Source organism: Symphodus melops (assembly GCF_947650265.1).
Source record: "Symphodus melops genome assembly, chromosome: 9".
NCBI lineage: Eukaryota > Metazoa > Chordata > Actinopteri > Labriformes > Labridae > Symphodus > Symphodus melops.
The window spans coordinates 14,624,774-14,767,429 of NC_136699.1; the positions used below are offsets into that span (position 1 = coordinate 14,624,774).

Genomic DNA, 142,656 nt, shown 5'->3' on the forward strand with positions numbered 1-142,656 from the left:
GAGGAGTTAAGACAAGACATAAACATAGTCTCTGATCTAGGGACACTGCTTTGGAATTATAATTACTTTTGTCAGTGCAAAACCTGTGTGCCTGATTTAATTCCTCAAGTCATGAGATAGAAAAGCACCTCTTAAGAACCTGTTATGCTGGAAGTACAGACTGTCTTTGTTAAAACTCTTTAGGGAAACTGGCTTTGGCTCCCTCTGTGAGCATGAATATGTTATTTTCTGATCTTCAGTGCCTCGAATTTCTTCTGAAGAAAAGCAAAACACATCTAACTATACTAAATGTGTCTAAACAGAACTATACCTGAAGTAAAACCAAAAGTACAAATGAGGAATTTACAGAAATCTGCACAAAAACCCTCAACATGCTTTGAACATAAAAGTGAAAAAAAAAAAAAAATCTACTAAGGAAGGAAAAAAAACAATCCATCTACTGAAAAATACAGTGGTGTTTTATTTGCAAATTAAAAAGCACCGACAATATTAGTTACACTGTAAAAATTATTGACAACAATTACAAATCTTTATCATACAGTCCAGGAGATTAGTACCATCATTGCTGTTATGTGTTATCACTTAATACTTTATATGGAGAGACTCAGTACCTGTGTACAATAGTTGGCAGTGAGAGGAAAAACAATCGTAGCGACACACCTCCGCACAATGAAATAATCCAAACTCCCCTCAGCACAGCACTGACATTTCACACTACAGGAATGGGCTGATGGAGAGTGTAAACCCAAACACATTCAATAATTTAGGTCTACTGAAGGTTGCGTTTTATGTACATTACAAAGTCAGGAAATAAGAGGACCGACATGTGCATTGTTATTACATCAGAACATTGTACAAAACTATTGCAGTAAGAGCAGCTTTTTGTTACCTATGCTTGACATCTAGTTGCAGTGATAACACCTTGACGTCTGGATGTTCTCTCCGGGCATACCATTGGGTTTTCCTGGCAACCTCATTTTCCTCCCAGAGACAGCCCCCCCACCCCTCCCCTCCCCAAGAACTCAACTTGTAACTGAATTACAACAAAATATAAGACAAAATATACAGTTCTGACAAAAACACACAAAAAAAGAACCCCCACAATAAACCAATGGTGAAAAGAGACTTGAAATGCACAATCCTGTTCTGTACACTTTCTGAATCTCACAGACCAGAGTGTTCAGTCGAACATACAGTAGCTAGCTTATGATCTTCCTCACAGATTGTAGCAGGATCCATGTCGGTAGTGTGCTTTCCAGTAACCTGTATGTTCTAAATTAATGCTCGCTTGAGTGCCTTAAATATTGTGCTTTCAACGTCTTTCCTATAGTTCCTGCTTCAGCCAGTTTGGATGGTCATGAAACTGACCACAGAGGAGGCTGAGCGTGTCAAGAATCACAAACCAGTCTACTGTACACTTTTTTTTTTAATACGAGAAAAATGAGCTAAGATGTTTAGTTTTGGTACATTCTACATCAATGCATTTGCCGTCAGCATTATAAAACGTTAAAAAGAATCTGAGAAAGGGAAAAAAAAAAAAAGAAAAAAAAAGAAAAAAAGAAGAACCCTCAAAAGTCCCTGTGGTGATATTTTTAAATGAAGATTCTGTCCTGGCACTTGTAAATGCAATAACTAGATTCTACCAAGGCTTATTGAGTAAGGCTACGACATGCAGCCTGAGTCAAGACTCCAGATGTCCCGTTCTCTACTTACATCAAAGGCATCTAAAGCCAATGTCTCTCAGCCATGCTGCCGTCAATGTAAATGCTTGTTTTCAATCCAAACAGCACATCTCATACATGGAGACTCAGGTCATGTGTTCCTTCTATTCCACCTGTTTCTCCAAATTGTTCTCCTCTTTGATTTTCAAGATGAATTCCATGCAAAGCAGAGGAGATTGAATTCAGGAGAGCAAAGGCTGATTATCAAACACTGAGCCTTTCCTTCTTCCGCAGGACACAGTGGAGGGCCATCATTGTGGTCCTGGTTTGTCCTGCAGGGGAGTGACCCGCCCAGGGAGCTACTGAAACCACCATTCGCTGTGTTGGTCGCGTGGGAAGATCACAGTTAAAGTCAAACTCTGACATGTCGAAGATCCCTTGCAGTTTTTACAGGTCTCTCCCAGCAGGCCGAGCGGAGGTTCATCACACGGAGCTCTGATCTCCTCCCCCTGTGATGCTGCTACCTGGTGTGGACCAGCTCCTCTCTGAGCCAGCTGGGCAGCGGCTGACCCATCCTGTAGAGCAGCTTGGACAGCTCAATGTTGTGATCCCTGTAGTAATCCCTGAGGAACCCCTGGGACTGCAAGAGAGAAAACTATGTCAGATGAAAAAGCACAACAACAACCCAAAACAATAATAAAAATATAGTTATTAAACGTAAGCAGTTTCTAAAAGCAAAAGTCTTTCTGATGATGTTACCTCAGGGTCCATGTCAGGGTACCTGCGCCCTTTACTCTTTCCCAAACACTTAGTCTTTCCTCCCTCCAGCAGCTGACACCAGAAGCCTTTCTTAGGGTCAAACCTGAAAATAATAGACAATTTATTGTCAATAACAGAGTACTCAGGGGATTGAGAGGATTCGAGGAGGCTTCATTGTCAATTCAGACACATGTGCTACATGAATGTGAAGGTGACAGTGCCTGCAGCAAGGTGGCAGAAAACTACCGTAACAACGGTCCATGAAAACTGACTGAATGAATGAAATGGGGGAAAAAAAATACAATACAAACACACAGCACAAAAGAAAAAGAAAAAAAAGCACATTAAACACACTAAAGCATCACATGACTAAAAGAGGGATTTCAGAAGCAAGTGAGATAAAGCGCTGAGTGTACATTCTGTATAATCAGAGCTGGTTAAGCAGCAGGATGCTGCAGGGTACAAACGATGTCTCTTTTAGTCCTCATCCTGGTCATTCTGTACCTGCGCCCTGAGGTCAAGAGTTCATACTCTGAGGGTCAGCTGTGATCTTGAAGGCTGAAGTCTGTCAGGTCACAAATGCAGCACATTTACTTCCCAGTTATCTTGCTGCCTAGTTTAACAACCTTGTCCAGTTTGTTTTTTGTGTGAGGACAGTGCTCCTCCCCAACACCGAATACAAAAGGTCAACAGACTTTCACTAGAACTTTTGTAAAATAGTTTCAGCATTGAGTTGGCAACATTCAAATTTCTAAGTTTCCTTAAAAAAAAAAGAAGAAAAAAAAAGAGTTGCTGTTGAGCGTGCCAAGATGCTTATACTCCTGTACAATTTCAATTTCTGTGTCCTTCATGTTTACAGGGGAAAAGAGACGACTACCTTCTACAATCAATGATCATTTCTTTAGTTTTCTCTGTATTTGAAATCAAAGAGTTAGCAGAGCACCAATTCTATAAGTGGTCTATCTCAGCTCTGTGATTGGTCTCATTGTCTTTTAAAAGACTTATCAGAGCAACATCAATGAATTAACTTAAAGTTATCCTTATGACTTCTCCAGTCATTGGTATATAAAGGGAACAACACAGGTGAGAGGATGCACCCTTGTGGTACCCCAGTGACAGTGCTAACTCCTGAGGAGCTTTTCCCATGAATAATAACAAACCGTTTCCTTTCAGAAAGGAAGTTATGAATCGATCTCACAAGGCTGTGCTTGACTCTTCTACTACACAGCTTCACAGCCTGTAGTTCTGCTTAAACAGTGTTAAAAGCAGATGAAAAATCAGCAAACGGTATACGCACGTAGGATGATGGTGTCTCAGAGTGTCGATACACTTGGTATGCAAATTGTAAGGAATCCATTTGACTGTTTGTTTCAGACCTTAAGTGAGATAAAGCAATGCACTCGGAACATTTCATAACAACTGATGTCAGAACGACGGGTCTAAAATCGTTGAATTGAGAGGGGCATGTCTCTCATCTCTCTTTTTTTGGTAATGGGATCATTTTAGATTTTTCCCAAGAACTGGGAATTACTTGTGAATTTAACCAAGCCTGAAAAAGTTTTGTAAACACAGGCCCTAACTGCTTATAGTATTGTTTAAGTGTATTATCGTCCAACCTATTCGGGCCAATGGATTTCCTCACATTTAACTCTGAGAAGGCAAACTGCACTTCCTCGGTTGTTACCTGAACAGGAGTGCCATCTTTTATCCAGTCTGCCTCGGGCTCCAATGTGGATTGACAATCAGTCTCATATCGCGCAAAGAAGTTGTTTACGCCATTGGCAAATTGAATTGTATTATATGAAGCATTATTCTGCTCAGAGTTCAGTTTTAATTCCATGCCACGCCTCCCTTCTGTTGTTGTCTGTAAGCGGTTGCTCAACTTTAACTTTGTAGTTCCTTTTCAATCTCTTTGCTTTAGTTTCCCTTTATGTCTGTCACTTATCTTAAAGGTGCATTCTTATTCAATTAAAAGCTTTTTTATCTCTCCAGTAACCCAGGGTTTAGTGTTTGCAAAGGTTTTTGTTTGTTTTGTAGGGAGCGCATTGTCTACACAGAGATTTATGTAAGAAGTTACTGCATCAGTATGCTCATTTATCTGCATTCAAACACTTCCCAATTGGTACATTCAAAACAGCCTTTTAAAGCGAGCACACTGTCCTCACCCCACACTTTAACAGAAGTGTAGCAGATACATAGTATCATGGTCAGATGCATTTTTTTTTTTTTTTGCTTCCAGATTCTGAACATGCTGGTAAATTGTCTCACGAGCAGAATTATAGTTTGCATCTCGGGGGATATAAACCAATGTCACGAAAATCTGTCCAAAATTCCCGTGGTGAATACGTAGGCCTGAGTGAAAGTGAGAGGAGCTCAACATCAGCCGTGTTTACTGCATGACTCACGATGTGGTGTTTGCACTATTTGCTGTTTTGCGTAGAAGCACACGCCCCCCTCCGATTGTTTTCCCCGTAGCCTGCTGATCTCTGTCCAAGCGTATCGGTGTTCCAAATCCCGGAGGTGAGAGACTGTTGTTATCAACTGAAGCGTTCAGTGTCTCTGTATTCATACAGATGTTGCACACAGGCATGAAGTTCGTCCATCTTATTTCTCAGAGATCTTACGTTGGATAAGGTTATTGTTGGGAGTGCAGGTTTTGACCCCCCCCCCCCACTTGCTCTCCGGCTTCTACTGCATATTGGAGGCAGGGATTGCTCCGCCTTCCGCAGGCATTCAACCGCAAAGTCAGGTGTTGGTATCCAGGGCTGACAAGGCGCTCACTGAGCCAAGGGGAGGAGCTCCTCCCTCCCGTAGATAATGATCGACTGTCTGCTCAAAACAAGTTTGACAACGATCCATAAAAAAACAGCAGCAATGGTCCTGATTTACAGATGATGGCTGACATCCTCAGTTACCACACTGATGCCTCGTTTAAAAAAAAAAAAAGCCGCCATTAAGACAGACTGGAACGTTTAAAAACAGCCGCAGAGCAGCGCCACATCCACACAGGCGCAATCTGTTCTTAAAGGAGAAGTTGTTTTTTTTTTCTTCAACAAACAGACACTTCCACTCCTAATCTAGCAGAAATGAGCACACTACATAAACCATAAACCTACTAGTTTGAAACCAGTTTGTTCAACATCACATACGGGGGGGAAAAAAAGAACAACAATTCATACGGCCTGTGGATTCTCAAATTATGGAGTCATTATAAGAACCAATCAGGAATTTAGAGAGTTTATGATTTCATACTCACGCTAGGATCTTGTGGTAGTTGATGACGTTGACCAGGCCCAAATATTTCTGGATCTTATCCATGATGGAAGCAGGCTCGGTCTTCAACATTTGCCCATCCAGGACCAACAACTGGGTAGGACACACAAAGAACCAATTGTCATGATAATTACTGTGACAGAAAATGTATATAAATCACAATATATAACACACACGCCTCATAGGAAGCCAATCATGTATTTATTTTTCTAAACAGGATACTCTTGAGAGAAGTTTGTCGGTATGAAAAAAAGTAACACTGTCATTGGTATATGAGCCGCCCATCATGATGTGCATGAATACTTTACCTGGCTGGAGTGGTAAAAGTTTAGCCAACGCTCCAGGTGGACTGCGTACCAGCCAGGAACCAGACAGCGATTCTGGAGGACCCGAAGTCTGACTGGAGAGTCGTGGCCCGCAGTGATGACATCATGGAAGGAGTACTTCAACGCCACCGGGTCATCGTGGGCTCTTTGGTGCTGTGGGGTGGGCCGAAAAAATGAGCAGAGTCTCTTGAATATATTATCTTTAACAAGGTACTCGTTCAGATATGACCAGTAAAACAGCAGGTGGTGTGACACTTGTATTGCTCTCACCTGGTACCAAGAATAGGCCCTGTCTGCTGGGTTGATGAGAATGGTGATGATCTTGGCTTTGGGCAGGAGAGCCGCAGCCCTCTGAGCAGCCACCTCAGAGTCAAAGTAGTTGGCACTCTTCTCAAAGTAGTAGTCTGAACTGGTGTTGGAGGGCAGAGGGAAGTACTCCATGTACCTGACACACACACACACACACACACATACACACACACACACAAACAAACAAACAAACAAACATGCAAAGTGTTAGGAGCAGCGGGAGTTGATCTGGTCCAATTTGCTCTCCGTAGACACGGATGATTTCTCTGCATGCTGTGTGGGCGGTCGACCACGTGCAGCGGCTTATGACTTTACAGAGAAACAGCAACCACACGGTAAAATGCTAATATTTGGCTAGCGCGCTCGCATCAGTGGGAAGCTTGCCAAGTAAACGATGAGCGGTGATGCACAAAGCTTCTTCTTGATGCAAGTTTTAAATAATTTAACTCCTCAAAAACATGACTCACTGAGTGTGTTAATGCTCATTGTATTTCTGGTTTGCTCTTGAAGATTTAACTGTTGAAGAAACTGTTGTTGCATGTTGCTTTGGCAGCATTTGCTTTCTTGATTACGGCTGAAGCTGCCCTTTATAGTCAGCTACAATTCAATGTTACGCCAAAGTTGTTCTTTTTACACTTGGTTATCTGCATTCCTTACTTTATAGGGGAAGATGATGTCAGGTTGAGAAGCCTGCTGATTGTTTAATGAGATTATATCTATTAGTATTAAAACAACCACGAGTCCTTGAAACTGTACGGTTCCTTTTTCCTGTTCTGTGATGTTTCACCTGAACTTCCCACACAAACTTTATGAGCATTATTCTTATATTCCTAAATGGTTCAAGTTGTAATCTATCAGGATTTACAACTTCCCCATGAAGAAACATTTTTATCTTATTACACCAGTGTTTCATCATCATCAACATTTATTTCATGTTTTTTTACACAAGCCTCCACTAATGAGTGCCCACAGGAGTTAATGCTTTTTCTTTTTTTTAGCACTAATATCCACAGACACTTTTTTTTTGTGCGTTTTCATGTGGAGATTAGAAATGCTAAATTATTAGGCTTAGAGTACATCGTTTCAATGTCTAATGCCGCGATACGGCAGAAGCCTGGTGCCTACAGTCATTACAGCCCTCAATAAAAATCAACCTCAGTCCCAATCCCCGGTCCCCCCATAACATATGCACTGTATGTCCTGTCACTGTATGTCCTGTTGTCCCACATGTATCCCCCTGTGTTCACCCTCTGTCGGCGCGCTGCCCTTAAAACTGTATACTGGTGAAAAAGAATTTCCCCTCGGGGACAATAAAATAAAAAGTCTAAAAGTCTAAAAGGTCAAAGAAGAGAGATGATAAGCTCGCTCAGAGGAGGTTTAAAGCAATAAAAAAAAAAACATAATACCGTACACATCAAATCAAAGAGCAATTACATCATTTCATGTTGTGATGAGAAACAATTACTGATGTAGAGCTTTGAGCTTTCTCACCAGTCGATGCCTCGGTGGTAGTTGTGTCCGTTGAAGAACTGGATCTCCTCGAAGGTCTCTTTACTCGGGTAGTTACTGGTCAGGTCAGGGTGCATGCCCAGAAACAAATACAGAGCGGTTGTCCCTGCGAGAAAGAACACATAGTTAAGACAATAAAAACAAATGCATCTAAAGATTAGAATAAGAGCTTTGGGAGAGCGCATTATTATTAATACAGCCACAAAGAAGTCTACAAAGAGCACTGTTATATTACTGGAACTATTCTTGCATCAGTCATATAAACCTTTCAAACATGACATGACTGCTCATAAACCTCTGAGGCGATTCATTTTAAATTCTCCCTGTAGGGGGTGCTAAAACACCGCAGCTCCTCACCTGTCTTCTGAGGCCCGATGACGAGCAGTTTGGGGAAGCGGTCACATGTTTTCTCTTTTGACCAGATGTCCTTGTGCCTTTTGTCCTCACAAGGATCCTGTAGCCGCAAAAAAAAAAGATAAACAATGGTCCGTTGTAAGGATGGCTTCTACAGAATGCTAACACTTTCAAACTGAAGAGAAAGCAGGCCATCTTTGTTTGCTTTCCTCGGTCGGTCAAACAATACTGTAAACAAAGGAGGGGCCTTAAATAAAGCTGCCCAATCAACGACTGAACAAATGATTTATAGTGGACTCATTCATATAAAAGCTCGTACAGTATAATGTCATATCTAAAGAGATAAAAATGTCAGCCATGATGTTTCAGCACAGCAGCCAATAAGGGTCATAAAACACAAGCAGTTATGGTACGGTGGCATAAAGAGTTAAATGTGCAAACAAAAACAAAGTTCATCAGCATGTGAGGCCGACCTGCCACAGAGGATCCCTCTCGGAGGGGAACAGGCTGAAGTATTTGTGAGCCAGCTGAACAGGTGGAAGCGTCTGCATCTTCAGGTTGGTCCACGTCTGGACGAACATCATGAGGGTCTTGAAGGTGTACAGGCCGAGGCGATCGTTCCCGTAGTTGGACAGATGGGTCATGAAGATGCTAATCTGTAAACGGGAAAGAGCGATGTGCGAAATAAGTGATGAGTGTAATAACCTACGACTGGCACACTCTCAGACTTATGTTCCATAGTATTTGCAGACACATAATGCAAAACTATACACCACACTTGCCTTTTTAAATGCAATGTGATTTTTTTGTCACATGAGTCCTGTTCATTTTTAAACAATTTATCTTTTTTTTTTTTTCACTGCTGGTCGGATTAAATTTAAATAAAATGTCCTCATCAAATAGCTTAATCATTCAGGCTGCTTGTTCCAAACTTTAGACGTGTTTTGCTTTTACAAAGGCAGACAGAGAAAGAACAGTCCTCGTCTACACTGCTCTCATTATAAATCAACAACATGTGTGTCAGGTAGAGACATAAAAGATGTTTTTATCATCTGGTAACAAACCATGGGGAGAACACTTTCACGTCGCTTTTCTCCTCGTTTAAAAAACAAACAAACAAAAAAAACCACTCGTATAATTCTTTAGAAAAAGAGACACATAATGCAGACATTCATTTTCCTGTCCTTTACTTCACATCACAAGTTGAAGGGCTTTTACAGAGTCCGAGAGACAAAAGCGGAGCTGTGTCGATGTCAGTTTGACTCACCGGGTTCAGGAGGACTGTGAGGAAGAGTTCTCCTCCGTTGATGAGCTTGTCCAGCTCATTGGGGCTGCCTGGGTAGTCTTTGTAGAAGATGGTGTGTGTGAAAAGACCACACGTCTGCCTGGGCAGCACCTGTGAAATAAACAAATACAAAGTTACAAAGAGGAAGAAAAAAATATATATCGCAGGCATTAAACTAAAATCACAAAGAAATGAGCTCAGACGCACACACACACACACACACACAAAAAAAAAAAAAACACAAACACGCAAAGCACCACAGAGAGCAGAACTGTCAGCACTCCAGGCAGTTACCCCACACATTGTTTGCTTTCAATAACATTCATATTATGCAGCTCATCTAGCCAAAACAAACCTCTTATTCACTCTGAGTCTATATGGAAATTCATGGAAATGCGTTTACAGTTTGGAGTGTCGGGGGAACTGAATATCAATCATCAGTAAGCAGTGGAGACCGTCCATTCAGACGGCGCTATCTCAAGGACGGGAACACAGCTCTGAGACCACACAGGCCGGCTGAATGCCAACACTACAAAGGAACTGGACTGAGGCAGCCCTGTTTTCTATCAGCGCTGAAGGTCAGCCGGGGAAAGAAATAGATAGGATTTCCCCCCCTTCTTTTGAACTACTTGAATATAATCTCTTCAACTTTAATTCTGCGTCTCATAACTTTATTATGCAGCACCGCCTAGCTGCGTGAAGCTGAAAGGAGCGCGCGGTTTCTCTGGTTGTTGACATTTCGGTGATTGGTTTTATGGAGACACTTGCTATGCCAGAAGTGTCGGTCTCAGTTATGATGCAGCAGGCTGCTAGGCAGTGCTACTCAGAGGGGTGACTCATGCAAGACCTGACTACATCATCATCTCCCAGCCTGTAGAAGGATACCCAGCTAAACTAATGAGACGATTGCCTTTCTGAGGACTTCTGCCATAAATGAGTTTCTGGAAATGTTCAGGGACAACACTTTGGTAAAGTACAAGAAGAGAGAAAAAACTGTGAAAGGGATCATTGGCTGAAAGGTAATAGATGACAAGAAGCCAAGTGAAAACACTGGGCCGCAGGTGGCTAGATAATGAGGCTGCATGGATGTTCAGCGTGTACGAAAAGTGATCTTACACTTATGCCGCTGTGGATGAAACCACGGCGGAAGCGGGCGGGCTTCAGGTGCGGGTACTCCTCTGTGCTGGTCACCTTGATGCCCCACACCTTCTTCCAGGCGTCGTACAGCTGAATGTGTACTGGGTACACGCCAGAGTGGTGAGGTGCTACCGCGTAGCCCATGTTAGTGGGGATCCCGTGTTCCTAAAGAAAGAAAATACGTTTAAAAAAAAAAAAAAAAAGACCTACTGGTACTATACAGGCGTGAGTTGTTAGTTTTTTTTCTATTTCGCCTTTTTTGACAATGAGGAGGAGCGAGTGGGTAAGATATGCTCTTCAGATGCCTCATGTCTTCAGAAGATTTTTTTTGGTTTAAGATGTTGGCCTTAAACATAAAACATACACACATATACATATTGCACTTTTCTCCCTAAGTCTATTGAAATCTAAATAACTCGGCCTGAATCCATCACATGTTGATCTAAACTTTATGTGAGGAAGGAACTGCCATACTACTTTAGAAGTGCTATATAGGATGTTGGATACGGTGGAAGATGATCACTTTTTAAAGAGGGAATTATAAAAAATAAATAAGGCTTTAGTTATGGTTTTATTATGCTTTTATTATATAGACAGGACAGTGGACAGTGAGAGAGATCAGGGAGAAAGAGAGTGAGGAATGATATGTGGGACGGACTTAAAGGACTGTGACCTTCGGACATGGCTACCAGCCCAAATCACTACATTTATATAGATGGCTTGTACAGTTGTTTCCACACTTCTGACAACTATTAAACACTGAAGGGGACACTTCGGAAGAAGAAATGTGAAAACAAAGCCATTTGCTGATCTGTTACATCAATGTCTTTACGCTGCTGCTGACCATGTTTGAGTTTCTTCCTTTTGTTTGTAGTTGTTCTTGTGTGTTTTTCTCGCTCACACATTTAATGTCAAGTTAATGTCAAATGTCTCTGAGAAATGATTTGGATTGCTGTTTTTCGTTAAATAAATATTTATACACTAAAATAATTTGGAGACTATCATTAGAACTCAACAAGTGTCAGGAGGTGAGAAGAAGACCATCCTTGAGTTTTTTTATGAAATGAAACCACATTATGGACATCACTTTGGATAATACCTCGTCAGTGATTTTTGTTCATTCATATTCACAATAACCAGTAGCTTTTTATAGGTAGAGGAGCAGACAGCATGTCCTTCTTTTTGTTTTGGTTGCTGACACGGCTTCACGTGTCATTTTGTCAACAGGCAAACGCTCCGCACAGACTGAACGGGAGGAGACGTGATGCGTTGCTGACTGAGATGAGCACTGAGGGGACGGTAAAACATTAAAGAGACCAGCGGATCGTTTCTAATAACCAACTATCTAATAACCGAAGCTGTAGGCGAGACCTCCAAGGTAACCACTCCCGCCCTGTCCTCTCGTTGGGCAGAAAAGGTAACATCAGTGTCTCGTCTCTGTATGACCGATGAAGGAGATGTTTTAAATAGTGTTTCCTGTTTTTAAGTATCAAAACCTACCGGGACTCAAATCTAACAAGTCCAGTAAGAACGAAGATCGGCCCTGAGACCCCCCGTGACTCACCATGGCAAACTTCTTGTTGAGCAACATCTGCTCGGCCAGCACAGACTGGTTGTGAAAAAGATGGGGCTGCATGTGGCTCCACATGTGAGGGAACCACCAGAACTCCTTCACATAGGAGAGCAGCAGGTCATCTCCCAGGTCCTCCTCATCAGAACCTAGACCGGAGGGAGGGAGGGAGGGAAAGAGAGAGAGAGAGAGAGAGAGAGAGAGTGAGAGAGAAAAAAGAGAGAGGGAGAGGGAGGGAGAGAGAGGAAGAGAGAGAGAGAGAGAGAGAGAGAGAGAGAGACAGAGAAAAAAGAGGCAGAGGGAGAGAGAGAGGAAGAGTGTGTGAGAGAGCAAGAGGGAGGGGAGCAAGTGGTGATTGGAAAAGAGGAAATTGAGAGTGAAAGAATGGCCAAAGACAAAAAAAAAGAAAAAGAAAATGGGGTCAGTGTTAAGAAAGAGGAAATGAAAATCAGAACGAGAACATTTGAAACGCATTGAGAGACGTACAATAACTTCACCCTCTGAACAATGTCATGTGTTTCAGTGCGTGCTATAATCTCTGCTCGAGTTGACAGCAGCCCAGCTTCTTACCGGCGTGAAAGAATTTTCCTGAGAAGCCCAGATTGAAGGTGAAGTTGGGCACGTGCGTGCGCAGCTCCTTTTGTGTCTCCAGCAGGGCCTGAAACAGTGGGAGGAAGAGAAGAGTGAGTCAGTGCACGTTGAGCTCACGCTGGTGCACCAGCGCCTTTAATGAGGAAGCGCGAACACCCCGCACACGCGTGCCCACATACATATTTCATTCTGCAAGTTTCTTTTTTTTTTTTTTTCTTCAGTAAACATCCAACATCCATTCCCAGTTGCCTCACTCCTCTTTTTTCATTCCGTTTGATTTTTTTTTCTTCCTCCCTCTCTCCTCTGATTCGGGTGTTTGTTTCATTTGATCTCGGCGCTGGATCGGACTCGCGGCGCACACCCTCGCTCACTTTTCTCCATCTTGTCAGGGTGTGATACCATCCTAAAAGCTTGCCGTTTTGCTGCCGTGTGGAGGCCCTTGATGCTTCTTGCATAGTTTTCTCTTCCGCACTCTCTGCCTCTACATATGAGGAGGGCCTGTTCTGCTCCGGGGGGGGGGGGGGGGGGAAACGACGACGCAGGCACGGAGCTTTTCAACATTCTTTGTATGTCTCTGGGCCCCTGAAATATTCATCGCAGTGGAGCTTGTGTGACAGTATGAGCAGTGGGGCTTGTCAGCTTTGAGCGGCCTACTGGGACGAACGCATTGAAAAGGAGAAGAGGAGCGAGAAGAAGGGCTTTCTGGTAGACTGGCAGGGGGACAGCGCATGCTATGTGTGAGGCAATTTTTTTTTATATAATCGTCAAAGGGCCGCTGAAAAACACCCGTTTATGAATAAATAAGGCGGTTCAGTTTCTACTCTGACAAAAAAAAGTTTCCTTTCCTTCGACACGCACGCACAAATCTCACCTTCACATCCGGCACCTTCATGCGCGTGCCCTCCTTGCCGACGAAGATGTCGTCGATGTCGACCAGGACGTAGCGCTCCAGAGACAACGAGAGCCTCTTCCCCGTCAGGAAGGCCACGGCGTCCACAAAGACCAGCTTGTGCAGCCAGAAGACCAGGTTGTTGCCGAACAGGACCCTCTGGATGCCGTCGTGCAGTCCCAGGTCCTGCACCACTGACGGGAGGAGAGCGGCGTTCTGCCCCATGGACGCGACGCTCTCAGCCGATTGGGTCTTGGCCAGCAGCACCGGCTCGTAGGTGGAGTGGTTGGACTGGAAGACGGTCCAGTCGTCCCCGGGGAGCGGACCTGGCAGGGGCTGGCCTGATCGAGTGATGAAGAGCAGCGGGGACTTGGGGTTGACGGTGCAGTCCTTCAGACCCAAGTTGGAGTGAAGAAAGAGAGGGAAGCCTTTGAGCTGTGCGCTCAGGAGACTGTTTTCATTGGCCTGATCGACGGGGAGAGAAGAGAGACAGAAACACCTCAGATTCGTCAGACACCAGAGGGATGAAGACGGAGACGTATTAGACGCATCATTCCCTCATTTCTCCGCTCATGTGTGAAATAAGGAATGTCAGGCGTACTCAAAAGGCAAAAAGGCTTCTACCTGCTACGCTCAATCTGCTGAACGCTGAGAAGGCCGTCAGACTGAAGAGCCTCCCGCTGTGTGCTCGAAGACACGACGACTGGCGCTTCACTGATTATTCATCAAAATTTCCACTCGCAAAATTCCTCATTCTTCAAATCTCTCACACCCCAACTTCCACAGATAAGCGAGTCATCCATCTGCCTCAAGTTGTACTTAAAATGTCTCCACTGTATGTGTGTGTGTGTGTGTGTGATTTTAAAGAAATGAATATTCAACATTGAAACAATAAACCGCACATTTATCGTTCAGTGTTGTCGTCTCTGACTTTCTTTTCAACTTGTGTTAGAAAAAAACAAACCTTTATGCTGAATGTGTCTTAAAAAAAAAAAATTGACAACTTAACTGAACGTATGTGCGATTAATTATTAATGTCGTCTCTCTCATTTTGGCCTTTATTGAAATGTATTTAAGGTAGTAAACTTTTCTGTGCCACATAAAGTCCTTTAAAATATTTGAGACGGGGGACAAAAAGTGGAAATCACCTAAAGTATCGTTATTGCGACCAAATAAGGGAACCTCTCCGTTATTATCAGGGTATGTTCTTTTCATTCAAACACGCAATTCTTTGGAAAAAAAACAAACAAAATACACACTCAAACCCTTTTATAGGGCCATTAATCCTGAAGAGATGAAACACTTTCTAACAAACTGTTAGAGTAACTAAATATTAACGGGGCTTTGGAAGGCTTCAGTCATTCAAATAGATGAAAAAAAAAAAAACCTTTCTGCATTTCTGTTCCACTTCATCTTGCATGCATCAGCCTGATAGGATCTGATACGTTTATATACTGAAGTGAAAAAAACAACAACAACAATGTTACTGTCAACAGTTTGGTTCAGAGAGCAGAGCAGCCGTCGTTTCGTGTCAGGTCTCACCCTCTCTCCTCTCCTCACCTTCTCCTCCACCACCTACCATCCCTGCAACGACATCCATGCCTTCATATCTCTCTTTCTATATTCTCTCCATGCCTCCAGGATGCTGATTAAAACCACAAGACCCAAAAACAGGCCTTGGGCAAACAGGCTCAGCCAGGGATTACAGGGAAAGAGAGAGAGAGAGAAGGGCGAGAGAGACAGGAAGAAGAGAGGCAGACGACCTTATAGAAAACTAAAGGGGATAAACCGAGGTCGGAAAAGCAGGAGAGAGAGAGAGAAAGAGAAGGAAAGAGAAAGTGAGAGAAAGAGAGACAGAGAGAGAGAGAGAGAGAGAGAGAGAGAGAGACTGCAGGAAAAAAAAAGAAAGAAAGACAAGATATAGAAGTTAAAGGTAAGAGTGATATTGAACCAGGCAGGTCTTTCCAACCCTGTGAATCCCATCTCCTTAGAGACCATGGAGCCAGATGGACAGGGCAGAAGGTGTGAGTGAGAGGAGAGAGAGGAGGGAGAGGAGGGAGGAGGCCGAGGGAGTGTGTTGTTATTCTAACCTTGAAGAAGCCAATGATGCCCACTCCATATTCCACGCAGTACTTGTCCAGAAGCTCTCGGTTCCACGCGTCCAAGTTAACGTACTTGAGAATGTTCTCATAAATCACCAGTGTGAAGCGCCCCCTCTCTTTGTCCGTCAATGTGGGCATGTCCCCTTTACCGGGAGAGATCTCAGTCCGATACCTGAAGCGGCCAGACTCCAAGATGGCCACGATCTCCTGCCCCAGTTGAGAATACTGGCTCTCAACAAACACCAGAACCACGGGGTCCGTCCTGGCCCCTCCTGGATCCATCCCGGGACCCCCAGAGACGCCCCGCAGGGGAAGCAGCCGGGACGGCGTGACCCTCGGGTCGTCGGAGTCGGCCGACTCGCCCTCGGCGCCGGAGACGCCTCCGTTTCCGGACGATGGCTCCAGCTCCCGCTTGACGCCATAGAGGAAGTAGGCGGAGATGAAGACGCTGATGGTGCAGAAGAGGAAGAGGAGGAGGAGGGAGGTCTGCAGGGGGAGGAGACGGACCAGCCGACGGACTCTTGTCACGCATCCCAGCATCGTCTCGAGGCCGCGCCGCTCCACCCCACAGGCCCGGCAGCGCGCCTTGGGGGACAGTCTCTCAAGAAAACGGCGAGCTGGGAACTATTCGCGACACAAAAATCTGTTTTTTAAGCGCCTCGATATGAAGAGTGTGAAGGGAGCAGCTGCAGCAGCTACTGGAGAAAGAAATGAGACGGTCTCACGTTGGCTCTCCCTCATTCTGCAGCGCTGCTTATGTCACCATGGCAGAGGAATAGGGGGTCTTGGACTGCCTGGGTACACGCTTCCTCAGATGGAGGGTAGGCGGGCAGAGTCACAGGTCGAGAGAAATGATGGCGGGCTCCATCACCTGTCCGTCACGTGAGCCTGTCGACCATGACCCGGCGAGATTTCCCCTTCGCGCTCCCGATTGCAGAATGATCTCTTGAGGAAAGCGAAGCCACACAGGTCATCTCAGCAGGATCATTCCCTCGGGATCGGAAACCTCCTAACCTGGAAAAGAAGCAGGAGAGACGATGTCAAAACCAAACTACCATCCTATAGAAACAAAGCGTGAGTCCTCTGTTGTGCGTGGGCTTTTGGCTGCGCGTGGGCGACGTCCGTTATCCTGCCAGCGCCAACACTCCAAAAGTTCACTCCAAAGTAGTCCCTGCATTCACCTACACAAAGGAAGAGCTGCCAATTTCCCCCCCTACACACGCACGCACACACGCACGCACACACACACACAATCAATAGGCAGAATGTGAGTGACAACAAAGCCTCGAGGCGAGCCAATTCTCGATTCAGTTAGGCTGGGACTAGTGCATAGTGAAGCCATCACCAAAGGGGACACTCGCCTTCTATTTCACTCAAATACTCCAGACTGAAATGAAGTGTGGGAGAACAGAGGGAGAAAGTGGGCTTGGGGGAAGGGAAGTGATCCAAGAGCAGAGGTGCAGACAAACCTGGTATCCAAAAGGTAGCCTTTAGTCGGGTATAAAAAAAAAACCCACCGCCACGCCTGACGCACGCCCCCGTACCTAACATAATACACCAGCTCGCAAGTCAATCTCCATCAAGCCGTGTGTGAAAAGAACAAGATACGGCGTTAGAACAGTGTGAGCCAGTCTCTTGGAAAAACACCACTTCTCCATTTAGAGGTCTGCCGGAGAAAAGGGAAAGAGCATCATTACCTTTGCAAGGAAACGCTCCGTCCATTAGGCTACAAAGCTATCGAGGCGCACACACACACACACACACACACACACACACACACACACACACACACACACACACACACACACACACACACACACACACACACACACACACACACACACACACACACACACACACACACACACACACACACACACACACACACACACACACACACACACACACACACACACACACACACACACACACACACACACACACACACACACCCTCTCAACACGAAGACAGTGACCAGCGAAGCCGATGAACTCATCAGACGCAGATCAAACATGCAGAGGATTTGATGATGTCATCAAAGGTTTTATCGGCAGCACTTTAAAGCGACAGTTTCATTAAAGGTGAGGGACACCCTATGGGCTACAACCACCCATCTGCTGGAGCTAGGATGAATAACAGCGGATACATCTCGCATCATTCAACAGATCTTTTTTAGAACAATTCCGCGCAGGTAATCTTTCGATCAATAAGCGATATTTGTGATGGCAGAACATCGAGTCCACAGAGTGTCCCTTTAATGTCATCAATGTCAGCATTCAACCAAGTGGCCCACTTAGCTCCACAGGCAAGCTTAGCAGGATGCTGCCTCAAATCTCCCTTTGAGTGCAGAAAAAAAAAAGAAATCACACTTGTGTTTCTGAGTCGTGTCCAAAGGAGAAGAGAGAGAGAAAAAAAAGCGCTCCTCACAGGGTGGCACAGTAATGTAAAGAGAGGCCGTGAAGAAACAGTGGGCGTTCAGAGAATGTATCATAGCAGAGCAGACAAAAAAAAACAAAACGACAACAACAACAACAACAGCACTGGTCGATTGGAGATCCCTCTGGTACCTTGTTTGTTCGTTTCTGAGGGAGCCGGAGGTTCATGCCAGGGCATATCAAAGTCTGATTAGCCACAGGAAGTGACTGCTCGGGGAAAACAAGGGCGCAGGAGAGAAGAGAAGGGGAGACGACGTCAGAGAACAGGGCAAGGCAAGGGCCTTCAAAAATGTGAACGGGTCATTTGGGCGAAGGAATAAGAGCGGCGAAAAATTGTTAAACCTCCAATGATATCTTATCTCTACAATGAAGGCGGAAAAAAAAAAGAAAAAGCATGGGTTGGGGGGGGGCTCTAATATAATGGTAGAAGAACACTGTTAGAGATGTAGAGCTTCATCATGAAATCACGAGAAATGGATTCAAAGGTGTCACAGGTCACATCGTCTCTGGATCTGAAAGTGTACACTCGCGCTTACATCGCCATGAGGTCACGTCTACAGTTTGAAAATGAAACATGTTTCATGACATATTTTTTTCCCCCTATGCAACATAATGTCAGGACTTTACTTTATGCAGTTAAGATTTCAAAGAGTCAGAGCCCAGCTAAGCCCTCAAAAGAGGCAATCCAAAGTCTTTCAATGATTAATCAGGAGCAAGACGTGTTATCTTCGTTTGCAGGGAGACGATGAGCTCTGGCCCGACTCTAATGACACTGTTGACACGGCTGGGGAGCAGATTAAATGGTGACACAACACAAACAGAGCACAGGCATAGACGAAGAGAAAAAATCTTGCCCAGTTCGCAGTAGTGATGACCGCCTCCCAATGTTGACCTTCAGACTGAGATACAAAGAACTAAAGGAAGGAAGGGAGGGACACGGAGGGGGCGAGAGAAGGAGAGCGAGAGAGCGAGAGATAGAGATAGAGGGGTGGACCCTCTCATATCGAGGTAAGGCAAAGGGCCCTGAGTGAGCTCTGAGATCAGGGAGGCTAAACGGAGAGTACAATACATCAGACAATAATGGAGAAGTGGATATAAAGCATAGACCAGCTGAACGGCTAATGGATCTCAAATGTCTGCACACCCAGCTCGTCTAATGTTCCCTCTCCTTTCTGTGCCATATATATATATATACTTTTAAAAGAAGCCAACATACAACCGCAAACGCCTCTGTCCTCCTTCCAACAAAGTAATAGATGCAAAAATGCAGAGGAGGAAGGAAAGAGGACATGAATATTTCATGCTCGGCAGCGTCTGATGAGAGGTATAGCCAGCAGACAGAACCGTAAGGTAAAGCGCAGCCAAAAGGTGTGTAGGAACTGGATTGTCTCAGTCTGCCAAGGAGAGTCAGTGTCTTAACTCATGCATACAGGGAGAGAGGCAGATGGAGACGAACACGGATGATGGCGTCTCCTTTTCTTTTTTTTCCTCTTTCTCCGGTCTGGGTGACGGAAACGTCGCGGGCTGAACAGCGCGCTCTGTATTCGCACACATGGCCTAAAAAGTCTTTTCTAAATGGAGGTGGCAGGAGGAGTAATAAGGAAGAATGTCGGGGAGAGGGAGACAAGAGCAAGGGGAAGGGCAAAATGATGAACTACTAAACCTTGACAAAAAAAAAAAAAAAAAAAAAAACAGATCGCTGGAAGAAATGTGTGACAAACTCGCCCCGAGGCGACCATCTATCTTACAGCTTTACAAACATCCATTAATTAAATAGCCCTCTTTAAGTTACAGCAGCTGAAAGATGGGGGACAGAACAAAGTAAAGGCATAAACAATAGCAGGTGACGGCCGAGAGGACAGGCTAATGCTTTTCCTCAGGGTGGGTGGTCACTCAAACCTGCTCCCCCCCTTCTCATGGGAAGCCAGCCAGAAGCATACTGCTCGATTAATGAGGGAAGATGAGGAACAGGGGGGGACGGAGCCTGGTGCTCAGCTGTAACAACTCTCTGGATAAACAACGTGAGGGCTGACCATATGTAGCTTCACATGTTCTGCCCCCCCCCCCTCCTCTGATGCTGCTGGTACGAAGTGTGAATGAGCCCGAGTGTCCCAGGGCTCGAGAGGTGAGTGCGTACATTAACACCATCCAGCAGAGCGGGACGAGCTGTTCCTCTTCAGAATATCAACTTTTAATGAAGAACTGGACCATTTCCCTCCCTCCTTCCTCCCTCCTTCCTCCCTCCCTCCCTCTCTCTCTCTCTCTCTCCTCTCCTGTGCATCACCCCAACCCTTCCCCTTCACCCTTGACGGACAGAAATAAGCGATGACCCCTCCGTGTTCAATCACCGCCGGCCTTGGCAACCACACGTCCTCCATGGAAACGCAGTAGTAACGACGTGTTCGGGAGAACAGAAACGGTGCAGGAGGAAATGGGGCGGGGTGGTAATCCATGCGGTCACATTCGTGAGCGGATGTAGCAGAGTGACTCAATCACAGCCGAGTCAAACCCCAGAGACTCATTAGAAGAGCTACGATCCGAAATGATCACAGCAAAGCACGTTTAAAAAAAAAAAAAAAAAAAAAAAAGTTTAATCCTGAACAAACATTACTGAGCTTTAGTGCAAACACTTGTGCCGAACAAACAAACACAAAAAACCTATTTGGTCAGACTGTCTGAAATACACACCCGGGCGAGGGTCAAGGTTAAATGGGTAAGAATGACACCGGTGTAATCCCTAATTTGTAATCCTTTTAATCTCGACACTGCAAACAGTTCTAAATGTGCTTATGCCAGCTGTGTTACAGTGTTAGAAAGCTTGAAGGGATTAAGAGGAGACACAATTGAGTGACGAAGGCCTGGACTGAAAGAAAGAGAGAGAGAGAGAGGGGGGAGAGAGAGAGAGAGAGAGAGAGAGAGACAGAGAGAGAGAGACAGAGAGAGAGAGAGAGAGAGAGAGAGAGAGACAGAGAGAGAGAGAGAGAGAGAGAGAGAGAGAGAGAGGGACAGAGACAGAGAGAGAGAGACAGCGAGCGACAGAGACAGAGAGAGAGAGAGAGAGAGAGAGAGAGAGACAGAGACAGAGACAGAGACAGAGAGAGAGAGACAGAGACAGAGACAGAGACAGAGACAGAGACAGAGACAGAGACAGAGACAGAGAGAGAGAGAGAGAGAGAGAGAGAGAGACTGCAGGAAAAAAAGAAAAAAGAAAGACAAGATATAGAAGCTGAGTGAGAGTAAGAGTGATATTGATATCCATTTTTCACTCGTTGGGGTGAATCCTAAAAGTACAGATGTTGTTGTGACCGCTTCTATTCAAGGGCACTTTGTATTCTTCAGCAAGAACAGCGAGAAGCCAAGTTAAAGCCAATTTGAAGTATTTTCATCCAACTTTCTACTCTGAAATGCAAGAGAGACGACGTCAGAAAAGCCAAAACAAAACGTTCATATTTCCTTTGAAGCTAATCGAACCCAACAAACAGAATGAGGGACTCTGTGAGAGGTAACACTCATATGGTAGCAGCAGGTGTTTTTTTTTTCTTCCTTGCCTTCAAGCCAGCCTTGGCATTCATCAATACAGAATCAAATCAATCTGAAATTTGAATTCCATTTTATGCATCCATTGTAGCTGCAGCTATTAAAGGCTTAGGCCGTGAAATAGCGTGGAACGCAGGCGCCGAATCCTCACTCCGGCTTCCGCCTCCTTCAGCCGACCTGAATGCACAAGCAGGCAGGCAAGCTCCATTTTAAGCTGCAAACATTTACAGGGACACTTTCCTTTCCTTCTCTCTCTCTCTCTCTCTCTCTGTCCCTTCAATTCATTTCGTGCCCCTGCGTGAAGGACAGAGGAGTCGGGAGGGAAATGTAGTTTTGCCTTCTGATTCTCCAGAAAGTGACTTTTTACACCATTCCCCTCGACCGTCCCACGCGGCTGAATTATCACATCATTTTTCAGCACCTCAATTTACTGTCCCCAAGACTGAGGCAATTTCACAGAAGAAAAACGCCGTTCCTCAATTCCCCCATGCCCCTCCAATTACATCTCAAGGCCCTACTTGAAGACCTCAGTCCCTGCGCTGTCGTAATTGAAATGATTGCGATGTTATTCGTCGACACAGTAATGGGAAAAAGAGGCAGAGACACGTCTTCAAAATCGAGACAAGGGAGAGCAATCTTTTCCTAAGAGCAATTATGAACAGAATGGGAAGACAGCTAAAGTGTGTTCAATGACAATTAGAGAGAATGGGGGCCTTTCAGTAGTGTTACTGTACAGCATCTATTCAGCACCAGGCAACCAAGACCCCACCCTGAGAATCCCATTAGAGGGATCGTGTCAGACCCCATCACTGCAGATATCATGCAACATGAAAATAACCTGAGCCGGCACATGCATAATAGCATGATTACACATTCATGTTATGTGGGGACGATTAAGATGAATAAAAACACAGGAGGGCAAAGAAGAAGAATATATTACACTTTGAATCTTTTCATCGGGAGGGCATACTTTTATCAAGACTCGGATCCCAACCGCTTCATCTTCTTCCACATGTGGGATCTGGAGCAGGAGAGATCTGAGAGCGCCGGGAAGTTTAGAACGGATTACCTCACAGTGTGAGGAGCAGTGCACGGATGAGCTGCGGGAGCGATGGGAAAACTGCAGCCTGGGATGGAGGCGAAGCGGGAAGAGGGGGGGGGGGGTCATTAGGGAACGGTGGAGCTGAGATGTGAAATGGAGGAGACTTTCCTCGGTGGGATTACTCCCCTGGGTGGTGGTGGTGGGGTAGAGTGGCGAGAACGGAACAAACACCTTCGCCGATAGCCTCGCTCACCTTATCGCCGCGCATAAAAAGCACAGCACACGTAGTACATGTATATATACCCCCGTCCATCTCTTTCTTTTGATGACTACCGACCGCTCGCGAACACAGTATATCTATTTATAGACGCGCTGTGCCCCATTTACAGTCAGGGGGTTACTGGATCTGTCCAATAAAGAAAACAGTTAACACCATGTAAGCTACCATTTGTAGCCTGCAAACCAAACAAAGCAGTAGCTTAAGACGGCACGGAGGAAAGAAAGACACATGAAGAAAATCTTTACTGAGTGTAGATACTGAGATGAACAGTCTGAATGTTTGAATCGTTCTTTTTTTATCTTCATGAAACAGATAACTTGTCCTAATTATAAGCCAATAATGAGTTTTGTGAAACGGTCACAATTGTTTAACATCTGCTAACTGGTTTGTTTTTTGTTTTTTTGGGAGAGTTCATAAATGAAGCTAATAAATGATGCTAATGGCCTTCTAGTGCATCGACTGGCCGACATGCTGATAAGCTAACAGTGTCTGAGGACGCCGTCACTTTGACCTGCGAATGACGACAGAGTGAAGGGGACTGACCAATCAAATTCATCCGATCACCGTCAGTTAGATGCATCACACGGTATCGAGCCAAAAAAAGAGGTGGAACCGCTGACCGACTTTAGGCGGTTTCGAGCGACGCAGCAGACTTTTAGGCAGCTGCGACAGGAACAGAAATGCTTGAAGAAAAAAAAAAGTGCAATAACTATCCCTCCATCATCATCTTAAGGGCCAATGACATGTTATGTGTTGCAATTATAGCAAAAACATGAAGCGAGGAAAAACGCTACCCTTCTTCTGTTGAGAGATAAAAAGAAAAACCTGTACACTTTCTAGGCAAGCTTTCTCTATTGAATTTCTCAGCGGAGAAATAGGTTTGTAGTGTCTCAGACAGCCAGCACCAGGCACAGGGAGGCGGCGGCAGAGGGAGGACGGGGTTGGTCATTTATCATTTTTGTCAGTGTGGTAGAAGGGGGAGTCGGGGCAGGAGGGGCTTTCATATAAATTGAGTGTAGGTGGAATCAATGTGGCGTTGTTGGTGAGGAAAGGGGGGGGGGGGGGACAGATCAATGCTGGTGGGAGTGACTGTTTGTTCCCATTGTTTATCTACTGTCATCTCAGGACGCTAGTGAAGGACAAGGGAGCACGGCAAGCAGCACAATGTCTCCATCGGGACTGAGGGTTCGTAATGGGTCTCTCCTTTACGCAGACAATGGGCATCGCTCGGAGGTGAAAGTCAAACTGTTTGCGGATAATGCAATTCTCTGCGTGTGTGAATATGTGAGTGAGCGTGGGAGTTCAAGGAAGGGAGGGGGCAGAGGGGGGGGGGGGGGGGGGGGGGGGGGGGGCTCTGAGTGGAAGAGGCAAGCACAGATAACAGCACTTGTGAGTGGGGTTTTCACGCTGCAGGGTCGTCCGATCCAATCAACTTCCTAATCAGCAGAGGTGGAGAGTCCCGAGCTCAACAGACGCTCTCACTGAGAGCACAACAGTTTTATGAAGACTTTTACACCTGCAGCGGTACGGCAGTAACAGATGTGCTGACCTGATGTGAACCGAGGACGCTATCAAGCGACAACAACGCTCACCGAGACCGAGAATGAATAAAAAGGAAAAGAAAAAAAAACTAAGCTAATAATAAAAATTCCCCCAGGCATGCTGTAACACGGGCTGTGGCACACATAAACAGTGGAAGTGTCTAATCTACTCAATCAATCCAGGAGAGATTGAAGCCAACAGCCGAGGGTGTATCTTGGAGTGTAACACTGATGAGTACACTACCTGCTCATGAAATGATGATGAGCGAGATTCAAGATGCTGCTCAGTGAAATTTCAGGTATTATTATTCCCAGGGGAGCCCCCCTCCCCCTTTCCTCTTCCATCTTCCCCTTCTTTCATGTCCAGATAAGAAACGGGCCCGCACTGATCCGACTCTGATTCGCGCAGCAGAAAACGCGTTCCCATGGGAATATCGTGGCGCAGAAGAATAGCTGACACAAGAGATGAGATTCTGTTGTGCTGCCCATATTTTTGCCTGCGAGATCAAACGGATAGGATTTTTCCTCCCTGCATGAAAAATGCAGCCGTAATCATCAGCTCACTTTCAAAGTGCAATCAAGAACCGCAGATAAGTGGATAGAAGTGGAAATGTGTCTGCGGGGCTGTGTGCAAGTTCGTCTCTGTGTAAACAAACAAAACACACTTGACACGTGGCCCCATTTTGACAATTTAAGGCACTAAATGTGTGAAAATTAACTGGAGAATGTTCCCCGCCTCATGATTGGCTCATCGCAATAACAATAATTGCACTTCAAGTTGTAGCTCCAGCTACGAATCCTATAACAAATCCTGCATGTGTTTGTAACACTCAGCTTTAGTGCTCGCTCTTCCTTTTCGCCTCAGCTGCAGTCTTTTATCCCAAGCTGGGTAAAGAGCGGCTTCCCCTCCATTACATCGTCTCTTTGCCGTTTTGTGAAGTGCAAATGGAAACAGGGTTTTTATAAGCTTGATCAACATATCTCAGTGTGGATGCAATTCTCAGATATTACTGAAAGGCAATGTGTGGTAGATGTGCACCAATCGGCTGACAGGTGACCAGCATTTTACATTTTTAGCCTGTTCAGCTCTGATACATAAAGTTCTTTCTAAATGTACTGAATCCTGAGCACGCTCACACACGTTGGGAGTTTGGATGTGAAGTGAACATCAGCACAGGTGAAAAAGGTATTGGTGAACTAGAGGAGCGTTTCCTGGCACATGCTTCTCTTACCTCAAAGGAATTCAACCAGCTACATTTTTTGTGTGTTTTTTTTGTGCTGTCCAAATGTGGGAGGAAGAGGAAGAGGAAGGACACGTGACAAATACGCAATAACAAATACCAACAACAGCCAAAAATTATTAAATTATTATTATTACTTTATTCTTAGTAACATATCTTAAGGTAGCCTACTCATTGTGGAAAAGTGGGCTTTGTAAATTTTACATATCTAATATAACTCAATTATAATTCATGATGCATAACTGTCTCCATCATTTGACCTGCTGCAGTTTCAAGATTTTTTTCTTCTGATCAGTGTTTTATTATGAACATAACAGTCACTTGCAATATCAATAATTACTAAATAATCAATAATATGTCCATCCTTATATGCACTGTTTGCATGATCGTGTTTAAGTTTATACAGACCTACGTCTTTAGGTTCCTGGCTCTTTTACCTTTTTTTTACGCATATCTTTTTTTACGTTTATATTTTTTATCTAATCTAAATCTGCACTGTGTGACTTTCTTCTGCTGTCCTGTTCTGCTGTAACTCTGTACATTTCTCCATCTGTGAGATGAATGAAGGATTATCTCAATCACGTTATTTAAAGACAAGAAAATCAGAAAAGTCCAAAATCTGAATTGGCAGGTAAGAGTCTGGAAAAAATGTGTGTTGGCCAAATATCTGGTATGTAGTGATTATTATTTGAACAAAACAAGTATCATATCACCAGAAGAATTTAACTTAGGTCAGTTTTCAAGTGACACAAAGATCCTTCTTTTAACAGAGAGCAGCTGTGGGCCAAGGAGGGCATCGGATGTTGCTCTAAATGGTGTAAAGTATGCAATATTAATAATAATAAAGACTGCTTTATCTGTGAGAAACTCCATTATAGAGACCATTAAGTATTCTATTCAACACAAAAGAAATAAGAAATGATACCTTGAAAAACATTCAGGTCATCATTATAGCGCACTAAATCTAGCACGGCGATGTGTTTGCAGTGAAGGACGGCAGCATGAAGGCCATGGAGAGGCCTGTAGCAGCTCTGAAGAATCTGCAGTGTTTCACAGCTATGAGAGGGGAGACATGGTGCATTCAGGCACTCTCACCCTGAGGGATTCAGCAGTCAAACTCTTACAACACACATAAAAAGAAAGTTCATCTTAAAAAAAAAAAAAAAAAACCTCACATGACATCTCAGATAGTGTTAGCCAGAAGGCATGTGGGAGAATCTGAAACAAACTTGATGAACAGTGTGAAGAGGAGGGAAAAAAAGGAACTTTTTGGCAATCCTAAACACGGTGTTTGGCGTTAGCCAAACGTACCTTCAACATGAAGGCTCGTGGTTAGCGTATCATACTTTGGAGATTCTACAGGGAATATTTCGGAGGCTACAGTTAACAACAACGCATCCTGCTAACGTTTGACACAAAACTGTTCAGACGGACTTATTTTAAAGAGGTCCAGTCCAGCAGAGCACCTGAATCCAATCCAGAAGGAGACGTGAGAAATTGCTCGTCAAAGTTGACTAAACCTTTGCAATTTTGTCAGACGTACAGTATATAGGTGACCTTGAACGTTGAATATTGGACCATTCATTCCAAAGAGCTGACTGCCAATCTCACAGTGAAACACCTGCTAGGAAACAAGGGTCACTCTATTACAGCTCTGTGAGGCTGCTCAGTGGCTTTTTTTCCACAGACTGTCTCAAAATAAATCATGACTCATAGCCTATCTTGGTATAAAAATCTACTTATTAATACATTTAATGCAATTCTGAAAATAACTCGTACTTGCGTTGAATCAATCTCACTGTGTGCATGAAGAAATCCCTCCGAGTCATTGATCGAAGCAGAATATTTAAATACATTTACAATTCCATTGGCTCAAAGAAACGTCAGTCATTGGTGTGGATGATAGATCAGAACAGGGGAGGCACCTCCTTCCAACGTACGCTCTCATTGGCTATTATAGGCTGGTAACAGTGAATGAAAGGTCATAAATTGCCAGTTGGGTTGACAATCAAAAGGTCAGAGTGCAGCCCCCATTTAAACGTTAAAAAATAAGTATTGCTGAGGCAAATTTGAAGCAAATCATAAAATGAATGGCTGAAATGCAAAAAAATAAAAATAAATAAATTGTGCGGACCCTTGCAGATACAGCAGGATCATTTTTGTGGGAAAGTTATAAATCGGCAGAGTACAATAAATCTGCAAACGTTAAATCAGAAGACAGTTAACATCATTTCTTTGTGATTTTCTGGATTGTAAACTGTCATTAGATGGATGGATGGATGGATGGATGGATGGATGGATGGATGGATGGATGGATGGATGGATCATCACAATGCAAACTTCTTATTCCAAATCCAGCGGACAAATGGTAAAATTACGCGGTTCATCTTTTATGTTGCAAATGAGAATATGAAGGCGAGTCATCAGACTGGACTGTGTAAAGCCTTAGTCAGGGTCACCCCTAATAAACACTATCTTGAGGTACTGAGACCTATTTTTGTGTGTGATAACTAATATGGATTTTAGCTTTTTTTGTTATTCGTAGGTTTTTGTTTTTCCTTTGACAAGAGTAAATAAAAAAAATAAAAAGTTCATTAAATGCCCTGTGAAAAGGTCAACACTAACCAGTATTTCCCCATTGAAACACACCTCGGCACAGCTCACAGTTATTCCTTTTGCAGCTGTAGATGTTACCCTGCCACTGATCGAGTGTGTCTATTTGGCCGTACTGGCGCTCTCTCTCTGTCCCCAGCAGAGCTGCTTCTCCCTTCCCCTGCTCTCACCCTGGACTAGAGGGTGAAGCATGTGTGGGTGTCACGGAGCTGACAGGTCTATCTGTGCTCTGTCTACTGTGCTGGCGCTTCCCATTTCCCCTCTGCACTGCCGCCTCTACAGCTGCTGTGTATCCTACCGTGACACCACACACACACTGCACACACACACACACACACAAATATATCAGTTTACAGAAGGGGGGAGCTGGGGCCTGCACATCGGGTCAAACTTCCACAAGGCTGTGTGCATAGTGTTTGTCCTGAACACAACACTCTGAAATCAAAACATTTTAAAGGAGGAAATGAAAAGTATGACAGAAAGAGAGAGAGAGAGAGAGAGAGAGAGAGAGAGAGAGAGAGAAAGAGAGAGAGAGAGAGAGAGACAGAGAGAGGGACAGAGACAGAGAGAGAGACAGAGAGACAGAGACAGAGAGAGAGAGAGAGAGAGAGAGAGAGAGAGAGAGAGAGAGAGAGAGAGAGAGAGAGAGAGAGAATTTATGTGGGAAGAGAGCAATGCCTTTTCTTGTCAGTTCAAGGAAAGCCTGTCAGAGTTAGGGATTAAATACCATGCATGCAGGGCTGCATCACATATACGCTCGCATACCGCTTGACAGATTTAGGTGAGTGTATGTGTGAGCTCATGTGTGCTGATGGGAGTGTCTTTTGTTTTCCGTTGCTCTGTTCATGCGGCTTGGCGTTGGGTTACGGGTGCAAAAAAAACAACAAAAAAAAAACAATCTGAAGAGCAGACTGCGCTCACCATGTAAAATATAAAATCTCTCCCTTCTGCCACCCGGCCATAAAAAGGCCAGCAGCTGCCAGAGTCAGTGCGGTTCAGGCACACGCCGTCACCATAAACCCCATGTAACACATTTCTCATTTGCTACGCCTCTCAGCCATTTGCTCTCAAACAGCACTTTCCACTCAAACACACATACAAATCAATGAGCACGCGCACACACACAGTTACACACTTCCTCACACAGATTGGTGGAGTGTTTTTGCTTCCCTACTGGCTGTAACAGGTGTGTGTGTGTGTGTGTGTGTGTGTGTGGGGGGGGGGGGGGGGGGGGGGGGGGGGGGTAGTAAGCTGATCCAGCCATGAGGACTCTCTCTCTCTCTTTTTTTCACTGTCTCTCTTTCTCTCTCTCCCTCTCCCTCTCTCTCTCTCCTATCCTTCACCTCCTGAAGGGTAACTTCCAATCAGTCGGGCAGATCAATACGCCCTGGCCTCAGGATATGAGGCTCTAAAGACAACTAGAAGCACTTAAGGAGAGGGGAATCTGTATTGATTACCAAGGGTTAACGGGACCATGTGTGCTCGCTACACTTTCCTTCAGCTGTGGAATTACTGACCAGGTCTGTTAATTGATACAAAATGGTAACAGACACAAAGTAGACTTTGTGAGAGGATCTTATGAGACTTGAATGGAGCCCACAGCCTTCTGGGTTTATTTGGCTTTTTGTGCTTTTATTGGAACGATGGGACAGTGGATATAGATGGAAATCATGAGAGAGAGAGAGTGGGAAATGAGATGAGGGAAAGGAGCCAGAGGTTAGATTTGAACGTGGACATTTAGCCTCCATATATGGGATGCGCGCACTAACCACTGCGCCACAGCGCCCCCACCTTGTGTTTGGACACAGTACACACAAAAGGTGAAATAGGGCCGAAGGAAGTCACGATACACGCTCCTGAGTCAGGAGACAGCACAGTGCCAGAATGAATCAGTGAAGTCACGACTTCATGACCACAAAGCAAGCAGGCTGGTAAATCTTTTATCTGCACCGCAAAACAAAACAAAACAAAACAAAAAAAACAGTACGATGAGGTTGAGGATGCCATGACATCTTTGCTCCATTATCAAATATTCAGCATCGCCTTTCTCCCCCTTTAATTATACATCAATGTTAGGATAACAAAAGGCATGGGACGCTCGCTGTGTTCCTGCTTACAAAAGATGTGACAATGAAACCGGATGAGGGGGCTTTAGCCTTTAGGTGGAGGTCGGTGGAAGACGGAAGCAGGAAAAGGCCTTGGGGCTGCTTTGCCCTGCTGTCGAGCTGTCATTTATGATGTGTCCGCCTCACCCGCTCTGTGATCAGAGATCAAAGGGTTAACTGAAACTCTGGCCTTATAGCCCCGCGCTTACATTATTCAACAGCTTGTTACAACAGCCGGCTCCCTGATCTAACACACGGGGAGAAAGAGAGCTCGGAAACTCCAGGGAGGGGAGCACAGGGGGACGAAAAGCCGGATTAAGAAAAGAAGAAAAAAAAAAAAAAGGGGGATGACAGAGAGAGAGAGAGAGAGAGAGAGAGGCTGGAGAAGAAGAAGAAAGATGACAGAAGGGAGGGGATATGGGGGAGGGGGGAGAAAGGTGAAGCATGGAGAAAAAAAAAAAGGTGGATTGAATGGGATGAAAAGGAGGTATTGAGAAAAAGGGAAGGATGAGAAAGTGGTGAAAGATAGTGACGGAGCACTGGTGGACGGAGGGGAAGGACGAGCCTGTTGCTACTGGAGGTTGATCAGAATGACTGAATATGAATTTGACCACATAACTAAGGGTCTAGGCTCGGCCCCACGTTTTATTAAAAAGGTCAAGAGAGGGAGGTTTCATACACCATCTAACATGTTTAACGTCCAGCCTCCACATCGCCCACGCTCCCATTTACTGGTAGCATCATAAAGCATTTGACTTCCCTGTTGGTGAAAGGCGCGTTTCCTGTTGCCTCTAATTCTCATCAACAGGCCGAATCTGAACGTGAGCTGGCCGTGTGTTCAAACAGGTAACACTGCAGCTTCCACAAGCCCTTCCTTCAAAAAGACACACAGTCGCACGATTACAAAGCAAAACAGCATCCATCAGATGCGCAGTGAACTGACGCACGCCATGTTTTTGGGGAGCGCCCTGTTTATAGTCCCAGACTCGCGCCGCTGCTCAGCGAGCGGGCTCCTTTGTTCATTAATTGATTGGCCTCCCCCGCTGGGCCTCAGTAACTAGGTTACACAGATCCATGAAAAGAAGAGGATTGCCCCCCCCCCCCCCCCCCCCCCCCCGAGCTTGGTGAAAGGCGGAGGACAGATAGACGACTCCGGGGCAAGAATCTGAGTGTTAATATAACTAATGGAGTGAGGAGCGACAGTAACTTTATTGAAATCACCCTCATCTAATTAAAGCAAAGAATCTGATGGAGGCAGAGAGGGACGGGAAGGAAGTTTGGATTCCATTAAGAGAGGGTGAGGTCACAGTTACATCAGCTGAAGGGGCGAGGCTGCAGAGGAAGGTGACAGACAGACAGACAGAGAGAGACAGCATGATCTCGATTACCCAGCTGACACACACACACACACACACACACACAAAACTCACTGACCGGAACATCACTTTGCTCACTGCTATTGCAATTTGCTAATAGAACAGCAACAGGTGAAAGGAAGTGCAGAGGCTGTTGTGACTATCACGCCCAGGTCACTGAAACGTTTCCTCGTTCTAAAGGTCTCGTTGTTAAAAAGGTTTTTTTTAAACAACATGAGAAGAAGAAAAAAAAAATGACCTGTGTGTCGAGGCCAAGCTGCGAGAAACATGATGTGCAACTGGTACTCATTAATGCTCGCTTACCTCAGTCTAGGGTCGGAATTGAAAAAAAAAAAAAAAAAAGTCAGTGAAAAAACTGCCTTTTAAGTTAGAGAAAAAGTGAAAATATTTAGTCGATTCTGTCCCTTCATTTCAGCATGCTTTATTCATAAATTGGGTTGTCTGATGTTTATGTCCTGCTGAAGTTTTAATTTATGTGACTCCTGGGATCTCATCAGTGGTACATTTTTCTACACTGTGACGAAGAGTGAAATTTGTTTAGTTTGTCTTTGGTCAAAATGACCAAAAATGTAGAGCGTAAAGCAGTGAGGGTGGGGGGTGGGGGGGGCATCCAAACGTCTGCGGCACGAGTGGGCTGACCTAAAGCCATCATGTCCGACAAAACCACCGTAACCACTGCGCACTGTCACACAGCATGTTTGTGTCTGCTTTGGAACCACTCTTAGCTGTTGAAATCAAGTTGTTTACTGTTGAATGGGACATAAAATACCAACCACAAAAGGGCCCGCCATGAGTCTATATTCAGATTTAAAGAGCCATGAAACCTCACAGTAAACAGTCAATATGTTAAAGAGCTTGTAATAACAGCGATGGAGACATGCTGTCCCTCCCTGTGGGCACGGAGCAACAACAGCTGAAGCAACAGAGGATCTGCGTGCGCCCCGAATACCTCACAGGATACGACGAGTTTCCATCGCACAACTTCATCTTCTTTAGGGGACAGGGCTAAGCTGGCGTGGCGACGGCGTTGGACCCAGGTGGACAATGTGGACAAAGGGTGTAATCCATTCGGGCTCTGTGTGCTAATGCCAGTCAATACCAGAGATGAGCGGTGTGGATGACATTGGCGGTAGGTTGTAATCTAAAACAAAAATCAAACGAGCCCTCAGGCAGCTCTGAAAAAAAAAAAAAAAATCAAAGTATGACTCTGCAAGATTTTTTGCTGGCTAAGCACTTCTCAAACAAAATAGTGTGCGACAGCCTGCAGCATAAACTTAATGTACTATTTGATCCTTCGGCCTCAGAGTGATGGAGTCATTTTGGAAAACGAGCTCCAGCGTGAACAGCTGACCACTCCACACCAGAGAGTACTTCCAGGTCACGTAAGGACAGTACAGCCCAGATGAGGTTAATATAAGACCGAAAAAAACCCAAAAAATTAACGAGCGTAAATGCTTTACCTGAATTTCCTTTACACTTCAAATTACCTCCTCTGCAAATGGCGAGGAAAGAAGTCGCCCACCTCCCTCTTCCTTCCCCCGCTAATGGTGTTGTCTTTTAAACCTTTATCACTAATTCATTACTTGTGATTTTCCAGCAGCAAGAGCTAAAGCTTTGTCTTCTGTCTAATTGAGAGCCAGTGGCTTCAGGCCCTAATCATTCAAACCCTCTAACAGCTTTTTTTCTTCTGGGGCTGATGAAGTCAAAAAAAAAAAAGAAAAGAAAAAAACTGCATTATTGCTCAAGTAGGTCATTTGCTTTGTGTGCAACTTCTAATGACTTTAATGTCAGACACTGACAGATTGTGATTTGACGAGTGGTGCAAAATGTCAGACTGTAATGAATGTGGAGGTTTTTCCCCTCAGTGTCCCCTTTGCAGAAATGGGAAGTTGTGATAAGGCGGCACAGAATTCCAAGAAACACCCCCACATGAGGGGGTGCCTCTTCTATGAGGCGCAGGTTTGTGAAAGCAGCTTTCAGCGCCGGTTCAGTCAAGACACACCTTTCAAAAGGGGGGGAAAGCCATTTTCTTTTACGCACCACTTCAGCCACATCTCCTCTATCACACGTGGAAGTCTAATTAGCTGCGTCGTATCCCTTGATGACTCCGCCATTTCCTCTCACGGGGAAGATTAACCAGCACAACACTAATATCAGGCTCCACATCAACGCAATTAGGTGAAGAGTGAAATCCGAAGCATGGCGTCACAACTCCCTGGCTTAGTTAGGACACACCGGAGAGGGAGGAGACGGGCTGCTGCGTCTGCAGGTATATGGGATCTGCTGAGCAGGTGTACTTAGCAACCCAGACAGTCACCATGGGATGTGGTTCAAATTTGGCCTAGATAGCACAAGAGAGTGGAGTTCATTGTTGGAAGTCGAGGCTATTAAAAAAAAAAGCGCCCATAGGCCACTTGAAATAAAGTACAGACTCCAGTAGTTTCTACTTGTCTTATCTGTTGATTAGCTTTGGTGGGTGGTAGAGGCACATCTCTAAATTATATTAAAAAAAAACACACCTGCCTCTGGGCTTTAGAAATATTTATTTAAGTCCACTGATGATAAACTTCAAAGAAGCATTCAATTCTTTCAGATCGGGGTTCGACCTTTAGACTTTGTGTCAGTGATTAGATAAGACGAGCCAGCAAAAAAAAACTAAAAAACATTATCAGAAGAATAATGACGTGACTAAAACAAGGAGGGGATTTCACTGTTGTTTAAGGCTGCTGGATTATGTCAAAAATCATGATGGCTGTTATTTTGATTGATATCCCGATTATCAAACAGGATTATTCTTTGATTTGACAACATCTGCATCAACTGTCCGAACAAGCAATAAATGACGATAAGACAAGTGAAAAAAAACATAAATGTACGCAAATAATAATTTTAAAAAAGCCGAATGGGGAGGGGGAGGGAGAGACGTGATGTAAAAAAAACACGGAAAATCAAAAGAAGAAAAGAAAACTTATTACAGCTGTTTAATTATATGCAGAGAGATCGTAACAGTGCAGCGTGAAACACTCACATTATAAAAATGTCACGCCCCCCTCCAACTGGACAAACTGAGTCAAATTATCTCCGGATAATATCTTGTTGTGTTCTCGCTTGAGCTCGTGTAGATTGGCTGCAGATAGATTCTAGGCGGCTGACAGGCACTGGGTGAAGTCAGAGCAAAAAATGTGGCGCTCTCACATATACAGCTCCTCCGGCAAATATCAAGAGATTTTAAGAAGTTTTCAGCAAATTTGAAAGTTTTACTAGTCATCTGTCTTCCCTCACAGGAAACAGAAACTTGTGAAAGTCGGGAAAGGGAGGCATTTACAGTCTGAGAGGGAGTCTGCCGAAGACGAGCCTTTGTTTTTAAACTGTTTCCAGATGCTTCATATCTCTGAACTGTTGCATTTTCTGGCAATGATTTGTCATTCTTTCAGTCAATCTTTGGACTTCCTACAAGTCCTCTTAAACCAAACAAGCCCTCCGCCCAATGCGTCCGCAGTGAGCAACAGAACTTCTGGGACCTCTGCTCGGGGTTCGTCTTGTGTTCCGTTACAAGAAACCTTTTTATCAACAAGTTAAATTCACTGCTTAAAAAACAAAAATCCACAAATCCCTTCTGTGGTCCCCCTCATGCTTTTTGATAAACAGCTTGTTTACGCCAAGACTGCGTTTCTAAAGAGAACACAGTATTTTTTATTTCAAGGATTTTTAGTTTTTTTTTTGGCAGGTGGATCGTCAAAGTTACATATGAGGATTTAAAAACAGATATCTAAAAGAAAGAAAGAAACATCCGCTGTGTAACCATTCCACCATGATCAACATCATAACGTAATTAATGTTTAAAAGTTGTACAAATGATGTTTCTTATGAATACAAACAAACACAGCGTAACTGGAGAGTAACGAGAACAACTCAGTAATTCAAAACTCATCATTTAATTTCATAAAGTATGTACAGTTTCTTAAATGAAAAAGAAACAACTGGGTGATACATTTTAATGAGCCATTAAAGAGAGATTCACTAACTGCAATTCCTTTGGCTCCATTTCTTTTCAAGGAGTGACCCGACGTTAGAGATTTTTACAGATCTCGAAAAACATTTTTTCAAAATTTTCATTCATGAAAATTAAATTGATAAAACATTTAATAACTGTTTAATAGAACAATCTGCAAACCTGCACTCTGTAAGACAACAAAAGGTTTCAAACCCACTAACTCCTTACTCTTCCTCAAGTACGCTATCATTCATAATGAAGTAGTCTTTGAATAATTTAAGGTCAAACAAAACAATACTAAATTATTTTCTGCTTTAAATTGACATTTTTGAGGTTTTAGGAATCATTAACACTTTCTTTATCACTAGTTGTGTAATAAAGGTCATTAATCATATCAGGGGAATATGGATGTTGACAGCTTCACTCTCTTCACCTGCGTTCTAAAGAAATACCAACCCGCCTGTCCTGACAGCACACGACGTGACCAAGACAAAAATCCACTTGGTGCTGTCGTTTCTGGCTGGATTGTCCGAGCTGCCTGTGAGCGAGGCGGTGCAAAGCCGCACAGCACCATTTTTACCCTGACACCACAATTTCCTCTGTCGCACACGCAGACAGACGAGGAATAGGAGAGCGGGGGGGGCTCTACGAGGCACCGGATTGGTGCCGGCTTTTTCTCCCTTCACACAAAGAGGTGAAGATCACGGTGCATTAACATCACCCACGTTGAAATGTTGTGTCTCGAGTCAACACTGGGAAAAATACATTTTTTGCTAAACGCAAGCCGTTTATTGATGATGATTTGAGTCGACGGCTCGTCAGTACTAACAACCACACTTCCTGTTTCCACCTTCAATACAAAAGGTGAAATTCATAGAGCAAAGAATGAAATATTTCCCAGATGCAGTGTGGACAACAAGCGCGTGGTTGTGCGCGATGCGATTTCCACCGCTCGTGTGCCGTGAGGCCACACGGTGTCCGATTCGTGACTTTTCCCGAAGTGTCTTGTTCGTTTGTCTCCCCGTTTCTCGCGGACAAGGCAAACTATATCTGTGGCTGCAAAGAATGCCTGAAGATTTTCAAACGTTTAGTTCTCATTGGGGTTTTTTTTTCTTCAGGAAATGGCTCTGTTGTTTATATAAAGTCTGTTCCATAAAGAACCAAACAACTGAATCTAAATATAACTAGAAACTGGGAGCAAAGTCAGATCAGACATCTTTCTATAGTTGGACTCTAAGTTGTTTTTCAGCAGGATAGGAGAAAAAGTCTTGCCGTGTACTAAAACGTTAACAAAAATATCAGATTCAGTCTTAAAATTGTTGTTGATTGATTATTGCTTAAGGTTTCATTTCGGCCCTCCAACAACCAAAAGTCTCTATCGCTGCATTGAGAACAGACACGGACATGAAGAGTGGACGTGCTGTCAGCTGACATTAGAGCACACAGCGGATATTTACAGCTTTCTGGAAACATCTGTAGGCTCATGGAGGACTGTCAGGCAGGCAGGGTAAACAACATGCTCACTAGCATCTCACACCGCTATGCTAACCAGGCCCGTCAATCACATGAATCAAGCTAGCGGCTGCGAGTCAGATGTGGATGAAAGAAGGCTTTTTTTTTTGTACCCGTCGTTCCAACAGCCTGGCAAGCGGCAGCAGCACATGAGCAACAAGATACGGCAATTAATTGCAGAAGAAGAAGCGGAGAGTTTAAGATGCAAAATAGAACACAGGGAGAAAAAAAAAGAGACGGTGTGCTAATTGAGCTGTTTTGCTCAAAGAACTGCAGCAGCAGATTAGTAGTGATAGCTTGAGAGGCAAGTTTAAAAAAAAAAAAATGTGCAAAAGAAGAAGAAGGAAAAAAAAAAAAAAAAAAAGACGTGAAATGTGCCACAGAACACAGAACAGCACAGAGGGAAACACGCAAAGGGAAAAACAAGAGAGCTACAACAGAGGAGATCTAACAAAAGGCAACAGAACACAGTCAGAACACAGCGGAGCCGAGCACAACGCACCAGAACAGGCTGTAATTGTGTTGTGCAGGACTGACCCCGGCGCATCCCAGCAGGCATTGCATGATGAATGGGCCTGGCGATGACTACATCCCCCCCCCCCTCCTCCTCCTCCTCACATGCTCTTTTCTCCCCCTCACTTCTCTGTCGCCACTATTAGCCCTCCTTCTGTCCCTCCCTGCGCTCCCTTCCTTTACCCGAAAACCGCACTCTATTCAGCCGCTGCCATCCCACAAGATTAATTTGCATTCAGTGCACTTAGTCCTCGTATTGTGCTCTGACACAATGACATATTACAGTGCATGGCACACCTATTAAACATATAGTGTAGCTTCAGGGATGATGATGATTTTTTTTTTTTTTTTTTTTTTGCGGGATGGTTATGATAGAGTACAAAATAGAGCAAGAAGTACAAGGGGAGAGCTCGAGCGGTACCAAACACAGGAACGGCTCTGACACACGAGTCGCAGAAGAATCATTACGGGAACAGTTTGATAACCTCCATTAATGATTCACTAGACCCAAACTAATAAACTGGGTCAGATTGTGTTAGCAGCAGCAGTACCAAGAGCAGCGAGACCTTCACATTAGGGCCGCCTGAGAAGAAAGAGGGGCAGTGGGAGAGAGAGAGAGAGAGCGAGCGAGCGAGACGGGGAGGGAGGGAGTAAGAAAAAGAAAATTAAAGAGAGAGAGAGAGAAAAAAAAAGGCGATAAAGGTGTTGCTGTTGCTTCACTATGGACCCTGAGGATAGAGACAGTAATGCACGGGAAATGGGCTTTCTTCCTCCAGCCTTCTTTGCCCCTGTTCCCCATCCACAGTTCCATCGTGCCCACATCCGAGGGGAGCAAATTTAATTTGCGACAGCGTCCCTTGCCATCGCCCTTTGTGCCTGGGGATAAAAGAAATGGATTCTGGAATTTAAAAAGATGACTGAAATAAAGAAATGAAAGGAGGGGCACTCAGGAGAAGGCATCAGAGACAATAGCACAGAGGGTGGCAGAGAGAAATGAGAGCAGAGTTTGAGGGGAACGGAGTGTGTGAGGACGGGGGGGGGGGGGGGGGGGGGGGGGGGGGGGAGTTATGTGGGCCACATATTAACTGTATGGTTATCATAGGCCTGGCCATCTGGGGGAGTCCACAGGGTCACTCAAACAATCGGAGCCACAGATAGAAGCTCCTGCTGACGCTACGACGCCCAAACCTGAAGGTGGCTGAAGGGTTACCAACCCATTACCTCACCCTTGGGAGAGACTCAGTGTGGGGTTGTGTTGATGTGCGTGTCCTCTTTTAGAGCCCGGTGCGCACCTTTGGGCGGTGACTCAACAAAAGGCCGTTTGGCAGAGTGACATCACAAGAGAGACTAATCCTGCGCTGAACGGGGGGAGGGGGGGGGGACGGCCGGCCGGGGTGTGGAGGATGGAGACTGGGCAGGCTGTGGACTATGTGGGAGTCACATTACTCCCCTCCAGCTCTTCTCTACCTGTCACACGAGCACTTTGAGGACTCAAAAAGCAAAGCCAGAGTCTTGACAACTTCAAACGGCTGCTTTTCTGGGATAGATCAGAGGCAGAGCAGGGATAAAGGCAAGAAAAAAGGGAAGAAAGAAAAACTCCCAAAAAGCAGCGGGCCTGCTGAACATTGTTGTAGGGATGATTTGCGGTTCATTTACAGGTGTTCTGATACCACTCGCACATTATTAAAACGCAGTACTGCGTGATTAATCGTAACTCGCTCGCTCATATTTCCCTGCGCGTTCAGAACGAACAGCGTTCACTCATTTCTTTCACAACATTCTCGGTTGCTTTATCAGTCACACTTACACAGCATAAAGCAAAACACGCGTTTCATTCATTTCCCCGTGATTGTGCCACACTTATTTAATTTCTCTTCTTCATTTGCACTCTTCGCCATCGGTCACTGTTACTATAGCAACCACAAACGGAGGAGGCAGTAGCACATGGAGAAGGCAGGAAGGAAGGGAAGGTAGACACTTACCGGTCATCTACCAGCATGCATCACTTCTCTTTCTGAATCTGAGCTGATAATCACAATCAGACTCCATCGAGTGGCCGGGCTAACCTTTCGTGCTGCACACACACATAAAAAAAAAGAAACTTAACGCAATGCTGACCACGGGACCGTTTAAAAAAAAACGTGATCACAAATCATTGTGCTCATGACTGCAAATGTTTTTTAAATGAAAGTGTCGGCGCCACAATTTTCACTCACAGTAAAAGTTGAAAAGGTACGACTCCTGCGAGCATTGTGTGAACTCATTTCTCGGGGAAAAAAAAAAGTTTTACTCACATTTTAACAAAAAACTGTGCAGAGCTACAGCACATCTGTGTATATGCCATTCTGTAAACAATTAGCCAATTGTCATGTGCCACAACAAATACCAACAGTGCTGTGTTAGCAGAGAGACTAATGTTAGCTGGCAAAAAGTGTTGTGGCGTTTTTCCACCACTAATATCTATTTGTTGCGCTGCTGGCATCACAAAGTGACTCGGTGTTCGACAGTATCCAAGTCCAAGAGTGAAGGAAGGAAAACGATCTCTAATTTCATTATCAGATTCTTGAGTCAAGTTTTCCCTCTGCTCGGTCTCAACAGTGAAAAACAAAAAAAGTGGGCCTCCACCCGGTCCATTGAGAGCCAACGAGCTCTGGTCGAGTTTTGGGGGCCGTTACAGAGAGAAAACAAACACAGACCTCTGGCCAGGCACACACACACACACACACACACATGCCGGCCCAAACACCTGTGTCCCATTCACCAAACACATCCGGCCACTTAACACTTCACAGGAGGGGCAGGCTGCTGTTTGTGTTTGCAGGCTCGCACGCCCACCACGCTTCCTTTAGCTTAGCTTCTCTACCAAAACAGCCCTGAAGTCTCTCTGCGAGGACCGAATGCTTGTGGCTTGAGCCGTCCCGCTGAGAGCAGCCAGCCGTTACGCCACAAAGTGACCCGCTTCAAAGCTGCGCCCTCTGAATAAAACCGTCCAAAGCCTGGAAAAACAAAGCTCATTCATCCTGTTGTCATTCGCAGCCTTCAGTCGTCCCTCTGTCTCTGTGACCCAGCTGCATCTGGACTGACCTCAGGGTTGCCAACACCTGTCCTGCGCAGACCGGGACACACACACACACACACACACACACACACACAGATACACATACACACAGCTTCCTACCACCCAGGATGGATGAGAGACAGAAGGCTGGGCAGACACGGCACCACCGCGGGTCAGTGGAGGGCTTCACTCAGAGCTGCCAGCAGCTAAACCTCGCGACGGCACCATTACAATTCTTTCCACATCAGCGGGTCAAAATGGAGAGGAGGTATGCCTTCGACTGTGGTCAGTTTGATACGGTAAATTCTCAATCCCCCTCGATACAATTTAATGAATTGAAATGGCAATGACCCATAACCCTGGCAATGCACTGATAGTTTCCACCCAAAGATTAAGCTTGATAGCAAGCTGAGCTGTTTACATGTAGCGGAGGCTGCGTGCACGCTGCAATGCTTTATTTGCAGTGAGGCCAAATGCACTCACAGATGGGAGCCGACTGGACACCAGATGACTCGCTGTGGTGTGGTGGTCTGCTCAGGGGCAGAGAGACCGGGGGGGGGGGGGGGGGGGGGGGGGGGGGGGGGGGGCAGGGGCACTGGGCACCAGATGCCCTGCTAAAGTTTACCCTGTCCTGCTGTCCTGGAGGGATGCCACGATGATCAGAAGCTTCACTGTTTAACAGTCAAGCTTGTGTTCGAGTTAGACAGTTACATGGTCCGACAGTGGTCTTGATCCTTATAGGCTTGCAAAAAAGAAAAGCCGAGAAGCGGACGTGACCTGGTGTAGGTGTTCACTCCTTCCTCACTCTCCTCAATGCTCGTCGTGACAGCGTGCCATCAACACAAACTCGAGATGGTAAACACACAAAAGGCGCTTTTTTTCCTTTTTTCCGGACAGTACAAAGTCCTCCGTTTAAGTTTCAGGAAGAAGAGACAAACAAGTGTGTGCAAAGACAGTTTATGAGGCATGAGACAAAGTAAACAAATAAACGTGTCTGTCTTATAAAGAGGATGGTCAAACATTATGAGCATCATCAGAGGAGGCACTTTGTGTTACGTCAGAGACATCTACCTGCACTGATGCAAAACAGTTCAGCAGCTCTTTTCTTATTGTAACCTCAATGATAATCGCTCAAACGAGTGTCGATGTTCTTTTGTGTCATTTTAAAATGATAATTAATCAGGGCTGTGAAATCATAAAATCATAAAACAATTGAAATGTCCAAAATAAAAAGTCATGTTTTACTTCCTCAAAAAACTGATCAGCTACAAATGATATGGAGCTTTCCAAATGTACTTTAAACTCGAAGTCATTTCTTACAATGTTTCCCTGAATGCAAAACATGTCAACGGCTAACTTTTCATTATAATAAATGCAGGTTGTGTCCGTCTATATAAACAACAACACGAAACACACGGGCCCCTGCATGTGTGCCACACTTCAAGTTCTGCAGTAGGTGAGTGAGTGTGTGTGAGGTAGCCAGACCCCGGTATGGCCACCAGACAACTGGGTAAACACAAACACACACACACATACACACCCTCCATTTCCCACCTGTCGGCCCCCTCCCCACACACACAGCAGTGAGCAAGCTTTAGCTCCAGTAACAAACACTGCCAGAACCCTCGTTTTACCTAAAATAAGAAAAGTGCTAATCTTGAAGCCGATCTTACATAAAGTGTGTCTTTGCAATGTGAAGACAACACACACACACACACACACACGTGCACACACACCTTTAATACCTCTAATACCTCTAACTCTGAGTCTGAAAAAGAGCCTTCCTTATGGCTTAATGGAGGATGAAAAAAAAAAAACTCTAATCGTATCCGATGACTGATAGCACTCATGATGAGGACGGGGGTTAGAATATCCCGCAGTGAAGTGGTGCGTTCCCATTACTGCATCTCTCCATCTCTGGAAATGGCTTCATTAACAGGCTAGTGCTGAGAGCTCCCTTGCCGAGTGTATGAACGCGCTGCACCCAGAGGGTCTGCCGGAAAGGCTGAGGTGAAGTCCATTAACACTCGACAGCTTGTTTTTTTTTGACCACTAAATAAAACAGGGTATTTTTTTTTTCTGTCTGCAGTATAAATAGCCTTTAGCTTAAGAGCTGGTGAGATCACATTTCCGGGCTTTAAAAAAAAAACTCCACTTTGAGAAGGAAATTAAGCTGATAGATTGTGTTCCTGATAGTGCGTGATGGCAGGTGCTGATCGAGACACAGGTGAACATGTCACACAGCAGTTTTCACACAATAATAGACCTGGAAAAACATCGTCATATCATGCCTGGTCTTGAGTTGCTCAACAAGATTGACTAACTTCTAATCATTTTTCAGGAGGCGTTAAAGTGCCAATCCTTCTTTTTTTTTAAACTGCAAGTTTGGGCATCACATTTTACTGACAATGGAGTCAGTAAAATGTGCCAAAGAGACATTTAGTGTTTTCTTCCTTTCACTTGTTCTGGATCAGAGTGTCACCTCAAAGCTTAGATGTCTGTATCTAAACGCTGGTGAGTGAGCGGGTGGGTGGGGGGTGATAACAAGAGAAGAGCTATAAAAGCCACGTTGTCTTCTGCAGGGAATAAAATCCATATCTCACATAACCTGTCCTGGTCCTCTGGCATACTTCCCGATCCCTCAGGCAACCAGAGCTGGCTACCTCTGAGCCTATGACATAGCTCTTACTTTCCCAGCACTTTACACTCCAATCATGTGTCATCTCATGAAACGCTACACCCCAGTCACCATTATTCGTCTGGATACAGGAGCCTCAGGAATGTATCAGATTCCTGCCTCAGGGGGCAAACACTTCGGAAAAAAACATGGTCCTACCTTGACTGGTTAGCCTTTCCCCACTTTCCCCTCTTCCAAATCTCTCTCTCGTTTCTTTTTTTTTTTTTTTTTTTATCTTTCCATTCAGCAAGATTCCACCAGAGGCCGGCTTGATTTACACCGCCTCATCGCCCATCTGACATGCGCTCAGAGTTGTGACGCACACCTCACAATAGCAGGACATGTGAGGGACAGTTTAGGGTTTCAGGACGGTTTTTCCAGCTGCTTTCTTCGCGGTGAGGTCACGGCGAAAAGAGTAAAAACATCACAATAAATGCTACACGCGGCTGCAGATGATGCACTTGGGTCGTATTGCCTTTCACACTTGACAGCGCGCTCCTCAGCTCTTTGAGAAATTCCAATTATAACGTATTTTGTTCTCCAGTTCAACAGTAACACAACCACTTTTAACCTATCTCCCCTCTCCAGGCGGCAACAGTTATCCCATGCACCACTCAGAACTGTAGTATTGAGTATCTGAGTCAGTGGCCTGCGTAATTCAGTCTGGGGAATTATGACAGTGGAAAATCATTTCCCCGGGCCGAGGACAGGAGGCCATGGCTAATCGTTCAGTAATCTGATCTGCCTGCATACTGTAGTCCGCCGCGCCGCTAGCCTAGCCAGCCAGTCACACATGTGGACACCCACAGACCCTGCCAACTATCTGATGGAGGCTAACACTACTCAAAAACAACTCTCCAGGTTTTTTTTTTCGTTTTTTTCCCCAGGATTACAGATGCTATCGGATCATTTGCTAATACCGGGTTTTGCTGTGCTGTTGAAGATGTATTTACTCTGCTCCTGCTCTCCAATACCCCTCACGATAGCACAGCTTAAGCCAAAAAATGCCACAGCCACATTCCAGGCGGAAAAAAAAAAGAAAAAAAAAAGGCATCAATACAAACTAATCTACAGGCAACAGCGCTACAGTCGGAGGAAAAGTAATCCAAGAGCTTGACTTAATGAGGAAACATCTGACTTTGTCTGTCAAACAGCAGGCATTTCTGGGGAAACTTCCAATTGTAGATTCCAGTATTTTGCCGCGCCAGTGGTGTTGTAGTAGTATATGAATAAGAACCATAGGGAGCAGTCCAGGGCACAAAGCAGTGCTTATACCCAGCATAGAGGCTTGGGGGGACTTGAGTTTTGGAAAGATGCCTGGCTTCAGCCCTGCTCTAAAGAGAGGTCTGCCACCCCGCACACTGAGTGTAGATACAAGGGGCACTGACATGGAAAAAAACAAGAGCTGGCATGTAGTTTGGCACTGCAGCTCCCAACAGTAACCTTGTGTATCATTCAATGCTATAGTAGCTGTGAGTCACTGCAGTGCGATTAATCCTTTATGTGATGGTAAGTACCAGTAAGCAGTGAAAGCTATAATTGACAACAAACATTCTTTTTTTTTTTTTAATCTCTCTCTCTCTTTTTACCTTTTCCCCCATTCAAGCCTAAAATCAAAAGTGGTGAATCGTCTGTGATCATGTCTCCTTCTGATAAACAGCCAAACACTGCCGTGGTGACATGAGCCGTCATATACAGTGATACCGGCAGGATTTGAACAACCTCTGTGTGTAGGCATTGTAACCCAGTCCCAGCGTTTCACTGGCATGTCTAAGTGAAAGATGTTGATATATGATCAAATGGCTGCGGCGGCAGTGGCAGCCTTCATCAGCTGAAAGCGCTAGATCACAGCGCGTTTGGCAGCCAGTGGAAGCAGTCAGATGGAGGGTTAGAACAACCAGACAAACAGTTGGCACAGATAAACAGATCACAACTTCAGAATCAGCTCGCCACAAATTTCACAAACAAATTACAGCAAAAAAAAAATCAATTTAAAAAAAAAAAAAACATTGAATCTGCTCACGGACTGAGCTTTCCATTTTTTTTTATTATTTTTTAAAATCTTCTCATCAATGATGGGTGGAATATGTGATTTAAAACCACATGGTTTGCATTGGGAGAAGCAAAAAATGTGAAGCATTGGTCAAATAAATCTCATGACACCAGAAAAGGAACAGATGAGCTGAGCTTTTTCAGCAAGAATGTCTTCTGCAGCCGAGGAGCAATGCAGGGAAAGTCCTTATGACTTTGCCAAACACATTTCGAGCGTGAGTCATTCTTCTTTAGTAATCTCTTACTCACATTAGGTGCATGCATGCACGCACATATACACCCCAAGGCAACAGATTTCAGGCAGGTCTGGACGGCCCCTTTTTGCTACAGAGCCCAAGTCAAGTGTTTATAGTATTTAATAGATGCAGCTATTTAGGCTGAGACACACATTTGTTCTGTTTTGCACAACAAAGGGTAACCACGCAGACGAATAGACACTTGAACTATGGAAGAGGAAGACAATGCCACACTGGTGCAACATACAACTGTGTCACATAGACATCATATTAAAACAAAGTGGATGAGTCTTTTTAACAGTGCACCCTGCACAGTGCAACATGCCTTTTCACTACACAGAGTTTATGGTGGAAACAAAACACTTTTTAAAAAATTGTTACTTTGCAGTGATTTGTGTCACATTCAGCCTGCACACGAGTCCTACAGGTCTATAATCTCATGCATCCTGTCGTCAAAACACGCAGCCTGCCATCACTGCTGATAATCATTAACTCAAGTTCTCTGAAATCATTTGGACAAATTGAGTAATGCTGCATGCACGCATTCCCTTGCTGCTCTTTTATTGAACTCTGTCATGTGCAAGACTATTAGATTAGGAGGCAGACGGTCCTATAGATCTTTATTTTTATTTGCACTCAAAATCGTTCGGCCTTTTTTTTTTGCAAGGGAAAAAATTAGACTGTAAAACATGTGGGTCCGTTGCTTCCTTGTTATATAATGTGTCGAAGCAAATCAACGTGAGTATTTAAATAATTAAAAAATAACTCCACACAATGGTTGCTTCAAAGTTGCAAAAACAAGTTAAGTGTCTGTTTGCTGGGCTGCATTATGGTATCCGGCTGCATAAAGGAATTTCGATATTAAAGCACAGAGCAGCCGGACACAGCTCTATCCTGAACACAAACTTCCACTCGACACGGTTAAAAAAAACAACATTACAATCCTCGATCTGCTGCCGCACAGCCGAGCTGGAAGCTACACCGAGCGACCCTCCACTATTGCACCGGGGCTTTCTGTTTCCAGCCCGGGGAATCAGGCCGAAGACCGGCCTCATTCTCCGTCTGCGCCAGACATCGTTCACTAGCCTGGCCTGGGAGCCCGAGCGGCGGGGCTCTCGGTCGTTTTTTCAGGCTATTAAAACATGTGCGAAAACACCGCGCCGAGACTTGTGTGTGCCGATGGACTCACCTTGTTTTGCGTCTAGTTGGTTTTGAGAGCTCACGGACCGGGAGGAAATGAATGTGGGATTGGAGTGCGCTGGGTGCATGTCGTCGCCGTCGTCGTCGTCGTCTCGGTTTGCTGTTGCCGTGATGTGGAAGCGGCAGAGCGGACTCGGCTGGGAGAAATCGGGAAATCTGAGAATGCCTCTCTCTCTCTCTGCAGCTCTGTGCATCACCAGTGGCCCATAACTTCCGATAGGGGGCGCCAACGCGGCACATTTTTTTTTTCTTATATATGCGCATACATGCATTTGCTTCATTACTTCTTGAATAAACTGTGATCATATCCTGCAGTGGTTTATCTGCATCTGTATTGGGCTTTATCACTGTGTGTGTGTGTGGTCTTGTGTTTGTATATTAATTGTGCAGAGTTGGATTACCTTCAAACGTATAGGCCTATTATGATTTACATTTGTTTTAAATGAACAGTCAGTACCTCAGGGGAAGTTGTGATTATTTTCGAACAAGATTTATCATATTACCAAGTATCCATGAAAATGTTGCCATGCTGTGTGTCAAGGAATAACACAGTTAAATGTAATATGTACATGTCAGTGTCAATTTAGAGTATATTTAACTGCATACTGTCTATTTGTACGGCATTATTGATCCATATTCATTTTCATTTATTTGTAAATTTGGTCATAGTGTTTTGTATCTTTGTATATTTTTATATATTGGATTGCTCTAACAGTGGTTTGTTTTATTTTGTTGTACTTGTCCAATGAAAATGAAAAAATAGTATTAGTGAACTCCAGTTTTCATATGTTTTCATATAAAAAAAAAAGTAAACCCAAATTAAATATTTTTTTTCCCCCTGGACAAATCCCTCAAAGTAGAGCAGACTTTGTCCCCTGACCTCCTGAGGGGAAGGCTGCACTTTGAAAGATTTACCGACTCTTCAGACCTGTTCTAATCCCTGTCCTTTGACTCCACCTCATCACCCTGACCTTAACTAAACATGAGGGCCTTAATGCTCATCCGTAATCTCAGGCATGCTTTGCCTCTCTAATTGGAGTTTCACACAGCACAGACACTCTGCCCTGAACAGGAGCAGGTGGAAAGATAAACTGTAAGTGCGCTACACAATTGGCTTATAGAATACAAGCTCACACACAGCAGTCAATCAATCAGTCTGTTTGTCACTCACTCTTTATGTGATGGAACAAATGGGGGCTACTCACATTTTTTTAATCCATTGAAAGTTATTAGGCCTGGAATCATGCAAATAATAAATGTATAAGTGTGGTTAAACATGTTCAGCAAAAACCAGCCTCTACTTGAAGTTTTTATAAGCCTTTATTTAAAGGATTAAATAAGGAACATTGGAAAATAGGACTATTTTACGGATGATAAAGGCACATTTAGTAAAGGGCCTCTAAAATCCTGAAGGCAAAAAAAACACAGAACACATCAAGAAGATAACTGTTGTGTGGAGTTAGAAGTAATTTATTTTTCAGTCAAATATACTTTAGATATTATCTTTGATATGAGCATAAACAAAACTAAACAAAAAAATATATTGTGCAGAGAAATATTGAGCGACTCTAAAAATTAAGAGCCTTGACCTTACAGTCAGTCGTCATGATATTTAGATGCTCTCCTTTTTTTCATTTAGTTCTTCAACATGTACACGATATTATTTGAGTGTTTCTTGAAATAGGGCGACACCCTAAGGTGAGACCAGGAGGAGACGTGGCTCTCTCGCGCGGTGCATTGTGGTAGTTTTGGCCTGTTTGGCTCACACTCTGCAAAATGGCGACGTCCCTGGGATCAAACACCTACAACAGACAGAACTGGGAGGACGCGGTATGTTTAATCAGCACCATACGTCTGTTACTTCAAAAAAAACACATTCAGTTCTTAACGGGGAATCGACAGGAGTTGTTTGAGAAAATAATTAACCTCTCTCATCTCGCTTTGTTTCGTGTAGCTGGTTAGCCTCACGTTAGCTTGTGCTTGGCTAATAGACGCATGTCAACGTTAGCTTCAGTGTGAAAGCTGACTGGAAATAAAACGTCACACATCAACTAAATCTAAGCAACTGTGTGCTACAGAGGACTGACATTTAACGATTAGATTTAACCTGAACGCAAGTCTTAGGCACATTTAACAATAGCGTGCGACAGCTAGCGAAACAGGCTCAACAATGCTAACGCTAGCAGGCTAACATTTACGTCTTTTTTAGCGGTAACACTGAAGAGATCCGGTTTTATCTCAGTCACTCTGAAGCTGAAAGATACATAATACAAACTTATTAAAGGCATATAATCGAGTTTAAACGCGGATGTTAACTAGTCCACTGCAAAGTAGTAAGTCCTATTCATCAGTCCTTCAAACACAATGAACATTTCACTTATTAAATTAATAATTGATGATTCACATGATGACATTATGGAGTTGTCGTCATGTCGATAAGCTCTTCTATATTTAACAGTAACATGAGATTGTTTTCTATCCTGAGCCTCTCAAATCATCCAACTATAAAAGGCTTCAGATCAGTCCTGACACTACAGGACATGTGGCCAATGTTTGTTTTATCAAGACACCAGAGTATAAACTTTGAAACCCTGCACTATGTAGTTGACATCTAAGAGATGTTTATATTTAGATGCTGTCAGTGGTCATTTTCAGCACTTGGATTGTAACAGCATCCTACAGCAGATGGTGAAATAAGAGTGAGCTCTCTGTACATTCACATAACTTTCACCAAAACTAAATCAAACTTTAAAATACAGCTTTAGAGTCCCCAAGAGAGGGTCTGCACTCGGTCAGTCCTCTCTCATACAAAGCTATAAAAGAATGGAACAATATCCCAGTGAACTAAAAGCACATACTGACCTCCATCTGTTTTCACAACACATCAAGAAATGGATTGTAAATATCCAATCACACTCACAGTAGTTTTGCTTTCCTGCAAGTGTTTCATCTTAGTATTCAGTATTTTAACTTTGACGGTGCAAACATTATTTAAATGTAGTTTATGTGTGGAGTCTTACTATGGGTGTGTCACTTTGTTGTGATATGATAGGAAACTACCTGTTTTATTGTATTGTGTATTTTGTGTTGACCTGCCCGGGGACTGCAGATGGAAATGATCAAATAAAGTGTATTTTCTCTGTGAGATTGATGTAATTTTTGCTCATGGACCCTGACAATTAAACTGGTAAACTAAACGAAGAGGCCACTGGAGACTGTTAAAGAGAGGATAGAGTTACTACTGAAGCTCATAGCGTCCATCTGATGTTGATTTAGAAGGACAACACAGTGTTTGGCTTTGCGAGATGTTTATCTGATTTCCTTTGTCTTCCAGGATTTTCCAATTCTGTGTCAGACATGCTTGGGAGAGAACCCTTACATCCGTATGGTGAGAGAGCATCACTGAACTATCATAATGAATCAGATATGATATTGTTTTTTAATACCAGTGAAGTTTTGATTTAGATGTAGTCATCTTTTTTTTTTTCTCTTTTACAGACCAAGGAGAAGTATGGAAAGGAATGCAAGGTACGGATTGAATTGTTTCTTCAAATCAGACTGCTCAGCTTCAACCTGTGAAATTACTGTCCATGTAAATTAATCTCTTTTTCACTATCAATCGTTGTCTGTCAGATCTGTGCGCGACCATTTACTGTGTTCAGATGGTGTCCTGGGACTCGAATGCGTTTCAAGAAGACGGAGGTGTGTCAGACCTGCAGTAAAATGAAGAACGTTTGTCAGACATGTCTGTTGGACTTAGAGTATGGTGAGTCTTTCTCCATCATTACTTGTAGTTCAGCCTCCCTCTGTGTTGCTCGGTGAGTGTAACTCATCTGTCTCGCTGTGTTTTACAGGTTTGCCCATCCAGGTTCGAGACACTGGGCTGTCAGTGAAAGACGAGGTTCCTAGGTCAGATGTGAACAAAGAGTACTACACACAGAACATGGAGAGAGAGGTGAACCTGCTTCTTATTGCAGACAAAGTTATAATTTGTTTCATACAGCTCAAGTATTTGAAAGTACTTTCAAGAATGTTCTAAGCACTCGTATTGGTTCATGGTTTAAATAAATGACCTTTTGATGCATTGCAATTATATTTTTTTTAATTGAATAAACCAAGATTTATTTTATTTTATTTTTTTCATTTCTTCCTTTTCTTATTTCTGTTTGGATTTCTCTGTTCTTAGATTGCCAATTCTGATGGCACGCGTCCTGTTGGCCAGCTCGGTAAAGCGCCCAGCTCGAGTGATATGTTGCTGAAACTGGCCCGGACCACTCCATATTACAAGAGGAACAGGCCGCACATCTGCTCCTTCTGGGTGAAGGGAGAGTGTAAGAGAGGGGAGGAATGTCCCTACAGGTGAGAGGCCTTTAAACCCATTAGTACGGGGTTAACGCGTTCGAGAAGGTTGGAGCTGAACGTCTGAAGTAGACGGACAAACGGGTTGCTGTCAATTCAGATGCACGTTTCTTCACACATCGTGGTTGTCCTTTTCACTCAGGCACGAGAAGCCCACAGATCCCGATGACCCTCTAGCTGACCAGAACATCAAGGATCGATACTACGGCATCAACGATCCAGTGGCTGACAAGCTGCTGAAAAGGGCCTCGACGATGCCCCGGCTGGACCCGCCTGATGATAAGTCCATCAGCACTCTCTACATCGGCGGTTTGGGAGACACAGTCACTGATGCAGACCTCAAGTAAGAAGTTCTTTCAAAACCTTTTGCGTCCCGTGTTAAATTAACTCCAAGAGGATTTGTCACAGTGTTAGACTTCCAGTGTTTAGGGTTCAATCAGACCGCCATTTCTTTCATTCCAGGAGTCACTTTTACCAGTTTGGTGAGATTCGCACGATAACCATTGTCCAGAGGCAGCAGTGTGCCTTCATCCAGTTCGCCACACGGCAGTCGGCTGAGTCGGCCGCTGAGAAGTCCTTCAACAAACTCATCATCAATGGACGCAGGCTCACTGTTAAATGGGGAAGGTAAGAACTGGGTGACAGCAACACGTGTGGCCCTCCCAGGGGAAACGAAGACGACCACGAACCCTTCCCCCTGCTGGGCGTTCCATCGCCAACTCCATCTGCACTCACATAAACATTTCTCAGCTCTTATACAGAGCAGCAACTTAAAGGGAGCTGTGGAGGTTCATGATAAAATGTTCTTACTTAACCCTCGGTTATGGTGCGTTAGTAACAAACTGCTGATTGCAGTGTTGTAAAATACTTTCACAGAAAGGACCACAGGCAAAGAAAGATTATTACAAAGGGGGGGGGGGGGAATTTGTACCAGAAGGAACACTTTAATTTTTATTAACACAATTCTGCTGCTGCACACATCCAGTCTCAGGTAACAAAGAAAGTAATTCGTTTATCACACTTACATGGGTCATATTTTTTAGGTCTCAGGCAGCAAGAGGGAAGGAGGGCATGAAAGATGGAGTCAGTGAGATGGGTACCAGACTGGATCCGGTACCTGGACTTCCTGGAGGTGAGTCTGCAATACTATCCGTTATCTCTTCTGTTTTTATCAGATTTTTAAAAAAGAACGTTGAATTTTTTTGTTTTGTTTTATTTTTTGAAATGTTGACGTGTGATCTTTATTTCTGTGAGCTGCAGCTCTCCCTCCACCACCAGCGTTAGACGAGGAGGCTCCTGCAAACTACTTCAACCTGGACCCCAGCACCACTCCTGCTGTCATGAACATCGCTTTGCCTCCACCTCCCGGCATCAACCCACCTCCTCCAGGTGATTTTAATGTTGCACCTGGTATAGTGTTAAAGATGTCCCTATAATAAGCTTATTTGACACTGATTTAATCTTTTATGGATATGGTGTGAAAAGGTAGATGCATAATGCTGTCTTCTCTCTTTGTGTCTGTCTAATCAGGTTTTGGCCCTCCGATGTTCCACCCGATGGGTCACATGGCTCCACCTATGCCCCCTCCAATGAGTATGAGACCTCCTGGTCAAATCCACTACCCCTCCCAGGATCCTCAGCGCATGGGTGCCCATGCCGCACATGGCTCTCGTCATGGAGAGTAGCTGCTGGAGTGAAGTCACTCTGTAACACGGTGTCATTCTTTTCCTCACGTTTAAGCGCGGTCAGGTGCTTTCACTTGACGTAGTCAGCAGGGCGTGTAACCCACAGACGAATCCTGTGAGGAAAAACACAGCATCGAACCCTGTCGCGTCTTCAAGGACAACATCTTTTTTTTTTTTTTTTTAATTGTGCCACCTGCAGTGCGGTGGATGAACTGAACGAGCACCGTCTGCGCCTGGACAGACGAAGACCAACAACCTACGAGACAACTGATCACCACTCACAGTTTAAACAGAACCAGCCCAGCATCTTAACATCTGCAGTTAAAATAGTAGGAGACTTTAAAGTTGAGGGCCACCGTGACCAGGGCCACATGGTTTCCCAGGCTCCTGTTGTTGGAGCCACTGTACATAAACAAATGTTACCTGTAGGATCAAATTGTAATTGTCAAAATGTGCAAAGCATCCGTTGGAGTAGAATTCAGGGGAGCATTTTTAAACCTTTTTAATTTACAGCTACTTTTTTTTTTTTTTTTTTTATTATGTGACTCTTTCGTAATATTCCACAACATAATGACTAAGTTTGTTGTTAACCTTTCTTTGAATGTTGTTTCACTTCTTATTAAAAAGACACGACTTTGTCATTGATCATCCCGGAGTGGTTGTAAGTCATTACAATGAATGCTGTTTGAACTACTGTACTGTGTGGGAGCAGAGTAAGCTCCTTCTGTTGCATGATAGTTAAAGTTTATAGAGCTCGAGGGGGGGGGGCAAGAATCAGATGATGTGGCACATATTATTACTAAGTATGCACACAAAGGTTAGGTACAGCGAGTCAGCCTCTGGCAGCAGGTTCATGAACTCCACTGCTGTAATGATTTGATCCAGCAATGGGAGTTTGCCCAGCTGTTCTTCACACTCAGCAATAACAAACCACTTCATATATCAAGCAGGAGTGTTCTCTCTCTCTCCCCTGCAGTGTCTGGATTAACACACAGATCACCTATGTAGGAGAAAAGCAAGCGTAGGTTAGTGCTTCAGTCTTTGACTCATTCCCTCTTCCTCTCTTTTTCATAGTTCATTAGACTCAGGGTTGTAATCAATCCCCCATCCCTTGGGTGCTCTGTTGAAGTTGGGCCGGGGACACATGCGGTTGACGCTGGGCTGGTACTGGGATTCCACGGCCTCAAAGTTCATCTCTGGGATCACCCTTTTGCTGGACATGCCTCCTCCGAATGGCTTGGCAGATCTGACAAGACAAAGAGAAACTCTTAGTTAAGCTGGCTGATGGCACATTTGTTCCATGCAATAAAATATGCTAGGTTGTATATGGCAAGACACAGTTTAGTAATCCCTCTGATTTGAACTGGTTCTGTCAGCAGGAGAAAACCTCAGGACAACTCAAGCATCTTTTGTGATGAGCTTTTAGTTGAGTTCAGATTGAGTTAGGGCATCTGAATATCATAGTTAAAGGGGACATATCATACTTTTTCATATTATACTTTTTACCTTTTCAGACTGTTCTCTATTTGAAACATCTGTGCTGTGCAGAGAAGAAATGAGACACAAGCTCTGAACTCTGAACTTCAAACTACCATAAACAACGCACATTGACAAATAATAACTGCATTTGTTACCGTTTTTACACTCCAGGCTAGGGCTGTAAATGTTGATTACATTATTTGGTGGTAAATGTAGGAAAAAAAACTGACAACATGAATCAAGCAGCAGAGGAGGTTTGTGACCCTGTAGAAACCAGCTCTCTCAAAACGCTCTGTTTTGGTGTGTGTGTCTCTTTAAATGCAATGAGTCCCTCCTGAGTTTTCCCCGTAGACGTCGCTCCTCTGTAGAGAGAAAAAAAACATGACAAATCTGCCCAAAAGTTTTGCTCTAAGCTGGGGGTGGAGATACCAGAATCCAAGCTATGCTGTCACAAACTGAGAACATTTAAAACGGAGCACTTTTCTCTGTGTGGTAAGACTTCTGCAGACCACAAACAAAGGGCCAGATGGATTTATTTCAAATTCTGTGGATCGATAGACACTCAGGTTACCCAAATAAATGTTCAAAAACAAAGTAAAAGTGGATCTTTCATAGCATGTCCCCTTTAAAGGGGGTGGGGGGGGAACTGATCTCTCTACCAGGGTTCAGGTTTAGTTTCAGCTGGCAGAAAGCAATTGATTGACAGCTTTAATTGTGTAAATCCTGAGTTTATCTTTCATACATGCCTTCTTTCTCCATCTGCCTGGGCCTAACCTACGTACTGCCTTGCTGCTGTGATGCAATTCCTTGTGTGCCGCGAGAAAGATTATTTGCTTCGTGCGTAATCTGTCTTGTGGGGGCATTATAAGCCTGCAGCCCCCACAGCGGATCACCTTTCAAGTGCCAAGCTTCAAAATAGCCATCACACAGCCACACTTCAAGGAGGTGCAAGCCAGAGACTAGATTTATTTCCAAACTGTGGAAACATGGAGCAGAGCCGAGGGAAAGGATGCTTGTGATGAATAAGGTGGTCAGGTTATCTGTGGGTCTATTTGGAGACAGGGTGGTTCTCCGTTACTTTTCATCAAACCCTATTGTATGTGTTCATTCCTAATTTATTTGACCGTGTGTGTTACTGACAAGACTTACCTGTTAAAGCACCTGTAGTTGGTAGGCTGTAGCTTTTGTGGGAGCTCTGGCAGCTGGCAGGTGAGGGTGTTCATGAGCTCTTCATTACCTATCAGAGCCTCTGTCCATGGGGAAAAGTACGCCTTGGGGATAACTGTTGTGTTGAACTTTTCTTTCGGAATTTCTTTCAGAGGGCCAGAATATCCTGACAGAAATCAAAATCAAAGTGCAATGTCAACCCCTCCTCAAAGAAAGAGTTCGATTGAAGCAGTTACTTTAATTTGAGGGTAATTTTAGTCTTTAAATTCAAAGTCACCATATAAAGTCTCCTTTAGTTTGAAAGCTAATCATATCAACCATTGCATCACAAAAAAAAAACAGGCACCAACCATGCACACACATCTTATAAATATACATTTCCTAGATGTCACGCCTATCAATAATAGGAACTACAGTAATTATATCTCAGTGTGAATTCCTCTTAATGAACAGAGCTTAGCTTCCTGTCAGTAAGACCATGGCTGTGCCTTCTGTCAGGACCAATACACACTAAGCAGATAAAAGCTTCCTGCAGACTGCCAACTCTGCCTTCACTAATAAGGATAAAACCAACTCATTGACTCAGTGTATTTTTTTTTATATGAAGGATGAACACTTGCAGACTGAAGTGAGATATTGTGTTTGTGCATTTCAGGGAGCTGCTATTATGTTGCAGTCTATGGCGATTCTTTGCTTCACAGTGTATCATCACTTACCTGGCGCGAGGACTTCTGGACTGCCTTTCTTAGCCACGGTCTTCTGAAGGTTCATGACCAGGCTGTGCTTACCATGAATGGGGGGAGCCTGGTCCACTTTTCCTCCCTGCGACTCGAGGATCATCTGCTGTGGAGGAACTGACTCAGAATAAACCTGTAAAAGGGATAGTTCAATTAATATCAACATGTCTTGACAGATGTGCTTTTTTTTAAATTTTCAACATGTAGTAAAATGTGGGACAGCAGAACAATTTTAAAAAAGGTATGGTAAACATAAAAAAGGTTAACGTTAAAAAAAGTGAGGGTGCAAAAAGTAATTGGTAAATGTTTCATTTGAAGGCAGACTGTAGTCGAAATAACTAAACATATTGTGCAGGTGTACCTTTGCTTAAAGACGGAGACTGGACAGAGTTTATCATCCTGATGGTCTGAGGAATAATGTTTTCTTTATATACTGTAACAGGCTGTATTCAGATTTACACATATATTTTGTAGTTGTATTCTTGGACCTCCTGGTTAAATCCACTTAGTTTAGGAATGTCTTTAATGGGCCACTGAGCGTCAGAAAAATGTATTGTAATGTATGTATACCATCAAACCGCTTTGTGGGAAGTGTGAATACAATGTTTTTGGGTTGAATTCAAAGGAAAGATGAAAAAAACAAAACAAAAAAAAAACAGTCTTCTTCAGGAGTTCCCCTGCAAAAGTATTTTTCTGTAATCCAGCTGGTCCAATTTTCTGATTCTATTATTGAGATAAGGATTTAACTCCCCTTTGCTGTAAATAAGACAGGTCAGGACAGTGTCACACCACAGCAGCTTTTAATTATCAATTATTGCTCTTTGATCAGTGTGGGGGAAAGCCCTAGGCTGTAGCTGTAATCATCCGCTATCAGATCGTTTGCACAGGTTCATCAGTTCGGTTGCAGGAAGTTCACCGAGTCATTACGCGCTGCATCGTCTCTCACTTTCTTACATAATCTGTGTTCAAGGCAGCACCAGCTGTGTTCTCCAGTGTGAACCTCTCCACCCTCTTCTGCCTCTCCTGAAACATGCGGGAGCCTCGATTAGATGGAAGGTTGAGCTCCTCCATCATCACGTCTCTCGGGACGCTCATCTTCTTCCCCAGGTTCAGGCCTCCTGACACAACACCACAGACACAAGTGTTTGAATGTGTGAGCGTATTTCGTATCCCTGTGCATTTCCGAGTAAAATATATTTCAAAGTAGACAAATGTATGCTGCGTGGTTGCCTGTAATCCTGCATAAACACGTCATGACGTTTAGTTATCAGTGCAAATACAATGATAACAGCAACCTCCAGACATTTGGAAAGAGAATGAAAGTAACACAGACTAATAAGGACCTTCGGCAAATCTTAATGTCTCCTCTGATCTTCTTGTTTCTGTCGACATGAAACAGCTGAGGGGCTCTGAATCCAAACCCGTGTGCAGCATCACTAAGTTGATATTCGCTTAGTTCTGCTTGGGGTCTCTTCTCGTGTTAAATCATGGCACAGCAGAGGGTCTGAAATAGCCTGGAGATGATGTCAAGGGGTGCGTAATGTTTGTTGCGGTCTGGGTTGCAAGGGTAACGGGGCATATAAATAGGATCTGAGGATGGAAGAGTCAAGGAGGAGTGTATGGCCCCCTTTTCTGAATCATGAAAAGCGTCGGAAGAAGTCTGGGCATGTGCCACACTTGAGGAGCTGCCTTTGATCGAGCTGTGCAAAATTCAGTGGTGGGAGTCACATTTTGCTGAGTTTAGGAGACTTTGGTTTCAAAGTGTAGCTGGCAGACAGCGCTGGAAAACAAACAGCGTAACTGGGATGGTCCCGGCTGGAATGTTTGGAGAATTTCAAACACACACTGGCACTCTTGGGATTTGGGTGTATCACATGGCATGTGTCCCGAGGCTGTGGGCGAACACACTTTGATGTTGGGCTCAATTATATGACAGCCCCTGCTGCGATCACAAAGAATGAACATTTGAATTTTAGGTGTGAATACACACAACAGCGCGCCAAGTTGTCAATGCAATGTGTAAACCAGTATGTAAACTTACACTGGATCGTGCATTCATTTACATTCAGGTATTAATGTCAACTAACACTTGTGTTAGCTTACGACCCAGTGCGTGTTATTAAAGTCCGATCTGACAGAATCAAATTCTTACCTCCCCTGACCTCCTTAGACAGAGCTTTAGCCTGCAGCATCCTCTGTTTTGTGAGGTCGTCCAGGCCCGCATGCATCATCATCTTGCTCCTTTTAAGGACACAGAGTTCAGCATTGATTGTCACGAAGATTGTCATAAATTGCCTCACGTATTATGATGCATCTACTACTTTAAAATATCATCCAGCTTTATTTTAGTACAACTTCAGACTTCAACTTCTCTGACCAAAACAGGTAAAACACTCTTCTGTATTGTGTCCTCTTATAAATTACATTAAGACCAACCCTATTGTGGTTTCACTAAAATAACCATAGTCATGTGTTTCTCCTTCATCGGTTTACTGAGATTTGTATCATGTATAACTACAAAACAATATCTCACTGCATCAAAACCCGAGGGACTCTCGTCCCTCCAGCATCAGAGAAGTGAAGGATTAAATCTTAATACAGTTCATTTAAGGACAAGATGGCTTCCACACCATCAACTCCTTTAAGTCAGACAGTTAGCAGTGCCTTCTTTCATTGCCTCTCTTGTGCGCAGTAAAGACCTACACTCGCTTCTCCTCAGTGCTTACCTGTCTGTCCCTGTGTGTCTGCAGTAGGAGCTGAATTGGTGTATCCTGCACTGGGATGCTTCCACGCTCTCCTCTGACACTCCTCAGCCGAGAAGCAACAGTCCGTATAAAACTCATCCCAGGATGCCTCGGGTGCTGACCTCACTGGGTTATTTTAGCAGAGGGATAAGAGAGTGAGGATGGAGGGAGGGCGGAGGGGAAATAAAAGGGCGATTAAGGGTAAGGGGCGAGCATAAAGATTTACATCCTGACGCTAGACTCTTTGATAATAAAAATCTGATCCCCTGTGTGAGTGTGTGTGTGTGTTTGTGTATGTGTAACAGCTGCTATAAAGACAGTGATACTGAGCTGTCAGAGACAACCAACCCCCCCACTGCAAACATAAACATAAACACAATCTCTAGATTTCTCTCTCCCCCTTCTCAATTCTGTGAAGAAAAACATGTAACTGTAAATTCTACTTAACTCGTTCTTTGTCATCAGCACATGCCCACTATTTGTTTCCTACATGAGGAGCTTTCTTGATGTTGCATAGACCCTAGGTTGGAATTTTATGTACAGGGTCAAAGGTTAAACTCAACTTAAATTTTTTAATTCATTGTTTTATTTATCGAACATGTGAAGAAAACAACAAAATAATAATAAGAAAATAGTCAACAAAATATAATTTCTTTTAAAAAGTAACATGTCCAAAAAGGAGAGGTAAGACGTGTAAACTTATTCATTACTACCCCTTCTCCATTCACAGTCTTAATCACATATTGCTGTCATTTCAATTTGATAACATAATAAACTGTAGGCAGTTTCCAAGATTCGAGATTTTAAAAAAAAATTTTTTTTATCTGTTTAAGTGAGCTTCCTTCTTCCTCTCTGCACTTTCTAAAAATCGATTGTTTATACCTGTATTTGAACTGAGTCAGGCTCATACATTGCCTCAGCTTCACACTCAGCTTTCCACAGTCGTACCCCCAGGAAACTCTGAGTTAGTTTGTGAGTCCATTTTCCTTCGACCTCCTCTTTGTTGCTCTGAGTTATGGACCTTCTACATGCCTCTCAGTAGCAGGTGTGTTTCACTAAATAACATCCTCCCAATGTTTTTGTGATTTTGTGTTTTTATTCTACTTCCTTGCCCACTACTGAGAAGCTCAAGTTGTGAATATCTGACTACATTTGTATTTTGTGTCACACTAGAAGTGATGCCCTTTAACTTCACATTTTGTTGCCCTTTTTGAACTCCAGTTAGATTTTATCAAGCAGCGTTTTTCCTTACAAATTGATTCATTGAGCACAGGAGGAGCCTGAAGGGAAGAAACACATTTTCCTTATCCCTGTTGAGATTGGATATCGATTTCCCTCCTGCTCTGCTCTGCTATGCCACTTTCTCCTGGTAGGAAGCCTCCAGGGCTGTGAAAGGAAACGTGGAGTCATCCTAAGTCTAAAAATAATAAACCACAGACACACATCTAAGTATAAGAGTTGCTCAGGATTTTGCTTGAAAGTCTTTGTATTAAGGATTTAAGACATATTTGGCATAAAACAGAAAATTGTGCAACTTCATTTAATAATAATACGGCATAATATAACAATATAATGTAATAATTTGTACGGCACTGTATTAAGCAGAGCATTTGCATCATCAATCTGTTAAATACAAGCTTATTAAACCTAAGGCTTTTTACAGTTCATCACTGATATCATTAATTCATGATAGTGTCTCTTGGTTATTCAAGGTTTTCAAACAGTATTTGACTTAAAAAATAATGATACTGAAAAGAGGATGAATTCTCTTGACAGGTGTCACCTGTGTTTGAAAGGCGGCTTCCACAGTGTGTTCATGTCACATAGAGAGAGGGGCACAGCCACCAGGTGCTGACACTGGAACAATACAGGCCCATTCAGACTCAAGAGTCTGTGCATTTAGGGCACCTTTAAAAGCATGAGCCCTGTTGGCTTTCAGATGAAACTTTATTGGGCTGGCTTTTCTCAGAAGGTGCAAAGCTCCACAGGTTAGCTCAGAAAGCGAGGGAGAAACAAAGGCAGCAGTACGACATATGGCTTTTTATAGCTTCACCCTCAAAGCTAAATGCATTAAAATTCAGATTGCAGGTCTGAAAAAGTCATCTGTCTGAACTTTTTTTTTTTTCATTTTCCCTTGCAGGTACCTTTGGGAGGACTGTTTGAAGTCAATCAGTTGGAGAGCTGCCTTGAAAGTGCTCAGACTGAGCTTCAAACTAGAGAGACACAATGTACGGGCTGCTGTGTGAGAGTCTGCATGACTTCATTAAAGAGTCCTATGGGGATGACGTGTGGAAGCTGGTCAGAGAGAGAGCAGACGTCAGGTTACACTCCTTTGTTACCCACCAGGTACTGTCTGTACATCTGAAATGAACAATATAATTCTGTTTGTATTTTTGTAACTCTATCTGCTCTGAGGCTTCCGACTATTGATGTCAAAACATATATCTTTCTCTCCGATGATAAATCCTATGCGTGTCTGCAGGTGTATAGTGAGAGTGTGATCCCTCGCATTGCAAAGGCAGCCAGCGGAGTGACAGGCACACCCTACAATGAGCTGATGAACTCCTGGGGCGTCTACTTCTTGGGCTTTGTGGGGAAATACGGCTATGACAGGATTTTGAAGGTGAAAAAGATCTCAGATTCAATACGCTTTTGCCATTTGGTAGGTGTGTGAGAGAATTATAAAACACCCAATGAATGTTGTATGTTTAAAACTGCCGTTTCAGGATTTCATTTTTATTCTTTTTATTCAGTCTTATTTGTGTAATTTGTCTTATTTTTCGGTTGACATTTACTAGCTAAACTCCATTTTAAAAATATTTGAGAGCGTTATTGAATCCCAAAAAATAGACAGTTTGTTTGTAAATGTAAGATACTGAAAAATCATTATGTAGTTCATATAAATATAACTTAGTAAATTAGGGCACGTCACATCAGTCTCTTAGGTTTTGCACATCTTAAAAAGAAAGAGATCGTTTGAAGATTGCATGTACTAAAACAAGCCAATTTAGAGAAATAACCAAAGTTTTAGTCCCTTTCTTTCCAGTTATTCTGTATTTCTTTTGCTTTTAATGTTTTAATGTTTCTTCAGAGTCATATTTCAAAAGTAAAACTGGTTAAATTGTGGCTTAATGGAGTAAATACTCTGATGTTAATACCTTATTTAAAGACAGAGTAGAAGGGAAAATTATGGATTTTTTTTAATTGGCTAAAAGCAATTCACTATGCTACTTTCATAAAGTTACATGACTCAAGGTTTGACAAAAATCAAATCAGTAAAGTGCAGCTAATGATATCATGATATGAAGTCACTTTTATTGATTACTATTCCTTATTTCAAGACCTTTGGCCTAAAAAAACAAAAAAATGCTAAATAATGAAAAGGTTACTAAAGACATCATCTTTATGTCACACGTTGTCTCTAATTTCAGGTGCTGGGCCGTCATGTGCGTGACTTTGTTAATGGTCTTGATAATCTGCACGAGTACCTGCGCTTCAGCTACCCCAAGGTGCAGCCTCCAACTTTCTTCTGCCAGGAAGAGTCTGCCACAGGAGTGACCCTGCACTACAGGTCAGCAGGATGAGGAGATAGAGGATCAGCCATCACAGATAAAAGATGTTTGATTCAACTCCTCTGACTGATACTGAACGTTGTCTCTGTTGTGACATGCAGAAGTAAGCGCAAAGGCTACCTGCACTATGCCATGGGTCAGCTGAGGCAGATGGGGAAACAGTTCTATGATACTGACATCCATGTGGAAGTGCTGTCTGAGCAAATGGTCGGAGACTACTCCCACGTAACCATGAGGTATACACACAGACATACACCAGGCTCTTTTACTCAGGTACTCTACAATCTTGAGTTTATGCGTACTCTTTGTCTTTCTGCATTTGAGACACAGTTACTGTATTCTCCCCTCTATGTTAATGTTGCAGCAGCTGATACCTAATAAAACATGAATTAGTCAAGAAAAGCAAACCAAGTCGCTCCCGTCGCGTGTCTAGGATTTATTGATAGGTGACGCTTCCTCAGACTTCAACAACCAGTGCTTGTAAACCATTTTGCATGTTGCTCCGTACAATGACCCCAAAAATAGTTGAGAGGTGTTGATGAATCGGGAATTCAACTAAAGCAACATTTATCTTTTCGACTTCTCAGAGGGTCTCAAAGGTAAGTTGAGGCCTGGAGGCAGAAACAAAAAATGTGTCAGTTTTAATTTGAGTAAGCACTAGTTTCGCCTTTGCTCACCATCAAATGAATACTTGTCTTTACATTAAGTTAAGTAAAATGTCATGATAGTTGCTATTTGGTGAATCAGTTTCACTTGCTGCTTTCCCAGTGAAGGATCTGTATATTCCTGCACAACAGTATAGATATTACTTAAAAAATGTGAGAAACAAAATTGGTATGTCTGTGCAGACTGAACTTTGACAACTCAGCCTACCGCTACATCATGAAAGAGGATGAGGAAGAGCAGGAGATTCTGCCGATTACCTCAGACTTCTTCTTTGAGGTCTTCCCCTTCAACATTGTCTTCAGACAGGTAATCTCTTATAGCCTTAAATCTACAAAGGACTGAAAATAAAGGCAAAGAAGGCTTGGACAACTGTAACTGTGATCCTCTGATTTTTGAGGACATGGTGGTGCATAATGTTGGCTCTGGACTGGCCACAGTGTTTCCTGATCTGGATGGAAAGAAGATCAATGATGCCTTCCTGCTGGCTCGCCCCCTAGTGGAGTTTACATGGAACATGGTAAGACAAAAGCTTCACCTGTCTCCATATTAGATAGGGACCACTTTGATGCCTACAACCAATTTAGCTCCAGTAATAAAACACAATTGTGCAATTAACAACACAGCATGTTTTATTCATCTGTTCCCAGATCATTTCCCACCCCAATAACCTGTTTGAGATCATGTCTAAGGAGCCTGTGAAGAGAGAGAGGAACCTTCACAACCGAGTCCAGAGTAAGAGTGGGAGCCATGCAAACACTCGCAGGGGTGTGTTTCTGGTGTGCAAAGACTTGCTGGCTTCTTGTTAGATCAATTTCTCTACAGTCAGTTGGAAAACACACTTTCAATTTCATTACAAAGAAAAGCCATCAAACGATGCATGTACATGTAGGCCTACAAGAGCTCATCTTTTACATTATCCCTTGAATATGTTGATGAAATAAGTTATGTCATAAGGAAGTCTTGCAGTTGCAGAAATGTAATTGTTGTATTTCACAATGTCATTTATTGTAATTGATCCCTGTCCTGGTTCACAGGTTGAAGGTGAATGTTTATGGCTCGTATGGTTTACCATGTTTTTCCACAGATTCTGACTATGAAAATGCCAACCGCTCCGCTGATGTAGACGTGGAGCTCATGGCTTTCCAGTCAATCATTGGAGATGATTACAAAGGTCTCAAACGCTCTATTTTCTACAAACGACACATTGCATAACCCGAGCACAGTAATTGAATTGGCTAATATGGCAGATAAAACCTATTAAATACTTTATTATTAAAAGTAATATGATAGAATTACAGGTATCGTTTCTTTTCAGACATACACTTAAATACTTGGATTGAAATCGAGTTGTTGGGTTATTGAGAGCTTATTGAGAGAACACTTTCATAACTGTATGTTATGAAAGTTAACCATGAAGTTAAGTCAGAAGTTGGTTAGCTGAGCCCCTCTGTACAGTACATTGTAAAGTAATTTTGGAAAAGTGATATATAAAAAGAGTAATGACTCTATTATAATAGCTAACAAATTGTTTTTTTAATCTCTTTTGTTCTAATTGTATGAAAACTTAAGTCAAAAGCAGAACTTGTCACTCATTTTTATCTTGGCGTAATGTGCATGACTCCAAGTAATGACAATTTAAACTATACAGAATTAATATTTTTAGTTTGCAATCTCAAACACTGCTCTTAATGTTTTTTTGCTTGCATTCATCACGCTCTTATTTTAGACGGTAACAGCGCTAATGCCATGGAGAGCTGGGGTGACGGGAGCCGCTGCCTAAAACTAAAAGGACAGATGAGATACATGCCAGAGTGGGAGTCCATCATCTTCTTGGGAACCCCTGTGTAAGGCACACACGCAAGCACGCACACACACACACACACACACACACACACACACACACACACACACACACACACACACACACTCACAGATCTTTATTAAAAAGCTGCAGTAGAAAAGTAAAACATTCTTAAAAGCGGCGAGAGCTAAACTAAATTACGAGGCAGGAAATAAAAGACTGGGCAGGGAATCAAATCAGGGGCCCATTCTTACAGCACTTTCCATGCATGAAATGAGGTGCTAATTAGCTTGTAATCAGACAGTGCAGCTCTTGTGAGCCTAATGGGAACCCATTTGCAACTGAGAGTGTTTTCTGCTGAGTACATTACCAAAACATCTTCCTCCTCTTTCTGAAACATTTTGTTTCCCAAGTTAATGCTTTTATACCTGTATTGACAAAACCACCGAAATGTTAAATGTCATATCACACAGCTGACATTATTTATTCCGTAGCAAATAAGAAGAGGCTAATGTTTCTAAAAAGGTTCTGTAATTGTAATTGGTTGAGTAATTGGTTGAGTGCATAGTGTTATTATTGTTTTTATTTGTTATCATTTTGTAATGCTCTTGTCTGTATGTGCATGTCTGTATCGGTGTGTGTGTGTGTGTGTGTGTGTGTGTGTTTGTAGGATGGAAAGTCTGAGTGCTATGTTTAAGACGGGCTTGTACATCAATGATCTGAGCATGCACGACTCCAGCAGAGACTTGGTGCTGGCAGGCACCCAGCAGTCAGAGGAGCTGAAGAGAGCTCTCATACAGGTTGACTCGCATGCATCTGCTTTTTTTTTTTTATTGTGTGATCAACTCACCTGTTCACCTTCACTGGCTAAGTTGCTCTGAAGACTTACTTTTGGCACATGCTCATTCACCCTCTGCAGACATGAGATGTAATGAAACAAACGAGCATGATGACTATTCTGTTGATTGACACATTTGTGAGTACAGGAGCAGAAGAAGTCCAGTAAGCTGGAGGAGAGTATGAAGATGTTGGACTATGAGATGAAGAAGACCGATGATCTTCTTTACAGGATGATTCCCAAGCCAGTGGCCAAGAGGCTTCGCAAAGGAGAGCCAGCTGTAAACACTTGTGAGGTCAGAATTGACGAGTGTGCTAATAAAAACTCGAAAGGAGACACTGGCTGTTCTTTGAAACACAGTTTTGCTCCCATGGCTTCACATACTGTCAATACGAAGCTTCAGCTCTGGTTAGCTTAGTTTAGCACATAAACTGGAAGAAGAGGGAAACAGATACCCTGCTTTTGTTCAAAGGTAACTAGACAAGCACTGATACTAATAACAAAAATTACATTTAACATGCACAGAGTAATAGGTTGTATTATTCGGAAGCTCTATATGGGCAGATAATAAGATTATGTGTAATGTTTTTGACAAAGACAAGCTAGCTGTTCCCATAATTTCTTGTCTTCATGCTAAGCTAAGTTGATCTTTAGCTACATGAGACACATGATAGATTTACAGTTTAAAGACACATCATATGTGTTTGGTTTTTTTTAAACCACAAAAACATTTACATGATCTTTTAGGAAGAAGCCAAAGACACATACACACACATCAATCCCCTGACTTCTAATGACTTTTGTAGGAAGACTATTTGAGGCTATCGTTAAATTCGTTGTCATTAGGAGTGGTTTAAGAGTGGCTGCATAATGAATGCCTGCCTCTCTCTCCTGTGTGTGAGTGCCTGCCGGCTCATCACCTCTCTCATCTCTTTTTCCCCAGGTGTTCCCAGATGTGACCATTCTTTTCAGTGATGTGGTGGGATTTACTCGCATTTGCAGCCACATCACTCCAATGCAGGTGGTCTCCATGCTCAACACCATGTACACGCTGTTTGACACGCTCAGCGAGAAGCACCGCGTCTTCAAGGTTTGTGTGTACTTACCATCTGCTTAATATGTGTTATTCATGCTGCATTAAAGCTGCTGTTCCTGTCTTCTTATTTAAATCTAGGTTGAGACTATTGGAGATGCCTACATGGTCGTAGCTGGGGCTCCAGAGAAGACAAAATATCACGCTCATAACATCTGTGACATGGCCCTAGACATGGTGCGCTCCATAGACCACCTGAAGGACCCCTCAAATGGCAATAACATACAGATTCGTGTTGGTGGGTAGAACGTGTGTTGTCTTATCTGTGTGATTGTGTCGTCTTTCTTTTTTTAAGTCTTCTAACTCGATGTGGTTGCAGGGATCCACTCTGGGATGGTTGTGGCAGGTGTGGTGGGACATAAGATGCCCCGTTATGGTCTGCACGGTGACACAGTCCACACTGCATCTGCCATGGAGAGCAATGGAAAGGTCGGTGGAGAAGAGAAGTGAAAGACTGACATGTAGCAAAGTGGATTAATCAGTTCAGTTAACTTTATTATGACAAAAGGGAAAGTTTGTATGATTTTTTTTTTAACTATCTTGTTCTTCTTTGTCTCATTCAGGAGATGCACATCCAGCTCAGCAGTGCCACCTATGAGCACCTGAAAGGGAGCCACTTTATTTTTGAAAGAAGGGGCATTATTACCATCAAGGTTAGGAGTCAAAACTGTAACCACAGCAACAACACCCTCAATTCTAATTGCATTCACTGTTCCACTTCAATATAATGAAATAATAATGCTTTCCTATAAAATAATGTGAGTAGAAGGGAGAGTGGCTGTGTTCAGTACAATCTGCCTCAAAGCCTCATGATATACAATCTACTTGAAACCAAACATGTTGGTAATTGGAGACTTACAATGAGACATTATAATCATTTACTTTACACTTTAGTATTTAGAGTGGGTACCCCTAGTTGATCTGCCAACTTCTTTTATCACCCAGTTTGATTTTGAACCTGAACATTCACTTTCTGAGACAGCTGACCACAAGTGACAATTTCAAGAAGGCAAGCTTGACTTACTTTGCATTGTGGCGGCATTAGCTCAGTCTGTAGGGACTTTGGTCCTGATACGGATGTTGGTCTGGTAGCTGGAGAGGTTGCCAGACCACTTCTCGAGCACTGCCAAGGTGCCCTTGAGCAAGGCACTGAACCCCCACCAGCTCAGGGGGCGCTTGTAGGAAAGCATTCTTATCACATAAATGCATGTCTGCAGATCCTGTTTGTACATGTGTGTGATTCAAGCCTGTGTGTGTGAGAAGCATGTTTCTACAATAACAGAGCCAACCATATATATATATATATATATATATATATATAGACATTGTCCCATGAGTGTATTTTTTCAATGTTTTTACTGTCCTGTTCTCTTCTCTCCCATTATTTTAAGGGTAATGTTGAAATTGAGACCTACTGGCTGAAAGGGAAGAGGGACAAAGATGGTAATGCTCAGGCAGCGTGTCCCCAGTTTGAGACTCAGACAATAAGCAAGGCCATCAGCAAGGCAAACATCACAAGCCCAGAGGAGACAAGGGACAAGGAGGAACTGGTAAAAATTTAACTCAAAGACATGCTTGAATGGTTTACGCACTCATTTGCTTCATAGCCACCGTCATGATCATCTCTGATTCCATGACTCTACTTCTGTCTTTGCTCCAAGGTTTTCCCACTGGTTGCAGGCGAGGATGAGGATGATGTCAAGGCTATTCACTCTCATCGTATTAAGATGGAGATATCTGGCCATTCTCTGGAGGAGTCGATGGAAGAGTGCCGTGTGGAGGAGATGTCGGTTCATAAGGTGAGGGGGAATTTTGAGTGCAAGTGTTTTTTGTAACTTTCAAAGACTCTATTAAAATAATTGAACAACTTCTTATTCTTATAATCCTTTTGACTCCCTTGCAAGGGTTATTTTTAGCTGCTCGTGCTATTTTTGCATTTGTTGTTTCGAAATCAGAGTGAATTAATGAGCTGCTTCTTCTTCAGTCCCACTTTAAGGATGCATTGCATGACGGTCTGCAGGACTCTCATCTGGAAATGGACTCACCTGATTCTGATGGCAGAGACTCCATCATAGAGTCCCGAAGCAGCTCCTGTGACTCACACAGCTCCAAGAGTACTATGTGCACCTTGTCATAAATGTGACCTGATCAAATTACTGTTTCTAATGCGATCCTAATACGGACACTTAAAGCATTGAATGGTATTCCATATAGAGATCATTTTTAATGTTATTTTGCCTTTTTGGGGAAGTTCATTTGTTAAACACCTTTGAAAACTTCACCTATGTGTTAGTGTGTACTTTAACTAGTTAGTAAGGCTTCTAGTGGCTCCTCAACCATGATAGTAATAATAGATGACTGGGAGGTCAGTCACAGCTGTCAAATATGGGGTAAATTTAAATTTGGATTCAGGACTCTCTGAATATGCTACTTTATTTCTTAAGTTTTATAACAATCTGCATAATGGGAAAAAGTTACCTTAAAAATAGAATGCGTAGGTTGGTTCTAAATCCCGTCATGCCAAACATGTTTGTATTTGTAATATGTGGAGGTAGAAGCCATATTATTTGGATGTTTCAACCAGCTACCTAGTCTAGCAGCCTAGTGCTACATACCATCATATTTAACTGGATTAATTGGTTGTTTAGTCCAGAAGCATTCTGGATTGGGTTTGCTGATAATTCTCTTAGATAATTAAACTCAGAGGTTCAAGACTAATTTGCATTTGAAAAATCATCAGGCGATGCCAAGCTAGTTTTTTACTGCACTGCCAAATCACCAGTGCTCATTTAGCTCTGACAATACAAAAATATATCATAACAGTTGCTTTTAACTTTACACTTGATGAGTTTGAAAACTTGCAAAAGGGCCCTATGAGAGATGACACACTATTCAAAATATCAACACAGTCAAACAGAAAGCAGAATGAATGAAAACTCTGCTACTGGTATTTACCTTTTGTTTAGAAACAAAAAATGTTCATGGCCATGTGGTTCAGCTGGACATGAGCTCAGTCATTTCATGTTCTCTTTCAATCTGCTGCAACATGTGATCTGACATCTTGCTTCATCCTTCTCTGAAGCCCCTCCCCTGTCCCTCCTCTCCTCTTCAGCTTGCATGTCTGACTTCATTGTTCTCTATCAGCCTTGTCGTACACACAGCCCTGCACAATGTAAACGCTTGTCAGCTCAGAGAAAATAAAGCAAGGTGACTGCTGAGCCGCTTGAAGATCCATTAGTTACTGTTTGTCCTGTCACTCAAAGGCATTTGCATTCAGACTCACATTTACATAAATGCATACATGTATCTATGTTATTGAACCCAATGCTCCATGGATATGGTTTATAATTTATCTGTCAGTGTGTGGTCACGTTGCATCTACTCATGCATTACCATATTACCTAAACACAACAGAATTCCTTGAAACCTTGAACACAATCATTTTTTACTTGGTATTTCAGCTTGGATGATTGACATGGGATTGACAAGTGAAAAACAAAAACATGTGTCCCAGTGGGGCCAACATTAAAACTAATTGTTTGAACAAAATGAAGTAAAAATGTCAAGTAAGAAAGGAGAAACATTTAGGTTATCTAAATTGTAACTGTTTGTTATAATCATTAGCATTTTGCCTACTGCAACTAATCTGTACATTCAGGTTTATATTAAGAATGCGTCTAATATTTAGAAAAAGAGGCTAACAAGCCAGCTGTTGAGTTAAGCATGCTACTTATACATGCTACGATATTGGTTGGTACATTGTGGGTTTGTTAGCAAGGATTGTATGATAAATGGAAGACTGTATTCCAGGTGCGTCAACAAATAACTAAAATGCTTTTTTCTGAGCTAATTAGCTGGGTAGAAGGCTAATAATGCTTCAACACATAGGCTTTACCACAAATAAATTAAATGTGTTTAATTTCAGTTGTCATAGTCCCATGGCCAAGTTAGACAACATTTCCCACAGACTGGTTTTCAGATGAACTGCGCCTGTAGGTGGCGTCCTCACGCTCTAAGCTGCCTCTGTTGGCTACGTGTGAGTCTTTAGGCGATGAACTGATGGAGCAATGGAGGCAGAAGGCGTAGAAAAAGGCAAGTAGGAGCAGGAGGCAAACAACACAAAAAATGACCACAATCAGGATGGTGTGAACTTGCAACTGCACCTCCTCCCATGGGACCTGCTTATTGGTGGCAGTCAGGAGTTTTAAGGTCATCGAGGTAGCTTTAAAACTGTTTGAAGGATTCCTTGTGGGTAACTGTGGCTTAAAGGAGGCCAATTGGGTGACTTCAGTCATGATGGGAGGATGTGGGTCCTCAGTTTCTTTGGAATTCTTCGTTGACGCTTTAAGGACAAACGTAGCTCAGGATCAACACATGCACAGATAATAAAAAAAACACAAGACACAGTAGTGATTATTAGACTGGTGGAGTCAAAGGCAAAACAAGTAAATATAAATATAAAGTGGAATATAAAAATAAGGAATTTGTATTCAAGTCAAACGATCAACACATTACATCAATAACCATGTGTCACATATTTAACCTCATTTAGGTTATTTATTGAGGCATCATCACTTTCATATATTTTAAACCAAGATTTCATTATAGATTTACAGTGAATTAAACACAGATGTATTGTTCTTACCTGGAGTATTTCTTTGTGGTATTGTGATCCAGCCTCCTTGCTTTCTTTTGATGAGCACAGCTTTGGGGGAAATGAAAGAAATGGAGGACAAGAGCCGGAGGGCTGGACGAGAGTAAAGAGGTGGATGGTCGACCACGGATCACATGCAGTGTTCCCATGGCAACTCCTGCTGAAGAGCCACTAACAGGGTAGTGCTCACATTGGTTTTAAATAAAAAGTGTGCTCCAAATACAATTTATAATTATTCTTAAAGCTGTTATTATTATTATCTGTTCACCTTAAGAATAAAGACTGTTTTTTTTTTTTAAAGTTTACAAAATTAGATGATAGGGAAAAACACTTGTATGGAAACAACATGAGAAATGTCAAGACCTATTGCTAGTACACATCACTACAGTCAATCAATTATACTATTACCTACAGGTTTCATTAAACTCAAGTGTCTCAGACCACCTATTTGTAAAGAGCAGAGCGTCCTCAAAAGGTTTTCTAACACTGCCACCTGTTGGTAAAAGAAGCAGCATTGAATAACATGCTTCAAAAAACATATAAAAGCTTCCCTTGGCCAGCCAAGCTCCTGTACCGTCTTCTTTTTCAAACAGCCATAATAATCCTTTAGCAGCACTTGTAATTGGTCCCACACCCCCTGCTGTGCTCTCTCAACAGGAGTTGATGCCTCAAAAATGTTTTTTTGGACTTGCACCAAATTTAGTTGCCATGGAGATGACTCAATATTCATTTTGTAATTACTGTCAGCAAAGAAGCCCAATAAGCTGCCCCCCCCCTCCCATATATTTTTTAAAGAACTCATAAATACCAGATAAGGGGAAAGGAAAAATATTCATTAGCATAATTTTATGTAGAGGAGGACAGTGAACAAAGCCTGCAAGCTGATGTGATTTTAGAGTGCTTTCAGATGGTTAATTACAGGTCCAGACAATACAAAAGAGCCACTCAAATATAAAGCCAAAATGACAGACAAGAAGACTTTAAAGTCATATTAAAGGAAACACACAAGAAATACAACTGTGACTTCAAGCCTCGGGGGTTTCAGACCACTGTTGTATTGGTACAGTACAGCCATTTTGGGAGACAGACCCAAGAAATAAATAATGTGAAAAATCTTTGCTTCAGATCCACGAAAATAGTGAACTGTACGTGAACGTTTACGACATAAAGGGGGCTCTTTGTATTTCTGCAAGGAGAACAGAGTGTTCACCACAGGATATTAAATGTGTCATTTGGCAAACTACCATCGTGAAAGGACCCCTAACAGATACACAAATTGCAGCAGGACTGCTTGCTATGCAATGGTGCCAGCATTAAAATACAAAACAAAGATTTTGAAAGAAAAGTCTCCCTGCTGCAAATTAGTCAACCTCTCGGTGTTTAATTTCCTGCACTGTTTGTTCTGCTGAGCCTTGAAGACTTGATATCTTATTCCTCCATGAGGGTATATAACTGTGACCTCTCTGACTCTTGCTTCTAAGAGTCGCTCACTATGTACTTGTGACCGCGGGGTGGAAATAAAGCAGGTTGACAGCTGGGCAGGAGTGGATCAGTTTGTTATTGTTTGTCTTGGCACTCACAGAATTTCGGCATATTGCATTAACATGTTTTCGTCTTTCACTGGCTGATTACTTTTCACTCGAAATGATAGGATATTTTAGTCTATTTTTTAATACATTTATGGATACACTTTATTGCTTAAGACGCTAGTACATTTCAAAACATGGAAGAAAAACAGCATAAATTACTATTTTAATGTCAAAAAATCTCAAAACATACACTTTACACTCACACTGAACATTTGCCTATGTTTTTTAAAATTTCCATCAGGTCTACATGGCTACACACTCAGTTTGGTTTTCTCCCACTTAAAGAAAACAGACAAATTCACCAGACAAAGATCCCTGGGCGACAGAGGGACCAAAAACATACATTGTGTCTAATTCACGTAATAAAACTAGCTCTTTTGAATTTGCAAAATATCCATAAAAATAACACGAATTGTAAAAACAGAATTATCATTCAAATCTTCCAGGGGAGCAGGAACTTTGAAGGTGCTGTGTTGATGTTCAGCCGTCCGTTATATTTTGTTCCCTTTTGTGACGCTGGATATCTGTTTGACTCTGATCGCTTTGGTTTGGGACGAGGTTTCATTTCTTCTTGTTCACAATGTTGTTGCAAATCCAGTTCATGCCATCCTGTTGGGGAACGACAAAAGAAAGAGTGCAGATGTGTTACATAGATGTATGGAAGATAATAAGCACCTGAGGTAAAACATCTCTTTGAGTTCTTGTTTTAAATGCAGATTTATTTACTTATTCTCAGAATTCTGAATTTGAGCTCAGGACATAATGTGCTCTCTACTTTTTACTACCTATGTATTTTTTTTCTTTTCCCTTGTCAAGTGGAGTTTAACTCCTATAGTCAAAGCAATGGGAGAATGTGGCTTTTTTCTGACTTCAGTCTCAATTTTCTGACCTTTTTTTTTAACTTTTACATTTCCGGTACTTTTTTATTTCTTTAAATACATTCAAAATCCTGAGCTTAAACTGATAAATCAACAATGCTTTTAATATGTTTTTTTTTTTTTTTTTTTTTTTTTATCGTCTTCTGCTAAGATGTCCAGGGAATCTGAAGATCAGAAAGAGTCAGTACCTTCAGTTAAGTAAGTCTAAGACATTTTGATAACAATAAACCACACTAATATAGCTCTGACTTAGTTTCAGAAATTGGGCAGCCTCGTGGCAGGAAACATTTAAATATGGCTTGAATGGGCTTCTTCTGAGAAGCAATCAATATAACAAAAATGGAACTAGGTCTTACCTGAACTCCCTCCCCAGACACGGCTGAGCAGGCCTGAATCTGCCACTCACGGTCACGGTACGTATGCAGGTTGAGTCCCTCAGCGATCTCACTGGCTGGCGATGCAGTGGCTAGGTCCTGCTTGTTGGCGAAGATGAGCACAGGAACTCCCTTAAGATTCTCCTCATCGATCAGCTCCGACAGTTCCTGCACATACATAGAGATGTTATTGACCAAAAAAATAGACAAAAAATGGCTTCCTTATCTCAGTTTAGCAAACCACATTTACAAATAGGAACTAATGGGTGCATCAAACTTACCAGTCCCGTCTCCTCAAACCGCTTCTTGTCTGCACTGTCAATAACATAGATCTGAAAGTCCAAACAAACATGTGGGAATAAAAACAAACACAGAAATTTATTGGATTTAAAGATGTGCCATTTTGCATTTGTTTAGTAAAATTCCTCAAGGTGTCTTTTTGTATAGATGCTCCCAAAGAGCAGCTAAACGGTCAGTATTTATTTATAGAATTAGACATAATCTTTATTTTACAAAACAAGGTTGTTCACTGGGATACAGTTGGTGTTTTTGTGTGCAAATAAGGTTATTTCTTGTACATTAACACCTTGTTTGTTGTTTCAATTCAGTCAAGTCTTAAGTTAACTCTGGGATGACAACCAGACGGTAAAGCAAATGTCTCCAGACAGAACATTTATTTTGTATTGATATTAATGAAGTTTTATTCACTCACCAATAGGTCTGTGTTTTCCAGGTACTTTTTCCAGAAGGGCCTGATCTTCCTCTGTCCTCCAATGTCCCAAACATTGAGTTTCATACCATGGGAGGCGACACTCTTTATGTTGAAGCCCTGATGTTAAACGCAAAGGTGGAGTCAGTGTGTTGGACATTCATTTAAACACAGTTCCAACAGGGAGCACCTGGAAAGCCTATCAAATGATTATAAAGTAATTAATTAAGCTGCAATGTACCAGAGCAGAGGTGTGTGTATTAGATGAATCACTGTTTGGTCACTCAGTGTTGTCACCTTGTTATGTATCAGCAGCAGAGGAACATGTGCTCTGGGTGTTTTATAAGGATGTGATAAGTGTGATTATCTGCGGCTCTTTCTCATAACACAGCTCCTTTTGGTTCAGTTTGTGAGGTTGTATAACATCTTTATCCCGAGGGCCTGCTGAGGAGCAAATCTACGGATAAGACATGGAGGATCAAGAGCAGTGTATGCATGTGTCAAGTCTGGTTTAGCTGTGTGGTGACTATTGCTATGATATAATGGACGGTATCCGTGATGTGGTCTGGTCATGCACTCTCACACTGGGAGACTTCCTTGAAGCACTTTTTGCCCCCCTTCTTGTTATATAATCACATTAGAAATTTGATAATCATATCATAAAATGGGGGATAAAAAAATGCTGTCACAGTGGTAGTTTTTTTTTTTCAAGAACATGTGATGCAAGCTTGCATATCTGGAAGGTCATGAAGTTTAAAGCCATGGTTTGTCTCCTGCTGAAGGCTTATTTAATATCAAAGGCAGATTTGGCATCTGAAATTGATCACCTCACTCATTGGAGGGTAAAGCACGAGTACAGTAAGCCAAATAATGAAATTTCACATTGTGTTAAAAAAAAAAAGCAAAGGTCTTATGAATCCCATTGCTTGGAGCTAAAGTGTGCGTTGGCCTAGCTGGTCTCACAAGATTAGATAACCCCCCACCCTCAATCCTGCCTTTCTTGATGTGTTATAGTTGCACAACAATTATAAAATATAGTTTAAAAAGTCACATTTAACAAGAGAAATCTGTCAGCACAAACAAGTGTTGCTCTTTTTGTTGTAGAAAGATTTTTTTGACAGCAGACAAATTGGATTGTTCTCTCAACAGTGGGAACTTGTTTGTTGAAAAAAAAAAAAAAAAAACTCTGACAGCATATTTTTTGGCAGATGCTGTTTTTCCTAATAGACGTCATGATGAACTTCAGCACATTTTGTTCTGAAGTGACTTGGTTGTTCATTGTAGGATGCATTCATTAGAACATCAAAAGGACACAAAAACATCATGCTCGAGCGTGCCAAAATATAGTTGGCGTTTTATTCTTTATCATTTTTGACAGTGAGGGATTTTTTCTCAAGGTTATGATGCATGTGGGACTGAGTGCTGTAATTCCCTCACCTGTGTTGGTGTGATGGTGTTCACATCCTCTGAGGCAAGGCTCTTTAACAGGGTGGTCTTTCCAGCGTTGTCCAACCCGAGCAGCACTATCCTGACCTCCTGCTCTGTGGTTCCCTTCAGTTTCTCAATGACAGAGAGCAAGCCCTGCATGTAGGGGAGGTGTGGAGGGACACGTTAAACCAACACCCTAATGCAATGTTCCTTTGTTTTTTAGAATATGTATCTTGTCTTTTTGTCCCTACAAACCATTATCATAACAGATTGGATATTTCAATTTAAAAGTGTTGAGACTTCAAAGCATGCAAGGAGCTGAGCTTTAGACGACATAGTGTTCAGTGTAATATTTCTTTAAATTACTCTGCAGCAACCAATATAGTAACCAGAGGTAAATAACAAGTCAAACAGATTTTAGACGCTGTTACACCTTTGCACTGATCTCACTGACCTCGTTCTGATTATAGGTCAAGCCTCCCCTTACTTACAGCACCGTTCAGTACACATGCGTGTCCTTCTTGCTCCACCCACCCGCCATTCTCGGGCCCTCTTTCTCTGAATCTACTGTAAAGCTCCCACCCCCATCAGCAACACATGAATGCATCGCTTCCTTTAGAACTTCAACACTGTTGTGTCAGAGCTCCATTCACATAACGGTGCTCTGTTTAATGTGATTAGTCTGAAGCGAGGTTGCACAACCACAAACTGTTGCACTGCTCACAAAAAAGACGCTGTGACTTTAAATGTTTGATTCAAGGTGATGGGTACTGGAGTTTAAGTGTGATAAACTTTACATTAAACGTTAATGAGAGGTTATACTTAGATGTATAATGATTATATTCACAATGTTTAACAAGTTTAGCAATTTAGATAAACTTCTGCTCATAAATGAGTTGCATACAGATGAAATATAACACACGTTTGCAGTCACACAATTTACCAAAAGACCACATTTCATAAGCCCTGTATACCTTGCTCAGGTCACTTACCTTTTGAGCTTCTCCCATGGTGGCACGTTTCCTGTGGCTTGGCTGGAGGGCAGCAGCTACATTCTCCAATAAAGCTCACAAAGGTGTGTTAGCTATCCAGGTCCCCCAGGTTAGCTGTTCAGAAAAGAGCTCAGCAGCCTCTGTAAACTTGGGTGGGTTACGTGCTATGTGATAGTAATGTCTACCTGGGCGTCAATTGCCGCTGTTAGGTTAGCGAGCAGGAAGAGGGGGAGGGTGGATAGGACTGGGATTAGGAGGCCAGAATTAGCCCTTGTCATCCATGCAACGGCAACACCAACCCCTCCCCTCCTCTTAGTCTGTCCATCCCTCCATCTCCACTTTGCAGTGGCTTTACCTGGATTATCCCTTAGCCACCTGCTGTAGCAGGAAACTGAGACAGCCCTTCCTGACAAACTCATACATACATATAATAATGGAGAAATGCAGGGGGAAAAAAGGTTCAGCTGTCTGTATATGGTTGAGGGGGAAATACTGATAATGCAGAGAAACAAACACATTCAGTGCAACATGAGGACAGGCAGCAAAAGAGCTTAACACATATACTTCAGAGGATTATCGTGTTGTAGAATCAGGGAACTTATCATTTCTACATTCATAAGTCATCTCTCAAATCCCACATGTATCCCACTCTGTAAGAGCAGTTGATGGCATTATCATGCCATGTATCCATTACATGCAAGCTGCTATAAAGCTGATCTGTGTGGGTCGTCTGTGGTGTGCCTTCCTTTGAGCAGAGCATTCAGTGGGATTAGTTTGACTACGCCTGTCCTGTGTTTGGATTAATTTCTAGGCTCCTTTTCTCAACTGAACAGGCGTTGTTGTCAATGGGCGGGGCATCATGAATGCTCTGTTAGACAATGGATCCACTCTGGTCAGGAGTTGGCTGAACGATAACTTTTGAACTCATTTTATCACACACACGAAGCCTAGGAGATGTGGGTTAAATGTGGCTTTTATTTAGATATTTAAAATTACAACAGCAAACAACAACACAACATGATCATTTTTATATGTGATCGAGTGTTTCTTGATTAGGACTTTCAGGGTGCCAATGGAGCTGGTATGGTGCCCTGATTATTCTGTTCTCTCTGCTTCATCCTCTCTCTGTGTTGAGCTGCAAAGATAAAAGAGGAGAATTGGGTTTGTAAGAGTATAACACTTGATACATACACAGAGGCAAGTCAATCTCTATTTCTATAACAAACATTTAAATTCAGTACAGATATAGTTCTCCGACCAGCCTCTCTTAAGGTACTCATTACATGTTTTATTTTTTTATCCGAAAAAAAATATGTGAAAAGATAACATACAAGGTATAAAGTTGTACAAGCCAGACTTTAGCTTTCTCCAGAAGGGAATTTTGTACTATAAAGCAAACAATACATTTACCCACTAAGATTTCAATACCTTTACATTAAATAGTGGACAGTAAATAAAATCAACCATTGAGTAAAATGTGAATGATTTTGGACGAAGTCTATTTCTTGGCACGGGCAGGTCTAGTCCAGAAAGAACCACTGATTAATAAGCAACTGCTCCAGGAAGTAGTCTGACATAAAACCTCAGAAAAATTTATCAAGCCATTTATCTCTGCATTTCTTGTACATATTAAACAAATCCAATGTGGAATGTTAATCAGCAAGCTTTAACCTTGTGGCTGGATTTGTTTTTTGTGCTATGCTAAGCTAACTGGAATAGAATTTAAAATCCTTCTTCTCACCTACAAAGCTCTAAACGGTCAGGCACCATCTTATCTTAAAGAGTTAATTGAACCGTACTACCCATTGAGAACGTTACGCTCCCAGAATGCAGGCCTGCTGGAGGTACCTACAGTCTCTAAATGTACTATGGGAGGTAGAGCCTTCAGCTATCAGGCACCGCTCCTTTGGAATCGTCTACCAGTCGGGGTCTGGGAGGCTGACACACTATGTACTTTTAAGAATAGACTTAAAACTTTTTCTTTTTGATAAATCTTATAGTTAGGGCTCATAGTTATGCTGCTAAAGGCCTAGACTACCGGGGGAACTGGCACCTTAAACTCTTATCTCTCTCTCTCTCTCTGCTTTCATATCTTATTACTGCTTGTCACTATCTTTATATTCAAGTTACTAACCTCTCCTTTTTCTGGGAGCTCCTGAGCTCTCCTAGGTTTCTCAGGACTGTTGATGAGGATGGCCTGCCCAAACAACCACCCGCCCCCCCATCCTATCCTATCCTTCTTTCTGCATCTTATCCCATCTCCCCCATCCCATTTTCAAACCCAGCACAGTTTAGCAGATGGCTATTCCGTCATGTGCCCAGGTCTGCTGAAGATTTCTGCCTGTTAAACGGAAGTTTTTTTCTTGCCACGCTGACAGATTAAGCTGTGCTCTTGTAATATAGCCATAAATAAGGTCCTTTACCTGCTTTTTGAAAACATAACGATGAGCATTGTCTTGTTTCCCTGTTATGAATTGACACTATACAAATAAAAATTGATTGATTGATTGATTGAACTGATTGCTGGCTGAAGCCTCATTTTTTACACACCCTGAAATTGTTATGAACTCTTTGCAAGAAAGCCAAATAAGCGTATTTGCCAATATGGCGATCAATTTAATCTCACTTATATTAATGACAATTCATTTGGAAAAAAAGTGCTTTAAGAAAATGTCTTCATTGTTTCCATGTGTTGTCTAATATCACATAGCTCATACCGTTGTCTCTTTTCAGTTTGTATTTCATAATGATGCCCATCAGCAGAACCAGGGCTAAAGCAGAAACACCACAGATAATCAGGAGCACATCAGCTTGGTCTGAGGTCACAGATACAAAGAAAGAAAGAAAGAAAGAAAGAAAGAAAGAAAGAAAGAAAGTTTAATGAGTAATCACACATAATAAAACAAAGGAGACATAATCAATGTATTTTTTAAAACTGAGCTGGGGGACGATAACTTACTTGGTACATCGAGAGTATATGGTAAAGACTTGAAAAAGCCACAAGAGCTGTTCACAAAGCAGGAGTAGAGGCCATTGTGATCAGACCTTAGAGTCTTGATAAATAGCTGGATTTTATTTTGACCTTCGGGGAGCTCCACTCCATTCTTTTCCCACCCAAACATCAGAGTCACATTATGAAGCTCGTGAACGCACGTTAGATTGATGTTGTCGCCTTCCTGCACCTTGGATCCAGTGCTGTTGATGGAAACCGGAAAGTCTGAAAGGCAGAGTGAATAGTCAAGGGTCGGAGACTAACACTGATGGAGAGATGTGTCAGTCTGTGAGTTTTGGTCACCTTTTTTGCAGCCTGGATGCACCAGAGACACTGGTAAAAAAGGACAAGGTATGAAAACATTAGGGTTAGAAAATTCAAACAATAGAGCATACATGACACTTTTAAAGTATTGATAAAAACTATTTTTTATCAATAAATCCATGTAATTCATTCTACCCTATCCTCGATAGATTATCTTTAATCGTTCTATGTTTTCCATGTTCAAGTAGGCCCCTTATCATTGTATTACCACACCCCTCTCTTTCTCATTTACCAAATACACCAGTGGATTCACCAACAAGTGAACAAATGAAAAAAGAAGACACTTACCATCGATGCAGTCGGCAGAGCAGCGTGGGCAAGACTCTAAACACAGACAGAAAGAAGGTAAGTTTTACATTGCAACTTACCTCACAGTACTTAATGTCAGACAATGTTTAGGTATTACAACTGTTATATAAAAAGGCATATGTAGTCTTTTAACAGAGGGAGGTTTCAGTTGATTCATGATGTTTATGATGTTCATGAGTTTACCTGTCACAGTCTCTTCCGTGTAGTTACATATCAGACACTGAGCAGGGACACAGGCAGAGCCAAAGCAAACTAAATTAAAGGAATAAAGAAAAAAACAAATGACAAATTGGGAAATAACCTGGGGAACAGGTTAACATAAATTTAAAGAAAAAAATAATACTTAGCCCATAACTTTAAAAGTAAGAGTTGCTCCTTACCTGTGATGAAGAGACTGAGCAAAAGACAGAGGAATGTCTCTCTCATAATCATTCTCTGTGGAAAAGAGAAGCACTTAAAAAACGTGAAACTAAATACTAAAAACATTTAAATAAACTGAGAAAACCTGTATTCGAGTATTTTACTTAACTCTAAGTCACAAAAAAGAACATCTTAATGCGCACACATTTTCCTCTTACCTGTGGCGATGTTCCTCATCCACAGAGTCTAATTATGACCTGCACTGCTTTGCCTAAGCTATTGGTCTCTGGAGCGAAAAAGGTATGCCGCTGCTGATTATAAACATTGATAACAACGATGCAAATAAGTAATTCCTGGAATTTCATACCATCAACAAGACAGGCTTTTGTATGTTTTTTCAGTGGGTGTGATAATACAGTAAATATGACAGCAAAGCAGCTGATGCTTTTTACATATGTTACGTACAGGCAGAGTGAGAAACAACACAAACATGCAGAGGTAAAATGCAATGGAGCCTGTTGTCAACACAACTGTACTTTAGGTCTTCAAACCATCCACTCTCCCTGATCCCAAAAAGTAACGTTTTTCCCTTTCCTTTTTTTTGGTGTTATGTCCCAATTGATAGCATGGAAGATTTTAAGCAGGTCAGTATAACGTCAACTCCTGTGGTGGCCTTCATTCAAAGTATTTATACACACATTGACCAGTAGAGGGTACTGCAGATCATAGGGTGCTCCTTGGACAGATTGCTAAACACAACCCTTACTCAACCTTACAATGTCAACCAAACCAGCATTTAATTGGACTGTAGACGAAAAACGGGGTAGCAGGGAAAAGCATCATACAAGGACAAAATCCCAACATGTAAATCTCACACAAAAATGAATGAATCATCACTTTTTCATAATGGACTGCAATACAAAATCAGGTGGAATAAATACAATAATATAACCACTATATTATTAATATAATATATGTTTTCATTTAACCTCAACCACATCTAATTTACAGTACCCCATGTGGGGCAGAGGACCTTGAGCGATATTAAAGGTTGTAAACATGTTAAATGTATTGTTATTGTTTTATTAATGAGAATCATGACACAGTAGGCAGGTTCGAGTTGATCTGTCAGCTTCTTTGTCTTACTTCATAGCAACAAATCAAGCTGTGTTTTCATGGAAAGCCAAACCAAGCAACATATTAGTACTTTCCTAATTATTAACTGTATAAACTATATTTAAACTATACAACTTTCTTTTAGCAGGTTTCTGGCTCAGTAACTCTGTATACAAAACCAAAGCTGTTTTCCTGTGAATAGAGCTCCATTTTTTAATTTGGATTTAATGACCAGTGTAAAACAGTACATTTGTTTATATTTTCTTTAAATGAAAGTAACATTGTAGTAAGAACTTCTTATTTTGTAGTGGTTTGGGCTCCAACTAAAATTAGTATTATTTCTGTAGTCCAATATTCTCCTTTTTAGCCCTTAAAACTTTAAAGCTTCCCCAACTCGTTGACTTAACAGTTTTGCTAGAACAGAATAAAGTCCTAGATATTACGTTTAAACACTAACATAATGCCACAAGGTCACCAAAGTAGCAAAAGTAAACAGGAAATTCTTTACACAAATTTGAGACTGTTTTAAAAACAAAACAAAGAGAGTTGCACTGCAGAGTCGCGTTTCACCTGGGTCATCAGCTTGTGCGCATGACAGCATACAACCAGGTATGAGAGGCTGATTACTTCAAGCTGCACGTTGCTCATCTTCATTCATTCATTCAGACAGACAGACATTCATTGTGTGCTTCCTTCAGGATGGTCGCTCTAAATGGACTTTACCATCGGTTCTCGCGTCTGGTAAAAGTTGCTGCACAATACCAAGTCCGAAAGTATGCCAAAAGGTGTTCCGTGCGCCCTGGCGGCTTGGCGCACAATACGGTATGACAACTCAAACACGTGTTCATTGGAGAGCGCATTTCACCTGGAAAGGTTAGAGTAGCCAAAGGCTATAATCCATTTCCCCATCAACAACCTAAAGGGTAAAACCGTGTAATGGGTTGTGTTGCCCTATGTAAACCACCTACAAGAAAACGTCAATTCAAAAACAGCCTAATTTAGGATATTTGCACACACGTATGCAAAACAAGAACTAAATGAAGTGCACGACACTACCCATGTAAAACTTGAGATCCACACAAAAAACCCTGCCAAGAATTGTTCAGATACCATAGCATACATTTATCTTTCCATCTCTTTTCATAGTTGAATTGGCTTTAACTTGTATCTCTTAGGGGATTCAAAATTGTTGTTTTAATTGTAAGCAGGATTTTGCAAATCCAATATCAGTTTTTCAGGTGAGAACATAATAAATACGAAATTGTACACCCCTGTTCAACATATCACATGGGTTTCTTAAAAAAAATAAAATAATGGAAGTCAATGTACAAGTTTTCTGTATGAGCTACAGGAAGTACTCAAACCTATGGCTGGCTCTTAAAAAGTACCCATAGTACACATATATTAGAACAAAATAGCATTAACATACTTATGTTATTGCTTTGCATTAAACCATACATGAGATATGTGAGAGTGTAATTACCAAAACATCGTAAGTGTGACATAGCATGAATCTTTAAATATGTGGATGTCAGGAGGAGTAATTTGGTTTCCTATTTTAAAGCCTACTTTTAATTGACTTCAAAGTAAAAAAAAAAACAACAAAAAAACCCCCAACAACTTTGCTTTGACTAAAAATAAGAGAAGAGACTTTGAATCTTTAAAAAGACTTCAGATTCAGGACTGTTTAGTCATTCCCCAAACGTGCTCCAAGTAACTGAGAGAATCTGCACATCAGAAGTAAATGACTGTTTGTCTTGTCTTTGTTCCCACATCACAGTGTTTCTCAAGACGTAGGCCGAGAACAGTTTGATCATAGTAACCATACTTCCTCTTTTGTGGCATGTTGCTATGGCAAGACTTCCCTTCCAAGCAGGAAGTGACAGGAAGACCCAAGTGATGACTGTGTGCGTGTGTGTGTGTGTGTTTGCGTGTTTGAGTGCATAAAGAGTGTATACCATGTTTGGGTGGAGCACTGTACTGTGTCCCCTGACAGTGTGCGCATTGCGTTAAGACTTCAGTTTCAAGTCTGGTCTTTGGGCCACCATGGCGAAGAACGGTAATGCTCTGGGGATTCCTGTTGGCCACATGGTGAGATCTGATTTAGTCGTTTATGTATTCATAATGTTTTAAGAAGGAGTCAGTACTTACATTTCAGAAGAGTAACTTAGATAAGGTAGTCAAGATTTTTAATGATATGATATGAGTAATGTTTTAATATTATGGCTGTGTCTTCTAGTCTGCTTGTTTTAACTGGCTCAAACTTGTGTACTGACATGCAGGTTAGAGTACCCAGAGTTTGTTGAGCAGTGACTTGTGTTGGCTTGTATTGTCTGTCCATACTTCTTCACAGTATCAGAACCAATAAGGCTTACTTAGTCTTCACTTCCTAGTTAGCAATCCTTTCAAAGTGACTTCAGTTCTCTTTCAAGTACTGTTATCATGATTTTTGTATTTGTAGCAAATGCTCCTGGACATGTCAGGGGGGAAAAAAGAAAACAGATGGTGGTACCAGCTATACAGTGTTATCGTTTTGCCTTGTTGGTGCCTTTCTTTACCAACAGACAGAATTCTTGTATGTGATTGAATCTGCATCCTGTGTGCGAGCTACTGAACACAGCCTCGCTGTGTATGAAGTAGAAACCTAGCCATGCCTGTTTCCCAATCTGTCACATATCGGCCTGTCTAGCTTCAGTTCTTACTCTGGGTGACTGCTGTCGAGACATTTCTTCAATTGGCTCAGAGCTGCTGTAGGAGTCAAAGTAAATAGAAATATGATTTTTGTTGTTGTTTTAGAAAAGAACCGGTCTGTTTTCTTTGTTTCAGTGAGAGTAAAGGTTCTCGTTTGCGGCTCTTATTGAGAACAAGCAAGACGCCGATGATGAATCATTTTCTTTCATGACACTTTGTTGAAGATGAAAAGTGGTGTTTGCTTCTCCGGGCAAGTTGGTCAGCACCGACATGTTGTGTTTTTTTGAGTTTGAGCAGTGGAGCAGAAAGAGTGAAGAGGTGGAGCCAGAGCTGAGCTTGCACCTGCAGAAACAGAACGCCCCGTGTCAACCTTATATGGGCAAAGTACATCAATGGCAAAGAGCTGTTGTCAGTGAGCGCTTGAGTAGTGGCGCAATATTCATCGAGTGGAATCCTTTCAGATTTCACCCTCATTCATTTTATCTCGCAAATGAAACTCTGCTGTACATTTATCTAAATGGCAGTAGAGTTTTGACTTTTAGTGGTGACAATGTTACTGTTGTGCCAGCGTGCACTCTGATCAGGTGTACACTCATAGAACTGATGTGCCTTTCATGAGTATTATTGTCTTGAGGTTGTTATTGAGGTTACAATTTGTGGCACTTCAGGCACTTGGCACAGACATCAAGTGTTTCCTAAACGTTGTTTGAAACGGATTTGTTTAACGTGCTGATTCTCATTCTGAGATTCCTCCCTGAGGGCTACTTTTTGGTCGATATCTCGCTATCGAGCTGATAACTTCATCACATGCAAACACAATGGCTTTCCGCATGCGTCTTGCATGCAAAGAGAGTGCAGACTTTATTGACAGTCTCCGCAAATTATGAATGTTCTTGAAATGAAAAAGAAAAAAAAAGCGTTTGAGCTTTGAAGTGAACTTCCGAATGAGAGCTTTTGTCATGAGTGTCACAACCACTTCCTGTGAGAACACTCTTCACTTATTTCATTACACTGTTAAAGCTAAAGAGGGAAAACAAAAAAACCCCTCACTCCCACTGTTAGTATTTCACATCCTAAATGTATGCCTGTGTGTTTTTGAGTAATACATTGTATATCAAGTGTGTGTATTTCTGTTATCTTGTGACACTGCGACATAAAAAGTATATTATGTACCTTTTGCAAACTTCATGTATTCCAAATGTCAGATGCTTTCCACTGTGTTGTTCACTGCTTTATATCTCGCTCTCTCTATTCACAGAGTCAGGCAGTGTCAGACGGAGGTAAGCGTGACACTCAGCTTGCACAACAACAGTCATATATACCTCACATTTCTAAGAACTAAAGCACGTCTGTGCTTGTCTTAGGGAAGGATCTTTTTTTTTTGCTGTGCTTTCCTGCCCTGATAGATGGGTGTGTTTGTGTCTTGATGTGTTGTAGAGTTGAACATGTCTGCACGGGGCTGTGGAGGCAGCAGCTCCAGTCTTCCAGGGACTCCATGCGGAGAGGCCGGCCCAGCCAACAGCGTGATGAGCTGGGCCGTCTCATTTGAGAAGCTGTTGGAGGACCCAAGCGGGGTCCGGCACTTCACGGTGAGACACAATAAACACACATTGTGTTCTCCAACGAGTTCAGGAATGATCAGAGTGTTTATGTTGTTCCATATGTCTTGTGTGTTTCTGTGATTTTTTAATTCTTTTTCCCCCACAGGCTTTTTTGAGATCAGAGGTGAGCGCCGAGAACATTTTATTCTGGCAAGACTGTGAAAAGTTCCAGAAGATCCCATCCACCTCCTTGGCTAAGGTACGAAGACAATTTGAACCTCTTTACTTGGTGAATCATAGTGATTCATTGTACTGTTGCATGTTTGTACTCGGCTGATTTTGTAGTTATTTTAAATATTCACAATGTCCCTAAACTTGTTTCTGTAGTTGTAAACATGCTGTTAAAATTTAACATGTATTTCAATAATGTGTCTGTGGCAGCCTGTTGCTATATTTGATCAAGACTTAAACCCAAAAAGACATATTATTGAGCTATTCAATACCATGATTATACTGGCTGAAGTCTCTGCTTTAGATATTTGTCTTCTTTTAATCCAAACCCAACACAAGAGTCCAGCTGTGAAGCCTTTAATCTATTTTTTTACCTTCTTGGCAGAGATATAGTTTTGTTAATGGTTGTGAAACAGGGCTTGGTGATACAGTAGCTAAGTTCATGCAGATACTCAGATAGCAGAGAGCTTCCTTTTAGTGACTTATTGATTTTATGACTCAGTGTGGATGCCTGTGTAAAGTTGATTTAATTCTTGGGTCCCTCTTAACAATAAAAGGCACCCAGCCAGCATATAGATCTGTGCTCAATGAGAACTTGATTCAGTGTGAGAAGAAGTCCAATGAGTGTGGAAACAGACAATCGTTTAGGTCCTGTATTGAGTCTGATGGAGTTGTCGTTTTCAAGCTTAAGGCAGCAGCTCGCTCCATCTACGACACCTACCTGTCTGACAGCGCTCCCTACTCGGTCAACATCGACGACACAGCAAAGACGGAGGAGAAGGACCTTGAGCAGCCCACCCCTGAAATGTTTAACAAGGCTCAATCCCAGGTCTGAGGGAGCGCATATTGTTATTTTAGCCTAAGATTACAACGGCCCATGGTTTGTGTCCAAGCTGCCGGTGTGTGTGCGCCAATCTGCCTGCTCCGTTTCAGATATTCAAACTCATGAAGATGGACTCCTACAGGCGTTTTGTGCGCTCTCCTCTCTACCAGAGCTGCACCTTGGCAAGTGTGGAAGGCAAACTTCTTCCTCAGCTTTCTCATGAGCCCGTCTGCACAGGGTCCTGGGAGGACATAGTCAACAGGAGCCCTTTGTCAGGTGACAAAAAGGTACAGCAACAGTGAGAAGATTATAAAGGCTGAGGGCCAGGGCAGAAGAAAACAAACAAACACGTGCTTGCTTTGTGTTTTAATTGTGTTGTTATGGCATTCCTCCATCCATCTGCCAAACAGAAAAACACGTCAGACTCTAGCAGCTTGAAAGGTGGTGGAAAGAGTGCCTCGGAGAAACGGCACCAGAAAAGAGGATCCTGGGGAGGTAACGCCGTATCAATCCTCTGCTTTTTTAAAACTATGTTTTCATTTGCATCCTCTGACTTCTTTTCACAATTTCTCCCTGGCTCTCTTCCTCCTCCTTCCGTCCTTGTCAATCACAACAGACTCATCCAACATCCACGGTTTAGTCTCCCGGACAGACTCCCATCTGTCAGTCAAGTCGAGCAGCAGTGTGGAGCTCAACTCCCTCTACAGACAGATAGAGGTTAGTACAACAAATGTGACGGGCTTTGGAAGTGGCGATCTCATGACAAAATCAATGTTCAGTTAAAGTTGTATGATTACAGAGGCCCACATGCAAGACAGAATTAAGTCCAAGTCTGACAGTTGGAAAAACATCGACCATAAAGTGACGAACTCGATCATTTCGAAGTGTATTTTAAACTTCTTTTCTCTCTCTTTGTCTCTAATACAGAATGGCAGGTCGAGTCCCAGGTCCCCGGAGCAGGGAGGTGGAGGTGGGGGTCGTAAAGGAATGGAGGGGGGCTACTGCTGTGTGTACCTACCCGATGGGAGTGCCTCTCTGGCCCCCACACCGAATGGCCAGCCAATCAAAGAAATGCTGGTGAGTCTGTGTGAGAAGAGAGGCTTCCCGCTGAGCGACGTCATCATCTACCTTCAAGGCAAAGACAAGGTGAGCACTTTCAGGGCCTCCGCTGCCACTGCTTCAAATCGACAAGCTTGGGAAAAATATATTTCCTAGAACAGTGGAAAGTTGTTCCACAACAACAAGCAGGATAAAAATATGACCGACCTCTTCCTGTTCTGATATCCTCTGAATCTCTCTCTGTCTCGTGTGTTTCTGAAACGCTATTAAGCTGACTTGAGATTGTAGCCCGGCCTGTGTTGTCGTCTCTCATAGACTCTTAAATAACTCTCAAATATCACAAATCCTGTTTCTCTCTACAGCAGCCCTTATCACTGGACCAGGACTGCTCTGTACTGAGGGATCAGCAAGTCTCTCTCGAGCTCAGGGTGAAGTTTGCGTGAGTCAACTTTGTCACTTTGTACTTCCTTTCTGTGTTTTTTTTTTTTTTTTTTTTTTTTTTGTCACCTTAGTAGGCTTTTACACCCCCAGCTCCACCACAACTTCATATCAACACAGAAGTCCTTGTGTTATCAACATACACAGACACCGGCTCTCTGTACCATGAACATTTGCATTGAACGCATAATCAGATGAGTTGCCAGATGTTTGGCTGCTTGTATTACTTGCCACATTATTATTGGTTGGTGGAGCTTTTTTTTCGAGGGCGTGCATGTTTACTGATGCTGTTCCAATAAATTTAGCATATTATTTGAGTTTGTGCTTACTTTGTGGAAAGGTTATGGGAGTACATTTATGTTCCAGACTGGAGGTTGCTTTCACTGGGAAGACAGTGGGGATCATGGTGAAGTCCAGTAAGACGCTGCAGGAGGCTCTCTCTTTGGTTCTGCAGAAACACCAGCTCAGGCTGCAGGAGGTTGTGGTTACAATGGTCAGTGATTGTCAAAGATTATGACTCAGTTTTGTCATTTTAAAGGAAAGAAAATATGTACGCATCTGATATTTTAAGTACACTTTTATCTGATTGCATTTCTGAAGTCGAATCAAATAAGTGAGTCATCTTTACTTGTCAGAAAACAGAGACGTTTGACATTTTCAAACGTAGAAGTTTGTAGAATCGACGTCTTTCCTGTCAACAGCTTTCCTATAAATATTTAACCTCTTATTAAAATGTAAATGGCAACCTCTGTTTGCGTGAATCTATGAGTGATGTTTTATTTGTTAAAGGTTGGAAGTAACGAGCTGGTGGACATGAGCAGCTCTGTGTTCAGACTGGCGAACAAGACTCTGCGGCTTGACAAAACCAAAGGTTAATATCTTCACCTTTTTAACACCCAAACTCTCAATCAAAAGTGAAGCAGAGGAGGCAGTGTTACTACCCTCCTTCTCTTGGCAGATTAGTAACTGAAAATAATCACATTTGGCACATTTTAGCCCTCCTTCCACTGCTAGCTGGAATAAAAGGTAGATCCATGAAGATGCGCTGTCCAAGCTCTTCTTCATCTTCCTCTTTTCTTTGGCTGTGTCCTCATATTCTTTGTTTGTTGCATAATGGGCGTTAGAAAGTGTTTCTGAATTCCTTGTCCCTCACTTGCTCCTAGCTGGCGGCAAGAGGAAAATCTTTTCACTGTCTCCATTAGTGTCCTGTTATTTTTTTGAGTCACTGTCTGCTAGTTCCTGTTTTTCTGTCTCAATTTTTTTTTCTTTTTTTTCTGTCGGGTTCAAAGCGTCAGAGTCCATTTGGTTTGTCGAGTGCAGCATTCTCATTCCTTGGCTTAATTTTCACACAGCTGAGTGACTAGAACCAACTTCACTTTTGGATCAGTGTTAAATTCTTGAAGAGGTGGAGGATGCATTCTGTGTCATCAGTAGATCAATAACTGTACTGTACTGTTGCTAACTTATTTGTATCTGTTTATTTTTTACCAGGAAAAGACAGAGCCAGCGGTTTAGCTCCAGCCACACAGGTAAGGCAATGTCAGTATACTTACAGTAAACCAACACACCCTTGACTTGTACATTATTATATTACTTGAAGGTCTTTCAAACAGAAGGTGACGGAGGCCTTGCTTACAATTGTTTCATGCTGTTCTCTTGATCAAAAGTGAATTATTTAGTCACCCTGGGACAAGTAAACACAGCTGTTATCATGAAAGAGTTCATTCCTTTTATAAGTTGTTTATCAAGAGATCAGGAGGGCCAGGCCAGCATGCAAAGATAGTATCTTGTTAACTATAGTAAGCAGGCCAAATGGCCAATCAAGGACCTTATCACTAATCAGATGTGAACACCCATCAACAGTCATGACAGTTCCGACAATCACTTTTGAGCTCTTAATTATATATCAGGATTTTAGGGATGGAGTGTTTGTCTCCTAAAAAGATGATTTATTATTTTTTGAGTAAGGGCTTGTCGTTTTCATTTTGAATATTCTGTTTAAGGAAATGTGTAAGTGTGCTACACATCAGAAACACAACTGTATGAAAGCGTTGGCAGTAAAGTCGGAGCACATCAGATAATTTGAGGAGTGATTAAGCAAAACAGCATCCTGAAGTATCAACAGTAATCGTTGTGATTAAAGATTGACTCGTGCTTGAAATTCCTTTGTATACTGTTTTTTTAACATACTGTGTAACCCATGAGCAGTCAATAATCACACACTGATAACAATGGTGACTGTTTCATCCCAGTCTGGAGCGGGGAGTGCGGGAGGTCTGGAGGCCCGGTCGTCACCGCAGACAAACAGAGCCAAAAGTCAACCCAGACCCAGTAAGAACAGCGACATGGATGGTAGGAGATGTGATCTAGCAGGGTTGGGCGATTTAGACATTTAGATGAGATACATTTACATTTTTTAGAAAAAAAAAGTGTATCTTTATTTAAACTTTGAACGTGCTTTTATGACCTTGAAGGCCAAATTTCTTCTTCTCAAAACAAGAAAGCCAATTTTGTGATGAGATGTTTTATTTAGACCAGTCTCAAATGAAGTCAAACTACATTTGCTAAAGAAGACTTGATTGATGATTCAGGACAAAACTGCAAAATGGACTCAGGGGTCGCTTAATTTAATCAGCCACAATTTGAAAGATCAATAAGGAACCCTTAATCTACCGTTTCCAAATTAAATTTCTATATAATATACTCTAAAGGTTTGTTTTTAGTTAGTTGCATTATAAAATTGTTTAAATCATAATTTTGTCCAAACAGCCCAACCCTGATATATTTGCTAGGATAGATCAAAAGATGCTAGAATGCCACTGTGTTAGTTGATTATCTTGAAACAAACGTCAGAAACAGCATGCAGTTTTGTGTTGCGTCAGGACTTCTGGATATGCTGTCGAAGGCTCAGTGCTCCAGGGTTGAAGACCAGCGAGGCCTTTTGACCAAAGAGCAGCTGGAGGTCCCGCTGTTCCTGCAGGTTCCCCCAGAGCAGGCAGCAGCTACTGACCAGCCAAGCACAACCGCCACCGTTGACTCCAGAGAAGAAGAGAAACCACTAACTTCAGGCGAAGTCACGTGCGAAGCCCCTGATGGTGTTGAGGACTTTAAGGAAACAGCAGTTTGAAAGACGTTTGCGTGTGCAATGGACACAAACACGATGAAAAGTTAGCAAACATACCTTGTGGCATCATGGGAGAAGTCTTGTCAGGAGACAGAAACTCCTTTTTTGTAAAATACGGTGAAGCACTTTTTCGAATGGTTTCTAAATAAGCTCAGAGACTGCAGTGTGCGTCCAACACTGCTCTATATAATTGGACCCTTGAGGCAATATATAAAGAAGAAGAATCATGGCAAATATTTTAGTGTCATTTCAACACACTACACATCTGACTGAAATAAGTGTTTGCTATGAATTGTTTAATGGATTAAGTGGAAGTTTACGCTCAACATTTAATGCTGTGGATTTATTCAGTTCCTTTTATTGCTCATAATCACAGTTTTCAGAAAGGCTTTGCTTCATACTCGTGTTCCTCACAGGACTGTCCAGAAGTGCATTTTGAAGTGTATTGCACGTTGTTTTGTTTATTCAAATTAACATTATTGAGTGTTTTTTAACTAAGATGTGTTTTATGTTTGTTGCATTACTAATTGTCTTTTTGTGTGCTCAGTTGCTTTGTTGAAAACAGTGTTTGTGGTTCTGAAAAGTGAAATTGTTTAGCTGTGAAATGCACTTTGAGAAGTCCTGCTTTTCTGTCACGCCAGACTACATTTCAGGGTCCAGAGCATGAATAAGTTATCTTAGAAAAAAGAGACTGAATCAGATAATGTGAGCATCAGAAAGATCCCACAGGGTGTTTTCAGAGAATTAAAGCCTTTTATGATTTGAATGATTTTCTTCCTGTATGTTTCTGTGTACAAGGAAAGACAATCAGGTTCAGCATTTACCCTCAGTGAGGGTTTCTTTTGGGTAAACATCTGAGGCTAGTTTTTTGGTTTGACAAATGCTACGTGAGTTGGTTTTAAATGCCATGCAGTCAGACCCCACTTCCCCAGTAGACTGCCTGCGTGACTCATGTACAGTTCTGATATTTGTTAAAAAAAAAAAAAAAAAATAGCTCTAATTATATTTTGTGTCTCTGCTAGTGGAGCCTCCCTCATAAATGCCAACATGTCATGATGTCATTATTGCACAGCGGTGGTGGATCATTGCAGGGGCTCTGATTGGCTCTTTTGTGAATGCTTGTAGCCAATTATATGCTTCATGTGTCCTCAGACTTGTTGCTGGACTGTGTTATTTTCCAGTTGAAGAGCCCGGGAGGACTATTGTGGCGTGCGTTCAGCTATTGTTTTACAAAACAAATAAGATGAAGCATAGTTGAATCCATCCACGAATCCATGTCAGCAAGGCCAATATTTCATAATAGCTTATAGGGTGAGGTGCAAGGTGCACCCACCTTGCTGGCATCATCCCCATATAGATGTTTGTAGCAGAAGAAATATACATGTGACAATGAATGCCTTTTAAAGTACAAATGTATATGAGAAGTGATACATGTGTGTGTGTGAGGGGGAGAGAGAGAGAGAGAGAGAGAGAGAGAGAGAGAGTGTGCATCCAGGCATGACTGGTGCGTCGGCGAAGCTATGAATGGGCAGAGAGGGGTGTGCTCAGACACCAGCAGCAGTGAGATGAAGAGTGCCGTCTACTTCGCTGCACGTCTGCACTGAGGGGAGAGGAAAGAGAAGAAAAAGAGGAGAAATAGGAGGTGAGTGTCTGAATTTCCTCCAGGCATTTCACAAATGTCAATTTTTGGGGATGTATTTACCTGCCCTTTTCTCTCTGTCACTCCCATCACTCATCCTCTGTCACTTACTGCATTTCTGCGCCCGATTAGACGTCTTATGCTGTCTTGAGATAAAACCCTTCCTCTCCTCTTTCTTAGAAGAGCTCATGTTTTTTATTCAGATTGGGTACACATGCTTTCTCCTTTGGCAAATTTTCTGTTATTGACTGCTCTCAGGATTTCATGTCGTGATAGATAACAGGCTTTATATATCTGTAAGTGTTTATTCTCTAAAATCAATCCTCTGCTAATGGGAGCTCTTATGGTACTCCCTGTGCCTTTTAAAGTCCTGCGGATACTTACACAAGTGGTGTAAAACCAAATCCATCCATTAGATCAGATCAATCCTTGCGCATTTCACTGCATTAATACTATTTGGTCAGCTCGTGGAGGACAGAGTCTGAGCTCAATGTGGTAGGATTGAAAACTATAACAGATTCATTAGCTGTTATCAGGTGGGACACACATGGTCGAGCTGTGATTCTGGGTGGTGGCAGCTGTTTCGGATGACTGCTGACTAAATCCTTCCATCTGGTTTGGGTGTGCATGTGTATCACACCTGAGTGTACAAAGACAGACAGCCTATCATCATCAATTACAGGACATAATGTCCTTGCCTCTGGGAGGCATCTTAATGCTCTCCCTCCCCTGCTAACGGTGCAGCGACCGTCCACATGTTCACCTCCTTGTGTTGTGATATAACAGCCTCTGTTAATACACATATCTAACACTTGTGATCCTAAGGGATTTAAGAGCACAAACCAGGCTTCAGTCTTATTTTTGTTTTTTTATTTTATATACTTCATTAATCCCCAAGGGGAAAGTTGTGGTTCACACTCTGTTATTGTAGAGACATGCTTCTCACACACACACACAGGCAGGACCTGGGGACATGCATTGATGGAGAGATGTCAGAGTGCGGCGGCTGCCACCACTGGAAGTGCCCCCTGACCTGGTGGGGGTTCGGTGCCTTGCTCAAGGGCACCTCGGCAGTCCTTGAGAAGTGGTCTGGCACCTCTCCAGCTAGCAGACTAATTCACATATTTTGGTCCGCATTTGAACCAGCGACCCTCTAGTTCCCAACCCAAGTCCCTACAGACTGAGCTACTGCTGCCCCCTTTATCACCTTGGCTAAAATGATGGGCATTATCTGACCCAAAGGAGTGAAAACAACCCTGAGGTGTCCATCACTGAATATGTGGCTTAATGATCTCCTCTGTCATCTTATTAAAGTGATGAATGAACTTTGATGACCCGGACACTTTCATAATAGCCAAGACAGCAGAAGTGATGTGTAAGTGCAACACGACTTTTACAGTTCTCTTCATATCTTTTCTGTGCTTGGGAAACTGTCACACACGCTGAAATGAAGATTAAGAACTTCTTGTCACGTTGTGCTTCTCAGTTGAGGAGTTAATTAGTAAGTTGACCCAACACTTAAAGATTTGAGCGGAGAAAATCTCTGTCTCTGCTGGTGTAATTATCTTATTACGCAGATGCTCACATGCATTATTTATGACACACTGTTAAGGGTAAGTACTTTTGTTGAATGTTTCTACCTTGAATATATACTTCTCTTCTTGCAGTGACTGAAAGTGATGGGGAAGAAGAAAAAATAGTGAAAAAGACTGCAAGGCAAACTATTCTATTTGCCCGTCCATGCAGAAAGAGTTCTTGAATAGCTTTTAGGATAATAGTCTTGGTGCTGCAGTTTTTCTTGTGCATAATAAAACATAGGCCGTCATGCATACACATGCATGTATGAGTGTTTGTACGCACAGCATGAAGAAGCATGTGTTTTGGGATGTGTCACCTTGGCTGATAGCTTGCTTGAGGTGAACAAATGATTGGCGAAGTCTGATCTTAAAGCCGCTTTCCTTCTGGCCTTTCTATCTTTTTTTTTTAAACCTCAGTTAAAAATAAGATGTGCTTTGACTGCATTCATCAAGGTATTGGGTTCCTAATCCTTTGGTATGGTCTACAAAAGATGGAATCCTTATTTTACAAAGAAGACAGATAGTCAGACAGTGACAGGGGTAAAACCAGGCCAGTCATTCACATCCAGGTCATTTTCATGAGTGAGCTGGTCAGAAAGAATGATCTCACATCTATAGATTGCAGGACCGGGCATCAGGGTTGAGAATATCCTCCTCCAACCCTAGTGGACATCGCAATGCACATTTGAAGTCTGTTTATTGAAACGGCAGTCTTGTATACATGTGGCTTCAGACATGCTTATGCATGGTCAGCCTGATGTTTCAAACAAGCCATACACACTCTGCAGAGCAAGTCCCTCAGGTACAGAGGAATCCGTTTGTGTTGGTGAATACCAGAAGATGGGCCTTGTTTATGTCATTTAAATTTCTTTTTAAGTTCAAATAAACTTTTAATGGAGTTGTCTGCAGCATTAAACGTTCCCTCACATCAGCCAGTAGACTGAGCAGTTTAGCTCATTATAATCAGCTTCCATTTATTTCTCATGGACTGGATTGCTGATATTTGTAGCGTTATCATAAAATTATCTTGACAGTTTTCCAAAAAAGCACAATATTAAAGTTCACATTATTTTAATTTAAAATGGATCAGAGCAACAAAAAAAAGGAATAGGGTGGACAACTGCTATGCTGGGGAGCTTCGGCTCACACCTCTTGTGCAAACTGCTAATCAGTATAACAACGCACAGAAGCTGGGCTTGACATGTTTTTGTAACAAATGCTCAGCTAAACGCAAATTCACATCTCATCATCAGCTGTGGATGCCCTGTTTTGTTTGGGGTAAAGCTGCATTGGCACAAGCCAGCTAAAAGTTTATTCTTTTTTAAATGTGTTAATTCACATTTCACATATTGCACATTTACAATTTGTTGTGCGCAACATTGGTGGAAGAGAGCACATCTTTACCTGCCCATTTACAGTATAGACCGATCAGATGAGGATAGCAGTAAACCAACCAGTCACTCTGAAATATGAGGAAGTATTCAGATCGAATCCATCCGAGCTGGTGGTAGACACACAGAGACATTTAAAGCAGCACTGAGATCAATGATGAATAATAGATCCCTCTCTTACATATTGATCCAGACCCCAAGGTGTTTTGTTGAAGAGACACCAGAGTTCCTGACACCAGCTGTGGAACCTACTGTTACCAGCTTTTCAAAAAGCTCTCTTTTTTTGTCATCTGTATGAATTTCTACAACTGTGTTGGAGAGCATTGGTTTGTGTGCTGCTCTAATCCTTTCAAAAGCAGAAGATTCTTTTTGGTCCATTTTTTTTCTTGAATTTCAAGGATGTGAGCTCAGTGTGGAGGGGGGTTCAGAGTGATAGCTGTCACTGATGGGGTTAGCAGCAGTAACCACAACAGGCAGTTTGTAAGACTCTGCAATCAGGACTCACACAAGGCTTTACTTCATAACCCTCGATAATAAAACTGTTAATATTTGATCGGACGTCTGTGAATGGAAACTTGGGAGGAACAATCTAGCAAAACCTTTTGGGTTGCAGTGTGATAATTGCTGCCCAAAGTTCAAATGTAAGATACATAAATCTGACGACAGGAGAAACAGTCTGTGGTTACAAATTAAATTGAGAACCAATAATGGGAGTACAGTTGGTAAGCTTGTGGTATGACAATGAGTACTAAAGGCCATGATAAATCTGACGTGGAACATTGTCTGAAATATTCTTGAATCTGTAAACCAGCATCGCCATCTAGTGACCGGAGGTTGTAACTGCACTTGTCCCTGCTTGTCTTATCTTCAACTTTTTACCAGGGCTCATATTTTCAGAAGGCAAAGAATTATTGTAAATGTGAATGCATTACAACTGTTGTTGCTGCATACAATGTTTTGTTTAAAAGTGTATTTAAACTCTTTGATTTTGACAGCAGCAGTGTTTCAAAAGAGATCATCTACACCAAACCTGCGTCAGCACTGAACGTCTCCTGAAGGAAAATCTTTAAGTCAGCTATGGAGCAGAAAGTGAATGAGGTGTGTGAAATCCTAATAGATAAGTTAGATAGTCTGGCCTTGTGTACTATGACCCTGCTTCTGTTTTCTGGTCCCTCTAGTGTCACACCACTACCTCTCCTCAGAAGCACATGAAGAACAGATCAAAGTCTACAGAGGAGATGCAACAGACAAAGAGGGTCTGAAATCAAAACCTCCTCTCTTCCTACGCTTCATGCTCACTTGAGTGTTAAAAATGCAAAAATAAATGTTACTGTCAAACGCATCCAAACTAATCTAATTCCCCTGTTTTATCTTAAAGACCTTTTCCTCACAAAAGTCGCTCCCAGGAGGACCAGAGCTGGACAAAGTGAAGGTGAGCCATGCTCAGGTTGTCATCAAACTAAATGGCTGTGAATGTAGCATTATTTGCTGCCTTAAAATGAATGCATTCATTTACCTAATTTATGTATAACATTAATGCTTTACATCATGAATGGTATCAAATCATGAATGAACAGGCAAGTTGTATTTGTTTCAACAATCTTTCTGTTTCTCAGGAGTGTCCTGATGGCTCTGAAATGCCCTCACCCTCCACAGAGGAACCAAAGTGACAGATGAACGGACCAAAGGAATTAGATTGTTCATCAATTTACAAGATCATCATTAAAACCCAAAGCATAAAAAAAAGTACATATGCATACAAGAAAGCATACAAAATAGCGATGACAATAAACTAGATCACAAAATGTAAAATCAGTCAATTTTTTGCCATTTGAATGGAACTGAAGACGCATACATTCATTATGCTGGGAGCGTTGTATTAAACTGAATATGTGGATAATTAAGTGCGTCTTCACTCTGCTTTTATTCACATCAAACATCTGTCAGCGAGTGAATTACTGCAACTTCAAAAACACAGCTTTGACTTTCAAACTGCTTCGTTTGAAGACAGAATAAAATACAAGATGTGTGATTTAAAAAAATATTTTGTGAAAGTGTTAACTAGTGCCCGACAGGCCAGCCTATAATATCGGCCAATATTAGCATATCTATTGACTAACAGTATTGGCTAGTTTGATCTCAGATATGCAGCAATATTACTAGATGTTTGCACCAGTCAACAAGCATCTCTTTTGAGTTTCATTGTATCAAACTAGCAGTTCTCTGTCACCAGCAGAGTGGGCTTTATGGTTTAAAACATACATTATCACTGTCCGGAGTGTCAAGCACTGATGCACGTACATGCACAGTTACTGAACAGTTGAGTGACCATCTTGTCTTCATTATACTTTTTTTCCATAAGTGTTTGATAATTGCTTTTGTTATATAGTATATCTCTATCGAGCAAACGATCTTATAAAGATATCGGCCTGTATGTATATATATATATATATATATATTATAGTGTATATGGCTTTCTCTCATATGGAACAACATATGGATACTATGAGGAAAATGATTTGCTTTGTACATAATTTGAGTAGTTTTATAGTCAATTAAATCTATTTAGTTTGATAAGTAATGGATTTGTTGGCTCTCTTTAAGTGGTTTTAAAAATAATTAGTATAGTTCTTTTTTTCAGGATAATTGTATATATAACAGTATCAGATCTTTTCCCCCTCCCGATCATCGATTGGTATTGGCCCAAAAAGTCCTCTAGTAGTTGGGCCCTAGTGTTTACTTCTGCTGCGGTGTTTGCATATGTGTGCAAATGAGCTCAGCTCAAACAGGAAACAACACACGAGAACTAAGAGAGTTCTTGTCTTTGACCAGAGGTATCTGTTCACACTGGTTATGTAAAACCATGCATCACCAAGTTGAACTATTCTCTTGTGAAACACAGACTTTAGTTTACATGATTGGGTTACAACCTTCAGGAACAACACGGCGAAAAACAGAGCCCTCACTGTTGCTAATGTTACAGTCTTTTACCCTGCTATTATATTGCTATCATAAAATAACATCAGAAACAACCTTAAAATTCAACCATAATTATCACATGAATTATCAGCCATATGTCTAGATACTGTATGAATAACCGTCCAAGACTCCACTCACTCAGATGCAGACTAGGAGCCTTCTGAAAAACATCATATGCTGTGCTTGAGTGTAATATTAACAGGATAACACGGCCTCATGAGGAGCAGAGGAGGGCTAACAGCATGCTACCTAAAGCTTCTTGATTGGCAGGTGTTTTGGAGTAGCAGGATGCTGCCTGGTGACCTGCTGGCCTCTGTTTGCTTTATCTCCCTGAGCTCTGCAGCCTCTTTTTGACTCGCACATCTGGAGAGGGGATTAACAGCATCACGGAGAGGGGCTGGTTTAAATCGAAGAGCTTTGGAATGAGGCCAGAGTGTGTGTGTGTGTGTGTGTGTGTGTGTGTGTATAAGTGATTGCATGTGTTTGTCCATATGCGTCTCTGTTTCTCTTTTTCCACCAGCATTTAATGCTGCACCAAATGGCAAGGATTTCTCCCTCTGCAGCCACCGACAGCAGCAGCATCCGCAGCTCCGGTGCTGCATGCACAATAAGAGATCTGTTATCCCTCTCTGGCTCCCAGCTTTCACAACATTCTGGAAAGAAACAACATAGTCAGGGGGGTTATTAGGTCTGTGAGTTTGAGGTCAGCAGCTTTGGTAGATTTGGTTGAGAGCACTGCTGATATGACAGAACAGCAGCCAGACTAGGAATTATTAACAAATATTCTCATCACGGTGTTCTCCCATGCTAAAAAGGACATTGCCATGACATTGAGTGTGTAATCACAAATTACTCAGCCTAGAGTCCTTGCACACACCAAAAGTACCTGGAGATTTTGCTGAAGTCGAGCAGATTATTTTTACCTACCTGAAAAACTTCCACTGACTTATCTCATGAATAAAATGATATTTAATACCTCGGCTTTAATCTTTGCCAGGCTGCAGTAGTAGATAAAAACAGCTGCATGAAAACAGGAGCACACTTTGACGAAAGCAATTTTTTTCTCCCAACATTAACCACTAGATGTCAGATGTATCCTTGTTTCCTAAAAGGAGAACTTAGAGAGAACAACGAGGATCTTGACACTCTCGTTGTGTCAAGATCCAAAAAAGGCCTCCTCATCGTGGAATGTTTATCTGCCCTTCAATCAGGAGAAAAAAATACTTAGTTCAGCAAAGAAAATTCATCAGTTGAAGTACAACATGCTCCTCCAATATATGCATTAGTAGGTTAAGGGTTTTAGTTGATGATTCTCAGTGAGGTTGCTGTTGATGAAGCAGGTTAATAAACAAGAGATGAGGTATACCCCTGACACCTGCAGACATATTAAAAGATGATTCACTCTTTAGTTTTACACTTCCTTCAGCAGGAGGTCACTCACTACTGCACCTGAGACTGTTTCAGACAAGGTAAGACGCTTCACTTCACGTTTTACAATAAAATATGTAGGATAAGTAATATTGTTAATACTCATCAGTAAGTTGAAACCCACTAACTTTTTTTTTTTTTTGACATTTTTTACGTGGTGTTTTTTTCGCGGTGATAAATGTTCTCAAAATTCAATTCCCACAACTTGTACATCCTTAGGATTTACCCATCTCTCACTGACAACTTCTACTAAATATTTCATAGATCTTTTTTTTTTTTTTCAACAGCCAGTACAATCCAGTTACATTTTCTCTTGGAGTAAAACAACATAGAGAGTCACGCTGACGCTAAGGCAAACCCACAAATAGCCCAAAAACACAGACACAAACAGAGTTAGTTGCAGTGAGAGCAGCTTATATGGCAGACAGATTGGAGGATAACGTTCAGTGTACACACTAACAAAGTACGGACAATTGCATTCAGTGTTTTTTTCAGCTGCAGTCTATGGACCATGTCTCACTTACTCCTACATACAGAGAGACATACATATGCTTACAGGGCCGCTCTGCACAGCAGGATGCCGCACAGAATGAGAAGGATGTAATAACTGTAATTCTGGCTGCTGTAATTACTGAACTCACTTCCATCCTCTTTGCTTTTAAGAGACACATTATTACTCCCTCCTCCACGTATTTTGGAGTCCCCAAAATACGGCAAAGAGGGTGACATGAAAAGGGTGAAAAACGATCCCTTTTAAAGTGATAGTTTGCGAAGCTGTATAGACGGAGGAGAATTCCTTTAAGAGCCGACTTGCAGCTGCAGGAAACGGAGGACAAGACAAGTTGCATGGAGGCTGATGGCTCTTTATTGATTCTGACAAGGCGTTCATTTGTAGGGAGGCGAGATGATTCCTGGCGGCGTATGTTTTTCTAGTGTGTGATTCGACCTTAAATAAAGGACAGCTGCCAATTACAAATAAAATAGGCCACCTTTGCTGTCCTCTAATTTATTTATTTTTTGTCTGTTGATCTTGATGGCTTGTTGAATGACAATTCAGATATGTTAAGTCTCATTGACTCCCTTTTAGCTGCTGCAGGTGGTTGATAAACACATCTACTCTCACAATTGTTCCCTCAGCAATGGTATCATCCTGTGATTTTAATTATTTTCCCGTCCCCACACAGCAATTAAAAACACCATGTCCTCTCGATCTATAACCATTGTGGCGACTGGACGGAGCACAGTGCTCGACTACAATGGTAAGGTTTCAAATCTCATCCCTGTTATTTTCATGTCTTTGTAATGATTCATAGCAAATATTTTCAATCTGAGTGTGTTCTCGCCCCCTCTGTTTTCAGGGGAGAGGGCACAGGTCGCTCAGCTCTCCTCAAAACCCAAACGACTGCTAGAGGAGGATAGAGAGAGTGGCATCGGCTCCACCCTTGACCTCACAAGCCGCTTGGAGGGCCACAACCAACATATCAATCACCTCTCCAGCTCACCTTCACTCGGGGAGGCAGGCACACACCCTACAGAGAAAGGTAAACAAAGAGAATTTTACATTTATCTCCTGGGTTTGCAGCAGGTCTGATCTCTGTGAAAATGAAAATAACAGCAACAGAAGCAGCACAAACCACAGGCTCATTATAAAGGGCATGCTCAAAAGACATCCGGTACAGGGCCATTGGGATCCCGCAGTCAGGACAACAAATGCAAAGTCCTGCTGTCACGATGTTTGGCTGTGTATGGGTAATGTAGTATATCGTAGGGCTTTGCTCTCTCAACATGAGACTCATGCATCATTGAGGAGAACATAGATGGCAAAAGAATGAGAATGAGTGAGCTCATGTTTAAAAAAAAACCCCAGACACATTTCTGTGTTGTCTGGTATATATAACATTTGGCCACCCTTTGCACACCAGATTTAAGGCTAACCACTCTCTTTTTCCCCCCACTAACAGATAGCTCTCCACAGACCTCAGACAAGACAAAGCAGCTTCTTATAAATCTGTTCAAGTTTCCCCTCCTCCTCATGCTCCTCTTCCTCTTTGTTTGCTCCTTGGATACCCTGAGTTCGGCCTTCCAGTTGGCAGGGGGTAGGTACTTTAACCCTCACTGACCCCCTCAGATGGCTCATAATGACTCATCCCGCTGATGTTTGACAAATAAATGAGTCACAGTTGAACAGTTCACTCTGTCCCACTGGGGCTATGCTCTGTAATTTACTGAGGAGCCATATCTGGTGACCTTTTTGGATTTGGTGGAACAAGCTCTCTGACTTGTGTTTAACATTGCTCTTGGCAAACAGTGTTGTTTACGTGTGTATGTGGGTTGCATTTTTAACCAGGTAAAGTCGCAGGGGACATTTTCCAGGACAGTGCTGTTCTGTCCAACCCAGTGGCGGGGCTTGTGGTGGGGATCTTGGTAACTGTGCTGGTCCAGAGCTCCTCCACCTCCACCTCCATCATCGTCAGTCTGGTGGCTTCCGGATGTGAGTAGCCTTGTAAAATTCTGTGAAAAATTGCAATTTGACTTTGAGATAAGACGTCCGAGCTGACCTCATTTAGAACTGTGCCGGTATGGGTTATAACTGTGTATGCATTGAAATGACAATAAACAGAAAAACTATAACATAGCAACAAAAACAGAACTCCAATGGTACAAATGTGTAATACATAGATGTAATTAATTTGTGATTACTTTATTATTTTAATAGCTTTATTAGTATTCCAGTAAATACAGCTCCAGGACACACTTGGTTCACTGGATGACACAGTAAATGATCCTTTCTTCACAGAGTGTGAAACCAAATTATCCAAATACAGCCCATGCTGAATACATAAACGAAGGCAGATTAATATGTATAATGACAGAGACGAAACATAGTACACATAATGGGTTCTTGTTAGTCAAATATAAACCATGACATATAGAGTCGGGATAAATATATCATGATTGAAAGCTTGAAGCACACACTATTCTATTAGTGATGTTGTGAAGAAAATCCAACCCTTTCCAACCTGTTTATCTCAAACCATCTCATTAATGCAACAGCTCACCATAGTCAGAGCATTGGACATTAAGGTTACGACGTGTCTGTTTCTAAGGAACGCACTCTCCGAGGACACCTTATGTCAATGTGGTTGAGGAATGGCATCAGCATGCAGGAGCTTCCTCTCCACTTAAAAATATTTTTTTGTAGAAGAGCCAAGAGAAGGATTATAGGTACTTATCACGGAGTACGGATGTATTTCACTCTGAGGGTGTGCTTATATCACTCAGGTCATTATCATTAGAAGCATCCTCAACTGTAAACTCTGCCTGCGGAGTGTGAAGGCTTAGCATGCTGTCACTTATCTTCAAATTACAATCTCCACCTTTCATCCCCATTAAAACTCTTTTAGCAATTTGAAATACAGAAGGTCATGTTGCTTAATTGTTAGTGGGACACATTAACAAATGAAGCAGAAATTAATACGTGCATATCGTTTTAAGAGTCATTAAAACCAATACACAAATTCAACACAGACCTATGTGGTCTCTATCATTGAGCACTGACTAAAATCTGAGTGAAAATGAACATCCACAACAATTATAAAACCTTGTTAAAAAAAACCTTACATCATCAAGATTATTTTTGTTGTTCTGTGGTCTTCATCCGCAGTGCTAGAAGTGAAGTCGGCTGTTCCAATTATCATGGGCTCCAATATTGGGACTTCAGTCACAAACACCATAGTGGCCATGATGCAAGCAGCAGAGAGGAGCGAATTTCAACGGTGAGTTCAGAAAAGGTGGCAAGACAGGATGATTGAAAAAGAAGCTGAAGAGCAGGCAATACTAATAGAAATGGAAAAGTGAAGAGGATAAGTGGGGAGATGGAGGAACGAAGTGTTACAAATGTGGGGAGAAAGCTGATAAGGGTGAAGAGAAAGCATTAGCAGATGTTCACTGACTTTTTGCTTCAGCCTCGATTGCAGTGTAATTTCTGAGCAACACTAGTGACAATAATGGCACCATTCCACATTGATACCAAACCAGTAACCCCTCTGGCATGAAAGATACCGCAAAGAACAGATGGCTTGATACTTAGTCTGGTAAAATAAAACATTATCTTTCACACTCAAAGGCTGAATTAAACCTAAAACACACATTATATCCACTCATCCACAACAACAAGTTTAGCTACAAAGCAGATTACCATTCAATCATTTTGAGTAGTTGGTCATGTTGATGGCTGACCTTTGTTAACACAGAACATAATTGTGACTACCTTTAGTGCCTTTGCTGGGGCAACAATCCACGACTGCTTCAACTGGCTGTCAGTGCTTGTTCTGCTGCCGCTAGAAGTCGTGAGTGGTCTCATGGCCCGGCTGTCACACCTGCTAGTCACCAGCTTCAGCCTTCAACCAGGGGAGGAAGCCCCTGAGCTGCTTAAGGTCATCACTGAGCCAGTCACCAAGCTCATCATACAGGTACAATTAGCAAACTGTTATAAATAACAGTGGGAAGCAAACCTGACCTGTAGCAGCATAGCTTAACAAAGTTCACTGGCCAAATCAGGTCTGTTAGTAATTATATTTCTATAATAAGAGATTTTCAGCTTTGATAGCAAAGATATGTTTGTCTTCTTAAAAGCACAAATTAAATAAACAAAAATGAGAACAATGGATAAAAGTAAAAGTAACTACAGCAGCTAAAAAAAAGTTAGCTTTCTCTAGTTAGACACAGATCTGCTGAATCTCTGGACATTTTCAGGAAGTATCTTAAAAACCCACCTGTACAGACAAGCCTTCACGTAATCAATTACCCTTCCTTGTACCTACTTTTTTTTTTGCATGTTTTTATCTATATATTTTTCTTTCTTTGTGTATGTTTTACTGTTTTTACTTTTTGCATTTGTGAAGCACCTTGTAACTAATTGTTAAAAGTGCTAAATAAATAAAGACTTACTTACTCACACTTTAAGAGGCCGCTCACCGTTTTGACTGAAGGACTAAAGGATTAATACTTAACACTGTCTCCTTTTGCTCACTGAACCGAAAAGATGAAACTGATTTCCCCTGTCTTCTTCAGCTCGACAAGTGTGTGATCACAGGGATTGCAATGGGAAATGAGGACATGAGGAACAGGAGCCTAGTGAAAGAATGGTGCCAAACTGACCATCTTATGGTAATAGAGTATCTTCACTGCTGTCTCCTGCACTTGCAGACTATTGTGTCCCAAATAGAGCTTGACACTGTTGTCAGTGATGACCATGTTGCTGTCTAAACACTGTTAAATTTCTCACCCCATTTTCTTTTTCTGCAGTTTGCTGGAAATTTGAGCGCTGACAACTGTGGTCCGCCGCACAACTCATCCCAATCGTCATCAAAATGTGAGTTCAATGTAAAACAAGAACTTGTATTCATAAGGTAGAGCACATAAACATAGAGAGCAGGTCTCTGCCATACCTTTTACTATATTCATTAACAAAGACACTACACATTCTTCTGTTAGTCAGCACCTTCCAACAGTGGCAAAAATAAATGTTTTAACAGGCAGACACCTCAAGCAGAAGAAGTCGTAATAATAATCCACCATATATGTAATTGAAAAATGATTGGTCAAAGCAATAATAGTAGCAGTTGGAGTTTAGCGGGCTCACATGGCAGGAGAGCTGCAACCACAATAAAAGTAATCTGTGAGACAAAAGACCCAGGACGACTGAGGGAATGTTAAAAAGTTGGTAACATGTTGATGTGCAATAATGGAACATAAATACATACAGACTGAGGTCTCGAGGAAGAGACAGGAGCTCCTCATATCAAGTGCTGACAGTCTAAGCCAACAGCAGTAGAGGCTGTCGAGGCTGCAGGCCGGACTAAGCTTTAGGGTGTCTGCTTGCCTTGTGAAGCAAGCTGCATGCTTTTATGTATGTAAATTGCTAGTGGAGTTGCCTCCTTGACACAAACTGGTCGACATTTTAATAAAAAAAGGACCGGGTAAATGAAGACTGTCTCCCATACTACTTTGGGAGCATTTTGGTAGCTGCATTCTGCTAGTGCAATGTTCTGGAGGTAGCTTTAAGCTCTTTGTGATCCAATGGTGCCTGAAGATTAATATCTTTGTGGGTGAGAAGAAGGATTTTAAATTAAATAGATTTTCCAAGGAGCCAATACAATGAACCTGATATGGGAGAGATGTGACCCATTTACTAATGTCAAACCTTTTAAAGCAGCGTGTTGCACAAGCTGGACAGTATGTAGAGAATTGTTAAGGCATTTCTGTTTTTAGTAGATTTATTGTGTTTTTCTGAGGGATGATATACTGATGCTTTTTTTGTACTGTCACAGGTAGACATTTGTTTGTGTTTACTGGGCTGTCAGACCTCTCTGTGGGCCTGATTCTCCTGGTTTGCTCCATGGCTGTCCTCTGTACTTGTCTTCTTCTTCTGGTCAAGCTTCTCAACTCTCTTCTTCAAGGCCAAGTGGCAAATGCTATCCATAAAGTCATCAACACAGGTGAGCTTGCTTTTGGGAGCCAAGAGGTCTTATTTAGAATGTCTACAAGATATTATATACAAGAAGTAATTTCCTTCTCTCTCCTTGATTGTCCCAACAGACCTGCCATATCCGTTTGGGTGGCTGGCAGGATACATGGCTATGTTTTTGGGGGCAGGGGTCACATTTTTGGTCCAGAGTAGCTCTGTCTTCACTTCAGCCATAACTCCACTTGTAGGTGAGTGATATAGACTTTTGCATCTGTGAGAATTCTAAGACCCTTGAAATATGAAGATCATTCTTTTGGGAGCTCCAAGTTTACAACATTAAGTCGAATGTAAAGGTAAATACAGGAGAATGTAAATAGGATAAAAAATAAAAAAAAACATCTTTTAAAATGTTGCACAGCATCCTCATCTTTTCCTTGTAAAATTACAGATGTTGTTTTGAAAGGCAAATCCAAAGATAATGTTAGAGTAATGAACTCTAATTATCGGAGGAGGTAAGCCATTATCACCAACACTTTTTAAACCTTACTTATAGGGAAACCACATTAGGACAAATAAAATACTCATTAGAGGAAAAATAAAAACGTTTGTTGTTTGTTTGTAGCAGCCTTTTTTTTCAGAGTTATATGGAGCAAAGTCAGAGTGAGACTTGCTTTACTTCCTCACAGTCAATCAGTAATCATAACTGATTAAACTCTAGAAAAAGTCCTCATACATTATGAAATAATGCAGATATAAACTGTCAAATTGGGTTGGTAAAAAAAAATCATAAATAATTGGTGATCTAATCTATCTGAATGTTTTTCATACATATGGCTGCTTTAAACATACAGTATGAGTAGGGCATCGCTGCCAGCTTTGTTTTGTTTTCCTGAATATGTACCCACCTTAGTGAGAACAACTTTTAACTGTAATATCTGAATTATTATAATATACTGAACTATATACATTATATGCATGTATAAAACACAATTACTAATTTGATTATAATATTAATTATATAACATTGGAGTCCTGTCCTAAATGTATGACAGTTTGAGGTGAAATGCTGTGTAACTTTTGGAGGGGTTATATAAGTTTGGAGGCCACAGATGTAAGTTCCCCTCTCTATAATGTTAAAAGATTTGTTAATCCTCCAAACCATTCTTCAAACTCAATCACCAGGTAAAAAGTTTCTAATTTGCCCAAAAATGTAGTAGTAACAAAGAAAGAATAGGATAAGCTATGAAACGTTTACTAACCTTAATTTAGGCTAAGCTAACAACTGATCAACAAATGAAGCTTGTCTTTGGTGAATTCCTTCTTCTTCCTTTGAAATAACACCCACTTGTGACAGTCCAACTTCTCTCTCAGTTCCCTAGTTTTCTCCAGTTTGTGAATGTGAGAGAATGTGATGATCATAGTTTGAAGGCGATCTCAGCATCTGTCCAGGCTGAAAGTTGAGCCGACATGAAGTCTCTTCTGATCCTGACCCTTCAGTTATGACTCTATTTCATTCAATGCAGGCCCTCAGGAAGATTGTCTCCTGTAATGTGCAACTGGACTCTAACTGTGCAGAATCACATCTTATTGAGTGGGCCAGTGCTGTGCAGAGCTGTCTGTCAGTCATATTCCTTGTGTGCACTCTGCCTCTGGCATTTAAGATCACAGCCTTTGTGCATGTGTTGACGATCCCTCTTCTTGGGTTACATGTGAAGAACTTTCTGTGTGATTTCTTTGTTTTATTGAGGTTTAATAGGGCAGGAAAAACAAGAGAAAAATCACTTTTAACTGTAAATCAAAACTAAAGGAATTACCACTGTAGTGGGACGGCTTGTAAACTGGGCTGTTTCCTCCAAGGGCACTGGATTCTGCAACACATTATAAATGATTTCCTTTACAGACATTTATGGCTACAATACTAAAGCGGTAACTGTACTGCAATTTGAGCAAAGGTTTAACTGACTGCTCAAGTCATGCATTAAATAGCTGATTAAAATTAATGTGTTCTCATACAAGCGAATACCTCTAAATTCCTTGTTGGCTAATAGCTCATTTATATTCTAAACATGACCAAATAAGGACGTAAACCTGCTTTCTGCCACTTATCTTGTATTATGAGGTTCATAAGAAAAATTATTACATAACCAGCACTGTATGCAGCTGGCTTAACGAAGCATGTAAAATCAGTGATGAGTGAGTCACCAGCCTGCTACATAGTGATAAATGTGAGGTGGAATATTTTCTCATTCTAAACAGGAATAATCACTACGCTCAAAGGAAAATGTATACACATGCAGGATCATTTCCAAATGTATTGATGTTGAGCATTTTTACTGTCAGTTTCAGTTGATTTGACCATGTAATTGTGTCATTTCTTAGAAGAGACTAGCAGGTATCAAACATTTTCACGGAGTCCAGTCGCTTTGACTTTCAGCACATTTATATTTATTGACCTTTGGTTGTCAGAACCAGCCACTCATTGAGGAGTTGTTTGTCATCTTATCAGGTAAAGGTATAGCTTATATCTGTTTGTCACTGCTGACACTTAATCATCTATATTCTATCTCAAGGGCTGATTCCACTTTCATCAGAAATATGACAGAAGCTATAACATTTCAGGGTTAACTGTTTTTATTTACTGCCTCTGTGTCCTCGGAAAATAGTGTTTCTGTCGACTCCCTCAGGTATTGGGGTTATTAGTCTGGAGCGGGCCTATCCTCTTACCCTTGGGTCCAACATTGGCACCACAGCCACAGCCCTGCTGGCAGCCCTGGCCAGTCCTGGGAACCAGCTAGCAGCTGCCATTCAAGTAAGCCATTGTTTGTTAATCAGATATAACAGCCATTTAAAACTGCAGGGAAATGAGAAAGAGGACAGTCAAGGCAACAGTACCACTGCTCGTCATATTGGATGGGAAATTATTCTCATGAATATATTTTCTACTGATATGCCTCCCAGAAGGAGGATGAACCCTGACTGTGAAACGGCAATAACAGAGGAGCCTACAAATGTATTTTTTATTATTGTGATCGAAAACAGGGGTGTAACAGTGAATTATCAACAGATCGTGGATCGTAATAATGTTTGTATACAGACATTTATGGGTATGGATTTATTCATTAGGGCTTTGCAGGCAACTAACTTCACTGCAGGCCGATTGTTAGCCGTGTCTATGGAGACAAAACTATGAAAATCAGAGCCCATGCATGGATTGTGTTTATGAAATGAATGTTACATGATGTCAAATCTCTGTAGACAAAGGATGTAAATCATATAAATTGACCTTGATGTACAGTATAACGCCCTTCAGCACCAGTGTGTTGTGTCTGTCTACATCATAAGCCATACTTGTTTAATAGCCAATGTCTTTTTTTTTTGGGTTGCAGATTGCTATATGTCACCTCTTCTTCAACCTCTTTGGTATTCTGCTGTGGTATCCTCTTCCCTTTATGCGTCTGCCAATCAGGATGGCTCGTGTCTTGGGTGAGCGCACTGCTAAGTACCGTTGGTTTGCAGTCGTGTACCTTCTCATGTGTTTCTTGCTCCTGCCCTCCCTGGTTCTGGGTCTGTCACTGGCAGGATGGCAAATAATGGCAGGCATTGGGGCTCCTTTCATGGGTGTAACTATCTTTGTTGCCATGGTAAATATAATGCAGGCACGCAGCCCCAATCACCTACCTACTAAGCTACAATCTTGGGACTTCTTGCCAAAGTGGATGCGATCTCTTAAACCACTTGACCGTTTGATCACCAAGGCAACTATCTGCTGCAGCTCCACTTTTGAGGAGGGAGAAGAAGAGAAGACGCACATTTCAACACAGTCCAACTCTGTTGATGCAGAGAAAGGAGCCGCCAGCAGGAACGAAAAGGTGGCTTATGATAACCCAGTCCTGGACTTCTTGGACGAGAGCAGAGCAGGTGTCAGGGTTTTTAAATTAAAAGGCTTGGAGAGATGCAACAGCACTCCTCTGTAGTAATAGTGAAACAGTGGATCATGTTGTACACAGTTCATACTTGTTGAAAGCAAATAATTGACAAAAGGCTTACTGCTATGAAAATAAATCTATTTCTGATTTTGAACTAACTGATGAATAAAGATTAACACCAGAAAGCAGGCTAACTAAATGCAATGGTCTTCTAGTTTGTCAGGTAGACTACTTCACGTAATTTCAGGATCTTACTTAATAATCAGATTTTGACTGGCGATAAAGTTTTTTGATATGATCAGAAGCCATAGCAGTCACAATCTTTTTCTTTTTTCTTTGTCGATTGTTCTGAGCACATAATTTCATGGGTAAGTAACTTAGTCACAGAAGTTAAATCCACCATAATTTTGTAGCTGTAATCTGTGGCTTTTTCCACCACGAGCAGTTTCTTTCATGAGTGGGACCCCATGTTGTTTTAAATGCATGAGAGGCACATGCAGGCATTGACAGCTGACAAAAAAGGCTTATAATATATGGCCAGCTAACAGAAAGGATTTAATATTCATATTTCTAAAAAATTAAACTTTTGTGTAAAGACAAAAATGATTCAAACCAGAGCAGGTTCAAACCATAAATGGCTCCCATTCAAGAGCTGACCCCTTTCTTTCCTCTTTTTGTTGTTATTAAATACACGGCAGAGTGAAGGGATGATCTTTTTGTCCACACCACGCGGTCACAGGCACACCTAGGTGGTCTAACAATTGTCTTTTACACCACACATCATAGTCTTGTTCTGGTAATTATTCGGTGTGATATCTAACATATCAATCATAGGTGAAAACATTGATACATTTGGCTGATTTGATAAAGCCAAAATGGTACCAATAAAAGAGCTGTTTGGAAGCCACACACACACACACACACACACACACACACACACACACACACACACACACACACACACACACACACAGGAGGCTTATTTAAAAAAATGTGGACATTTCAAGAACAGTCTCCTCTTCATTTTGAAAAAGTAATCTATCATTTGAAAACTACACCTGGTTCATATCTAGTCATATTAAGAGTTTATATTAGGCTCTTCATGTCATTTATAAACTAATTTCAGGATTCAATAGTTATGTAAACAAAAGTGCATTTTGGGTTTTTAATCGAACTGAAGGAAGAATAAAAAAAGCCAAAGAAAAGTAATGGAATGATGCCATTGTTGTGTGGACAATTGTTCGATCATTGAGTTAAAGGACCATGTATACACACTTGTTATGCAAGTGTGTAAGTGGGCGATACACACAGACCACAAAGGATTCAAAGAATCCTCACATTAGCTTCTTGATATTCATCAACAAAAGAGAGTATGAATGTGTTGTAGCTTAAATGCGTGTGTGTTTGCTCTAATGTTTTTTTTTAATGCTTGTCTAAGTGGGAGACTATGCATACTCAGGAGGTGTTGTTGAATGTGTGAATATGTGGTGTGTTTTCTTTGTCACAGTGAAACAATTAATTCTTCATTTATTAAGTGCCGACCCTTTGAAGTCTTAGAATTTCCTTAAAGAATGCAGTCACACATCCTTTTTGACTGACAGGACTGGGACACTTTGAAGGACACTTTGCAAGAATGATGAAAGTGTACAAAAATTGAATATGGGTAAAAAAAAAAAAAAAAAAAAAAGCTTGGTTATTAAGAAAACAAAGTGATTTTTTAATAAATCCGTTATTTCTTTTGTGTCTTACTCAAAAATAATTTTAAGCGAGATACTGTATGTCCTCTTTGTCCTCTCAACATACTCCTCTGATCCTGCCAAGCTCTTTAAAGTTTCAGTGTTTCAAATGAGATGCACTCATCCCCAGCAGCAGATGAGGCAGTCTGGACTGAGCTTGCATCATCCTGTAGAGTCTTATACGTGAACCCCCGAGGCGATCAAGGGCAGCCTGAGAATGAAAGGGAGCGGAGCCAGAAGAAAGGATGTACCATGGCACGCCTGTAAGAAACCCTCAAAAACACTCCCCCCTTCCCTGCCCTGACTGAGAGTTTATGTAAGTGTTGAATATTGGCGTTGTTGGATTAAGCAGATGATTAATACTGTAGTCCAAAAAGGTCAAGTCCTGCCATGCCCTCGTGTCCTGCTGCTGCCCGGGCTCTGTGCGGTTTATTGCTGCTCGGTCAGTTTCAACTCCAAGCCTTTGTTTTATTATACTTGGTCATTGTAATACAAGCTGGCAAAGTATTTAGTAAACATCTATTACATCACTGCATTTTTTTTTTATCACTAAATAAGTACTACTAAATAACCTTTTTTCTTCACTTAAGTAGAATCTGTAAATCTGCAACAGTTTTCAATGTGATCTCTGCAGAATCTGTTACTTCCCAGCCCACAGTTTTAACACCCATTTATTGTAAACCCCCCTCCATGACTTTGGATGTGTAGATGTAGCTACTCCCTGCAGAGGCTGAAAAAGTAATTTCTTCATTGCTTCATGTCGGGCCGAAGTCACACCACATTCTTCAATAGCTTATTTCAATGAACCCATCCAACCCTCAAGCGTCTGAAAATTTGCTATCAAAGCATTTTGTGCACAACTGCTGGGCTGCTGAAGCAGCAATAATCTAACGCCAGCCACATCTTGCTGTGTAAGTTGTTTTCTGTGAGTGTTTCTCAAAGGGATTACTCTACACTAAATTAAAGAAATCATTATGAATAGTTTGAAGTGATGTCTGTGTTCACTCTCGCTGAAATAGAAATTTGCAATATCCCTCCTGAAGCGAACCAATGAGCGGAACTTTATTTTTAGGCAGCCATGTTTGCATTAAAAGTTGCTAAATATTGTTCTGTGTTACAATAACAACAAGTTATAATCTTTTTAAAGCATTAGTCATACATTTTAGTTTCTTTAAAAACAATCATTGCACAGCGTAAATAAGCAGGATTAATGACTCTTTGCTTTCATTAATAATTAAAAAAATCAAACTTTCTGTCACACTGGTTTTTTACTTTTTTTTTTACCAGGGTCAGTGTTGGCCAAAATCATTTTATAAAAGCAACTTATTAATTAAAGATGGAATATTATATCTAAATAAAGAGAACTATTCTGTGGCAGCGTACAGCTGATAAACTTTGATAAAAGAGTTTATCATGTCTTCAAACATGACTTCGATTGGAATATTTTTCTACCTGATCCTCTCATTCAGAATGGATTCATGCAGGCTTTTTGAATATAAGGACAGAAAAGCTCACATGTATACATTTTCACGGCTGTTGGCTGATTGAGTCCACACTGTGTGGGTCTGTTTGGGTGACATGTTCACATAATCTGAGCTGTCTAAAACGGACTCTCAGTTCACTTCAATGTAATTGATTCACTACATTGTTTAATGAACTTGCCATAAGTTGAGTTAGCTCCTTCTGATTTGTAATATCCATGGATTGAATATATTGTTCTAAGTGTTTGCATTTGCTCTGTTGATAACTCAGGTATGGATGTGCTTTGTGGAATCGTGAGGATGCATTTGAATGAGAACCTTTGTTTTCAGAGCAGAAACGTCATGGCGAAGCATGCCTGCACATACAACCACAGGATCAGAAGACAGCAGAAGGCTAATTATATGTAAGTGTAAAGTGTCATTTTTTAAACACTTTTTTAGCTCTAAGAGGGAGAATCAGCAGCCACCTTAAGTGTGTAACACAGCCTAATAAAGCAGTGAGGGAGTTTGGAGGTCGAGCATCTCTCATTGAAGTGCAGATCACTCCTCACAGCAACAGAGATAAGGATGGAATATAAGGTTGGAAAACGTTCAGAATTTAAATAGAACTCAAACACAGCAAGCCTTTTATTCCTTAAGTTTTTTTTAATACCAGTGATACTAAACTGCAATAACATAAGAACTCCTCCATCTGCTTGTTAGCACAATATGCATGCAGACAGAAAAATCAGGGGAATATATGAAATGGACCAACAATTGCAGCAAATTCAGAAATGGTGTGAATAGAAAAAAAAGCAATCACTGAAACAAGCAGCAACTGAAAACATGTGCAAAAACCCAAAACAACAGTAACAGTCACATATACAATACAGGTTTACATATTTAATAATAAAAGAGACATAGAGGTTATGAAAGTGTAAATTACTCAAATAGTTTGAAAGAATGAGAATATTTTAAATACATTTATCTTACATAAACATAGCCAGTGTCAGAGAGCAACGCAAAAGCATTTAAGAAGATAGTAGAAAAGGTTTTTTTCCAATCTATTCTTCACTCACATAATTACCTGATTGCAGCACAAACACATTTGAATGCATCTGAAATGAGGGACAGAGAGACAGCTACACAATAAACAGATGGAGGTTTTGGGGCAAAGCAAGCTCTGTATCTGCAGGGCTCGGGAGGTGGGTGGTTGATTTGAAATATGCAAGTTAATACTGGTTTTCAGTGAGGGGCGTTTTCACAGCACCAAGCTGAATGCTGGCTAATTCAGTAATATTTCACTTCAGTTGCTTTTCATATGCGAGTGAGTTATAAATGTGTGAAAAAACTAAGTTGAGCAGCATTACCATCCGCAATGAGAGCAGTTTGTGAACAATATTTAATGTAGCATTGCAACAATGCCGACAATTTCCCCAATGTTTTGATCTGATTCTCTTATTGATGAAGCACAGAATTACATGTCCACTGAGGGAGAAATACTGAGTGTGTACAGTACATGCAGTGGGAATTGTTCTCATCTTGGGTACACAAGTAATTTAGAAACTAATGTTTGAAACTAATTCAAGCTTCAGGTTGGTAATACATCTTGGGTATTGTATTGATACGTTTCATGAATGTTAATTTTTCTTTCTTTGTCATAGCCAGTTAATACACAGACAAACGCTGTGCCCACACACTGAGATAACATAAAGGTGGCAAGAACAAGCAGAAAGTAGTTTGAGTACGGAAAAGATGTCAAAATCCAGAAACTGTAGTAAACAATATATGCAACCAAACTTAAGTTGAAATTGAACTGATTTATTTAATAGGAATGATGCAAGTCAACAAAGTTTAATAGAACTGGTGTGCCTCACAGAGTTTGTAGATAATGCTAATTCAATCAGGAGAGACTTAATTAAGAATGAACTCTAATTTATTTAACAATTTAGGAAATAAATGTACAAAGTCTTTGGGGATTAGAGTCCAACATGATGACTTCAAGTACTCAGATGGATAATGAGTGCGACATAGCACTGACGTGACAAACTGTGGAAGAGGGAGAACAGGTTTTCAAATTTGACTGTGGCAGGATGAGTGGCTGAGGGAGGTTGTGGCAGTGTCAGGTTGGATTGTTAAACTTCAAGAGTAAACGCCCCAAATCAGCAGATCATCATAGCAGGGAGACGGAGGAAGTTTTAGAGAGGGAGAGTGGCGGAGTTGAAAAAAGAAATTGTATAACGTAAATGTGTGAACAAATATACACAGTGTTTCTGCTTGGGCTTACGCTGAGCTCCCTTTTCCAACTCTTGTCCCTGGTATATTCAATCACATTAAAGGTTAAACCACATAACACTGTATGAGTATACATTCAAGTGTACGCTACCACAATAATGACAATATGAAATTCTATAAGCCAAAAATATGAAATATAAGGTAAAGCAATTAAAAATTGCCATAGTTATGTTTTGCTTTTCGCCAGCGAGTCACCTTTTAGTAAAGATTTAAAAATCTGGAATTAAAGTTCTTCGTTTCAGAGTTTGCAGCCTTTGATGGAGAGGAGCTGAAGGTCTTACTTTTTCCAAACATGCATCCTGAACTCAACAGCTCAGTGCTCATGACCTGTTTGAGTGATGGCTCTTGTTCTCTGCATATGATTAACCCTCAGATTAAAAATGAAGAGAGTTCATGTTGGTGCCAGATAATGTTAAATCTGTGGCCATCACTCTGTGGCTCACACTCTTTATAATTTGATGAGCGTTAAAAAAGGTCAAAGACGGCTGGAGCATGACGGTTCACACTTCATCTTCATCAAAACCTTCTGTGAAATTGATTAAAATGTGAAACATTGAATGATCATTTTAAGAAGAAAGGTTTCCAATCTCCAAAATAGCCCAGACACTATTTACAGTAAGAGTTATATATATACTTTAAAATAAAAAAGATCAAATAAATAATTTGAACTTTCTTATTTGTATTTTCACTGGTTGTTTATTTTAATAAAAGACCCTTTAGATTAATTTTAAATTCCCCTACGTTAACCTGAACTCTGCTCTCTGTCTATTACCTGATTCTAGTTAAACTGGATATTAAGTCTTTATTAATGGTTCTATTTTTTGAATATCAAAATGAAAACATCTTAAATTGAAAGTGCATTTTCATGTTAATCTTGAATAAAAGTGGGAAATGATTGTGAATTTAAAAGGGATTAAGGGAAGTATTAAGTAGGATTTTTTATGAATGAGATTATTTATTGTTTATTTTATAGTTCATACAGTTCGCAGTTAAACAGGATTCATAACACTGAGCCGTGTGTCAGTAGAGAAACAGGGAAGGACGTAAGGAAAACTGAAGGTCAGTGTCTGGGGTTCTGTTTGTTTGGCTTTAAATCAGATATACAGAAGGTGGTTATGTGTTGTGTATAAACCAGAGTAAAAAAGAAACACAATCCAGAAGTCATTTAGTGAACGAAAATTCTGTTTTATTGTTTCATTTGTGGACCAACAGAAGCGCCTTCTGCTCAGCCAGTACGATAAGAACTTGGCTGAAGGGAGAAGCACATGCTAACAAATCAGAACGGATCCCACTCTGACTTTTACTGAGCTGTTTATTTTTGTTGGACTGTACTTGTCATGGCTGGGTGAGTCAATAAACCTTTGCCAAAAGAGTTGAAGAATCAATGAACAGGAAGAAGACAAGACAATGAATAGAAATAAAGGCATTCAAAGACAATAATCTCGGTCTAACTTGTCAAAGATGTCAACAACATCCTTTTACGTGCTCAGGTTCCGGTCAGTTGCAGGAACATACAGTAAAAAATAAAAAATAATAAGGCATTCGATAAGGCTTACAACCAACTCTGCATCATATGACAGAAACACAAAGGGCAAACATTTAATGCCTAAAACGTTAAAATCCCTACACATATGTGCATTTCCTTAAAGGATGAGGGGAAAAAAATAAAAATTGGCCTCAGTAGATTTCTTTGCCGAGCTCCCCCTACAGCCTGTGATAGCCAGCCAATATACTAAATCTGCAAATGTACATCGACCATAAAATGTGTGACGGTAAAATATTGTCTTGAACCATTGGAGTGCTGAAATATCAGATTTTTATAAAAGATATCTGATCAAACATTTGTTCAGTTGTTAAAAAAAAAAGATGCTTAAAATTGCTTGTGATAAAAACAGGCATTGTCTGCAACAGGAACATGAATCTTGGCAAAACACTGATTTTCACAGTAAGCCTTGCCAGCATGTGATAACAAAACGATCATTAAATGCCAGATTTTAGAGCTTTATAAAGGACCGGATCTCGGTTATCAAGACAATGTTTTATCTGTTTTCTTCTATTTTAAACCACCTCATATTCTCATTTTCTTAAACAGGCTTCAGTGACCCCTTGAGCAAGCTTTACTTCTTCTCGAGTACCTTCACTTTTTGTCGTGATGATTTTTTCTTGCCTCATTAGTTTCTTTGGTGGATTGCCCTTTAATCACAATCACATGCACACACAGTCAAGCATACCAACACATAGAAACACTTCATCACACACAATCAAACAACACAGACTAAATGATCCATCAAATTACTGAAAGGAGATGAGGATGGTGTGTTTGTTTATCCTCAGCCTCTCAAACCGACGTACTGTATGTGCACTCTATTACAGGCTCAGCTAACACAATCCATGCTCTCATTTTGCCCAGCAGCACGCAAACACAAACCCACATGAAGTTTGACTCAGTACAGGCCTATTAAACACATTTCAGACAGAGCAATACAGCATTAGTCCTGCATGTTTCATTACACTCGAGCATTAGAAGCTTTTTGTGATGTTTTCTTCTTATATATTTTATGCGTAATGTAACATAATACTGGCACTGGCATTAATGTGGTTACAAAAACACACAAGGTAAATGTTTATTGGGGAGCTTTAGAGGTCCTTGAATGCAGATGTAGCCACATTGTGACACAACCAAGCTGTTTATCCCCTGTTTATGCTTATGTAAAGGATTTGTGATATTATACAGTGACTTAAACTGCCTTAAATTTAAATTTGTATCTTTTTTTTTTTTCTCCCATTTTCCAACAACTTGACCCCAGGCTTGGTGTCTGTTTATATGACTAAGCTCAGCTTTTGGGCCAAGTACAAATCAGCAGCTAATTACAAAGAACACGTATTATTATTTCCCACAGTAGCTCAGTTTTATACTGCGTTTTTTATAGCTATGGCTTGGAGCCAGAATATGTTAGTCAGCTTTAATCTCCCTGTTGTCCTCTTTGGCCTCTCAGCTCCACTGATTTTGGTATTTGGCTGTTCATTTATATTATTAAACTAAACTTTGTAAATAGTGTAGCCACTCACTCCCTGAGAGTTTTCCTCTCTTTATTACACTGCTTGATTCACTTAAGCCTGGTATTTTAAAATCTTAATTTTAAAATGAGAGAGACCTCACACGATGACAAATAACAAAATCTAACCTCATCTAATCTCATACTGAGAAGACCAACTCAGCTCACCAAAATCTAACTTATCTTACTGGTTCATGTTGATTTTAACTTCAGTGAATGGATAGACGGTTAATAAAGCTACATTTTTGGTTACTTGTTGACATGCCCGTCTGCAGAATACACGACACATAAATGTCCTGAACTGTTGTGAGACTTGGTTTACATGTACGTGTATATTATTCATCATTTATAACACACTTAACTTCTCTGTAGTCCTTGTATTGTTGCTTTATTAGCTCTATTACTATGTACCATTTTGCTCAACACACTTCATTTGAATACTCATGTGCTGAAATGTCATGGAAGTATTATTCATTTAAGGGCTCTTTAGCCTTAATGCTTGTGATTTTTCAGCATAATGTGAAGAGCTGTTGTCTTGTCCAGTGTCTGTCAGCGGCTCTTCAAGAGCTCTCCATTCAAACCAATCAGAGGTAAGGTCACCTCATCTCTCTCTCTCTCTTGCTCTTTCTGAAATGAAATAAAACTAAAATGCGCAGAAGCACATTCTCAAGTCTTGAGACTAGAGTAAGAGAAAATAATCTAACACAAAATGTATTTTGCATGTAAGTAATTACACAGAAAGACCATTTCTTATTATTTTTGGCATGATTTATCTTTAAACAAGGACACGTTAAGAAGACCCATGTCCATCAAGTCTACTTTGGGATCCTGCTTCCTCTTAAATATGAATGTAGACAGACTGCAGACAGGTCGCTTGCTTATGTGTCAGTGATTTCCATGCAAATACACAAACGGGCAGATGGAGAGAGAGAGGCGAATTCTCTTCAGTCCAAACATGTTGCTTTTTTGGGTCCCTCTCTCACTGTAGCTGACAGTTTGTTGGCGACTGTGGTTGGAAATGGAACTTCATTATTTCTGCCAAAAAGAGAGACCCAGATGTCACAGGAGGAAGTTCTCAAACACAACCTGTTGTTAGAGTGGTATACATTCAATATGATCGTCTAAAAAAAGCCTGTGAAAGAACATCTTTACAAGATAGTTTCATTATTTTACACTTGGCAGCAACGAACACGTCATTTGTGAGTATTATTTTAGTGAATTGTAATGAAACAGTGTTAAGTAAGACTCCAGATTTATCAATAACTTTTCTGTTATCTCAAGGAACGTTGGCAAAAAAGGTGAATATACAGTAATAAACACTTGTATTTTGCAATCATGTATTCCAGTCAAATTAATTTAAATAAGACATACTGACATCCTTATTCAATGGGTTAGACAGTTAGAGCTATCCTTTCTGCTGAGCAGTTTCTTAATTTAAGGGGAGCAGAGCAGTGCTACTGAGTCAGTGGATTTTATATGCCTCAAAAACATCATGTCCTGCTGTGAATCTCACTGATGTTTTTATTTCCAAAACCCCATGATGTCAAAAAGAGAACATGTTGCATCACTTGTGTCCTCTGCTCAGTATGCTGTGCTGAGATGTTTTATATTTCTATGTCTGCTGCTCCATCAGCTCCGCAGGCATGTATTCCAAAGCTTAGATAGTCAGAAGCTGTGTGAGTAAAAACAGGATCTTGGTCAATCATCAACCAGACTTCCCATACAGTCAGCACAATGTACAGTGGTTGTAACAAATGATCTTGTCATGACTGAGTCAAGTGTTCAAATTTCAGGGCTCTGCCCATCTGAGAAAGCGGATGATGCTTGTGTAGCTCATTAAAAGATGTAAAAAAAATTAAGACAAAAATATGAAATCCTTTATTCAGGCATTTTGGGCACCTTTCAGACACCAGGTCATTCAAAGTGCTTTACACAGGCACAAAACACATTTAGACATTTACAAGATAATAATTAAACCAATATACAAAACTATACACAATTATTATGGTAGTGGATGAAGGTATGGGAGTCAGAGTTTACAATGTTGATCTCACTGTGAGTAATTTCGTTATTGGGTCGGTGCTGATCACAAACTCCGCTACAGACACCTAAATGAAGCCTTTTCAGAGCAAATTATGGAATGTATAACAGGACCGTCTGAACACAACAACTTCAGCCCCAAAATATTGCTTTTTGTTTCACCACAATAGCATTTTGGTTGCCTGAAAATTTTGGCGTAAACAAAACAGGTTCTGCAGCACTGTGCACGCATGAAAGGCAAAGTTGAGGAGACTAAACAAGAGAAGAAGAAAAAAAAAAAACTTCAGATAGACGATAGAATATATTCTGCTGTTAACTATGCCAACCTGAAGCATCGTTGTTAAATATGTGTTTCAGTTAGTGGAAGGGTTGTTACGTCAATATTGCAGGTTTAAAAGCCCTTTTCTACTGGCTAGACTTTGGCTCCAAATGAGGGTAGTTTTGGTTTTACTGAAGTACAACAAAAGGAGTTGGAGAAGTGCTGGACATCTTTATAATCTACTCCTACCCTCTGTCAGGGTTTGTTTTCACAAGTGCTCACTAACAATGACAATATATATATATATATATATATAAACTCTGTTCTGCTCTTCTCCCCATCATCTTATGCCGCTGTCATCCGAGCATCTCCTTCTCCTCTCCCAATCCTTTCTGGGTCGAAGTAGACGCAAATTGAGTGGGAATTAATCCATTTTAACAGACAGGTTCTTGTTGTGCTGTGGCCTGTCTATGTGCAGTGGGTAATGCATGAGGGAGCTTCTGTACCTGGTTTGGTTTTAATGAGGAATGTCACTGTCAGACACTAATGGTGGAAGTGTGTGTATCCTGTTTGTGCACACGTGCATGTGCTCACCTCACACTGTGTCACATGAGCAGAGGCATAGCCAATTGTCCATCTGATTGACATCTTGTGTGTCAGAGTCTGTTTATGGACTTTGCTTTGATTGTGTGCTTCAGTGGGCAGAGGTCAGAAACAACATGGAAACATGTTGCTTTGTTTCTGAGAACTGTTTCTAAATCAGCCTTGTAATTACTGGAAAATAAGGCATGGATATCTGATAAGCACATTTTGAGGTTGTGGTGTAGGGCTGTTTACCTTTTCAGGAAAACAAGGAGAAAAGAACATTTGTTACTCGGATAAGAAAGAGCAGCAGAGTTGATGTCTTTCTAAGAGAAAAATAAAACAATATTACACTCCAGCTTTCCTGGTAAAAAGAAATCATTTGTTGAGGGATTAGATCTCAGCATCACACGTTGTGCCTTAGAGTCAGAGATAAAGGAGAGGATTTGCATCAAGCAAATGCAGAAAAGATTGATGGGATAAAGACAGGCTGATAGGACGAAAGGAACCAGACCGTGTTTAAAGCTGTCCTGGAATCATGTGCCTATCTTTTAGTTTTCTGTGATGGATTTTATTCACATTTGTTGGTGTTCAAGAATCATTGAAACAGCAGAACTGGGCTGTGTTTAAAGGCTCTTTACCTGACCGTATACATAATGATAACACTCAGCACCTCTGGGTGATTGTATCAGCGTGACATCTCAGCCCCTCTGCAGGCCATCGTTCCTATAACACAGAATGTGTTTCTCACAAATAATAAAAGTGCTTTGGCTGGAAATCATGCTGAGGTCTTTTGCGTTGTGAGGTTTGAGCTAACAGCTGGCTGCTGATTGAGATACAAGATATTTGAATTCAGACAAACAAAAGAGGCCAGAGGTAAAACTACGACTGGGACAGAACAAAGCTTTAAAAAGAGAGAAAGAGAGGTCAGCAATCGGGAGGTTCTAACTCATTTCCACTGAAAATGAGTTTTTCTTCTGAGGTAGGAACACTGCTTACAATGGGGATTTTTTTCATTCTGTCTTTTAAACACATTCAATAACAAACAAAAATCCTCTAAAATGGAAAGGAATGATTCTATTTTCCTCGGGTTGTACTTTTCCATCATATGAATTTGCATACCTTTAGTTGCAACTGTTATGTTTAAACAGGGAAAATCTCACATGAAATTCATTTAATCGAATAATATTTTGACTAAATATTCTTGCACTGTTTAGTTAATCCAACAACTTTATTACAAGGCTGACTTTAAAGGTTCCAAATGAATGAGACAGCAGCAGCTTTAGTCACAACGTTCAGTGAGTCTCTGAGGTTCTTGAAATGAGATAGAGGTTCTTAGTCTCAATAGAACCAATTTTGTTAAATAAAGGGTGTATAAAATTACATTAGGTACCATTGCATCATCTGAAAACAAAGAAACAAAACAATTCAGCTGTGGCAGAATGAGCTGAAGTAGAGGTTCAGTCGATTTACCAAGAGAGCATCTGGAGAAACCAATCAAGCAATCAAGAAAATCTCCTTTTGAGGAATGCTAAATGAATCTTAATGTATGTTAAAGAGGTCAATGGAAATAAGCGTAAACAGGAACTTGATGTGGTGCTTGTATGAAAAGGATTGGAAACTCTGTCAAAGGGACCACTTGGAAAATACATTTTAGTCACATTGGTTTTGAGTTCTTGTGTCATTATTCAGGACTGTAACAATTTTGGAAATAGCCTCCATAATTTAATGTATTCATTACAGGCTACATTTCTTTTTTCACTGACCACATCCTTGTTGAATGTATAGCCTGTTGCGTCATACTCTGACATGACCAGTGTCATCCTGAACCTTTCACTCAACTGAAAATAGTGAATTTCATTTTGCTTTGGTTTATAGCTTCAGTGGTTCCAATGGTAAGCACATCAGCACAAACTCATTCAAGTCTGCAGCCCCTGTTCAGCTCAGAAAAAATGGGGTCACATTGACATCTTCCTTCCAAAAAGCTATTATTAAAACATGCTTGTCAGCAAGGCCAAATTGCTTTTGTTGGCAGGACTATTAAATGCAGTTCACAATTGATATGATATTCACCAAAGTTTTCACCATTTTTTTAAATCTTGAAAATATGTATAGAACAGTTCTACAAATTAAAACATGAAAGTGAAAAGAGACATTCTTCACTGCAAAATATCTACACTACACTGAGAAATGAACGACACTGCATCAGCACCAGTCATTTTGCTAAGTACAACAAAGTGTAAGTGGGCGACTTACATGTATGTCCCTGTTATAAAAATTAACACAGAGGAGTTGTGTTTTTACTGTACAGCAAATTGTCATTGTGCTATGGGGAGAAAACACAGCCAATTTCACACTGTATAAGCACTGTCAACATTATTGTTTGACAATGTTATGTTCACTTAAGAACCGACTTCTGTGATGATTTATTTATGCAGCGCTGCAGTATTGACGCAACCTTCATGACATACCCGTTGCATATAAAATGAGGCTTGTGAGTAATACTGACACCCAAAATCACGACAGTGTATGGCTTTATGTGGCCAACTGAGAAAATGAAATTATTCTTCCTCCATTGGCAGTGTCATATGGGACTTTCATATGGGACTTGAAGAAATGATATCCCATTAAAACGAACAGCAAAGGCTTAACACCTGACTCCCCATCTGTCTCTGAATGTGAAATAGCTACACACACACACACACCCATGCACACACACGTTTGTTTTGTTCTTGTCTCTGAGGAGGGGCAGTCATCAATGTTGCAGCATGGTAGACGTGGACTTCACCGGGACATGACCTTTACAGTTTGGGGAAACAGGGACCAAGCTTTTGGTCGCCAGGCCTCCTCCATGAGGTCTAAAAAATGAAAAGTGAGTGAACATTGGACATCTTTCTTATCACATACACACATGCTCAAACAGAGACCTATTTCCATGAAATATTATGTTTTCCATTTTACAGGCTTTATTTTGCACCTATGGAAATAGGTGTTTAAAATATATTAAATTCAGACTAACTAAAAAGTTTAACTTGGTCTCTGCGCTGAACAGATTACGTATCTTATCTTTAACCAACACATTCAGGTATTAAACTAGGCTAAAGTAGCTGTGAAATTTAATGTAATTTTCATACATAGGTTTTCTTTATTTTGTAATCATCTTACAAAAACAATAATTGTTTTTAGTCACCCTATTATCATTTGAATGATTTTGTCTGAGGTTTAGTGGGATTTCTTCCAAGAAGGGCACTATGTTGCACTGCTATTCTACAATAGCCCAAAGTGGAAAAACAAAATGTTGTCACCAGACTTTGGCGCAACCTTTGCCCAAAACATTTACCACCGGGAGAACCTGTTGGAGATGGAGAGACTATACCTTTAAGTCTTGTATGTATATTGTCAACCATGCATTAACAATGGCAACATTTTTAACCTTCATAGGACAGAAAATTATTTTCAGGGTTCTCTGTCTTTCCTTCTGATTTTTACATATCTCACCGGTACCTAGTTTCCTTTGTCAATCCTGAAAGCTTATCTGAGCAGTTTTGTTTTTTATTGCAACGTCCCACTGTATCCTCCCTGTCAAGCAGAGTAAAGAGGCACAAAAGTCAGCAACCAGTATGTGCATTTAAAAATGTCAGCCAGAATATTCCTCTTTATTTTTATCAGTTGTTGGTAACCAAACAGAGTAAAAAGGAGCCTAAGTGTTTGGGACTAAAATCATGACTCCAAATGAATACCAATGTGTTTGCTTCCAACCAGTGTTTGATGCTCTTTATATAAAGTGTGCAGTTTTCTTGGCTGAAATTCATCATGCTACCAGATTTTCTGTGAATTAATTTAAAATAATAATGTAGGAGTGAGCGGACACTTTGATAAAGATTCCTATAACATAACTACAAAATAATTAACAAGCAGTTTGTGAAGCGCTCCAGTGCCCCAGGCAGTTTGCCTTCTTTTCCCCGCTGGTAATACGGCCTCCCTCTAGTCTCAGAGGAGACCAAGAGGCTATAATTATTATTTTTTCCCACGGCATGCACATACAAAGCTGACATACTCAGTTGCCCCTCTGAACTGTGTGAGCTACACACAGCAGGCGCTGGACAGTAGCTTGGAGGCCGCAGTAACATTCGCATGTCCCTTTGGGAGAGCTGTCAGGATGAAGAGGAGTACTATAGTTCCTGATCTGCCCCCCACCTTAGCTCAGCTGCAACAGCTGCTTTTTGTCTTTAGCCACAAACAGATAGATCACTGGGAGATTTTAATATAAATAATGTATATGCTTTATTTAATCTTTTGATATTCTTGTTCACTTTTAAAAAAAATAAATAGCAGGTTACTAATACTGATAGGCTGCTATAGATTATAGTTTTCATGCAGCTATTATCTATGTTAAAAAATGTCATTTCATCACTGTTGCATAATTTGCATTTAGCATTGGAGCAATATCTTACTTGACATTCAGATAGTCTGAAGAGGCCATTTTTTTCAAGGTAATTCTGTTAATATAAACGTATCCTTATATTGTATCAACAGTTTAAAAAAAAGGTTGTGTATCAAACCATGTACAGTAGAGGCATTAGCAGTCTAATGGCAATCCTGTGCACAATCCTCTCCCCCTCTCTCTCTCTTTTTGATTTTAAGCACTTTCCTCACTTGAGTTCTGGGAGTTGTTATTTACTATGTAGTTCTTTTTTCTCCGTGGTAATAGCTCAGAAACGGTGGTCCTGTACATTGAAATGTGATAGAGGATCAAAGATGATGCTAATAATGCTGCGTGTCGACTAGCATCGCTGCCTACAGTTCACTATTAACCTTGCCACACAATGTACACAGATCGTTCCTAAATATCATGAAATCAGTGTCACACAGTGTGGCTTGCAGTAAACTTATAAGATTGCAAAAATCCCACAGACTATGGCAGGCTTTGAGCTCCTTTTACCTAAATAAGGATCCTTTAACCACTATCCTCAGCCCCTGTATTTATCAATCTATTGCTCAATGATTATGATAATAATGTGCATGACTTGACATTTAGAAAAATCTCCCTACATGCACAAATCCAATTCATAACCATGGCAAACTTTAGAACTTTAGAAGACTTATTTTGTAAAAACAGCAAGTGCACGCAGGAAAGAGAAAGTAACTCATCTCATCCCAAAGGTAAGAAATGAGAGAGGTCGTGGCTGTGGTTTGAATCAGGGAACAGATGCAGGCTTAGGCTTGGAGTGCTGATGAAAACAGGCAGCATGGCCTACAACACCAATAGCTAATTGCCAAACTGCTTGAGAGCTGTGACACTTGGGCCCATGTATGGCATTAAACAGGAGCATTTATGTACAGGAACATCTGGAGGTGCTTTAGTTCTGAGAGTCCATAAGAAACCAATCAGTGAGAGCGGGAGAGGCAAAAAGGCAAAATGTCTCGTTCTCAGAAAGCTAAAGGATTTCTTGTTGAAGAGGTCCAAAATATCCTATTAAGTTTTATTCAATTTAACATTCCCCTCAACTGACACAACTACACACTGACTTCATTAACTATGAAAGAGACGGAGCAGGTTGTGTCTTTCAAATTAAGGCTCTTTCTCGCTGGATACACGCTTAAAGAGGGATATGCTGCGAATGCTGAACCTTGGTGTCCTTGATACACGTAATTGCTCCTGAAAGCTTCCTGCTAAGTGAATACAGATGTGCAAGTGTGTGCATGTGACGTGTGTGTGTGTGTGTTAGTGTGTGTGTGCGCACGTTTGTGTGTAGAGGAAAAAAAGAGTCTGACAAAAATATTTTGGGGTGACCATGTGTTTGTGCAACCCTGCTGTTCAAGTCTTGAAATTATAACTTGAACTTTTTGTGTAACATTTATGATGTTACTAATAAATATCATAACCACAAATAATCCAGCTTTATTCATGTTTTTTTTTTTTTTACAAATTTTCATGACTGCTCTAGGTTCTTGATTGCAAAGTGAACATGTCGGCTTTTAGCATATACTCAAAAGAAAGGATGTCCAGCAGTCCATGATAAAAGTCTTTGATCCAAGATTTTCTGTAACAGCCATTGTTTACGGTCTTACTAGCGAAAATGGTGTTGAGTGGATTGTAAGCTACACTACATATAGACTAGATATAGTCTGTTTCAAGATTTCTATTGAATCATTGAAAATCATTGTTTGATCACTGTCTGAAATTGCATATGGTGAAATGTGTTTTGCCCTATATGGACTGTTTTCCTGTGTACAGCAGATGAAAAAACAAATGGACAATTTTACTCCTACAACAAACTTTATTTACATATATGTGTTAAAAATGCAACTTGATTATAGATAGGAACAAGATTGCTAGCAGCCAGGGAGCCAAAACAGTCAAATTTGTGGCTGTAAAAACCTGAACAATGAACAAAAAAAACCTAAAAGGGGCAAAACTGATTTATGTGATAATTCTGCAACAATATTGAACCCCAAATTATGTACATATATAATTACTACCTTTAAAAAAGAAATGAACACTTTCCTGCATTAGAATCACACAGCTGCACTATAGTTCAAATTGTAAATGTAAGATAGCTGTTGGTTTTTCTACAGAGCTTTGAATCTTAATAATTGGCTTTGAGCACTTTGCTCCGTGACAGTTTTTATTTTAAGCCAAACAGAATTAATGGTCTCCTTCCAACCAAATGCTACAGCAGCTGAGCCCATAAATTAGGCTCCATCAGCACATTGGTTGTCTTTGTACTCATCTGTTAATATGATGCTTTAGTGTGTTTTTAGAATTAAAGCTTGTTCATTTGATATAGTCACACATGGAGACATTTTTGGACAAAAAACTCTGGTCCTGAGTTGTTTTTTCATCAACTGTGCTCCTCTCTGTCTGTTTGTCTGACTTACCCTTTCTCTCTGTCTTTATTTTTCCCAACACTGTATACTGTGCAGTCCACGTCAGGCTCACGGGTCTTTACATTGTCAATGCCATCTGGGTTTTTGTCAAACAATGGGAAGGGGCCTGTATCAGCTACTCTTTTTTCAATAGTTTTCATCATCTGAATCTGCAGGAAAACCTTATTCAATCTGGGTGAGCTCCCAAAGCTTAATCACAGCCCGTTTGCAGGATTTCGAGCTGAATCCGGGTATGCCTGATAAAATGCGATGAATTTCCCCACTGCTGTCATTGTCAGGCATTGTTGTCTGAGCCACATGAATATTGCATAATTCATAGGTAGCACAGGGACCCATCTCTGTAATAAGCCAGTGTGACACAGATCTACACCTCAGCTATGAACAGGCTGATATGTGAGGAAAATCAATTCAGAGAAGACTACAGTGTGCTGTATAGGGCCGGAAGAGGCATACCCTTACACACACACCGATATAATGGATACATCATTTATTCAAATCCCACATTTTTCTACGTTGTTTTGAACGGATAATTCAGGATAATGAAGAGGGGTGGTATAAAGTACTTGTCATCAAGAGGAATATTAATCTGAGGCTGCTGTAAAATTCTTTTTAGGAAAAAAATGATCAAGAAAACAAAGTCTGGTTTTACATGCTATTATATATGGGAGCCACTGGTACCCTTTTGATCCAGAAAGTTCCTGAAGTACTGTTTTTGCCTTGTCCCTCTCTTAGCTCTCTGGGTCCACGGATGTGAGCTTACAGTTTACACTTGCATCTCCATTTGACCTGGGATCTCTCCTGTCCTCCAGTTTCCATCTGTAGAAGTATGTATCGTTGTGTATCCACAGTAAACAGCATGTCATGGTCACTTTGATAGAACCCAAACAGAGAATCAGTGTGCTGCCAGCGGAAGAGCATGATTGTGATATGGGGAAATATAGCCCGAAAACAAAGGGACTTGTCAGCAGAAAAGTAAAGTGATATGAACGTTTACAATACTGCAAAAGCTTTAGCAAGTTTTCAGCTTGTTTTGACTTAGAATTAGGGAAATTAAATGAAGTCCTGCACCCCTGCTGTTGTTTCAATAGAGGGGATGAGCTGACCAACTCCCGGTGGCTAATGTTCTTATAATTGACAAGTACCTCATAAACCCGAGTTCAAAAGTACCAAACTATTTTTATAACTATCTAAACTTTATATTAAACTCCCTTTAATATATTTCAACATTCTATTCTATTCATTTTGGACAAACCAGTTGAGTGATTCAAAGGATTGCAACATTTTTGCAATATACCTTCCTCTTGTTAGAACACCAGGATACAGGATTGTAATGCCTCCATGCATTGACATCAACATTATTTGTCTGAACTATCGAGGACACATTTAAAAAAACAAAAGAGAGAAAGAGCGATCAGACAAGATAAGACAAGAATGAAAGGTTTCCAGCTTAGGGGCATCATAAATAAAGGTCAGCCTTCCCAAGTGACGTTTGACAACATCACACAACGAACAACACAAACCGAACACACACATCATACTTGCTTTACATATTAAAATACAGCAGTCTAATTAGGCCACATTAGCTAAAGGTCACACTTTCAAAATCTCGAGCCTCCACCAACAAGATTTTTTACAAAACAAACTTTAACTTGGCATTTTGTGTTACTTTCCACAAGGGTACGCATGTGAAGGTAAGGAGTGAGTTTTTAGAGGCAAATTTATGTTGTGTCCTTAAAAGTTTGATTATAGCCTAGAATTTATTTTTCAGAGAGTGTGTGTGAGAGAGACAGATACGGCATACATTTTAGGACATCCTCAGGTCTCAGACGAAGGTGTCAGACCTCAGACGAAAAAGCATCAGTTCTCAGGAAAACCTCCGTCGGGTGTCAGACCTCAGACTAAACGGCCTCAGATGAAACTGTCTCAGACTAAACGGCGTCAGACCTCAGACGAAACGGCCTCAGACGAAAAAGCCTCAGACGAAACGGCCTCAGACGAAAAAGCCTCAGACGAAAAAGCCTCAGACGAAAAAGCCTCAGACGAAACGGCCTCAGACGAAACGGCCTCAGACGAAAAAGCCTCAGACGAAAAAGCCTCAGACGAAACGGCCTCAGACGAAAAAGCCTCAGACGAAACGGCCTCAGACGAAAAAGCCTCAGACGAAACTGCCTCAGACATATTTATTTTATTTATTTTTAAATTCGAGGGGGGGGGGGGGTGACTAAACGGCCTCAGATATAATTATTTTATTTATTTATATATTTTTAAATTGGGGGGGAAGCGGAGCGTTGCCGGGGAACATGAAACGTCATCAAGATGCGACCACAACAACCCTGGCGCGTCTATGGGCGCGGAATGAAAACTTACTTACTGTATTTTCATTCCGAAATTTATACTCAAAGAGCACAGGGGGCTCAAACTACCTTTACCCCCTAAAACTAAAGAAATACATTTCAAAATCATGAATGACATCTACCCATCCAAAGAATTACTTAGGTTACGCTTCAATATTGAAGATAACATCTGTTCATTCTGCAAAAGTGACATAGAAACCACGGACCATATCTTTTTCTCATGTGATGTGACTCATACATTCTGGGTTGAGATCCATAAATGGATCGCAAAGGGAATATCGTCACGTCTGCCTTCCATCTCCAGAGATGATATTACATTTGGAATCTCAAACAATACAAATGAGGAACTTTGTCTTAATTTGATTCTGTGTCTGGCAAAATTCTTTATTCACAAGAATAGATTTTTAAAGTCATCCCCCAATTTTGTCTCTTTTCTGAATGATTTCAAAGTTTATCTCAAGTCCTTAAAACTAATTAATGGAAAAAAAGCAAAAATGATATACGATGTTTTGAAAAACTTTCCCAAAGTATTAGACAACTAACATTACATACCCTTGTATATTTCATTTACTATTTATTTCTCCTTAATTTCCTTTTTCTTCTCAGTTCAGACCTCATTTATTATTTCTTAAGATTGTCATTTATTTTCTCTATTTTGAAATGAAGTGCTGGATATTGACGTTGCAATTTTGATGTGCTTGTTTTCTACGTTTGTACTGAAAGAAACGTTCAATAAAGTTTTTGAATGAAAAAAAAAAAAAAGTATTTTCATTCCGCGCCCATAGACGCGCCAGGGTTGTTGTGGTCGCATCTTGATGACGTTTCATGTTCCCCGGCAACGCTCCGCTTCCCCCCCAATTTAAAAATATATAAATAAATAAAATAATTATATCTGAGGCCGTTTAGTCACCCCCCCCCCCCCCCCCTCGAATTTAAAAATAAATAAAATAAATATGTCTGAGGCCGTTTCGTCTGAGGCTTTTTCGTCTGAGGCCGTTCAGTCTGAGGCCGTTTCGTCTGAGGCTTTTTCGTCTGAGGCCGTTTCGTCTGAGGCTTTTTCGTCTGAGGCTTTTTCGTCTGAGGCTTTTTCGTCTGAGGCCGTTTCGTCTGAGGCCGTTTCGTCTGAGGTCTGACGCCGTTTAGTCTGAGACAGTTTCATCTGAGGCCGTTTAGTCTGAGGTCTGACACCCGACGGAGGTTTTCCTGAGAACTGATGCTTTTTCGTCTGAGGTCTGACACCTTCGTCTGAGACCTGAGGATGTCCTAAAATGTATGCCGTAGACAGAGAGCATTTTTGGATAAATAGCATTCCACAAAAGCACAGTTTGATTTTGAGTTTTCAAAAACAGTATAAATGCCTACTCAAAAATAAAATAGTGTCTCTTTTGCAGGGGGCTAAAAATGCATTTCAGCTTGCAGTGTTGTCTTAGATACTACATAAAGCCTTGCCTTGAGCTTTTTGACTCTTGATTATCATGAAACCTTCTGGGAATTTTTAATAGTATGATATGAGGGAGCAGAATTAATGCTGAGTTTTGAATGAGCTTCCTAGAACTTGTTTTCGTTGGTTTGAAGAATCTCTTACTTTGCCTCGAGGAATATTCATCATCAGACACTCCCCTCAAAGCCAAATCCATCAGTGATATCGCTTTGAGAACTATGCCAAAACAAAAATGGAATAAATTAACAGTGAGACACACAGCCTCATCAGTGCCTATATGACAACAATTTCAAATTTGGCGAGGGCAGACGGCAGGAACAACTTCAGCCGTGGCATATTAGCCAAGGATAAGATAAACAAAAACAGATTAGAGACACCTTTGTCAACAAGTCCAGAATCAAAAGGTATAGTTTAAAAAAGTACCAGGCATCTTCAACATCGCACAATGTAAGGTCAGAGGATGCAATGGGAATAAAGGAATAAATGACTATTTGTGACACCAACATATAGCAGCTTTTCTATAGTACATTTGTAGCATGTTCTCACCATGTTAGTGCAACATGTTAGCCAGAGTTCTCAGTGAGGCACACACATTTCAACCTGTTCACACAAACACACGCTCACATGCCACACCTTGTATTTCTAACGGCAATAAAATTACCTAAGGGCCTAAAGTACTCCAGCACCGTAGAGAATACATAAATGCGAGGTAATTTGTTGTGAATGCGCTTGATGAAGTTCACCACTATAGACTTTACCCACCAATGTTCTCTGTAAGTAACGTAGCTCTCGTTCTCAACCTCACAAACGTTACTCACCAAACAGAAACCAAGTAGGGTGGGTTTTAGCAACACTCCAGTTAAGGGATCTCACAATTCAGTATGTTGTGCTAGGTGCGCCGTCTAGGAGAATTTCCTCCCATATGATCCTTATTTCAGATCAATAAACTAGTAGGTTATCGATCTCCCTCACTCTGTACCCCCCACGTACTGTATGTCGCAGGACTTTTTACTCTGCCGGGGGACCAGAGACCATAGACAAGTGTGAGTGTCTGTCTTGAAAAAATCCCAACTCTTATTCAATATATAAACAAAAAAAAACCTTCTTTATAACATAACTATGTGTCCAAAATTTACCAAATTCTGTATTATATTTAAATGTTCATTTTGTTGTCTAACAAGTAAGCTATGTAAACAAACCAAAATAATGTCATACTAAGTAGTAATTTAAAAATCTGCTATACTGTACAAAGACTAGTATGGAAATTCTGCAGGGCTGAAACACACTACAACTCTCAGACATATTCACATATAAACTTGTTATATGCTATGAATAAATAGACACATGAACACTTGATTGTGGTTCAGTGTGTCCTCCTGAAAAGGTGCTTATGTATTATATGATAAACACATACGCACCCTCCTTCACTGACACTCTTATACATATGCACACTTTCTCATAGTCAATGTGCTGGCACTGATATTATAGGGAACAAAAAAGAATGTGTGTCTGCACATACGCAGTACTATATACCAAACAATTTCTTTCAGAGAGGGAGAGTCCTCTGGAAGAAATAAATTCAAATGAACAGTCATACTTGTTTCGTCACTAAAATATCAAATTAATTCATAAATACATTTATCAATAAGCCATAGCCTACCATATGTCTTTGTTAGAGCATAATAGAAAGTCTTTTGGCATGAAAACATGTATTTTTCAACGTGTCAAACGTCCTGTCATAACTACATTTCTGTTGTTTGTAACAAACCAAACCCAAACCGTGTGAAAATCTGTTTCAAGATGGCGGCTGCGCTGCACGTCAGCTCCAATAGCCAGTGTCAGTCAATGGAGGCGTCTACATGCATTATGTCTATGCTCCCTCAAAAACCGTGCCCCTCACTGACTTGCACTAATGCCATTGGTCCAGAAGCCGATTTCAGCTCATGCTTTGAGTGTGGGCTCATGCATGCATGGGATAGAGAGGCTTGATTGGTTTATAAAACGTGCATTGAGTGCCAAAATTGGTTGAAGTTTTTGCCGCGTTTATACTGCTACAGATTTTTTTTTTTTTTGTATTATTTCTAAATTATTATATCAGGACCTAAAGACAATTTCAACCAAAAACTTAAAAAGTGTATCTGAAGAAAATTACCTACCCTGTCTTTAATTTATTGCAATTTTAAAAAACCTCTCCTCAGTTATTCTCCCACTTTACCTGTCTGTGTTGGAGGATCTTTATTTCTGTTTAGAAACCCTTTTCTTGTCTCTCTCGTCTTTGTTCACCACCCTCTCTGCTCACAGATTAACTCTACTCCACCATCTGCCTGCTAATCGGACCGTACAGGCTCTCATCCTCTTCCCACACCTGTTCCCATTCACAGAGCTTGGTTACCAGAAGCAGCAAAGATACTGCCTACTCATTTAGCTAGCATCCAGCGTAGCACCTACAACAGAATACCAAGGTTATTCTCACGTCTGTACCCCAGGGAGGCACGATTCTTATAAAAAGACTTTTGCCTCAGACTAACACTGTTAAGTTTCTTTTTTTCTCATTCCTGTTCGCAGATTTTATTCAGTGGCTATATTTGAAGAAATACATTCAAAACTGTTAAATATTTACTCACAACAGCAGACTTTTCCAGCAGCAGTTTTTCCACAATAAATAAAATTCTTGTACCAATTAAGCCTGCAGGGAGGCCTTTGAGTTTATTTCACTATAAATTGCAGTGTTTAAACTCTATTTGTGTGGGGTCCTTCCCTCCTGCTTGCACTATTCAGGTTAATACAGAACTATAAACAAAAGGAGAACAGAGATATTCCCTGGTAAATACTTGCCTGCACACTGCAAGTCCACGTGTATTCAGGTATCGAAAGTGCCAAAGCTATTTTTGCAGGAACTGTTTTTTAAATTAACTGAGTGGGATTGGTTGCATTTCCTTGGGAGGGAACACGTAGATCAACCCACATGGTAAAAACTGAAATAATGGTGTTGTTACACCTGAAGTAGATGGACAATCTGACTCACTTAAAGATTGTTAGAAGAAACACTGTTGTGACAAATCAAGCTTCTCCTGTATTTTTACAAGTGTCCCAATAAGCCAATAGAGTTTCACATAGTAGAAACCATAGTGAAGATGAAGCAGCAGGTTGAATTCAGGCATAATTGCACCTTTGTTTTTCCTTCTACGCTAAAGGCTGGTTTGACAAAAAAAACCCCAAACAAACCTGTCAGTGATATATACTTAAAGGCTCATTAATTTGACAGCAGGATTCAAAGGTGCAGACGTGATTCACAGGAGCAGGAGAAAACTTGATGATGACATCTAGAATGCAGGTGATGTGGTCTGAAAATGTCACCTGCTTACAAGTACACATAAATCACTCGCTGTGTCCTAATTTTTAGGCTGGTAAGTGACCCATAAGACCTGTCCCATTTTAATGCTGAGAACAGCAACTTTATTTTTACTTATAATTCAACACATAAAGAAAGCTGTGGCAAGTTCTTGGTGTCATCTGTTAGCATATACCCACTGTTAGGAAGCATCGCGTTCAGCTTTTCCCCAAAAAAAGACAGTGCATCTTATAACCTGTATTGAATTTGGAACCAATGCTATCTCCTGAGCACAGATCTAGATTGAGGCCTTAGTTTAAATGGGACATGCACAAATATTGTTGGATAGTAAAATAAAATCTTTAATTTCCCAGTCTCTCATGCAACACCTGAAAAAACATTTATGAATACCTCTGTAAAAAGAGATACACATTAACTACTCGATACAATTGAGGCAACAAATTGCACACATTCTTATTGATTAATTCTAACTTTGTTAAAAGTTGAGTTAATGTAACTCAAATCAGTTGCTAAAGAATGACCTGTTTAAATTGTGAAGCTTCAAATAAATCACAAAAACAAATTAACCATCCATCCATCCATCCATTTTCTGCCGCTTATCCTGGGCCGGGCAATCTAAGCAGAGACTTCCCTCGCCCCAGACACCTCCTCCAGCTCTTCCGGTGGGACCCCGAGGTGTTCCAAAGCCAGCCGAGAGACATAGTCTCTCCAGCGTGTCCTGGGTCGACCCCGAGGCCTCCTCCCGGACGGACATGCCCAGAACACTTCCCTAGGGAGGCGTCCAGGGGGCATCCGGACCAGATGCCCGAACCACCTCAACTGACTCCTCTCGATGTGGAGGAGTAACGGCTCTACTCCAAGCTCCTCCCTGGTGACCGAGCTCCTCACCCTATCTCTAAGGGTGCACCCAGCCACCCTACAAAGGAAGCCTATTTCGGCCGCTTGTATCTGGGATCTCGTTCTTTCAGTCATGACCTAAAGCTCATGACCATAGGTGAGGGTAGGAACAACGATCGACCGGTAAATCGAGAGCCTCACCTTTCAGCTTAGCTCCTTCTTCACCACGACGGACAGATACAGCGACAGCATGACTGCAGACGCCGCACCAATCCGTCTGTCCATCTTTCCCCCACTCCTGAACAAGACCCCGAGATACTTGAACTCCTCCACCTGGGGCAAGAACTCCCCAGTGACCCAGAGAGGGCAAGCCACCTTTTTCCGGTCGAGAACCATGGCCTCAGATTTAGAGGATCTCGTCTCTGCTTATTGTGGATGATGTGGTCCTGTTGGCTTGATCAAACCTGGAATTAATTCATTACTTTTTTATTATTGTGTCATGTCCAAATTAGGAGCGATAGATAGCATACAACTGTAACAAATAATAACATTCACTTCCTGCTGGTGACACCACACTTCACAGTAGGTTAACACAAAAATAAAGGAGTAAATAAAAGAAAAGAAAAGACCTCCAGCGTGCACTGGGGCAGTTTGCTGCTGAGTGTGAGGCAGCTGGGGAGTTCTGAACAGCATCATGAAAATCACACATCACAGTTCTTAAAAAGGAATTGTTCAAATACCTGACATATGTCTTATTTGGTCGGTGTAATCATCTTCATAGTGCTTTGATCTGGGCTGTGAAGCAGATATTTTACTATTATTTGAGTCCCATTCCTCCGCATAAGTCACAGCTGTAGTATGTTTTAAAACACACATACACCACCATGGAGGTGTACTGGAGATACTCTCTGTGGTGAGCTCAAAGTCATGAACAACCAGATCGGCCAACAGTGAATCATGACAAGGAAGTGAAGGTCTCAAAGACTCAGGGTATCTTTAAATAGAAGACAAGACAAAAAAAGGCTTATTTACTTGTCCAGATATGTATCACAACTTCAAGCGAAACTTCACCTCACTGTGGAACATACCGGAACATACCAGAGATTTTCCTCCAGCATTATCTTCCTCACTCCTTTAAAGCAAACGGAGAAAATATTCAACAATTGTGACACAATCTTTTCCAACCTTTTAACTTTGTGCAACGGTTTCATGTTGTGTTTCTATTTGTTTAAATTTATCTTTTACCCATTAGCTTTGTTGAAAGAGCACTAAAAACCAACGGTACAAAGTTCTTTACATATAATGTACTTATCCTGACAATACACAAACATTCAATAAAACCTTGACAGAAAAACAACAATGTAGCAAACAGCAAAACTTGAGAAAGAGACCGTATACTTGTGCTGGCCGCTTGTAAGGAGCCTGACAGTCGGAGCTGACTGTGGACTGGAGGTCAGCCCACACTCTACACTGCCAGCCAGCCTTTGTTTCCATAGTCTATGTGTCCACTGTGTGTTAGAGAATGAGCATCGCCTAGACGCCATTCATTCTCATAACACTGCGATGAAAAGGATTCAGCAGTAAGGGTCAAGTTTTTATTTTACCCAAAAATAGAAAACCAAATTATAAGAACTAGGCATATGAAAGATGTCAATAACTTTAAATCGAGATGATGAAATGAATTAGAGTACCTGAAATCAATGCAGAACCTTATGCCTCCATCCTTTGGCATGAGGACCACTGGGATACACCACTAGCTCTTTAAAGCCTCGATGATCCCCAGGGACAGCATCAGGTCAACCTCCCTCCTCAGTGAGGACAGCAGCCGCTCAGGGATCCTGTAACTTCATTTTCACACCTCTTATCTTTGCACCTTCTCTCACAACAATGTCATGTTCAACAATATTTGTTCTCCCACAGCATTCTCGTGGAAAACTTCTGAAATACAGCTAGATCTCACCTGAAGCAGTTGGCTGTCTGAGCTCATGGTCTACCAGGTCACTAGAGAGTTAAGTATTGCTCATCCACTTCTTCATCCAGCACACTTCAATCACGAGGTAGGAACACCAAGACTTTCTGTCCTGGGTTGAAGACTCTCGGCCTGGCTGACTTGTCATAAGAGACTTGTTGCTGCTGGAAGTCCACCATGTGCGATTGGGCCAGCTCGTCCATTTTCTCCAGCCGCTCTCTCATCTGGATGACACAGAATACAACGTTAACAGATCCCACCCTCCTCTTGCCTCCCTCCCAGATCTCTCTTAACAGTGCAAATGGGCCTCAAACTTCATGTCCATACAAAAGGAGAGAAACTTGTGGAGGAAAATGGTACTTACCTACATGCAAAGATGTAGGGCAGCCATTGATTCCAGTCTGTACCAGTGTTGTTTACAAGTACTACGTTAGCCTATCTGTTTAAGGATGATCTGGTGTGATCCTGAGTCTCCTGATACCAAGTAACTGGTACACCTGTGTCAGCAGAGTAGACATAAAGTTAGTTCCCTAATTAGTTAATTTTTCACAAAGGAAGCACATATTTGAAAAGACGAAATAGAACCTGCTGATTTTGCCTTTATGGATTTTAGTGGAAAGACTCCTGGATACTTGGTAGAATAGTCTGTTATAACAAGCATATAATGGTTTCCTGTTTTGCATCTCTACAGGACCAACTATGTCCATCCCAAGGCGCTAAAATGGGGTGCCAATAATGGGTAGTGATTAAAGTGGAGCTCTTGAGTTAGCAGATGTTATTTGGCACTGAGGGCAACTTTTACTAAACTGAGCAACATCTCTAAGCAGGCCAGAGGAAATGTTTTTAATGCAAGCCTTCATTGTGTTTGCCCAGATGGCCCCAAAGCAGGCATGGTGTTTCCAGCTGCTTGAGCAACAACTAGCTGCAACACTGACTCTTGTTGATCATAGATGATTCAATTTGTAAGATACACTCGTCACTTATACACTCCTACTCAGCTTCCTGCTCCTTCTCTTTTACTTCCTGGAGAAGCGACACAACTTCCTGTATACCAGTGTCTAAACACTCCCAGAGTCCAGCAAGGCCTTAAGGATGGTTCCATTAACTTCAATGTATTGCATATTAATAGAACACTTATTTTTAATCCGAGGACATGGTACAAAGCACATTAGTGCAAAGCAGGGCTAGTTTTTTTTTATAAAGCACATTTCAACAAAAAGGCTAAATAAAGTGCTTTAAACGACATCAAAAGCAACATAACGCAATAAGAAATGTTAAAATTTAAAAATCACTAAAACAAACAATTCACAATCACAGAGAAGAACCACTTGGACATGTGGGTACATGAATTTAGGATGGCCTTAAAGTTTAAATAGATAAGTTAACTTTTTGCTGGAGGGTTTTGTTGGTCTGCTTGCTGATGGGCCCTCCCACATTAGAGACTTACCAGCACTTGTTGCTGCTCTCTGTTGGCACTGTTGGGCTGGTTTGTGGCTGTCTTTTGTCGTCTTCCCTGCATTGTTGCTCCTTGGTTGACCCTTTTTCATGCCACCACAAAGACATCGGAAGCTTCAGTGTAAAAGCCCCGTGTTGGATTAATTCCCACTGTGTTGATTTCAACACGTTTTCAGGGTTTATATAGCAACACAAGATTAAATCAGTGTTTCACATAATTGGTAATTAAACAGCAGAAAGCCACTATTTACTTATATGCAAACAATACACTTGAAAAGCTGATGTTTAGCACTTTTAGCACTCTACATGTTGAAAAATTTACTTGAGGCCATCCTGTCTTACTTCACGTAAGTTTGGTATACATCCATTACCAGCAGGCTGTTATGTTTCCCTCCCTCTGCATTGATAATTTTGTGATAAATTACCGGGTTAACGAGTTTCGGTCCTCTCACCATCCGACTGTATTCATTTTAACCTAAATGCAACTTAAACTGCAGAAGTAATATTCTTACACTATGTAAATCTAAGCCTCACTCATAAATTACTTCTAAATTATGATTAAATTACAAT

The 142,656-nt window shown here is 41.4% G+C and overlaps 8 protein-coding genes and 1 long non-coding RNA gene across 13 annotated transcripts; 4 read left to right on the top strand and 5 right to left on the bottom strand.

The window, feature by feature from the left end:
- Positions 1-437: 437 nt before the first annotated feature.
- Positions 438-47,477, bottom strand: LOC306829791 (bifunctional heparan sulfate N-deacetylase/N-sulfotransferase 1-like). 2 transcript variants are annotated; one of them, XM_079352964.1, is made up of 15 exons: positions 47,167-47,477; positions 15,754-16,779; positions 13,646-14,128; positions 12,754-12,841; positions 12,178-12,332; positions 10,593-10,778; positions 9,459-9,587; positions 8,665-8,847; positions 8,195-8,291; positions 7,820-7,943; positions 6,290-6,464; positions 6,002-6,172; positions 5,677-5,786; positions 2,421-2,523; positions 438-2,301 (listed from the first exon to the last, which is right to left on the bottom strand). In XM_079352964.1, exons 2-15 carry the CDS (start codon positions 16,303-16,305, stop codon positions 2,182-2,184), a joined length of 2,676 nt encoding a protein of 891 aa, XP_079209090.1. In that variant the 5' UTR covers positions 16,306-16,779; positions 47,167-47,477; the 3' UTR covers positions 438-2,181. The 2 variants fall into 2 exon arrangements, with proteins under 2 accessions (XP_079209090.1, XP_079209089.1); XM_079352963.1 differs by having other exon boundaries at positions 15,754-16,774; positions 47,163-47,477.
- A 1,394-nt stretch (positions 47,478-48,871) lies between these two features.
- On the top strand, positions 48,872-53,869 carry rbm22 (RNA binding motif protein 22). The gene is made up of 11 exons (XM_079352541.1): positions 48,872-49,007; positions 50,512-50,565; positions 50,676-50,705; positions 50,811-50,943; positions 51,032-51,132; positions 51,364-51,536; positions 51,679-51,879; positions 51,999-52,163; positions 52,580-52,668; positions 52,797-52,925; positions 53,067-53,869. Exons 1-11 carry the CDS (start codon positions 48,954-48,956, stop codon positions 53,219-53,221), a joined length of 1,284 nt encoding a protein of 427 aa, XP_079208667.1. The 5' UTR covers positions 48,872-48,953; the 3' UTR covers positions 53,222-53,869.
- LOC306829494 (myozenin-2) lies at positions 53,372-59,486 on the bottom strand. 2 transcript variants are annotated; one of them, XM_079352543.1, is made up of 6 exons: positions 59,331-59,486; positions 58,757-58,845; positions 57,559-57,722; positions 56,656-56,737; positions 55,850-56,033; positions 53,372-54,467 (listed from the first exon to the last, which is right to left on the bottom strand). In XM_079352543.1, exons 2-6 carry the CDS (start codon positions 58,836-58,838, stop codon positions 54,290-54,292), a joined length of 690 nt encoding a protein of 229 aa, XP_079208669.1. In that variant the 5' UTR covers positions 58,839-58,845; positions 59,331-59,486; the 3' UTR covers positions 53,372-54,289. The 2 variants fall into 2 exon arrangements, with proteins under 2 accessions (XP_079208669.1, XP_079208668.1); XM_079352542.1 differs by having other exon boundaries at positions 56,584-56,737.
- Positions 59,487-61,293: 1,807 nt separating this feature from the next.
- LOC306829302 (soluble guanylate cyclase 88E-like) lies at positions 61,294-70,117 on the top strand. 2 transcript variants are annotated; one of them, XM_079352296.1, is made up of 19 exons: positions 61,294-61,372; positions 61,489-61,694; positions 61,831-61,971; positions 62,780-62,919; positions 63,022-63,156; positions 63,769-63,892; positions 63,984-64,103; positions 64,234-64,351; positions 64,671-64,757; positions 65,313-65,430; positions 66,058-66,187; positions 66,374-66,520; positions 67,169-67,315; positions 67,400-67,556; positions 67,638-67,747; positions 67,882-67,971; positions 68,710-68,868; positions 68,980-69,117; positions 69,303-70,117. In XM_079352296.1, the coding sequence occupies exons 2-19, from the start codon at positions 61,575-61,577 to the stop codon at positions 69,453-69,455; spliced, it is 2,334 nt and encodes a 777-aa protein (XP_079208422.1). In that variant the 5' UTR covers positions 61,294-61,372; positions 61,489-61,574; the 3' UTR covers positions 69,456-70,117. The 2 variants fall into 2 exon arrangements, with proteins under 2 accessions (XP_079208422.1, XP_079208423.1); XM_079352297.1 differs by having other exon boundaries at positions 64,234-64,318.
- A 3,510-nt stretch (positions 70,118-73,627) lies between these two features.
- Positions 73,628-78,153, bottom strand: arl3l1 (ADP ribosylation factor like GTPase 3, like 1). Its single transcript, XM_079352798.1, has 6 exons — positions 77,943-78,153; positions 76,960-77,103; positions 75,526-75,642; positions 75,095-75,145; positions 74,796-74,981; positions 73,628-74,170 (listed from the first exon to the last, which is right to left on the bottom strand). The coding sequence occupies exons 1-6, from the start codon at positions 77,958-77,960 to the stop codon at positions 74,123-74,125; spliced, it is 564 nt and encodes a 187-aa protein (XP_079208924.1). The 5' UTR covers positions 77,961-78,153; the 3' UTR covers positions 73,628-74,122.
- Positions 78,154-78,920: 767 nt separating this feature from the next.
- On the bottom strand, positions 78,921-81,262 carry LOC306829835 (uncharacterized protein). The gene is made up of 4 exons (XM_079353002.1): positions 81,238-81,262; positions 80,902-81,159; positions 80,660-80,758; positions 78,921-79,077 (listed from the first exon to the last, which is right to left on the bottom strand). Exons 2-4 carry the CDS (start codon positions 81,062-81,064, stop codon positions 79,004-79,006), a joined length of 336 nt encoding a protein of 111 aa, XP_079209128.1. The 5' UTR covers positions 81,065-81,159; positions 81,238-81,262; the 3' UTR covers positions 78,921-79,003.
- A 488-nt stretch (positions 81,263-81,750) lies between these two features.
- LOC306829650 lies at positions 81,751-82,199 on the bottom strand. The gene is made up of 3 exons (XR_013779886.1): positions 82,146-82,199; positions 81,948-82,002; positions 81,751-81,819 (listed from the first exon to the last, which is right to left on the bottom strand). It is a non-coding gene; the product is annotated as an uncharacterized lncRNA (long non-coding RNA).
- A 1,475-nt stretch (positions 82,200-83,674) lies between these two features.
- On the top strand, positions 83,675-93,716 carry rgs14b (regulator of G protein signaling 14b). Of its 2 annotated transcripts, none has more exons than XM_079353110.1 (15): positions 83,675-83,865; positions 86,993-87,014; positions 87,172-87,323; positions 87,442-87,534; positions 88,192-88,335; positions 88,440-88,616; positions 88,740-88,824; positions 88,946-89,046; positions 89,257-89,475; positions 89,751-89,827; positions 90,193-90,319; positions 90,616-90,697; positions 91,318-91,355; positions 92,079-92,178; positions 92,709-93,716. In XM_079353110.1, exons 1-15 carry the CDS (start codon positions 83,743-83,745, stop codon positions 92,951-92,953), a joined length of 1,785 nt encoding a protein of 594 aa, XP_079209236.1. In that variant the 5' UTR covers positions 83,675-83,742; the 3' UTR covers positions 92,954-93,716. The 2 variants fall into 2 exon arrangements, with proteins under 2 accessions (XP_079209236.1, XP_079209237.1); XM_079353111.1 differs by having other exon boundaries at positions 92,079-92,157.
- Positions 93,717-102,814: 9,098 nt separating this feature from the next.
- On the top strand, positions 102,815-112,593 carry slc34a1b (solute carrier family 34 member 1b). The gene is made up of 13 exons (XM_079352764.1): positions 102,815-102,900; positions 103,149-103,223; positions 103,323-103,505; positions 103,926-104,060; positions 104,312-104,455; positions 105,629-105,740; positions 106,241-106,436; positions 107,038-107,133; positions 107,272-107,338; positions 108,297-108,464; positions 108,565-108,681; positions 111,118-111,242; positions 111,820-112,593. Exons 2-13 carry the CDS (start codon positions 103,163-103,165, stop codon positions 112,405-112,407), a joined length of 1,992 nt encoding a protein of 663 aa, XP_079208890.1. The 5' UTR covers positions 102,815-102,900; positions 103,149-103,162; the 3' UTR covers positions 112,408-112,593.
- The last annotated feature ends 30,063 nt before the right edge of the window (positions 112,594-142,656 follow it).

Coding starts and splice junctions, on each gene's coding strand:
- LOC306829835 (XM_079353002.1), bottom strand. CDS start 81,064: ATGTTTGGGTGGGAAAAGAATGGAGTGGAGCTCCCCGAAGGTCAAAAT. Junction 80,759..80,901: donor ATATACTCTCGATGTACCAA/GTAAGTTATCGT, acceptor CTGTGACCTCAG/ACCAAGCTGATGTGCTCCTG. Junction 79,078..80,659: donor CAAACTGAAAAGAGACAACG/GTATGAGCTATG, acceptor TTATCTTTGCAG/CTCAACACAGAGAGAGGATG.
- arl3l1 (XM_079352798.1), bottom strand. Junction 74,982..75,094: donor GGTTTGAGGAGACGGGACTG/GTAAGTTTGATG, acceptor ATGTATGTGCAG/GAACTGTCGGAGCTGATCGA. Junction 74,171..74,795: donor TGTCTGGGGAGGGAGTTCAG/GTAAGACCTAGT, acceptor GTTCCCCAACAG/GATGGCATGAACTGGATTTG.
- LOC306829791 (XM_079352964.1), bottom strand. CDS start 16,305: ATGCTGGGATGCGTGACAAGAGTCCGTCGGCTGGTCCGTCTCCTCCCC. Junction 10,779..12,177: donor TCAACAAGAAGTTTGCCATG/GTGAGTCACGGG, acceptor TTCTTTCTTTAG/GAACACGGGATCCCCACTAA. Junction 2,302..2,420: donor ACCCTGACATGGACCCTGAG/GTAACATCATCA, acceptor TCTCTCTTGCAG/TCCCAGGGGTTCCTCAGGGA.
- LOC306829302 (XM_079352296.1), top strand. CDS start 61,575: ATGTACGGGCTGCTGTGTGAGAGTCTGCATGACTTCATTAAAGAGTCC. Junction 63,893..63,983: donor TCAACATTGTCTTCAGACAG/GTAATCTCTTAT, acceptor CTGATTTTTGAG/GACATGGTGGTGCATAATGT. Junction 66,188..66,373: donor TGAAGAGAGCTCTCATACAG/GTTGACTCGCAT, acceptor TTGTGAGTACAG/GAGCAGAAGAAGTCCAGTAA.
- rgs14b (XM_079353110.1), top strand. CDS start 83,743: ATGGTCGCTCTAAATGGACTTTACCATCGGTTCTCGCGTCTGGTAAAA. Junction 87,324..87,441: donor GCGGGGTCCGGCACTTCACG/GTGAGACACAAT, acceptor TTTCCCCCACAG/GCTTTTTTGAGATCAGAGGT. Junction 88,825..88,945: donor GAAAAGAGGATCCTGGGGAG/GTAACGCCGTAT, acceptor CAATCACAACAG/ACTCATCCAACATCCACGGT.
- rbm22 (XM_079352541.1), top strand. CDS start 48,954: ATGGCGACGTCCCTGGGATCAAACACCTACAACAGACAGAACTGGGAG. Junction 50,944..51,031: donor TCTGTTGGACTTAGAGTATG/GTGAGTCTTTCT, acceptor TGTGTTTTACAG/GTTTGCCCATCCAGGTTCGA. Junction 51,880..51,998: donor GTCACTGATGCAGACCTCAA/GTAAGAAGTTCT, acceptor CTTTCATTCCAG/GAGTCACTTTTACCAGTTTG.
- slc34a1b (XM_079352764.1), top strand. CDS start 103,163: ATGTCCTCTCGATCTATAACCATTGTGGCGACTGGACGGAGCACAGTG. Junction 103,224..103,322: donor CACAGTGCTCGACTACAATG/GTAAGGTTTCAA, acceptor CTCTGTTTTCAG/GGGAGAGGGCACAGGTCGCT. Junction 111,243..111,819: donor AGCTAGCAGCTGCCATTCAA/GTAAGCCATTGT, acceptor TTTGGGTTGCAG/ATTGCTATATGTCACCTCTT.
- LOC306829494 (XM_079352542.1), bottom strand. CDS start 58,838: ATGATGATGCATGCGGGCCTGGACGACCTCACAAAACAGAGGATGCTG. Junction 56,034..56,583: donor TCCAGAAGTCCTCGCGCCAG/GTAAGTGATGAT, acceptor GATTTCTGTCAG/GATATTCTGGCCCTCTGAAA. Junction 54,468..55,849: donor AACTACAGGTGCTTTAACAG/GTAAGTCTTGTC, acceptor TTGTCTTGTCAG/ATCTGCCAAGCCATTCGGAG.